The 126643-nt window shown below is 34.4% G+C and overlaps 19 protein-coding genes, 1 non-coding gene and 4 pseudogenes across 24 annotated transcripts; 8 read left to right on the top strand and 16 right to left on the bottom strand.

The window, feature by feature from the left end:
- Positions 1-24022: 24022 nt before the first annotated feature.
- Positions 24023-26783, bottom strand: LOC125582527 (annotated as a pseudogene).
- Positions 26784-27007: 224 nt separating this feature from the next.
- On the top strand, positions 27008-29132 carry LOC106351583 (dr1-associated corepressor). The gene is made up of 6 exons (XM_013791368.3): positions 27008-27272; positions 27566-27638; positions 27710-27803; positions 28111-28245; positions 28332-28389; positions 28491-29132. The coding sequence occupies exons 1-6, from the start codon at positions 27240-27242 to the stop codon at positions 28965-28967; spliced, it is 870 nt and encodes a 289-aa protein (XP_013646822.2). The 5' UTR covers positions 27008-27239; the 3' UTR covers positions 28968-29132.
- On the bottom strand, positions 29081-30161 carry LOC106351594 (annotated as a pseudogene).
- Positions 30041-33080, bottom strand: LOC106381412 (endochitinase CH25-like). Its single transcript, XM_048749293.1, has 3 exons — positions 32601-33080; positions 31979-32133; positions 30041-31178 (listed from the first exon to the last, which is right to left on the bottom strand). Exons 1-3 carry the CDS (start codon positions 33052-33054, stop codon positions 30771-30773), a joined length of 1017 nt encoding a protein of 338 aa, XP_048605250.1. The 5' UTR covers positions 33055-33080; the 3' UTR covers positions 30041-30770.
- Positions 33081-34613: 1533 nt separating this feature from the next.
- On the bottom strand, positions 34614-37070 carry LOC106381402 (annotated as a pseudogene).
- A 227-nt stretch (positions 37071-37297) lies between these two features.
- Positions 37298-37819, top strand: LOC106368953 (agamous-like MADS-box protein AGL97). The gene has a single exon (XM_013809036.1). The coding sequence runs from the start codon at positions 37298-37300 to the stop codon at positions 37817-37819; it is 522 nt and encodes a 173-aa protein (XP_013664490.1).
- A 492-nt stretch (positions 37820-38311) lies between these two features.
- On the bottom strand, positions 38312-40112 carry LOC106368945 (annotated as a pseudogene).
- Positions 40113-40311: 199 nt separating this feature from the next.
- On the bottom strand, positions 40312-44011 carry LOC106351565 (telomere repeat-binding protein 3). Of its 2 annotated transcripts, none has more exons than XM_048749053.1 (9): positions 43774-44011; positions 43325-43431; positions 42587-43253; positions 42339-42512; positions 42128-42207; positions 41808-42043; positions 41411-41725; positions 41268-41331; positions 40312-40822 (listed from the first exon to the last, which is right to left on the bottom strand). In XM_048749053.1, the coding sequence occupies exons 2-9, from the start codon at positions 43403-43405 to the stop codon at positions 40613-40615; spliced, it is 1827 nt and encodes a 608-aa protein (XP_048605010.1). In that variant the 5' UTR covers positions 43406-43431; positions 43774-44011; the 3' UTR covers positions 40312-40612. The 2 variants fall into 2 exon arrangements, with proteins under 2 accessions (XP_048605010.1, XP_048605029.1); XM_048749072.1 differs by having other exon boundaries at positions 42587-43250.
- Positions 44012-47051: 3040 nt separating this feature from the next.
- LOC106351554 lies at positions 47052-49233 on the top strand. Its single transcript, XM_013791345.3, has 2 exons — positions 47052-47259; positions 47454-49233. The coding sequence occupies exon 2, from the start codon at positions 47675-47677 to the stop codon at positions 49145-49147; it is 1473 nt and encodes a 490-aa protein (XP_013646799.2). The 5' UTR covers positions 47052-47259; positions 47454-47674; the 3' UTR covers positions 49148-49233.
- Positions 49234-49495: 262 nt separating this feature from the next.
- LOC106351544 (heat shock 70 kDa protein 4) lies at positions 49496-52352 on the bottom strand. The gene is made up of 2 exons (XM_013791334.3): positions 52046-52352; positions 49496-51344 (listed from the first exon to the last, which is right to left on the bottom strand). Exons 1-2 carry the CDS (start codon positions 52257-52259, stop codon positions 49606-49608), a joined length of 1953 nt encoding a protein of 650 aa, XP_013646788.2. The 5' UTR covers positions 52260-52352; the 3' UTR covers positions 49496-49605.
- A 3979-nt stretch (positions 52353-56331) lies between these two features.
- Positions 56332-57174, bottom strand: LOC106381384 (dolichyl-diphosphooligosaccharide--protein glycosyltransferase subunit 4A). 2 transcript variants are annotated; one of them, XR_002653176.2, is made up of 2 exons: positions 56870-57085; positions 56332-56530 (listed from the first exon to the last, which is right to left on the bottom strand). XR_002653176.2 is itself a non-coding variant. In XM_013821291.3 (2 exons), the coding sequence occupies exon 2, from the start codon at positions 56528-56530 to the stop codon at positions 56417-56419; it is 114 nt and encodes a 37-aa protein (XP_013676745.1). In that variant the 5' UTR covers positions 57104-57174; the 3' UTR covers positions 56332-56416. The 2 variants fall into 2 exon arrangements, 1 of the variants encoding a protein (XP_013676745.1); XM_013821291.3 differs by lacking the exon at positions 56870-57085 and adding an exon at positions 57104-57174.
- Positions 56842-56914, bottom strand: TRNAR-CCG. Its single transcript has one exon. It is a non-coding gene; the product is annotated as a tRNA-Arg (tRNA).
- Positions 57175-57381: 207 nt separating the features above from the next.
- LOC106351534 lies at positions 57382-64838 on the bottom strand. Its single transcript, XM_013791325.3, has 17 exons — positions 64501-64838; positions 64050-64129; positions 63844-63894; positions 63024-63512; positions 62583-62840; positions 61996-62061; positions 61419-61598; positions 61240-61291; positions 60870-61154; positions 60675-60785; positions 60279-60476; positions 59899-60174; positions 59182-59793; positions 58555-59015; positions 58401-58461; positions 58206-58274; positions 57382-58088 (listed from the first exon to the last, which is right to left on the bottom strand). The coding sequence occupies exons 1-17, from the start codon at positions 64729-64731 to the stop codon at positions 58014-58016; spliced, it is 3555 nt and encodes a 1184-aa protein (XP_013646779.2). The 5' UTR covers positions 64732-64838; the 3' UTR covers positions 57382-58013.
- Positions 64839-66715: 1877 nt separating this feature from the next.
- Positions 66716-68244, top strand: LOC106381374 (nudix hydrolase 16, mitochondrial-like). Its single transcript, XM_048748899.1, has 4 exons — positions 66716-67061; positions 67417-67531; positions 67596-67679; positions 67748-68244. The coding sequence occupies exons 1-4, from the start codon at positions 66991-66993 to the stop codon at positions 68006-68008; spliced, it is 531 nt and encodes a 176-aa protein (XP_048604856.1). The 5' UTR covers positions 66716-66990; the 3' UTR covers positions 68009-68244.
- Positions 68245-68419: 175 nt separating this feature from the next.
- On the bottom strand, positions 68420-69819 carry LOC106351524 (DNA damage-repair/toleration protein DRT100-like). The gene has a single exon (XM_013791318.3). It carries the CDS (start codon positions 69770-69772, stop codon positions 68651-68653), a length of 1122 nt encoding a protein of 373 aa, XP_013646772.1. The 5' UTR covers positions 69773-69819; the 3' UTR covers positions 68420-68650.
- A 1345-nt stretch (positions 69820-71164) lies between these two features.
- On the bottom strand, positions 71165-73335 carry LOC106351507 (probable protein phosphatase 2C 38). Of its 2 annotated transcripts, none has more exons than XM_013791301.3 (5): positions 73076-73335; positions 72571-72981; positions 71937-72304; positions 71607-71843; positions 71165-71538 (listed from the first exon to the last, which is right to left on the bottom strand). In XM_013791301.3, the coding sequence occupies exons 2-5, from the start codon at positions 72893-72895 to the stop codon at positions 71305-71307; spliced, it is 1164 nt and encodes a 387-aa protein (XP_013646755.1). In that variant the 5' UTR covers positions 72896-72981; positions 73076-73335; the 3' UTR covers positions 71165-71304. The 2 variants fall into 2 exon arrangements, with proteins under 2 accessions (XP_013646755.1, XP_013646760.1); XM_013791306.3 differs by having other exon boundaries at positions 72571-72976; positions 73076-73334.
- Positions 73336-74337: 1002 nt separating this feature from the next.
- On the top strand, positions 74338-75363 carry LOC106351497 (zinc finger A20 and AN1 domain-containing stress-associated protein 5). The gene has a single exon (XM_013791293.3). The coding sequence runs from the start codon at positions 74598-74600 to the stop codon at positions 75066-75068; it is 471 nt and encodes a 156-aa protein (XP_013646747.2). The 5' UTR covers positions 74338-74597; the 3' UTR covers positions 75069-75363.
- A 957-nt stretch (positions 75364-76320) lies between these two features.
- On the top strand, positions 76321-79649 carry LOC106351482 (protein gar2). Of its 2 annotated transcripts, none has more exons than XM_048748589.1 (9): positions 76321-76498; positions 76601-76748; positions 76945-77045; positions 77132-77474; positions 77767-78556; positions 78663-78724; positions 78823-78929; positions 79010-79097; positions 79186-79649. In XM_048748589.1, the coding sequence occupies exons 2-9, from the start codon at positions 76620-76622 to the stop codon at positions 79459-79461; spliced, it is 1896 nt and encodes a 631-aa protein (XP_048604546.1). In that variant the 5' UTR covers positions 76321-76498; positions 76601-76619; the 3' UTR covers positions 79462-79649. The 2 variants fall into 2 exon arrangements, with proteins under 2 accessions (XP_048604546.1, XP_048604521.1); XM_048748564.1 differs by having other exon boundaries at positions 76340-76498; positions 76597-76748.
- Positions 79650-81081: 1432 nt separating this feature from the next.
- Positions 81082-81995, top strand: LOC106381365 (fasciclin-like arabinogalactan protein 14). Its single transcript, XM_013821273.3, has one exon. The coding sequence runs from the start codon at positions 81122-81124 to the stop codon at positions 81899-81901; it is 780 nt and encodes a 259-aa protein (XP_013676727.2). The 5' UTR covers positions 81082-81121; the 3' UTR covers positions 81902-81995.
- A 3394-nt stretch (positions 81996-85389) lies between these two features.
- Positions 85390-89671, bottom strand: LOC106351473 (CTP synthase). Its single transcript, XM_048748616.1, has 22 exons — positions 89546-89671; positions 89323-89461; positions 88870-88949; positions 88716-88802; positions 88587-88637; positions 88374-88491; positions 88235-88291; positions 88075-88139; positions 87896-87979; positions 87777-87827; positions 87607-87669; positions 87471-87517; positions 87318-87387; positions 87171-87233; positions 86971-87060; positions 86849-86887; positions 86531-86758; positions 86340-86425; positions 86213-86261; positions 86043-86123; positions 85858-85951; positions 85390-85767 (listed from the first exon to the last, which is right to left on the bottom strand). The coding sequence occupies exons 2-22, from the start codon at positions 89438-89440 to the stop codon at positions 85610-85612; spliced, it is 1779 nt and encodes a 592-aa protein (XP_048604573.1). The 5' UTR covers positions 89441-89461; positions 89546-89671; the 3' UTR covers positions 85390-85609.
- Positions 89672-91950: 2279 nt separating this feature from the next.
- On the bottom strand, positions 91951-93215 carry BNAA01G30390D (uncharacterized membrane protein YuiD). The gene is made up of 5 exons (XM_013791259.3): positions 92873-93215; positions 92666-92800; positions 92524-92561; positions 92375-92441; positions 91951-92278 (listed from the first exon to the last, which is right to left on the bottom strand). Exons 1-5 carry the CDS (start codon positions 93032-93034, stop codon positions 92039-92041), a joined length of 642 nt encoding a protein of 213 aa, XP_013646713.1. The 5' UTR covers positions 93035-93215; the 3' UTR covers positions 91951-92038.
- A 1804-nt stretch (positions 93216-95019) lies between these two features.
- Positions 95020-98280, bottom strand: LOC106381356 (serine/threonine-protein kinase AGC1-5-like). The gene is made up of 4 exons (XM_013821260.3): positions 97995-98280; positions 97847-97915; positions 96901-97772; positions 95020-96356 (listed from the first exon to the last, which is right to left on the bottom strand). Exons 3-4 carry the CDS (start codon positions 97734-97736, stop codon positions 95474-95476), a joined length of 1719 nt encoding a protein of 572 aa, XP_013676714.1. The 5' UTR covers positions 97737-97772; positions 97847-97915; positions 97995-98280; the 3' UTR covers positions 95020-95473.
- Positions 98281-104350: 6070 nt separating this feature from the next.
- On the top strand, positions 104351-106723 carry LOC106351447 (aspartic proteinase NANA, chloroplast). The gene is made up of 2 exons (XM_013791252.3): positions 104351-104985; positions 105773-106723. Exons 1-2 carry the CDS (start codon positions 104477-104479, stop codon positions 106596-106598), a joined length of 1335 nt encoding a protein of 444 aa, XP_013646706.1. The 5' UTR covers positions 104351-104476; the 3' UTR covers positions 106599-106723.
- A 732-nt stretch (positions 106724-107455) lies between these two features.
- LOC106381347 (DNA-3-methyladenine glycosylase 1) lies at positions 107456-109247 on the bottom strand. The gene is made up of 3 exons (XM_013821251.3): positions 108678-109247; positions 108506-108563; positions 107456-108210 (listed from the first exon to the last, which is right to left on the bottom strand). The coding sequence occupies exons 1-3, from the start codon at positions 109066-109068 to the stop codon at positions 107724-107726; spliced, it is 936 nt and encodes a 311-aa protein (XP_013676705.1). The 5' UTR covers positions 109069-109247; the 3' UTR covers positions 107456-107723.
- Between the last annotated feature and the right edge of the window lie 17396 nt (positions 109248-126643).

The following is a 126643-nucleotide window of genomic DNA, read 5'->3' as shown; positions in this document are numbered from 1 at the left end:
TACATATGATGATGTTCAAAGAGGTTTGGAGCCTTTGTCGTCTCCGTTTATCAAGAAAATAATAATTTTATAGTGGTTATTCCATCGATTTGGGAGTATTATGAAGTTTACTAAATTAATTGATAAAAACAATTGAACGATGCTCATTTACCATGAAAAGAGTTTAGCATACATTAATACAAATGTAGAATATGGTAGAAATTTTAAAACAACACTAAAGATTATAGGCTTCAGTATATAAAGTATTTACCAAAAACTCAATATTTTGTAAGCCCATAGATTTTGAGAAAATTTCAAAAAATATGACAATATTGTTTTAATGCCTAGTTGCATCCTGCACTAACATATGATGAGTTCAAAGAGGTTTGGAGCCTTTGTCGTCTCCGTTTATCAAGAAAATAATAATTTTATAGTGGTTATTCCATCGATTTAGGGAGTATTATGAAGTTTTACTAAATTAATTGATAAAAACAATGAACGATGCTCATTTACCATGAAAAAGAGTTTAGCATACATTAATACAAATGTAGTAGAAATTTTAAAACAACACTAAAGATTATAGGCTTCAGTATATAAAGTATTTACCAAAAACTCAATATTTTTGTAGGGGTTAGCCCATAGATTTTGAGAAAATTTCAAAAAATATGACAATATTGTTTTAATGCCTAGTTGCATCCTGCACTAACATATGATGATGTTCAAAGAGGTTTGGAGCCTTTGTGCTCTCCGTTTATCAAGAAAATAATAATTTATAGTGGTTATTCCATCGATTTAGGGAGGTATTATGAAGTTTTACTAAATTAATTGATAAAAACAATTGAACGATGCTCATTTACCATGAAAAAGAGTTTAGCATACATTAATACAAATGTAGAATATGGTAGAAATTTTAAAACAACACTAAAGATTATAGGCTTCAGTATATAAAGTATTTACCAAAAACTCAATATTTTTGTAGGGGTTAGCCCATAGATTTTGAGAAAATTTCAAAAAATATGACAATATTGTTTTAATGCCTAGTTGCATCCTGCACTAACATATGATGATGTTCAAAGAGGTTTGGAGCCTTTGTGCTCTCCGTTTATCAAGAAAATAATAATTTTATAGTGGTTATTCCATCGATTTAAGGTATTTGAAGTTTAGTTTTACTAAATTAATTGAAAAAACAATTGAACGATGCTCATTTACCATGAAAAAGAGTTTAGCATACATTAATACAAATGTAGAATATGGTTGAATTTTAAAACAACACTAAAGATTATAGGCTTCAGTATATAAAGTATTTACCAAAAACTCAATATTTTGTAGGGGTTAGCCCATAGATTTTGAGAAAATTTCAAAAAATATGACAATATTGTTTTAATGCCTAGTTGCATCCTGCACTAACATATGATGATGTTCAAAGAGGTTTGGAGCCTTTGTGCTCTCCGTTTATCAAGAAAATAATAATTTATAGTGGTTATTCCATCGATTTAGGAGGTATTATGAAGTTTTACTAAATTAATTGATAAAAACCATTGAACGATGCTCATTTACCATGAAAAAGAGTTTAGCATACATTAATACAAATGTAGAATATGGTAGAAATTTTAAAACAACACTAAAGATTATAGGCTTCAGTATATAAAGTATTTACCAAAAACTCAATATTTTTGTAGCCCATAGATTTTGAGAAAATTTCAAAAAATATGACAATATTGTTTAATGCCTAGTTGCATCCTGCACTAACATATGATGATGTTCAAAGAGGTTTGGAGCCTTTGTGTCTCCGTTTATCAAGAAAATAATAATTTTATAGTGGTTATTCCATCGATTTAGGGAGTGGTATATGATGTATTATGAAGTTTTATAAATTATTTGATAAAAACAATGAACGATGCTCATTTACCATGAAAAAGAGTTTAGCATACATTAATACAAATGTAGAAATTAAAACAACACTAAAGATTATAGGCTTCAGTATATAAAGTATTTACCAAAAACTCAATATTTTGTAGGGGTTAGCCCATAGATTTTGAGAAAATTTCAAAAATATGACAATATTGTTTTAATGCCTAGTTGCATCCTGCACTAACATATGATGATGTTCAAAGAGGTTTGGAGCCTTTGTGTCTCCGTTTATCAAGAAAATAATAATTTTATAGTGGTTATTCCATCGATTTAGGGGTATTATGAAGTTTTACTAAATTAATTGATAAAAACAATTGAACGATGCTCATTTACCATGAAAAAGAGTTTAGCATACATTAATACAAATGTAGAATATGGTAGAAATTTTAAAACAACACAAGATTATAGGCTTCAGTATATAAAGTATTTACCAAAAACTCAATATTTTGTAGGGGTTAGCCCATAGATTTTGATAAAATTTCAAAAAATATGACAATATTGTTTTAATGCCTAGTTGCATCCTGCACTAACATATGATGATGTTCAAAGAGGTTTGGAGCCTTTGTCGTCTCCGTTTATCAAGAAAATAATAATTTATAGTGGTTATTCCATCGATTTAGGGAGTATTATGAAGTTTTACTAAATTAATTGATAAAAAACAATTGAACGATGCTCATTTACCATGAAAAAGAGTTTAGCATACATTAATACAAATGTAGAATATGGTAGAAATTTTAAAACAACACTAAAGATTATAGGCTTCAGTATATAAAGTATTTACCAAAAACTCAATATTTTTGTAGGGGTTAGCCCATAGATTTTGAGAAAATTTCAAAAAATATGACAATATTGTTTTAATGCCTAGTTGCATCCTGCACTAACATATGATGATGTTCAAAGAGGTTTGGAGCCTTTGTGTCTCCGTTTATCAAGAAAATAATAATTTTATAGTGGTTATTCCATCGATTAGGGGGTATTATGAAGTTTTACTAAATTAATTGATAAAAACAATTGAACGATGCTCATTTACCATGAAAAGAGTTAAAAAGTTAGCATACATAATACAAATGTAGAATATGGTAGAAATTTAAAACAACACTAAAGATTATAGGCTTCAGTATATAAAGTATTTACCAAAAACTCAATATTTTTGTAGGGGTTAGCCCATAGATTTTGAGAAAATTTCAAAAAATATGACAATATTGTTTTAATGCCTAGTTGCATCCTGCACTAACATATGATGATGTTCAAAGAGGTTTGGAGCCTTTGTCGTCTCCGTTTATCAAGAAAATAATAATTTTATAGTGGTTATTCCATCGATTTAGGGAGTATTATGAAGTTTTACTAAATTAATTGATAAAAACAATTGAAAGATGCTCATTACCATGAAAAAGAGTTTAGCATACATTAATACAAATGTAGAATATGGTAGAAATTTTAAAACAACACTAAAGATTATAGGCTTCAGTATATAAAGTATTTACCAAAAACTCAATATTTTTGTAGGGGTTAGCCCATAGATTTTGAGAAAATTTCAAAAAATATGACAATATTGTTTTAATGCCTAGTTGCATCCTGCACTAACATATGATGATGTTCAAAGAGGTTTGGAGCCTTTGTCGTCTCCGTTTATCAAGAAAATAATAATTTTATAGTGGTTATTCCATCGATTTAGGGGTATTATGAAGTTTTACTAAATTATTGATAAAAACAATTGAACGATGCTCATTTACCATGAAAAAGAGTTTAGCATACATTAATACAAATGTAGAATATGGTAGAAATTTTAAAACAACACTAAAGATTATAGGCTTCAGTATAAAAGTATTTACCAAAAACTCAATATTTTTGTAGGGGTTAGCCATAGATAGATTTGAGAAAATTTCAAAAAATATGACAATATTGTTTTAATGCCTAGTTGCATCCTGCACTAACATATGATGATGTTCAAAGAGGTTTGGAGCCTTTGTGTCTCCGTTTATCAAGAAAATAAATTTTATAGTGGTTATTCCATCGATTTAGGAGGTATTATGAAGTTTTACTAAATTAATTGATAAAAACAATTGAACGATGCTCATTTACCATGAAAAAGAGTTTAGCATACATTAATACAAATGTAGAATATGGTAGAAATTTTAAAACAACACTAAAGATTATAGGCTTCAGTATATAAAGTATTTACCAAAAACTCAATATTTTTGTAGGGGTTAGCCCATAGATTTTGAGAAAATTTCAAAAAATATGACAATATTGTTTTAATGCCTAGTTGCATCCTGCACTAACATATGATGATGTTCAAAGAGGTTTGGAGCCTTTGTCGTCTCCGTTTATCAAGAAAATAATAATTTTATAGTGGTTATTCCATCGATTTAGGGGTATTATGAAGTTTTACTAAATTAATTGATAAAAAAATTGAACGATGCTCATTTACCATGAAAAAGAGTTTAGCATACATTAATACAAATGTAGAATATGGTAGAAATTTTAAAACAACACTAAAGATTATAGGCTTCAGTATATAAAGTATTTACCAAAAACTCAATATTTTTGTAGGGGTTAGCCCATAGATTTTGAGAAAATTTCAAAAAATATGACAATATTGTTTTAATGCCTAGTTGCATCCTGCACTAACATATGATGATGTTCAAAGAGGTTTGGAGCCTTTGTGCTCTCCGTTTATCAAGAAAATAATAATTTTATAGTGGTTATTCCATCGATTTTGGAGGTATTATGAAGTTTTACTAAATTAAATTGATAAAACAATTGAACGATGCTCATTTACCATGAAAAAGAGTTTAGCATACATTAATACAAATGTAGAATATGGTAGAAATTTTAAAACAACACTAAAGATTATAGGCTTCAGTATATAAAGTATTTACCAAAAACTCAATATTTTTGTAGGGTTTAGCCCATAGATTTTGAGAAAATTTCAAAAAATATGACAATATTGTTTTAATGCCTAGTTGCATCCTGCACTAACATATGATGATGTTCAAAGAGGTTTGGAGCCTTTGTGCTCTCCGTTTATCAAGAAAATAATAATTTTATAGTGGTTATTCCATCGATTTAGGGGGTATTATGAAGTTTTACTAAATTAATTGATAAAAACCATTGAACGATGCTCATTTACCATGAAAAAGAGTTTAGCATACATTAATACAAATGTAGAATATGGTAGAAATTTTAAAACAACACTAAAGATTATAGGCTTCAGTATATAAAGTATTTACCAAAAACTCAATATTTTTGTAGGGGTTAGCCCATAGATTTTGAGAAAATTTCAAAAAATATGACAATAATGTTTTAATGCCTAGTTGCATCCTGCACTAACATATGATGATGTTCAAAGAGGTTTGGAGCCTTTGTGCTCTCCGTTTATCAAGAAAATAATAATTTTATAGTGGTTATTCCATCGATTTAGGAGGTATTATGAAGTTTTACTAAATTAATTGATAAAAACAATTGAACGATGCTCATTTACCATGAAAAAGAGTTTAGCATACATTAATACAAATGTAGAATATGGTAGAAATTTTAAAAAACACTAAAGATTATAGGCTTCAGTATATAAAGTATTTACCAAAAACTCAATATTTTTGTAGGGGTTAGCCCATAGATTTTGAGAAAATTTCAAAAAATATGACAATAATGTTTTAATGCCTAGTTGCATCCTGCACTAACATATGATGATGTTCAAAGAGGTTTGGAGCCTTTGTGCTCTCCGTTTATCAAGAAAATAATAATTTTATAGTGGTTATTCCATCGATTTAGAGGTATTATGAAGTTTTTCTAAATTAATTGATAAAACAATTGAACGATGCTCATTTACCATGAAAAAGAGTTTAGCATACATTAATACAAATGTAGAATATGGTAGAAATTTTAAAACAACACCAAAGATTATAGGTTTCAGTATATAAAGTATTTACCAAAAACTCAATATTTTTGTAGGGGTTAGCCCATAGATTTTGAGAAAATTTCAAAAAATATGACAATATTGTTTTAATGCCTAGTTGCATCCTGCACTAACATATGATGATGTTCAAAGAGGTTTGGTGGCTTTGTGTTCTCCTTTTATCAAGAAAATAATAATTTTCTAGTGGTTATTCCATCGATTTAAGAGGTATTATGAAGTTTTACTAAATTAATTGATAAAAACCATTGAACGATGCTCATTTTGCATGAAAAAGAGTTTAGCATACATTAATACAAATGTAGAATATGGTAGAAATTTTAAAACAACACTAAAGATTATAGGCTTCAGTATATAAAGTATTTACCAAAAACTCAATATATTTGTAGGGAGCCCATAGATTTTGAGAAAATTTCAAAAAATATGACAATATTGTTTTAATGCCTAGTTGCATCCTGCACTAACATATGGTGATGTTCAAAGAGGTTTGGAGCCTTTGTCGTCTCCGTTTATGAAGATAATAATAATTTTATATTGGTTATTCCATCGATTTAGGGGGTATTATGAAGTTTTACTAAATTAATTGATAAAAAAAATTGAACGATGCTCATTTACCATTAATACAAATGTAGAATATGGTAGAATTTTTAAAACAACACTAAGGATTATAGGCTTCAGTATATAAAGTATTTACCAACAACTCAATATTTTTGTAGGGGTTGTTAGCTCATAGATTTTGAGAAAATTTCAAAAAATATGACAATATTGTTTTAATGCCTAGTTGCATCCTGCACTAACATATGATGATGTTCAAAGAGGTTTGGAGCCTTTGTGCTCTCCGTTTATCAAGAAAATAAGAATTTTATAGTGGTTATTCCATCGATTTTGGAGGTATTATGAAGTTTTACTAAATAATTGATAAAAAACAATTGAACGATGCTCATTTACCATGAAAAAGAGTTTAGCATACATTAATACAATGTAGAATATGGTAGAAATTTTAAAACAACACTAAAGATTATAGGCTTCAGTATATAAAGTATTTACCAAAAACTCAATATTTTTGTAGGGTTTAGCCCATAGATTTTGAGAAAATTTCAAAAAATATGACAATATTGTTTTAATGCCTAGTTGCATCCTGCACTAACATATGATGATGTTCAAAGAGGTTTGGAGCCTTTGTGCTCTCCGTTTATCAAGAAAATAATAATTTTATAGTGGTTATTCCATCGATTTAGGAGGTATTATGAAGTTTTACTAAATTAATTGATAAAAACATTGAACGATGCTCATTTACCATGAAAAAGAGTTTAGCATACATTAATACAAATGTAGAATATGGTAGAAATTTTAAAACAACACTAAAATTATAGGCTTCAGTATATAAAGTATTTACCAAAAACTCAATATTTTTGTAGGGGTTAGCCCATAGATTTTGAGAAAATTTCAAAAAATATGACAATATTGTTTTAATGCCTAGTTGCATCCTGCACTAACATATGATGATGTTCAAAGAGGTTTGGAGCCTTTGTGCTCTCCGTTTATCAAGAAAATAATAATTTTATAGTGGTTATTCCATCGATTTAGGGGGTATTATGAAGTTTTACTAAATTAATTGATAAAAACAATTGAACGATGCTCATTTACCATGAAAAAGAGTTTAGCATACATTAATACAAATGTAGAATATGGTAGAAATTTTAAAACAACACTAAAGATTATAGGCTTCAGTATATAAAGTATTTACCAAAAACTCAATATTTTTGTAGGGGTTAGCCCATAGATTTTGAGAAAATTTCAAAAAATATGACAATATTGTTTTAATGCCTAGTTGCATCCTGCACTAACATATGATGATGTTCAAAGAGGTTTGGAGCCTTTGTCGTCTCCGTTTATCAAGAAAATAATAATTTTATAGTGGTTATTCCATCGATTTAGGGGGTATTATGAAGTTTTACTAAATTAATTGATAAAAACAATTGAACGATGCTCATTTACCATGAAAAAAGTTTAGCATACATTAATACAAATGTAGAATATGGTAGAAATTTTAAAACAACACTAAAGATTATAGGCTTCAGTATATAAAGTATTTACCAAAAACTCAATATTTTTGTAGGGTTTAGCCCATAGATTTTGAGAAAATTTCAAAAAATATGACAATATTTTTTTAATGCCTAGTTGCATCCTGCACTAACATATGATGATGTTCAAAGAGGTTTGGAGCCTTTGTGCTCTCCGTTTATCAAGAAAATAATAATTTTATAGTGGTTATTCCATCGATTTAGGAGGTATTATGAAGTTTTACTAAATTAATTGATAAAAACAATTGAACGATGCTCATTTACCATGAAAAAGAGTTTAGCATACATTAATACAAATGTAGAATATGGTAGAAATTTTAAAACAACACTAAAGATTATAGGCTTCAGTATATAAAGTATTTACCAAAAACTCAATATTTTTGTAGGGGTTAGCCCATAGATTTTGAGAAAATTTCAAAAAATATGACAATATTGTTTTAATGCCTAGTTGCATCCTGCACTAACATATGATGATGTTCAAAGAGGTTTGGAGCCTTTGTGCTCTCCGTTTATCAAGAAAATAATAATTTTATAGTGGTTATTCCATCGATTTAGGAGGTATTATGAAGTTTTACTAAATTAATTGATAAAAAAATTGAACGATGCTCATTTACCATGAAAAAGAGTTTAGCATACATTAATACAAATGTAGAATATGGTAGAAATTTTAAAACAACACTAAAGATTATAGGCTTCAGTATATAAAGTATTTACCAAAAACTCAATATTTTTGTAGGGAGCCCATAGATTTTGAGAAAATTTCAAAAAATATGACAATATTGTTTTAATGCCTAGTTGCATCCTGCACTAACATATGATGATGTTCAAAGAGGTTTGGAGCCTTTGTCGTCTCCGTTTATCAAGAAAATAATAATTTTATAGTGGTTATTCCATCGATTTAGGGGGTATTATGAAGTTTTACTAAATTAATTGATAAAAAAAATTGAACGATGCTCATTTACCATGAAAAAGAGTTTAGCATACATTAATACAAATGTAGAATATGGTAGAAATTTTAAAACAACACTAAAGATTATAGGCTTCAGTATATAAAGTATTTACCAAAAACTCAATATTTTTGTAGGGTTAGCCCATAGATTTTGAGAAAATTTCAAAAAATATGACAATATTGTTTTAATGCCTAGTTGCATCCTGCACTAACATATGATGATGTTCAAAGAGGTTTGGAGCCTTTGTGCTCTCCGTTTATCAAGAAAATAATAATTTTATAGTGGTTATTCCATCGATTTAGGAGGTATTATGAAGTTTTTTAAATTAATTGATAAAAACAATTGAACGATGCTCATTTACCATGAAAAAGAGTTTAGCATACATTAATACAAATGTAGAATATGGTAGAAATTTTAAAACAACACTAAAGATTATAGGCTTCAGTATATAAAGTATTTACCAAAAACTCAATATTTTTAGGGGTTAGCCCATAGATTTTGAGAAAATTTCAAAAAATATGACAATATTGTTTTAATGCCTAGTTGCATCCTGCACTAACATATGATGATGTTCAAAGAGGTTTGGAGCCTTTGTGCTCTCCGTTTATAAGAAAATAATAATTTTATAGTGGTTATTCCATCGATTTAGGAGGTATTATGAAGTTTTATTAAATTAATTGATAAAAACCATTGAACGATGCTCATTTACCATGAAAAAGAGTTTAGCATACATTAATACAAATGTAGAATATGGTAGAAATTTTAAAACAACACTAAAGATTATAGGCTTCAGTATATAAAGTATTTACCAAAAACTCAATATTTTTGTAAGGGTTAGCCCATAGATTTTGAGAAAATTTCAAAAATATGACAATATTGTTTTAATGCCTAGTTGCATCCTGCACTAACATATGATGATGTTCAAAGAGGTTTGGAGCCTTTGTGCTCTCCGTTTATCAAGAAAATAATAATTTTATAGTGGTTTTTCCATCGATTTAGGGGTATTATGAAGTTTTACTAAATTAATTGATAAAAACAATTGAACGATGCTCATTTACCATGAAAAAGAGTTTAGCATACATTAATACAAATGTAGAATATGGTAGAAATTTTAAAACAACACTAAAGATTATAGGCTTCAGTATATAAAGTATTTACCAAAAACTCAATATTTTTGTAGGGGTTAGCCCATAGATTTTGAGAAAATTTCAAAAAATATGACAATATTGTTTTAATGCCTAGTTGCATCCTGCACTAACATATGATGATGTTCAAAGAGGTTTGGAGCCTTTGTGCTCTCCGTTTATCAAGAAAATAATAATTTTATAGTGGTTATTCCATCGATTTAGGAGGTATTATGAAGTTTTATTAAATTAATTGATAAAAACCATTGAACGATGCTCATTTACCATGAAAAAGAGTTTAGCATACATTAATACAAATGTAGAATATGGTTGAATTTTAAAACAACACTAAAGATTATAGGCTTCAGTATATAAAGTATTTACCAAAAACTCAATATTTTTGTAGGGTTAGCCCATAGATTTTGAGAAAATTTCAAAAAATATGACAATATTGTTTTAATGCCTAGTTGCATCCTGCACTAACATATGATGATGTTCAAAGAGGTTTGGAGCCTTTGTGCTCTCCGTTTATCAAGAAAATAATAATTTTATAGTGGTTATTCCATCGATTTAGGGGTATTATGAAGTTTTACTAAATTAATTGATAAAAACAATTGAACGATGCTCATTTACCATGAAAAAGAGTTTAGCATACATTAATACAAATGTAGAATATGGTAGAAATTTTAAAACAACACTAAAGATTATAGGCTTCAGTATATAAAGTATTTACCAAAAACTCAATTTTTTGTAGGGGTTAGCCCATAGATTTTGAGAAAATTTCAAAAAATATGACAATATTGTTTTAATGCCTAGTTGCATCCTGCACTAACATATGATGATGTTCAAAGAGGTTTGGAGCCTTTGTGCTCTCCGTTTATCAAGAAAATAATAATTTTATATTGGTTATTCCATCGATTTAGGAGGTATTATGAAGTTTTACTAAATTAATTGATAAAAAACCATTGAACGATGCTCATTTACCATGAAAAAGAGTTTAGCATACATTAATACAAATGTAGAATATGGTAGAATTTTAAAACAACACTAAAGATTATAGGCTTCAGTATATAAAGTATTTACCAAAAACTCAATATTTTTGTAGGGGTTAGCCCATAGATTTTGAGAAAATTTCAAAAAATATGACAATATTGTTTTAATGCCTAGTTGCATCCTGCACTAACATATGATGATGTTCAAAGAGGTTTGGAGCCTTTGTGCTCTCCGTTTATCAAGAAAATAATAATTTTATATTGGTTATTCCATCGATTTAGGAGGTATTATGAAGTTTTACTAAATTAATTGATAAAAACAATTGAACGATGCTCATTTACCATGAAAAAGAGTTTAGCATACATTAATACAAATGTAGAATATGGTAGAAATTTTAAAACAACACTAAAGATTATAGGCTTCAGTATATAAAGTATTTACCAAAAACTCAATATTTTTTGTAGGGTTAGCCCATAGATTTTGAGAAAATTTCAAAAAATATGACAATATTGTTTTAATGCCTAGTTGCATCCTGCACTAACATATGATGATGTTCAAAGAGGTTTGGAGCCTTTGTCGTCTCCGTTTATCAAGAAAAATAATAATTTTATAGTGGTTATTCCATCGATTTAGGGGGTATTATGAAGTTTTGTAAATTAATTGATAAAAACAATTGAACGATGCTCATTTACCATGAAAAAGAGTTTAGCATACATTAATACAAATGTAGAATATGGTAGAAATTTTAAAACAACACTAAAGATTATAGGCTTCAGTATATAAAGTATTTACCAAAAACTCAATATTTTTGTAGGGGTTAGCCCATAGATTTTGAGAAAATTTCAAAAAATATGACAATATTGTTTTAATGCCTAGTTGCATCCTGCACTAACATATGATGATGTTCAAAGAGGTTTGGAGCCTTTGTGCTCTCCGTTTATCAAGAAAATAATAATTTTATAGTGGTTATTCCATCGATTTAGGAGGTATTATGAAGTTTTACTAAATAATTGATAAAAACCCTTGAACGATGCACATTTACCATGAAAAGAGTTTAGCATACATTAATACAAATGTAGAATATGGTAGAAATTTTAAAAAACACTAAAGATTATAGGCTTCAGTATATAAAGTATTTACCAAAAACTCAATATTTTTGTAGGGGTTAGCCCATAGATTTTGAGAAAATTTCAAAAAATATGACAATATTGTTTTAATGCCTAGTTGCATCCTGCACTAACATATGATGATGTTCAAAGAGGTTTGGAGCCTTTGTCGTCTCCGTTTATCAAGAAAATAATAATTTTATAGTGGTTATTCCATCGATTTAGGGGGTATTATGAAGTTTTACTAAATTAATTGATAAAAACAATTGAACGATGCTCATTTACCATGAAAAAAGTTTAGCATACATTAATACAAATGTAGAATATGGTAGAAATTTTAAAACAACACTAAAGATTATAGGCTTCAGTATATAAAGTATTTACCAAAAACTCAATAGTTTTGTAGGGTTTAGCCCATATATTTTGAGAAAATTTCAAAAAATATGACAATATTGTTTTAATGCCTAGTTGCATCCTGCACTAACATATGATGATGTTCAAAGAGGTTTGGAGCCTTTGTGCTCTCCGTTTATCAAGAAAATAATAATTTTATAGTGGTTATTCCATCGATTTAGGAGGTATTATGAAGTTTTTCTAAATTAATTGATAAAAACAATTGAACGATGCTCATTTACCATGAAAAAGAGTTTAGCATACATTAATACAAATGTAGAATATGGTAGAAATTTTAAAACAACACTAAAGATTATAGGCTTCAGTATATAAAGTATTTACCAAAAACTCAATATTTTTGTAGGGGTTAGCCCATAGATTTTGAGAAAATTTCAAAAAATATGACAATATTGTTTTAATGCCTAGTTGCATCCTGCACTAACATATGATGATGTTCAAAGAGGTTTGGAGCCTTTGTGTTCTCCGTTTATCAAGAAAATAATAATTTTATAGTGGTTATTCCATCGATTTAGGAAGTATTATGAAGTTTTACTAAATTAATTGATAAAAACCATTGAACGATGCTCATTTACCATGAAAAAGAGTTTAGCATACATTAATACAAATGTAGAATATGGTTGAAATTTTAAAACAACACTAAAGATTATAGGCTTCAGTATATAAAGTATTTACCAAAAACTCAATATATTTGTAGGGAGCCCATAGATTTTGAGAAAATTTCAAAAAATATGACAATATTGTTTTAATGCCTAGTTGCATCCTGCACTAACATATGATGATGTTCAAAGAGGTTTGGAGCCTTTGTGCTCTCCGTTTATCAAGAAAATAATAATTTTATATTGGTTTTTCCATCGATTTAGGGGTATTATGAAGTTTTACTAAATTAATTGATAAAAACAATTGAATGATGCTCATTTACCATGAAAAAGAGTTTAGCATACATTAATACAAATGTAGAATATGGTAGAAATTTAAAACAACACTAAAGATTATAGGCTTCAGTATATAAAGTATTTACCAAAAACTCAATATTTTTGTAGGGTTAGCCCATAGATTTTGAGAAAATTTCAAAAAATATGACAATATTGTTTTAATGCCTAGTTGCATCCTGCACTAACATATGATGATGTTCAAAGAGGTTTGGAGCCTTTGTGCTCTCCGTTTATCAAGAAAATAATAATTTTATAGTGGTTATTCCATCGATTTAGGAGGTATTATGAAGTTTTATTAAATTAATTGATAAAAACCATTGAACGATGCTCATTTACCATGAAAAAGAGTTTAGCATACATTAATACAAATGTAGAATATGGTAGAAATTTTAAAACAACACTAAAGATTATAGGCTTCAGTATATAAAGTATTTACCAAAAACTCAATATTTTTGTAGGGGTTAGCCCATAGATTTTGAGAAAATTTCAAAAAATATGACAATATTGTTTTAATGCCTAGTTGCATCCTGCACTAACATATGATGATGTTCAAAGAGGTTTGGAGCCTTTTGCTCTCCGTTTATCAAGAAAATAATAATTTTATAGTGGTTTTCCATCGATTTAGGGGTATTATGAAGTTTTACTAAATTAATTGATAAAAACAATTGAACGATGCTCATTTACCATGAAAAAGAGTTTAGCATACATTAATACAAATGTAGAATATGGTAGAAATTTTAAAACAACACTAAAGATTATAGGCTTCAGTATATAAAGTATTTACCAAAAACTCAATATTTTTGTAGGGGTTAGCCCATAGATTTTGAGAAAATTTCAAAAAATATGACAATATTGTTTTAATGCCTAGTTGCATCCTGCACTAACATATGATGATGTTCAAAGAGGTTTGGAGCCTTTGTGCTCTCCGTTTATCAAGAAAATAATAATTTTATAGTGGTTATTCCATCGATTTAGGGGTATTATGAAGTTTTACTAAATTAATTGATAAAAACAATTGAACGATGCTCATTTACCATGAAAAAGAGTTTAGCATACATTAATACAAATGTAGAATATGGTAGAAATTTTAAAACAACACTAAAGATTATAGGCTTCAGTATATAAAGTATTTACCAAAAACTCAATATTTTTGTAGGGGTTAGCCCATAGATTTTGAGAAAATTTCAAAAAATATGACAATATTTTTTAATGCCTAGTTGCATCCTGCACTAACATATGATGATGTTCAAAGAGGTTTGGAGCCTTTGTGTCTCCGTTTATCAAGAAAATAATAATTTTATAGTGGTTATTCCATCGATTTAGGAGGTATTATGAAGTTTTACTAAATTAATTGATAAAAACCATTGAACGATGCTCATTTACCATGAAAAGAGTTTAGCATACATTAATACAAATGTAGAATATGGTAGAATTTTAAAACAACACTAAAGATTATAGGCTTCAGTATATAAAGTATTTACCAAAAACTCAATATTTTTGTAGGGGTTAGCCCATAGATTTTGAGAAAATTTCAAAAAATATGACAATATTGTTTTAATGCCTAGTTGCATCCTGCACTAACATATGATGATGTTCAAAGAGGTTTGGAGCCTTTGTGCTCTCCGTTTATCAAGAAAATAATAATTTTATAGTGGTTATTCCATCGATTTAGGAGGTATTATGAAGTTTTATTAAATTAATTGATAAAAACCATTGAACGATGCTCATTTACCATGAAAAAGAGTTTAGCATACATTAATACAAATGTAGAATATGGTAGAAATTTTAAAACAACACTAAAGATTATAGGCTTCAGTATATAAAGTATTTACCAAAAACTCAATATTTTGTAGGGGTTAGCCCATAGATTTTGAGAAAATTTCAAAAAATATGAAAATATTGTTTTAATGCCTAGTTGCATCCTGCACTAACATATGATGATGTTCAAAGAGGTTTGGAGCCTTTGTGCTCTCCGTTTATCAAGAAAATAATAATTTTATTGGTTATTCCATCGATTTAGGGGGTATTATGAAGTTTTACTAAATTAATTGATAAAAACAATTGAACGATGCTCATTTACCATGAAAAAGAGTTTAGCATACATTAATACAAATGTAGAATATGGTAGAAATTTTAAAACAACACTAAAGATTATAGGCTTCAGTATATAAAGTATTTACCAAAAACTCAATATTTTTGTAAGGGTTAGCCCATAGATTTTGAGAAAATTTCAAAAAATATGACAATATTGTTTTAATGCCTAGTTGCATCCTGCACTAACATATGATGATGTTCAAAGAGGTTTGGAGCCTTTTGCTCTCCGTTTATCAAGAAAATAATAATTTTATGGTTTTTCCATCGATTTAGGGGGTATTATGAAGTTTTACTAAATTAATTGATAAAAACAATTGAACGATGCTCATTTACCATGAAAAAGAGTTTAGCATACATTAATACAAATGTAGAATATGGTAGAAATTTTAAAACAACACTAAAGATTATAGGCTTCAGTATATAAAGTATTTACCAAAAACTCAATATTTTTGTAGGGGTTAGCCCATAGATTTTGAGAAAATTTCAAAAAATATGACAATATTTTTTTAATGCCTAGTAGCATCCTGCACTAACATATGATGATGTTCAAAGAGGTTTGGAGCCTTTGTTGTTTCCGTTTATCAAGAAAATAATAATTTTATATTGGTTATTCCATCGATTTAGGAGGTATTATGAAGTTTTATTAAATTAATTGATAAAAACCATTGAACGATGCTCATTTTGCATGAAAAAGAGTTTAGCATACATTAATACAAATGTAGAATATGGTTGAATTTTAAAACAACACTAAAGATTATAGGCTTCAGTATATAAAGTATTTACCAAAAACTCAATATTTTTGTAGGGGTTAGCCCATAGATTTTGAGAAAATTTCAAAAAATATGACAATATTGTTTTAATGCCTAGTTGCATCCTGCACTAACATATGATGATGTTCAAAGAGGTTTGGAGCCTTTGTGCTCTCCGTTTATCAAGAAAATAATAATTTTATATTGGTTATTCCATCGATTTAGGAGGTATTATGAAGTTTTATTAAATTAATTGATAAAAACCATTGAACGATGCTCATTTACCATGAAAAAGAGTTTAGCATACATTAATACAAATGTAGAATATGGTTGAATTTTAAAACAACACTAAAGATTATAGGCTTCAGTATATAAAGTATTTACCAAAAACTCAATATTTTTGTAGGGGTTAGCTCATAGATTTTGAGAAAATTTCAAAAAATATGACAATATGTTTTAATGCCTAGTTGCATCCTGCACTAACATATGATGATGTTCAAAGAGGTTTGGAGCCTTTGTGCTCTCCGTTTATCAAGAAAATAATAATTTTATAGTGGTTATTCCATCGATTTAGGAGGTATTATGAAGTTTTACTAAATTAATTGATAAAAACAATTGAACGATGCTCATTTACCATGAAAAAGAGTTTAGCATACATTAATACAAATGTAGAATATGGTAGAAATTTTAAAACAACACTAAAGATTATAGGCTTCAGTATATAAAGTATTTACCAAAAACTCAATATTTTGTAGGGGTTAGCCCATAGATTTTGAAAAAATTCAAAAAATATGACAATATTGTTTTAATGCCTAGTTGCATCCTGCACTAACATATGATGATGTTCAAAGAGGTTTGGAGCCTTTGTCGTCTCCGTTTATCAAGAAAATAATTTTATATTGGTTATTCCATCAATTTAGGGGGTATTATGAAGTTTTTCTAAATTAATTGATAAAAACAATTTAACGATGCTCATTTACCATGAAAAAAAGTTTAGCATACATTAATACAAATGTAGAATATGGTATAAATTTTAAAACAACACTAAAGATTATAGGCTTCAGTATATAAAGTATTTACCAAAAACTCAATATTTTTGTAGGGGGGTTAGCCCATAGATTTTGAGAAAATTTCAAAAAATATGACAATATTGTTTTAATGCCTAGTTGCATCCTGCACTAACATATGATGATGTTGAAAGAGGTTTGGACCCCTTGTCGTCTCTGTTTATCAAGAAAATAATAATTTTATAGTTGTTATTCTCTCGATTTAGGGAGTATTATGAAGTTTTATTAAATTATTTGATAAAAACAATTGAAAGATGCTCATTTACCATGAGAAAGAGTTTAGCATACATTAATACAAATTTAGAATATAGTATAAATTTTAAAACAACACAAAAGATTATAGGCTTCAGTATATAAAGTATTTACCAAAAACTCAATATTTTTGTAGGGGTTAGCCCATAGATTTTGAGAAAATTTCAAAAAATATGACAATATTGTTTTAATGCCTAGTTGCATCCTGCACTAACATATGATGATGTTCAAAGAGGTTTGGAGCCTTTGTGCTCTCCGTTTATCAAGAAAATAATAATTTTATATTGGTTTTTCCATCGATTTAGGAGGTATTATGAAGTTTTACTAAATTAATTGATAAAAACAATTGAATGATGCTCATTTACCATGAAAAAGAGTTTAGCATACAATAATACAAGTGTAGAATATGGTAGAAATTTTAAAACAACACTAAAGATTATAGGATTCAGTATATAAAGTATTTACCAAAAACTCAATATTTTGCCCATAGATTTTGATAAAATTTCAAAAAATATGACAATATTGTTTTAAGGCCTAGTTGCATCCTGTACTAACATATGATGATATTCAAAGAGGTTTGGAGCCTTTGTCGTCTCCGTTTATCAAGAAAATAATAACTTTATAGTGGTTATTCCATCGATTTAGAGAGTATTATGAAGTTTTATTAAATTAATTGATAAAAACAATTTAACGATGCTCATTTACCATGAAAAAAAGTTTAGAATACATTAATACAAATGTAGAATATGATATAAATTTTAAAACAACACTAAAGATTATAGGCTTCAGTATATAAAGTATTTACCAAAAACTCAATATTTTTGTAGGGGGTTAGCCCATAGATTTTGAGAAAATTTCAAAAAATATGACAATATTGTTTTAATGCCTAGTTGCATCCTGCACTAACATATAATGATTTTGAAAGAGGTTTGGAGCCCTTGTCGTCTCTGTTTATCAAGAAAATAATAATTTTATAGTGGTTATTGCATAGATTTAGGAGGTATTATGAAGTTTTACTAAATTAATTGATAAAAACCATTGAACGATGCTCATTTACCATGAAAAAGAGTTAAGCATACATTAATACAAATGTAGAATATGGTAAAAATTTAAAAACAACACTAAAGATTATAGGCTTCAGTATACAAGATATTTACCAAAAACTCAATATTTTTGTAGGGGTTAGCCCATAGATTTTGAGAAACTTTTAAAAAATATATAACAATATTGTTTTAATGTTTTGTTGCATCCTGAACTAATATATGATGATGTTCAAAGAGGTTTGGAGCCTTTGTGCTCTCCGTTTATCAAGAAAATAATAACTTTAGAGTGGTTATTCCATCAATTTAGAGAGTATTATGCAGTTTTACTAAATTAATTGATAAAAACAATTGAACGATGCCATTTACCATGAAAAAGAGTTTAGCATACATTAATACAAATGTAGAATATGGTAGAAATTTTAAAATAACACTAAAGATTATAGGCTTCAGTATATAAAGTATTTACCAAAAACTCAATATTTTTGTAGGGGTTAGCCCACAGATTTTGAGAAAATTTCAAAAAATATGAAAATATTGTTTTAATGCCTAGTTGCATCATGCACTAACATATGATGATGTTCAAAGAGGTTTGAAGCCTTTGTCGTCTCCGTTTATCAAGAAAATAATAACTTTATAGTGGTTATTCCATCGATTTAGAGAGTATTATGAAGTTTTATTAAATTATTTGATAAAAACAATTGAAAGATGCTCATTTCCCATGAAAAAGAGTTTAGCATACATTAATACAAATGTAGAATATGGTATAAATTTTAAAACAACAATAAAAGATTATAGGCTTCAGTATATAAAGTATTTATCAAAAACTCAATATTTTTGTAGGGGTTAACCCATAGATTTTGATAAAATTTCAGAAAATATGACAATATTGTTTTAATGCCTAGTTGCAACCTACACTAACATATGATGATGTTCAAAGAGGTTTGGAGCCTTTGTCGTCTCCGTTTATCAAGAAAATAATAATTTTATATTGGTTATTCCATCAATTTAGGGGGTATTATGAAGTTTTACTAAATTAATTGATAAAAACAATTAAACGATGCTCATTTACCATGAAAAAGAGTTTAGCATACATTAATACAAATGTAGAATATGGTAGAAATTTTAAAACAACAATAAAGATTATAGGCTTCAGTATATAAAGTATTTACCAAAAACTCAATATTTTTGTAGGGGGGGGTTAACCCATAGATTTTGATAAAATTTCAAAAAATATGACAATATTGTTTTAATGCCTTGTTGCATCCTGCACTAACATATGATGATGTTCAAAGAGGTTTGGAGCCTTTGTGCTCTCCGTTTATCAAGAAAATAATAATTTAATAGTGGTTATTCCATCGATTTAGGAGGTATTATGAAGTTTTACTAAATTAATTGATAAAAACCATTGAACGATGCTCATTTACCATGAAAAAGAGTTTAGCATACATTAATACAAATGTAGAATATGGTAGAAATTTTAAAACAACACTAAAGATTATAGGCTTCAGTATATAAAGTATTTACCAAAAACTCAATATTTTTGTGGGGGTTAACCCATAGATTTTGAGAAAATTTCAAAAAATATGACAATATTGTTTTAATGCCTAGTTGCATCATGCACTAACATATGATGATGTTCAAAGAGGTTTGGAGCCTTTGTCGTTTCTGTTTATCAAGAAAATAATAATTTTATAGTGGTTATTCTCTCGATTTAGGGAGTATTATGAAGTTTTATTAAATTATTTGATAAAAACAATTGAAAGATGCTCATTTACCATGAAAAAGAGTTTAGCATACATTAATACAAATTTAGAATATAGTATAAATTTTAAAACAACACTAAAAATCTTAACCCGCTCTGATACCAATTGTAACAGCCCGATCCCCCGGCGTCCGACCGGGGTTAGCGAAGGGGCGTTATGGACACGTGTCTACTCATTTAGACTACCCTACGTGTCCCGTTACTGGTCCCGAGAGACGAGCGCATAACCTTCTTTGAAGTACCGTCACACCCACATCCATATACTTCTACTTACAGTCCTGCGCACAGGGAAAAATGGAAATGGAGGGGGTGAGCAACAAGTTACTCAGTGAAGTGGTTCTAGACCAGCATGCCCGCATGACACTCTATACTACTCTATGCGGGAACTAGGACTGACTAGCCACTACAATCAGTTAATGCATTTTTATCATTTCCTAACGTCATCTATGATTTTCCACATTCGCTTCCATTCATTTCTAACAACCTAGTGATCAATCAATACAATGATCTCACTCATTGCCACACACGTCAAACCCTAGACTTAACCGACTCATCTTACCAGTCCGACTCGATCCTATGACACCTTTAACTCCCCGTTACCCGACCATGAGCTAAAAACCCTACAATGCACATCCTTTTCATCTTTTCGTCCTTTTCAACAGTGGGTAGCCCCAACTAGGCTTCTACCCCATATTCTTGTGGATTGGCCACATCTCCTATGGGTGCTTCCATATTCTTGTGGATTGGCCACATCTCCTATGGATACCTAGCGTGGACTACTACCCCACATACTTTCCTTAGACTCTCTATATGCTTTCCCATCCATGCTTAACCTTAACATCATTCTCTCATACTTTTACTTATCCTTTCACTTCCTTATCATTTTCACTTATCCCTTCCCAATCTCATTTACTTTCCTTTTTCATTCATACTTGTACTTGGGACTCAATCACTAGACGCCACCCGTTATCGGTGTCACACACAATACACATCGCATTCAAGTTCTACTTCAATAACTTTTATAATCATTACTCATCTATCGTCCTAACATTTATTTCTCTCTAACATCCTAACTTCAATCACAACAACACATGGGACAACACATCCAAACATACAAGAATCAACTACCAATCAATCATCACCACAACAATTCAATTCAGTTCATCAAGTCCCATTTATCAGTATGAGGGTTCTTATGCATCATGATCCATTCATCTATCATCCTAGCAATACCATGTCCTATCAACCTAACTCCCAATCAGGGTCTAATCAAACCTAACTCCAACATATAGGAGTATACAGAATCATGAAAGAAGGTTGGGTTCGAGACACTCCACCTTAGCCTAGATCTGGATCCGGATCTGGGAACAAGAGACAAGGGAGAGGAGATCTGAACAGATCTGGACAAGTAATCAAGAGAGAGAGACGAGATCTGGTCACCACCACAACACCACACAGCCACCACCATCACCACACTCGGACGATCACCCCACACCCCTTGGACGTCCACCACCACCACCACTGGCGGCTCGGCTTGCTCTCGGGGGGGCTCGCGGCAATGAGAGAGGAAGAGATCCAACGGAAATAGAAAAGAGAGGGAGAGAGAGAGAGGCGCGAGAGAAGAAGAGAGAAAAGGAAAAAGAGAAGCTTGACGGCTAGGGTTTCCTAGTCTCTCTAAATCTCTGCAGAGCTTCGCTCAAGTTTCAGAAATGAGAGAAAAGTGAGAGGAGGCAGCTTCATTTATAGGAAAAAGAGGGAACCCTATGTCATTTACCCTAATGGGCTGCAGTCTTAACGGGCTCTCCTTAAGAAATTTTTGGGCCAGGAACCGGGCCGTTACAATTCTCCCCTGTTAATCGGAATTCATCCCCGAATTCCAAGCCCTAGACTTCCGAACTTAACATCCGATAACAAAAGGAACTCACACAATCACACATCATACAAGGGAGGCACACAAGGCGAGAACAACTTTGCTCGGGGATCTTTTAAAAACCAATGAATGAATTAAGCTCAAAAAGAAATTTTGCAAGTACAATGGATCTGATCAAAATCATAATAACGTATAGATGTAGTGGGTGGTTTTGAAATCATTTTCAGGAGTGTTAGAAGAAACAAAACTTTTACAAACTCTTTTCTTTTTATGAAAACAAGTTTTTTTTTTTTTAAAACGTCGGAAATGCTGATCCCTTAGGACAGAACTAAGGGATCTTAACCCGCTCTGATACCAATTGTAACAGCCCGATCCCCCGGCGTTCGACCGGGGTTACCGAAGGGGCGTTATGGACACGTGTCTACTCATTTAGACAACCCTACGTGTCCCGTTACTGGTCCCGAGAGACGAGCGCATAACCTTCTTTGAAATACCGTCACACCCACATCCATATACTTCTACTTACAGTCCTGCGCACAGGGAAAAATGGAAATGGAGGGGGTGAGCAACAAGTTACTCAGTGAAGTGGTTCTAGACCAGCCTGCCCGCATGACACTCTATACTACTCTATGCGGGAACTAGGACTGACTAGCCACTACAATCAGTTAATGCATTTTTATCATTTCCTAACGTCATCTATGATTTTCCACATTCGCTTCCATTCATTTCTAACAACCTAGTGATCAATCAATACAATGATCTCACTCATTGCCACACACGTCAAACCCTAGACTTAACCGACTCATCTTACCAGTCCGACTCGATCCTATGACACCTTTAACTCCCTGTTACCCGACCATGAGCTAAAAACCCTACAATGCACATCCTTTTCATCTTTTCGTCCTTTTCAACAGTGGGTAGCCCCAACTAGGCTTCTACCCCATATTCTTGTGGATTGGCCACATCTCCTATGGGTGCTTCCATATTCTTGTGGATTGGCCACATCTCCTATGGATACCTAGCGTGGACTACTACCCCACATACTTTCCTTAGACTCTCTATATGCTTTCCCACCCATGCTTAACCTTAACATCATTCTCTCATACTTTTACTTATCATTTCACTTCCTTATCATTTTCACTTATCCCTTCCCAATCTCATTTACTTTCCTTTTTCATTCATACTTGTACTTGGGACTCAATCACTAGACGCCACCCGTTATCGGTGTCACACACAATACACATCGCATTCAAGTTCTACTTCAATAACTTTTATAATCATTACTCATCTATCGTCCTAGCATTTATTTCTCTCTAGCATCCTAACTTCAATCACAACAACACATGGGACAACACATCCAAACATACAAGAATCAACTACCAATCAATCATCACCACAACAATTCAATTCAGTTCATCAAGTCTCATTTATCAGTATGAGGGTTCTTATGCATCATGATCCATTCATCTATCATCCTAGCAATACCATGTCCTATCAACCTAACTCCCAATCAGGGTCTAATCAAACCTAACTCCAACATATAGGAGTATACAGAATCATGAAAGAAGGTTGGGTTCGAGACACTCCACCTTAGCCTAGATCTGGATCCGGATCTGGGAACAAGAGACAAGGGAGAGCAGATCTGAACAGATCTGGACAAGTAATCAAGAGAGAGAGACGAGATCTGGTCACCACCACAACACCACACAGCCACCACCATCACCACACTCGGACGATCACCCCACCAGCCCTTGGACGTCCACCACCACCACCACTGGCGGCTCGGCTTGCTCTCGGGGGGGCTCGCGGCAAGGAGAGAGGAAGAGATCCACCAGAAATAGAAAAGAGAGGGAGAGAGAGAGGGGCGCGAGAGAAGAAGAGAGAAAAGGAAAAAGAGAAGCTTGACGGCTAAGGTTTCTTAGTCTCTCTAAATCTCTGCAGAGTTTCGCTCAAGTTTCAGAAATGAGAGAAAAGTGAGAGAAAGCAGCTTCATTTATAGGAAAAAGAGGGAACCCTAGGTCATTTACCCTAATGGGCTGCAGTCTTAACGGGCTCTCCTTAAGAAATTTTTGGGTTAGGAACCGGGCCGTTACACTCTCCACGTCTTGACTGTTCCTTATACCGACGAAAGTTGTTTCGGGATTCGTGAGGAACCTTCGAAGGATTGTCGGGACACGCTTACAGTAAGAGAGCTGGATGATGAGACATAAAGTTCCCACGCATAACTGGAGAATATCTCCTGGACGGTAATAACCCTTCGGCGCTGAGAAATACCATGGCGGTGTCCACTGGACGCCGACTCCAACGACGAGAGTGTGACGTACGAGAGCGAGAACGACGGTGACGGTAGACAACGTATCGGATCCATCGCCTGATGACGGAGGGAGTCTCGGTTTGAGTGACGAACAAATTGTCTCCAAAGAAATCGACGAAGTAGTATTGGTGAGACTTGTATTCAGCGATGGTTTTTTATCGTTGGAGCCATATTAATTGATCTCTGTGGTGTGTTCAGTGTTCTCATAATCTCATATGGCATACATGCATATATATATATATATATAGCTAAAGTCTTATGATGATAAAAGGAAATTATTATTTTTTTTTTTTTTTTTTTTTTTGACGTCAAAGCTAACTTAATTATTTCCTATTCATATTGTATAGTTTATAATGAACGTGATTTCCTTTTTCAAGGGTCACGTGTTTGACATACGCACTACATTAATCTATATTCTTCTATTTGGTTTAGGTTATCTTTAATTCCTCACTCGAGTGATCAAAGTATGTGGTGAGACTCCAACACTTGCAGAGGAGGACGCAATGTCGTAGGAGTGGGGTGAGCTGACTCCACTATTTTCTAAAATATCTTTATTTTTGTTTAAGAAAAATTAAATTGATCTTTTCTAAAAATAAGATTTGATCTCACGAAAAAAAATTATCACTTCGATATAGAAAGTTTCTGGTTCTGCCAATTGAACACTTGTATTTTCTTATTGTTACCGTCGCTGGATATTTAATTTTGCAATATATCTATTTGATGGTCTTTAGTGTAGTACTCGAGAGCAAGTTATGGGCGTTGATCTGTGTAATGGATATCAGTTAATTTTGAAATGCATGTAGTCAATTACTGATTTAAATTAAAACTGGGTGGTTGTCCATGATTTCGGGAGTTTAATTTTTTTATGAAAATTATATATTATGTTTATAATTTTATAATTTTGAATAATAATCATAACTATTAAAAGTAACCTTTTTATTTTAAATAGTATGAAAATCAAAAGTTTTGGTATTGTATAATCTTAGAATTTTATAATAATCATAATCTAAGAAGATTATTGAGATATATTGTTAATTCTATAAATTTTATTATAAGTTTCCAAAAAGTCTTTTATGACATAATTTTTGATTAATTAAAAAAACCAAAGATTAATGCACAAAAAATTATTTTATAACACTTTCTATTTTCGTATTATTTTGTCTATTACTTTATTTTATTTAGAAATAAAATAGTTACAAATAATTAATTAACAGTTATAGTAATACGTAAAACACATGTATTTTGGTAAACATATAAAAAATTAAGTACGTAAAAGTATAAAATAACAAAGAATACAACAAACGAGTTTTATTATTCTTCACTAATGTTTTATATATGTATCTTTTTTTTTTCCTATTATAAAATAAGCATGTCAATTTTATTATAATCAAAATTATATCAATAGAGTCTTAACTCTAGTCTTGTATTAATATATTGTTCTCATTTTTAATTTATATTATATAATTTTATTATAATCAAGGCTAAAAGAATTATATTAATAGAGTATATTAACTCTAATCTCATATTAGTATATTATATTAAATATTTTCATTTATTATATTATTTTAAAAGAATTACTATATAATTTTATTTTTAAATATACAAATAATTTAATCATTTCTGAAAGTATACTATACAATCAACATTTGTCACTGAAAAATGACTGAATGTTTTTAAATTGTATATTTGACTGCTTTGTATTCATTGGATACATTTTAGAAAAATATATATATATATATATAGTATAACAAAATATTGTTAGTAGGTTAATTAGTTTTCTATAATCTATAATTTATTGTATCCACTATTAATATAAATATGTTAAAATTGTTTATATAATTATTTCTATCTTATCATATGTATTTATATGATATTTAATTGTTTCTATAAACAAATTATGTTAATTCTTTTATCTTTAAAAATATTCATTTGTTTGTATGGTAATATAGATTAGATTATGTAGTTTTAGGATTAGTTTCTTTTTAAAAATTTTAATTAAATAAATGAAAATTCAAATACCAACAACCAATCAAATTAAGAAAATTAATTATAAACTTCACTTATGAATGATACATAAGCAAAAATCAGTTAATTGACTTCTCAATTAATATATAATAGGATTTCAGTATTTATTCTACCCAAAAATAATTTGATGAGATTTCTGAATTTAAAAAGTTATCGATAATCCTGACAAAAATGTAGAACATCATAATATTAATAGAGGAGTATATATATTTCTGGTCAGGGATATATCTCAACAAAGATTAACTAAGCAATTATCCATTTATACTTTAAAAAAATGTAGAATAATAATCCAGTGACGAGGAAGTTTTATAATCCAATAAGACCTGACCACGTGTATGGTTAGATCTTTTCCACAATCCGATTAGTCAATCTAACAAATACTCTGTGATCCGCCGTATATTAATAACAAAACATTACTTTAATTCTTACCACCATTTTTTCTTTTGACCCAACCAAACATTTAGTTTTATAAATTTAAATTTAATCTCGAGGAGGAGAGAGATAGTAACAAAGGAAACCGCCGTCGCCGGATCTGGCAGTGTCCCCATAGACGAACGAACTACTTTCCGATCTCAGTAAAGATTCCCCCCATCGGTTTTGGCGTCTTCTCTTTCGTGCGGTTTCTGGATTTGGGATTTAAACGAAAAAAAAAACATGAGGAAGAAGCTCGATACTCGCTTCCCAGCTGTAAGTTTTTTGTCTCGTCTCCATATGATTATGTCAGGATTCGAAACTCCAATCTCTCGGATCGAGTTTCTTCTAAGACCAAGTTTAGATTAAGTAAATGTCATTTCTGGTTGACCTAGCAATCAATTGGGGGAGACTTTCAGCTATTGGTGGATATAGTGTTTATAAAGAGGACTATTGTCACTGGTTAACATTGGGATTATTCAAAAAACTGAACTTTTCGTTTTTTTGTTAATGTATTACGTTTGTATATAATGATTGATGAACTTTCGTTTTTTTTTTTAATTTTCAAGGCTCGTATTAAAAAGATTATGCAAGCTGATGAGGATGTTGGCAAGATTGCTTTGGCAGTTCCTGTCTTAGTCTGTGAGTCTTTTTTTTTTCACTTCAGTTTTAAGGATACGTTTTTTGCTTAATTTCATGTTCTGTTATTGCAGCAAAATCTTTGGAGTTGTTCTTGCAAGACCTCTGCGATCGTACATATGAGATTACACTCGAGAGAGGAGCCAAGACCGTGAGCTCACTGCACCTGTAAGCAACTGATTATTGCTTTACCTTTGTTTTTGCTTCTTCATATTGTCGCTGAGTGAAGAGTATGAATGGGTTTGCTTGATTGCATTTTAATCTGGTTAGAGAGTTAAGATGATGTTGTTAAGCGGAAGAGCTTTCAACTCATAGGTCCTATTCTGAACGTCCAACACCGAGAGGATGTTGTTGATGTTACAGAACTTTATACCACAAATTTGTGTCATAAAGTACATTTTGCTCTTTTTCTTCATACGGTGTTTGGTGATACTACTGCCTCCACGTTTTTTAAAAGCTGTTTTGTTGTTTACAGAAAGCATTGTGTGGAAAGATATAACGTGTTTGATTTTCTGAGGGAAGTTGTGAGCAAGGTTCCTGACTATGGCCAAGCGCAAGGGCAGGGACATGGTGATGTTGCCATGGATGATCGGACCATCTCCAAGAGAAGGTTGGACCTCCTGGCTCTGTATACTCTGGTTATTTAATTGATATAAGCCAGTAGCAAGCTGAATCGAAATGGTTTATTTAAATCAGGAAGCCGATCAGTGACGAAGTTAATGACAGCGACGAGGAAAATAAGAAAAGCAAAACAGTGAGCTCATCTTCTTCTTACTTAACTTCATTTAGTGTCTATTCATGTGAAGTACTAACATCCATTGAACACTGTTGTTGGCATTGTGTTTGTTAATGCAGCAAGAGGTGGGGAATGCTAAGCCGAGTGGCAGGGGTAGTAGAGGGAGAGGCCGAGGAAGAGGCCGCGGTGGACGAGCTGCCAAAGCAGCCGAAAGAGAGAATCTGAACCGCGAGATGGAACTCGAGACCGCCATGGCCGAACAGCCACCTCCTCAAGACAGTTCCCAGATGCATGTGTCAGTGTCATCACCCCAAGAGAACGAGAAGAAGGATGCCGATGGCGGCATTGCAGCATCAAACGAAGACGCCAAGCAACAACTCCAAAGTCCCAAAGAAGGCATCGACTTTGATCTCAACGCCGAATCTCTCGACCTAAACGAGACCAAACCGGCACCAGTCGCAGCTGCAGACACAGCCACGACCTCAGATGAATACCCAGGCTGGCCTATGGAGTTAGGCAAAATAGATCCAACACAGTTAGCAAGTTTGGGTAAGAGGATAGACGAAGAGGAGGAAGATTATGACGAAGAAGGCTAAGGACAAAGCGCACAAGTAGGACATAAATAGAGTAGCAGCATTTAGCAGTTTGTCTAGAAAAATGCTTCTCCTGTTATCACTTCTTCCTGTTTCCTTTTATTGTATGAATCAAAGACTGTAACTTAATTTATTTCTTCTGGTATGTTATTTAAGGGTTTCATAGTAGCATCAGAAGTTAAAATATCTTACAGAGTAAGCAAACAGCCAATATTATTACATAAAGGACTAGTCATGGTGCTGCTCCATGTGGTTGAGATGGAGAACACCCTCATGGTTCTTGTGAACCTCCACCTTGAACTTCTCCTCCTTCTCTCCTCTCTTCAACTTCAGAACCATGTTGTACTTTGCAGCCTCCCCAGTGACCTGAAACCATAGTGATATCAATGGCAGACAGTATTAAACAAGGTTGAACACGAGTAAAGAAAGATACCTCAGCGTTGGCATGAACAACCTCTTGTAATTCATAAGGAAACAAGGAGTTAGACCTCTGCTGTATACTCTTAACAGCATGATCAGCAACGTGCTGCACTTCCGGATCATCTCCTGGAACTTCCCTCCATCCAGATGCACCCTCACCTGAATTTTCATGATCAAAACTCTTCCTTATACACAAAAGGTACCTCCTTTTACTCAAAGTTCATACCTTTCTTGCAGCCAAGATCTGAGGGAGTGATGGTAGTAGAAGGCTTGAACTCCTGCAACTCCTTGAAGTTCAACCAAGGCTTCACCCACACTTTAGCCTCGTAAAGCTTCTTCTTCCCAGCCTCGATGATCTCAAGAAGTCAGGTGGTGCATCTTTCGCCTTCACCACTCTCGCGAACTCGAGCAGTGCATTCTACAAAATTGTAAACGTAAACTCAATTAATCAGATCACTACACATCATCCTCCAGAAAAAATCAATTCCTAAAAATCTCTAATCAATCGGCACTAGACTAGATCAAAGCAGAAACACGAATCTGAGACCGATCAAAGAGAGATAGAGAGAGAGGGGGGGAACAAACCTCTTTCTTGTTGTGCTCATCGACAGCGAAACGAGCGAGGCTCTCGACCTCGACACTGTTCTCGTTGGAAGGTACATCGCGAACGCCGCCGAGCATGGCCATGTCGTTGTTGCAGGAAGTAGCGATCAGAGAGGAAACGAAGATGGATGAGAGAGAGATAACAATGATGAAGAAGAAGAAACGGCTTTGCATCTTTTTTTTATTTGGTTCGGTGATCTTTGAGTTTCTTTTTAGATATTTTCGGTTTTTTTCAGTCGTCGAAATGTCAAAATTACGGTTTGCGATACGGTTTGGTTTAGTTGGTACAGTTTTAATTTTTGTTCAGATTTATAATTTCTGTGAAAATATTAGCATAATTTCTATAATTAATGTTCAAGTATGCTTCGATTTTGAATTTGGTCTTGTAATGCATAAGAAAGAGGTGGCTATTAGAGTTTTGGACCGGTTTAATTCGGTCTAACCGGTAACTGTATCCAAACCTTATACTATATACACTACGCTAAGGTTTCAGTTTCACTCGAAAACGATGTTTGGAGATAGCGACACGTTATGCGAAACCTGTCGGCACTTGAAACCGACCATAAAAATCTATCCTGATTTGTCTATTGAGGCCCATTTTAAAGCCCAATCCAACTTTCATATAGTATAGCAAACATCGCAAATATAACTCCGTTTTATTTAGTTGGTTATTCCCTTATTGTTTTCAGATACAAAGCTGCTGGCTGCAATAGCAGCGTCGAAGGAGTTAACAGAAGCAAAGGACCTTTGATTGTAACAATCAAGGTTACCTGGCTGCTGCTATTACATAGCAGCGTCGAGGAAGGATTTAAAAGAAGCAAAGGACCTTTGGTTGTAACAGTCAAGGTTATCTCCAGTATTCACACCAAAGATGCCACAGTACCTCTGATAAAACCCAATCCTATCATAGACTCTTGTGTCTGGGCCATGTCCACACTCTAATCCACCGTTAATGATATTCGTTGTCACACCGTACCCCGGTACTCTCCCGGCCGCAATGTCTGCGGGTGAAGGCTGCCACTGGCCGTTGATCACGGCATGGCACGACGGTTTTGGAGACTGAGGAGTCATCCAGAACCAAATCGCGGCTTTGAAAGAGATCACTGGGTCGTTGGAGACAAGGTCAGGGTTGTTGAGTAAGTCTTCTCCAATGGCTGCTCCACACTGTCCGTAGTTGTAGTTCCATGACAGCTGCAGGACCGTCTTTTAGCACGTGCAAGTGGAGCGGTCGAACAGGGTCCAAAATTATAGAGGGCCCATAATTTTTTTTGTTATAGTAACAGTTATAAATTTAAAAATCAGATAACTATATTTAAGTTTATTTTTTATTCACTAACTAATAAATATGTATTACAAATTTGATTTTGTTTACATAACCAACACAATGCAATAATTCAGGAAGTAATTAACATTTATATCAATTATATATTTTGGAAAGTACAAAATAGCTGTCGGTGTTTGTTTTAATATTCAATGTAATTTTAGAAAGTTAAAATTCTAAATTGATCATGTTTAGGAAAATATGATTAATTAGTGATTATAAATAAGGAAAGAAATATTTATTTTTTCAATAATTTTTACAAAAAATAGTAAACACAAACAAAAAAGACTAGTCTAAGCTTTTGTCGAGAAGAAAAATGAAGAGTCCCCAACTACTTGTTTAATCAAATCAAGAGTCTATGGCTTTTTTTCTAACGACTATCCAGATTTTTTGCTTTATTAGTTTTTATATAGATTATAACTCCTAATTATGGATACAAAAAAAACTCAAAAGAAAAAGAAGTTGAAAAATTCATAGTCTCAAAAAGGTGTTTTTCGTAAGTTTTTAGTCATAAAACTAAAAGATTTTTCTTCTACTTATATATTAGATTATGTGTATTTATTATATCTTATAACAATATTTTGTTAAAAAAAAACATAAAGTATTTAGATTATTATAAGGGGTCTTGTTTTTTTTTTCTGAACAGGGTCACTATTGAGTTTAAGAAGGCCCTGGACAGCTGCATAGGTCCTCTTCCGTAGTAACGTTTGCCTGGTACGCATGGCCACTGTCCGCTCGGTTGACAGTAGTCTGAAGAAGGACTCACCTCTTCCTTGAAACAGTATCCCCATGCATATGGTCCGTCTGGTGCTGTTGGCCACCCACCTTCAACATCCAAACATCCATTTCATTAATATATGACTCACAACTTAGTCTAACACATTATTTATTTACTCACAATTTAAATATTTAGTACAAAAATACTCAAAACTCTTTATTTGTTAAAACAGATAACGATGATTGACGTGTTAAGAATAGTTTGGGATATAACGCGTTGAAAATTTAAAATGTTTTTTTTTATTTACGTGAAGTTTATAGTATTTATTGGCAAATGGTAGCTTATAGTATATAATATAAATAATTGTGTTTGCTTTGGTGTTTGGGAAAATATTGTTTTGAAAATAATAAAATAAAATCTGTTATATTTTTGTACTAAATATTTAAATTGTTTTCTTTTGAAGATTATGAAAATTTCAGACATTCATTCCGTTTGTAGGACTTGAGGAATAACACACCATACCAACATAAAACTTATTATTTTTGGAAAAAGATGAAACATCATCAGGGCTTACCGGTGGTTTCGTGGGAAGTCTGACCAAAGAAGGCAGAGAGCTCTTTCTTCCTTGCGGCAGTGTCTCCATTGTTGCAGAAGCAAGGGAAATATTTAGCGGCGGTGATAAAGGCATCATAAGTGTAGAAACCTCTAGCGGGACAAGCGGCATCGTTCCTATGTTTAAGCATGTCATCGAACTGAGATCTTGTTATGATATCAGTAAGACCGCCGGTGGGATCAGGAGGAGGAGGACCAGGAGGAGGTGGAGGGGGAGGAGGAGGACCACTGGGAGTGCACTGGCTTTGGCAGCCAGGCAGCGCAGAGTAAGCTTCGGTGGAACCGCACCATCCGTACTCGCTGCAGCATAGATTGTTGGGGCAGAGAGCACCTCCCGCTTGTCGACCACATTGCTCGGCTGAAGAAAATGATAAAAGAAACAAGAAGTTGAGTAAGAGAAGTAGTAAAGTCTTCATTTTGCTCTGAGTTTGATGGTTTCTTACTGAGGCAAGTAGGGGGGTATTTATACTACTATACTATGCAATATACAATCAATGAATGTTAAATTTAATCCACAGTTATAAGATATGTGACCGTGGTCTGTGGAGTATCGTGGGTTCACGATCAAATTTGTCACACATAAAAAGAAGAAATTGTGATCTCGAGATGAATTAGTATAAGGTAGCGCATTGGACGAAAGACTCCCATTTAATTTTATAATAACTCAAGACGAAATTATACACATGTTTAATTAGTTATTATAAGGTTTCACTTCCTATTCTAATGATTTTTCCCAATGAGTCATGGTTAAAACTATTGTTTTGATAATCTCGACGAAACCTACGTGCATGCAACTACTGTACATAATAATATAAATGTCTCTTTACGTATAATACACAATAAACACTTTGACTACATCCATGTGGGCTGTTTGATGTCTCTTTTAAAATGAGATAATAGAGTATTTATTTGGATTAGAAGAGATCTTATCTAACTTTCACGCCTAGCTAGATAAACATTAATGATAAATAGATAAACTGGATATAGGCAATTCGTTGCATATGGTCACATGGGATCACCTATTGATTCCACAATGAATCCCCGACTGATCACCGTTCTGCGTTTGGTATGGGAATACTTGTATCTCCTTGATTGCTCTGAATTTGGAGATTCGGTTTACAAAGCATTAATCTTAATCTCCATCATCTGCTTATTTTCTCTTGTCTTAAAGGGAAATAAACTACTTTGTCACACATCTCTTAACTTTTTTAGTAGTATGATCCAAGTTTTATTCTTCCTGAAAAAGCGAACTGTTAAGCCTATGTGAAGTTCCATTTATTTTGTTTCTAATCCGATTAACCATTAATTATTCATCTTTTATCAATACAGATTACCGTTAATCATGCAAAGAAAACAATGTCTTGGTGATGACTTTTATTAATCCTGTAGAAACTTGAATGTCAGAATGGGTTAAGACATATGTTTAACAACGAACTGATCATGTTTAGAGCCAACTGGCAACATAGTAGCAAGAATAAATATATAGCTGATATATAGCAACGAGGTAACTACAAATTGTTTCATTAATGCTTACTAGTGACAGTTTCAACTTTCAAGGACTGGTTTTTGCCTATTTGGCTATAAAATCTAACAAGGAATTTGGCTACAAAAATGTACATAGCTATGGTTATATTTGTAACACCAATATCATTTTCTCTCGAGAACGGTGTACTACGCTAAAACTATAAAAGTTTAATACCGATTTCAACAAAATATTCATGTTTCTATTTGAAAAGGGAAAAAATAAGTTGTTTTTTTTTTCATTTTTAGTTGCTTTTTTATATTGATATAATTAATAAATTTACTTTGATTGCTTCATTTCAACTTTGTTGTTGTAGAGATAAATATGAAATAATTTAAATATTATTTAGTGATATAAAGAGTTCCAACTTTCATGTAACAAAAGTCGAAAATATAACTCCATATCTTGTGATATAAAGAGTTCCGATACAAAGTTGCTGCATATCATTCTTTATTAAATAGCAGCGTCGAGGGACAAATTACAGGATCAAATGGCCGTTGGTTGTAACAATCAAGATTATCTCCGGGGTCAGCTCCTAAGATTTCACAGTACCTCCTATAAAACCCAATCCTATCAGCAACTCTTGCGTCATAGCCATGTCCACACTCTATTCTACCGTTAAAGATATTCGTTATCACGCCGTAACCCGGTAATCTCCCGGCCGCAATGTCTGCCGTTGAAGGCCTCCATAAATTTATCAACACGCCGTGGCTCCACGGTTTTGGAGGCACAGGTTTCATCCAGAATAAAATCGCGACTTTGAAAGCTATCACTGGGTCGTTGGAGACAAGGTCAGGGTTGTTGAGTAAGTCGGCGTTAAGGGCTTGTCCGTACGCTCCGTACTCGTGGTTCCCCTGCAGCAGCACAGGTCCTCTTCCGTAGTAGCGCTTGCCAGGTATGCATGGCCACGTGTCACTCGGTGAACAGTAGTCTGAAGGAGGATTCATCTCTTCCTTGTAACAGTAACCCCACGTGTATATCGAAGTGTTTTTTGGATGACCAGTGGATTCGTAGGAAGTCTGACCAAAGAAAGCGGCGAGTTCTTTCTTCCTCGCGGCAGTGTCGCTGCCTCTGGCGAAGCTGGTGAAGAAATAAGCCGCGGTGATAAAGGCTTCGTAAGTGTAGAAACCTCTAGCGGGACAAGCGGGGTCGTTCCTATGTTTAAGCATGTCATCGAACTGAGATCTTGTTATGATATCAGTAAGACCGCCGGTGGGATCAGGAGGAGAGGTGAAGGAGGAGGAGGAAGAGGAGGAGGATGACCATCAGGAGTGCACTGGCTTTGGCAGCCAGGCCGCTTACAGTAAGGTTCGGTGTCACCGCACCATCCGAACGGGCTGCAGCATAGATTGTTGGGGCAGAGAGCACCACCCGCTTGTCGACCACATTCCTCGGCCGAGGAAAAAGATAAAAGAAACGAGAAGATGATGAGTAAGAGAAGTAGTGAAGTCTTCATTAATTTAGCTCTGAGTTTGATGGTTTATTACTGAGGCAAAGTAGGAGGTATATATACTACTACTATGCAAATATACATTCAATGAAATGTTAAATTTAATCACATCAAATTTTGTATTTTTCATAGTTTGATATGTGATCGTGGAATATGGTGGGTTTGCGATAAACTTATTCACAAAATAAAATAAGAAATGGAGATCTCGAGAATGAATTAAGGTAGCGAATTGGAGAAAAGACTCCCATTTAATTTAATAATAATGACTCGAGAGTAAATTATACACATGTTTAATTAATTATTATAAGGTTTCTCTTCCTATTCTAATTTTTTCTTCCATAATTATGGTATTAATAATCTCGAAGAAACCTATGTGAAAATTATCTATACTAATTATGTACATTAGTTGGCTACGTGCATGCAACTACTGTACATAATATGATCTATCTCTCCATATAATATACAATAAGCATTTCGACTTGGTCCTATCTCTATCCATGTGGGCTGCGTGTAGTCTCTTTAAAGGATAATAGAGTATTTATTTGGTCACTAGTAGAGATTCGGACTTTGTACCTAGCTAAAGGAACACTAATTAGTGATAAGTAGATAAACTAGATCTAGGCAGTTGCATCTGGTCACATGGGATCTCACTATTGATTCCACTATGAGTTACCATTCTGCGTCTGGTACAGGCATACAGCATACTACTACTCAGTGTAGCTCTATATTTGCAGACTCAGTTTACAAGCATTATCATAATCTCTCCATCATTTGCTACTTCTACTGTCTTAACTCTTGAAGGGAAAACAACTACCAGGCTCATCATCTACTTTGTCACACATCTCCTCAACTTGTAGTAGTTTGATCCAACTGTTTTTTGTCCCTCTGAAAAAGCCTTATTGAAGGTAATTTTTAATTGATAAAGGATGAATAATTGGTTAAAAAGGTGACTTTATCTCTTTAGAGAAAAACCAAACTTTGTAAATAGTTTCTCCCACTGCAAATTGAATCTGTGTATCAGTAGTTACAGCCGTAACCTCTTTACCACTAGGCCAACTAGACGCCGATATCATTTGAGAATTTTACAGTGTATAGTTAGTTTACTTACCATGGTTTAGCTCTAAACAATTATTTAACTTTTTTGTTTACTGTGTCTACAAAATCGACAATCATATGTTAACGATTCGAAATAAATAGCTTTCGCGGAATTTAGTAAATATATTAAAGAACCAAGAAAATTAGGTCGATCGTTTACTTTAAATCTCTGTGTATTAGTAAGTTGGAAATCATAATTAAAAATTGTATATTAATATGGAAATTTTCCATTTTTAAATGTTAAAGTACTCCTAAAACACTCTCAATTATTTTTTCCCTTATTTTGTTCATAAAAGTACTTTATTTTATTTTATTTTTGTAGAGATAAATATGAAAAAAAAATTAAAACATTATTCACAGACGTCACATCACAGATTTAAACCGAATTTGATTAAGACTTTTAGTTCCTAATTATTATTTGAATGGGTTTGTTCAAAAAAAAAAAGATCATCTCCACCGTACACGTGGAGAAGCATCGTCGATTACGATGGGCTTTTCTCACTTGAAGTCGGTTTACTGGCGTCTATATAAAGCAAAAACAAAAAGCAGCCAGACATATCTGTGAAAATCGAAACGAAAGAGCGAGACGGAAATGGTGAAGTCAGAGAAGAAGAAAGGCAAGGAAGAGAGGAAGAAGAGGAAAGTATCGCGACCCACCGCTAATTTCTCAGAGCTACGTAGTGCCAATGTCGAGAAGAAGAAGAAAGGATTCGCGGAGCTGCGCGACGATCTGTTCCGCGAAGCAGCGAAACTCGTCGCGGAAGATCCTTCACAGAGAATCGCGATCCTCATCAAACCTCCCGCCTCCGAATCGAACGTGGTGATGCAATCGTTCGGGTATCCGTCTGCGGAAGGAGTTGTTCGACAGTTCCTCAAGGATTCTGCTCCTCCTGTTCCGGTAACAGAGGACGACGACGAAGAGGAGGACGAAGAGGAGGATGAGGATTGGTGTAAGTATTACTGGTGGGAAGATGAGAAGCTGCTTAATTCGAAGGATCCGGTGGAGATTATGGCAGCGATGGAGGAGATGAAGAAACTTCAGAAGCAACTCGAGATGTATAAAAGTGAAACAGGTCAAGGCTCTGGGACTCAGGACGATGCATCCAAACCCTAATTGCAGATGCATGTTCAAGTTCAGCGACGTCGTTTTAGGCTTTAATTATAAGTTATATACAGTTAGTTGCTAATTTGGAGTCAAGACTATGTTTTTACTTTTGATTATCTTATGGATTCTCTGTTGATAGAGCTAAAGCTTGATAGTGCTACTTATTAAAACATCAATGAATCTTATGACTTCTTTGTGGTTCTTTATACAATCTTTGCAAGGTTTTTGAGTTTATCAATCCATTATACTGAAATATTATTAGGTGTTAGTGTGATTACCATTAGTTGCTCTTAGCCTGAGATATTGAAACACATGAGTTGTGTTCATTCTTTCTATGGGATGGGATCATAACACACAAGGCGAGTTGGGAACCAATTGTCACTTTGACCTGTCCCTGATGTAGCTTATATTGGCAAATATAGGGGAGCATTTATTAGAATACTCACAAATCACATTGTAAGTTCATCATTAGTTCAATGGTAGTAGATCCATGCACCAGGGTTGATAAACTTTTCAAATACATTGGCTGTTCATAGATATTGCTCTGACATTAGCTTATCCCATATACTTCACTTGAATCAATATGGATTTCGTCTACTGTTACACATTTTCATAAGTGAACTAGTCACACCAGAATCTAACTCTACTGAGTATCATACTCAGAACCACTCATAAGTACAAGGATGCTAGATAAATATCGGAGTATGTAACCGAACAAGAGAAACAAGGCAAATAGGAAGACACAGAGGTCGATACTGTTGATGTTCTCAATTCCCAGGGAGCTCCACAACTATTGGCGCAGAAGATTTCGAAGCTCCTTAGCGTTGCCTTAGAGGTCTCTGTAAAACAACGGGTTGAGGTTTGTATTAGTCGTCTCTTAAACAGAAAAAAAGAAAACATGAGTGGGAAGTGTGAATGGGATTTTACCCTTGGTTCATTGTTAGCTTCACGGGGTTGTCTACTACTCCTTCTAGTGTCTGCGTCTGCATCAGCCTCCGTCTTGTCATGCTTATAAAACTCTTCTAAGGCTCTTCTAACAAATAGGCGGACTAGGTTCACTTCCATTGCCGATACATTAGGCATCTGCATTTTTATAACTCGGTTATGGTACTTATTATTGAAATCATTCTTGAGATGTAATGGAGAAAAAGGTAACGTCAAGAAGAGGCAATAAAAAAACACTAACCTTCACTGCAGATGTACCTACAAATGAATGAATGATCCCAAGTTAGTCTCGAGTGTGTGAAGCCGCACATCTCTGATGTCCTCGACTAGTGATCTCACCTATACCAAAAATTCGATAACGGTTCTAAAGGATACAAACACATGGGTTTAGAAGGGAGAGACAAATGTATGATGTTACCATATACATGTCTGGAATATCATGACGTGCAGTGCCAAAAGTGAGATTTTTCAAATACTAAAGATGCAAGGGGGGGAGCAACTAAACAAGTAGTCTCTAAAAATCGCATACTGATCAAAAAGAAGTCTAGCAATCTGAGTCAAATTGTCCAAGTTCACAGAGGTAAAAGTACAGTTAAAAATAATTAGTACACATATGATATAATTTCCATTTGCATTCAAAAGTTATCTGCAAAAAATGTGAAATTTTTTTATGTTACCAACAGACAACCACGCCGGAAGGCGGAGAGTGCATTTGCCTCTCCTCTTTAGTGCCACTGCAAGCACAGAGGCACTTGCGTTGGAATCTGAGGAACGAACCGACCATAATCCCCCTGTCACCGGTTCAAAAGTTAATCATATGGTTAACTAAAAATTTCACCACATGGTTTCAAGATTCTATAAAGCTGTGGAGAGATTACAGCGATGAAATTGAGCGGGTTCATATTGGGAACAATCTCCACCATTTCGGCTTCTGCCATGAACTCAACCTGATGTGAAATGCTAAAATCAATTACATCATTGCAGACAGTAAACGAAGAAACAATATACAAACAAAGGGGAGGAGGAGGAGAAGAACCTGGTTCGATATTTTGATTGAACCAACCTCAAACCAAAAATTGTGAACCAAACAAAATTTCAACCTGATTCTTCACACGAGAGATGTGGCATGTGTTTGCTGTGTTTTCTTAAAGAATCAAAACTCTTTTGTGTTGATGGCTTTTTCACGTCATGATTACATATACAGCTAATTGTTGCTTCAAATTTAGTAACAAAGAATCTTAGTATAAATGAAACAGTTGAGAGACTATACAGCCGATGATGTGCTGAACGAAACTGATCAAAGCAAGAACGAAACTGATCAAAGCAAGAACGGAGCATTTAGAAGTTTCCATAGGTATCTCAGTGAGGGAAAAGATTCTGATTCCGGATAGGATGAAGGGTCATTAGTTGAATTGACATGTAGCTAACTACTACCAATACAACGTTGCTTGCAGCTCAAGGAAACAGTGATGGAGTGGTTTAACAAGAAAAGTCAGTCCCCTTGGGACAAAAGTTGGTAGAAGTGAGGCCTCACAATACGGCTTACGTTATCTCACTTGTGGGAAAGGGTAAACAATCATAAGAGAATGTAATTATTACAGGACCACTTTGTCTGGACCGACCATATTACACAACATCACCAATGTTAAATAAAACAAAGAAAAGCTAAACTTTGTCAGGGACCAATCTCATCCCAGTTGAGTCATTTACAAAATGCCAAAGCAGAAAGAAAAACAACAACAAATGTACTTGCGAGAAAAGTCGAGAATTAAAAAGACAATTAATCTTTGCAGAAACTGAGTTTACAATTTATTCTTGTTTTCCATCTGTACAACCACCAATACTTGCCTCCATTTTTTACACTGAAACACCTGCTTCAACAGCTCTACCTCTGTTCATGTCTGAATCTTTGTGTGCTCCTCCTCCTCTCCCCTGATGTTTTCCTTGATGCTGCGACCAATATCCGTATGCCCTCAACACTCTGTCCAGCAGCTCTTGCGGCACCGGCTCTCCTCTTCGTTGCTGCGGTGATATACTTGCTGTATGAACCAGAGTCTTCCACTTATCCTGTAAAATCACATGTTCTTGCAACATTAATCTACTGTGATGATTGATACATGTACTGCCGGGCATTTATATTTTCTTATAAAACTCAGAAGTGGAACCGAACTAAAAATAGTTCGGGTTTAAAGCCAAAAATAAAAACAAATTCCCTCGAAAACCCGAGTTAAACCGAAAAAATATCCGTGTAATTCAGGTTTTTGAATAGTTTTTATTTATAAATTATATTTTATATATATAAAAATTAGAAATAATTAATATATTGAATATTTGGGTATCCATTCGATTCTCGGTTCAGTTTTGGATTTTTGATTTTGAAGAATAGGAACCGTTTGGTATTTTGTAAATTTTGGTCCAGTTTTGGTTTTTTCGGTTTGATTTTCGGGTTTCGGATATATGCCCAGGACTAGATATATGTTCCAGAATTACAAGTTTGTGTTTGTGTGTTTACCTTCAAGTCCACGTAGGTCCGATGATCTGCATCCTCGAAAGCACGTAGCTTCACATCACGCCATCTGTGCGATGAAACCATTAGCTTTTTGAGCTTATTGACATTTTTAACACCACGACCAAACCACATGAAACTATGTATACCTTCCAGTCCCCAGCTCCTCAACTGCTTGTACGAGAGCTTCCACCTCTGTCACAGAGAAGGGTCTCCTGGTTCTGCGCTGAGCAAGCTCACTACGCTTAGGTTTCTGGTTTAAAGGAACTATGGCAAGCGCCTCAACTTCCAAGGCTGGAAGTGGAACAAGCGCTCTTGGATCTGTTGAAGGCTCTTCTTCATCAACAGTTATCTCCTTCTGATATGGAACTAACTCGAGGTGGTTATTGTCCACAGTGTTTCCTGGATTAGCCACGTCATCAGGATGGGGAGTTTCAGTATCTAATGTGGGAGAGACAGCAGACCTGGAAAGATCATTAACAAGCGCTCTTGCTTAAGAATCTTCAAGAAGAAAGAAAGAAAGAAAGACAGTGAGTTTGTTGGTACCGTTCAGACAGATTTGTAGGGTCGATAGGCACAAGAGGATCTTGGGAACACAGAGGCAGGGGAGCTTTGCTGGGACCAGGCTCCAAGGTGAAGCCAAGGTTGGTTAGATTCTCTTCAGATGAGATCCCAGACTGTGACAAAGTTTTCTTGTCATCTCTGATCTTTTTTCCGTGGACTAATACACCAACGCGTATTCCACCGCTGAGTAAAACACTGACAGCCTCCATCACCGTCCTCTGTAACCAAAAGGGTGGTCAAGGGTCACTACTCACGACTCTGTTATGCGAGAGAATGAAAGAAAATACACACTGCCAATGTACCTTTAGTGATCCTACTGTTGCACTTTCTGGAACTTCAATAAAAAGCTCTGGAATCCTAAAGGACTTTATGCTTAGCTTCACTGCACCAGAGATAACAAAAAACACATGAGAACCATATTATAAATGTCTCAGTTACATATATCAACCGGTCAAGTACCATGGAAACCCTTTGACTGAGGACCACAACAGCTAAGATAAGATAAATAAACACCTGAATCACGCTTCTCAGGTAACTTGGAAACACTTCCACTACTGAGTCCACCATCCGAAGTTACAACCGAGCTTCTGTCCGGTGATCTTCTCCTCTTGTAAATGGTCTCACGCTGCCATGCGTTGTATCCATAACACGACTTCCTTTTGCGGTAAAGAGCCTTTACTCCAACATCTAGACATTCAAAATCAAAAAGTCAAAACAGTGCAGACCACAATTTTAAGTGAACCAGGTTGTGAATACTTTACCAGCTCTATAGTGTCCAAATTCCTTAGCCATTTGCTTCCAGTATTTAGACGAAAGCGACTTTCTTATTCTTCGAATCGTAGGAGACCTATACGACTTAAACTTACTGCTAAACTTATGGTAACTATATAATTTTTCATCATCATCTCTACCTAACTTAGTATGGTTCCCTTGTCTATCAAGGGAACCATTAGGGGTCTTATTCAGACAAGATGGTGATTTAACATCACCATCCACGCACACTGACTTCGGAAACTGCACACCTAACGCAGTTGCATCCTCTAAGTTGAAAGCATCAGCTCCCAAGCCTCCATCTTGTTCAAACCCAGTATTCACAATAACATCACCTCTCTCCTCAGTGACGCCTTCACATTTAACGTTCTTGGTTTCACACACAGGAGTTCGCTCCAAGATCCCGTCATCAGAAAACGAAAAACTGTTCACCACACACGTCTTCTCATACGTAGGCCTTGACACAGAGTTGCCTTGGTCAGAGGACTCAGATTTCAAATGGTCTTCTTGTTTGATCTCCTTACGACAATTCTCGTGGTTATTCACTTCAAACGCGTTGGAAGACGCTGAGGAACTCTCGCATTCCTCTAGCAGCTTGCCAGCTAGAGAAGCCAGCAAGTCCATTGCATCGGTCCTCTTGTTTACGACCTTCCTCTGCTAAAAAAAAATCAACCGAGAGTTAGTAGTCATGAGAGAGACAGATCAAGAAGATGAGGATGAGATGGTACCCTGCATGAACGAGGAGCCTTGGGGATATTGGGGTAATCAAATCCAACAGAGACGCAATCTAACTTCCTCTTGAACACCATCTCTCTCTCTCAGCTATGCATAAACACTACCAACACACAAAACAAAACATTAATCTTGAGATTAAACGTAACTTGAGACGCACGCATATGTAGAATCCAAACAATGTTAACACATTTTCAGATCCGATGTTATAATATAAACACGCAAACACACAATAATTCAATAATTTCGAAAACATCAAATTGGACACAAAGTCAGATCTCAGACATCAAACTGAACAAATTGGCTGTTCCCAACCAGATCTCCGACAAGTTCCCAATTATGTCGACCCGACCCGACCCGGTAAAGAATTTAAATCGGTAATTTGAAATCCAGATCAGACACAAGGATCGAAATTCAACACAGATCGGATTCGATCGAAACTCACCTGAATCAACGATACCAGCTCCTTGATCACGCAGACAGAGCTTCCAATTACCAATTTGATGTTTTTTTGTTTGAGGATATAAAATAATGTACAAAGGAGAGAAATTAGAATCGATCTATACAGAGAGTTTTCGAGAATCTTGAGATTTTAAAGAAGGAAGAGTTATGTCTTTGTCCGTATAAAAGAAAGAGGATGAAGGAGACGTGAATTAAAAATTAAAAACCCCCCACAAAAACAAAAACCCTTTTTTTAATATATTCTCGTATAAATAAATAATAAAAAGTTTTTTTTTATTGACCACACAAATGACGATGGGGGTTTTTGGGGATGAGGCAGTTGAGGGGGGGAACCGGTTGTTGACGGTTACACTCGCAGTTTTTATTAAACCCTCTCTCTCCGGTTAACCGGTTGTTGAGGGGTCACCCTTCTCTCTCGGACCATTTAAAAAAAAAAGAAGATAGGGTTTTGTCAGAAAGAATCTTAATTTTAGGGATCGGATAAAAACAATAAACATTGTGTTTGTGAATTGTGATTGTGATCGGAGTGGGGTCTTTGTCTTTTAATTTAATACAACAAAAGTAGTCTCTCTTTCTACCACGTGGTTGAGAGAAGCCTGTGAGGAGTCTATTGCTTTGGTTATAACGTCGTCACAAGGTTCATAATCTGAGGGATGACATGAAGTCATCGATGATTGTTTATATGCTAGTATATGTTTAGTTAGATGTGTAGAACCCATGTGCTAAGATGAACGTGACATCTTTAAAAGGTTGAATCATTGAATGTGGTCTGTTAATGATCATGTTCTTGGGTTGGATGCGCCAATTTCTTTACTAATAAATTTGGGCTAGTGTGAAAATGTGTGTTACTGTTTTAGTAGCTAACATAAGCCAGATGTTGAATCGAATATACTGTTTTAGTTTATGCCCTCTGGCCTACTCTGATGTGGATGGTGGTGGACCTTTGGAACCTTCGTGATTATGGGCCACAGGACAATCACTTAATGGGCTGGGTCTGACCATTCTGTTGGGATGCACAATGAAATGACATAGTGCTAGTGTGCTACCTCGAATCATTCTCTAATCTTTTTTTTTTTTTTTTGTGTCAAGTAAATCGTTAGGGCCTAATGGTGGTGCTGCATCATTGTCCTGTGGCCCATAATCAACAGGATGGTGAATCGATTCATGCATATTAAGAAAACCTGTTGATTTTTCTTTTTATCATTAGGGCCTATGATGCAGCACCATTGGTGGTTACGATTCATGCATATTAAAAAAATCTCTTAGATATATTTTGTTGATTTTCTTCACTGAACCCTCATGTCATAAATGAATCGCATTGATCACAGACTTGAGTAGCATGAATACTGGACCACGGTGACATACTGACATTCTATAAAGAAAATAACACACGAACTAACCGGAACGAGTTAGTCTGGTGGTAAACGGTTTGCGACTGCAAGTACAGCTTCGGGTTCGACTCGCACTGGCCACCAGAAAATTTACATGCGAACTTGCTCTGGCGTCCGAGACCAAAGACCGTTGCCTGACCATGACCCACCCTCGGGTGTGCGTCCGCGCCGTTAAAAGGTTCGGTCTCTAATCTGGACCACCACGGTGGAGGCAGGACACTCGGTTATCAAAAAAAAAAAAAATAACACACGACCAACAAGGAGTTTAAGGGAATTCAACATGAAGTATGGGTCCCTTTAAAACATATAAAAAAATAAACCTTATTCCCTACCTACTTACCTTTATGCTTTTCTTTGTTAGAGCCTCCACAATGGGCGGTACCGAACAAGAAGAATATAACTACTATAGTTTTCCACATTTTCTGTTCATTACTAATGTTCGTTTTAACGTTTTCCATTAACTTGTCGATTTTATAACATTTGTGATCTATTGTTAATATGTTATGGTTGGAAACTTCTTAAAGAAAATATCAATGGGAATCTCTTGTTATGTCTCTCAAAGAAAGAGCCAGAGAGTTTCCATAGTAAATTTCTGACATATGGATCTTTCAGAGCCTATAAATGTATCGTTTGCAACTATTGCTTATAAATCATAAGTTTATTTCACCGACTACCAACTAAGCATAATTTATGTTGGATTGGATTTTACATGTAGAGCATATATTTTATCAGTTGACCTACTGATGTAGACATGAAACTTATCTCAAAACTCTGTTGTTGAAGACCACAACAATTAGAATCAAGCAATATCCACAATCAAAACGGATCAGATAAGATAGTAATCCTAACATAATCAACAAGAATGGTTTCCATTCATTATGTTTTCACCTGAAATAGCAAATAAGATGGCAAATTCATCTTGAATTCAACTCTTTCTGATTCTTTGACCAGTCATATAGTCCTCGTTATAATATGGACACCACATAATATTTGGCATGACACTCCCATGTCATCTCAGAGACATTTTGACCATTCATTTGTCTTAGTGTGAAGATGCATCCCCAAGATTAGGCACATCTTCATGAGGCTAGAAATAAGCAAATTACATCATTTCTAAGACCTGCTTTACTTTGCCCATAGTTGAACTCCATGTGGGAAATATTATTAACTAAGGTACTTAACATGACCATAAAAAAAAATATAATAACTAAGACCTTCAAAGTGTACAAGTGTCCATATTCCAGCATCCGGAAAAGGCTGATCTTAGAAATGATGTAATTTTAATAAAAATATTCACCTTGACTTTTGAAATTTAAAGAGGTAATTAAAAATAGGTCTTATGAATTTAAAATTGTAAAATATATGTATAAAACTTAGCTTGAAATTTATTTGAAGATAATGAGTCTTGGTCATGTCCATGTCAAGAAACTGAACTTAAAAATATTTTTTGTAACAATTTATTTCATTAAAATCGATATAAAACATATTATCTCATAAAAAAAAACCTAAAAATGAAATATAAATCATTATATTGTTTGCATAATTGTCAGAGCTGACGATTTCTTACCCAATTTCACTGATGTAATTTCATATTTTGTCTCTCTTTAATCTTTACGTTTCTAACTTTTTCTCATTGACATTGGAATAATTATTTAACATAATAAAAAGTTGCCGTATGTCAACCATGTTAATTTATAAAACAATTACCATGTCACTTTCTATCAAAAATGGAATAAAAAATAAATTTCAAATAAAAGATATAATTCTTAATAACAAAGATTTTATTACCCTCAAGTATTAAGTCAGTAATTAGCTAAGGTCTTGGTCAAAAAAAAAAAATATATAGCTAACCTTTTGTATCAATGGTCAGTCAAGACTGACGGCGTTACTATTACCTCCCGCAAATCCTCGCAATTCCGTTAATTAACAGCATCTTCCGTCGTAAATTGCGAGTCTTTAAAGTCTCTCTCTCTCTGACTCTGTGTAGCTTCCTCTCAAAATAATTTGGGGATCATAGAGAAGCGCCTCTGTTCCTCCTCCGCCGATACGCACTCTTCTCGTCGGATTTGTTCATCGTGGTTAGCTTCCTCGTTCCTTTCTCCTTCTCTATCCGTCGATTAATGATCCAATTGGTTTGCATCTGAATTCAAATTAGCTCTTGATTTTGCAATTAGACGAAAAGGAATATCTGGGAAAAATATCAGATTTGTGGATAAGATTGTTGATGATCTTGTTCCAGATCCTTAATTCGATTGCTTTTTTATGCTTCTAGGGTTTTGAAAAGGGCTTGTTGCTCTTCATGTGTGCTAGCGTCTCTTAGACCATTTGCTTTTGGAGCTTTGTAGTGAAAAAAATAAAAACTTTGTGGTGGGGATCTTGAGATCTTGTGAGATGAAGATATCTTTGAGCTGCAGCTATGGGTTTGTTGATTGATTGCTACTGCGTTTGGTAGAAAGGAGATCACTTTTAATATAACACAGCAAGAACAACAACATGGGTGAGACTCTCATCACAACTCTGTCTATGGAGAATTATCACCCGTCGACACTACTCTCCATGGACTCAGATGCTTTTACTCATGAAGAATCTGAGAGGGAGACTAACCGGTCGCTTTTGCTTACGGGTCCTCCTGATATCAACCTCCCGCTCTCATCTGAGGCGAGCCCGTCTCTGTTTCTGTGGAACGAGCACTGTGATATCTTAGACGTTGGCCTCGGGCCTCAGATTTATGAGCCTGAGGCTGTTGTTCATGTCCCCAAGGTTGCTAAGAAGCATAACAAGCGTGTAGATAGTGCTTGGGGTGCTTGGCTTTTCTTTAGCTTTTACTTCAAGCCTGTTTTGGATGATAAGTCTAAGAACAAGTTGATGAGGGATAGTAATGGGTTGTCTGGGTATGATAAATCTGATTTGCAGCTTGACTCCTTCATGGTTCAGCATGATATGGAGAATATGTACATGTGGGTGTTCAAGGAGAAGCCTGAGAATGCTCTGGGGAAGATGCAGCTAAGGAGTTACATGAACGGCCACTCGCGCGAGGGCGAGCGTCCTTTTCCTTTTAGTGTGGACAAAGGTTTCGTACGCTCTCATAGGATGCAGAGGAAACACTACCGTGGTCTTTCTAACCCACAGTGCCTCCATGGGATCGAAGTTGTTCAGTCGCCAAACCTCTCTGTGCTTAACGAGGATGAGAAGAAGAAGTGGACGGAACTCACAGGTCGAGATGTGAACTTTGCTATTCCCCTTGAGGCAATTGATTACGGTTCGTGGAGGAACCTCCCTACCACGGAACTGGAGGTTGAGCGACCTATGGCTCAGGCTAAAGCTAACGGGCACACCCACCTTAAAAAGCTCAACGGTACCTTTATGACTCTGTCAACACATTCACCAAACCATGGAGCTGACTCAGTGGAAGCACAAATCGCTTGCAACAACAAACGCAAAAGGGATTGTCTCGCTCTAGGAAACTGCGATGACTCAAGCTCAAGTGAGAAATCTCTGGACATGAAAATCAACACAACAGAGCTGCTGCCATGGTCAAATGATTTCACTGGGGTGATGAAGGATGTGTATGGGCCAGTCACAGCTGCGAAAACCATATACGAAGATGACAAAGGGTTCTTGATAATCGTCAGCCTGCCACTAGTTGATCCGGAAAGGGTGAAAGTGACATGGAGGAACACACCAACTCACGGAATAGTGAAGATATCATGTACAAGTACAGCTTGTGAGCCGTTCATCAAGAGACATGACAGGACATTTAAGCTAACAGATCCGACACCAGAGCACTGCCCACCAGGAGAGTTTGTCAGGGAAGTCCCCCTGCCAAACCGGATTCCAGACGACGCCAAGCTTGAAGCTTACAGGGATGAGACGGGAACAACGCTAGAGGTTTTAGTACCTAAACACCGAATAGGACCAGAGGAGCATGAGGTTCGCGTCTGTCTCCGTCCCTTTATGCTAGAGTGAGAATGTGTCGTGTAACTTGTTAAAGGATATTATTGATTCATGTAATCATTGGATTATTCATATTTAATCATATTTCCCATTGCTTACTTAAATGGAACAGAGTTAACGTCGACAATAATATAAATCTTAAAGCAGAGAGACATAAGAGCATAAAACAGTTTCAAAATACATAGAAAAAGCTTAACTAAGCGACAAAAGCAAACAACAGAAACATTAAAGAATACAACAGAACGAGAGAGGTAAGAAACTTAATCAACTTCTTCAATCTTCGTTCAATCTTTGGACTATTCATATTTAATCGTACTTCCCGTTGCATTGCTTAAATGTAATGATAAAAAGCAACACAAAGACTTAAAGCAACTTAAATCAACCAGGTTTTAAAGTACATAGCGAAAGCTTAACAAAACATGCAGACGACTGAAACTTTAAAGCAAATTCAAAATAACAATATTAGAAACTTAATCAACTTCTTCAATCTTGGGTCCAGCACCACCGCTACCACCGGTAGGAACATCATCATCCATGCCACCAGCTCCACCCATATCACCACCAGCGCCTTGGTACATTCTCGCAATGATTGGGTTGCAGAGAGACTCGAGCTCCTTCATCTTATCCTCAAACTCATCCGCTTCCGCCAGCTGATTACCCTCCAACCATTCAATAGCCTGGTCGATCGCATCCTCGATCTTCTTCTTGTCAGCTGCATCCAGCTTAGACGCAATCTTCTCGTCCTTGATCGTGTTCCTCATGTTGTATGCATAGTTCTCCAAAGCATTCTTCGCGTCCACCTTCTTCTTGTGTTCTTCATCCTCAGCTTTATACTTCTCTGCCTCCTGTACCATCTTCTCAATCTCTTCTTTAGACAGCCTTCCCTTGTCGTTAGTGATCGTGATCTTGTTCTTCTGACCGGTCGTCTTGTCTTCAGCCGACACGTTCAGGATTCCGTTGGCGTCTATGTCAAAACAGACAGTGATCTGAGGAACACCTCGTGGTGCAGGCGGGATGCCACTCAGCTCAAACTTCCCCAAAAGGTTGTTATCCTTCGTCCTCGCTCTCTCTCCTTCGTAGACCTGAATCAACACACCAGGCTGGTTATCCGAATAAGTCGAGAAGATCTGCTCCTTCTTAGTCGGAATAGTCGTGTTCCTCGGAATCAAAACAGTCATCACACCTCCAGCAGTCTCCAACCCCAATGACAAAGGAGTAACATCAAGAAGCAACAAGTCCTGAACCTTCTCATTCCCCTCCCCACTCAATATCGCAGCCTGAACAGCCGCTCCATAAGCAACAGCCTCGTCCGGGTTAATACTCTTACAAAGCTCCTTCCCGTTAAAAAAATCTTGCAAGAGCTGCTGCACCTTAGGAATCCTAGTGGACCCACCAACGAGCACAACGTCATGAACATTGCTCTTATCCATCTTAGCATCCCTCAAACACTTCTCCACGGGCTCCATACACTTCCTGAACAAATCCATGTTCAGCTCCTCAAACCTCGCGCGGGTAATAGTCGTGTAGAAATCAATCCCCTCGTAGAGAGAATCAATCTCAATAGTCGTTTGAGCAGTCGAAGAGAGAGTCCTCTTGGCTCTCTCACACGCCGTTCTCAACCTCCTCAACGCTCTCGGATTCCCAGTGATATCCTTCTTATGCTTCCTCTTAAACTCCTGAACGAAGTGATTCACCATCCTGTTATCAAAATCCTCCCCACCGAGATGAGTATCACCAGCCGTCGCCTTCACTTCAAAGATCCCTTCCTCAATAGTAAGCAACGACACATCGAAAGTCCCACCGCCCAAGTCAAATATCAACACGTTCTTCTCTCCAACACTCGACGCTTTCTTGTCAAGACCGTAGGCAATGGCTGCAGCGGTTGGCTCGTTGATGATACGCATCACGTTGAGCCCCGAGATGACTCCGGCGTCCTTTGTGGCTTGACGCTGGGAGTCGTTGAAGTAGGCGGGGACTGTAACGACGGCGTTTTTGACAGACGTGCCGAGGAAGGCTTCTGCGATCTCACGCATCTTTGTGAGGACCATGGAGGAGATCTCCTCAGCTGAGAACTGTTTCTCCTCTCCCTTGTAGTTGACGACGATCATGGGCTTCTCTGCTGGGCCGGAGATGACCTTGAAAGGCCAGTGCCTCATGTCCGCTTGAACGGAGGGGTCGCTGAACCTTCTTCCGATAAGACGCTTAGCATCTGCATAACCGTCAAACAACACGATCCATCATACTCTGTTTTAGCACAGTGTTTTTAAAAATTGATAATCGCGCCTGAACCGATTTAAACCGGTTTTTAGAACACTGATAACCGTCTAATCCATCACTCTATTTTAACCATAATGTTCAAGAAATTGCTAACCGCGCCTAAACCGAATTAAACCGATAACCGTCAAACAACACGATCCATCACTATATTTCAACAGAATGTTCTAAAAGTTGCTAATCGCGCCTAAACCGATTTAAACCGAATTATAATAACACTGATAACCGTCAAACAACACGATCCATCACTCTATTTTAAAACAATGTTCTAAAAATTGATAACCCTGCCTAAACCGATTTAAACCGAATTTTATAAACAGTCAAACTACACGATCCATCACTCTATTTTAAAACAATGTTCTAAAAATTGATAACCCTGCCTAAACCGATTTAAACCGAATTTTATAAAACCGTCAAACTACACGATCCATCACTCTATTTTAACACAATGTTCTAAAAATTGCTAACCGTGACTAGACCGATTTAAACCGAAGTTTTAGAACGTTGAGTTTGCAAATTGAATAACCGATTCAGGTCTGAGCTACACAATCTCTAAACAAACAACACATATGCATGAGAACTGGAATCTAAGGTAGAGTTCGTGATTGAGGATGAGAAGGAGTAGAGAGAGCTTACCGAAGACGGTGTTGGTAGGGTTCATAGCGACTTGGTTCTTGGCGGCGTCTCCGATGAGACGCTCGCTGTCGGTGAAGGCGACGTAGGAAGGAGTGGTGCGGTTGCCTTGATCGTTGGCGATGATTTCGACGCGGTCGTGCTGCCAAACGCCGACGCAGGAGTAGGTAGTGCCGAGATCGATTCCGATCGCTGGACCTTCGCCTCTACTCGCCATTATTGAGTTCTTTTGAATAGAGCTTTTTTTCTTTCTTCGCAATTAATTGAGAGTTTTTTTGGTTAGGTTCTGTGCATGAGAATGAGGAAGGGAGAGGTGCTTAAATACTGAATCGAAAAGAAGTTCGAGAATGTTCAGTTGATGAGATGTCAGCCGTTGGATCTTGTTTTTCCGCCTTTTTTCCTTCTTTTGTTTGTATTGGTTTCTCGCTCCTTCCAGAGACCTCTTTTTTAAATATCAAAACTCAGCCGTTTTGAGAAAAGTCATATGATATGAGATTTTTTAAAACGTTTCGACGACCGTACATAGTAATTTGTGAAGTTCTACAGCGATTTGATCTTCTTCTCCGACATAACCTCGAACCAACACGTGATATGTTGATCCAGTGTTCACCGCACCACACCGTTAACTAGGTGTGGCCGCTATAGTTCACTGGAGCTGGGATCGAACCAGCAAATACTAACCGCTCACAAGCGAGCTCCGATTTACAGACTCGATCGCGATACTGCTGCGACTGATACATACCTAATCAGTTCACGCACACTAACAAACTCAAAGCTCGTTAGCTCTTATACTATGAGCTAACTCACTCATCACACACGCGTATGGTTTACTAAGAGAGAGAGACCGGTTCAATTGGACTTACAAGACTTAACCGGATAAACTATAATCCTATCTAACCAATCAACCTAAACCTTCTGAATCATGTAGAGTATCTCTATCTTGTCTACAACCTTCATAATGTAATTGGCAATAACATTATGAACTAGTGATATTCCGGCGCTACGCGCCGGATTCATATGTTCTATTTTCTAATAAGTTCAAAATTGTTTGTTTAATCCATTTGAAAATGGTTAGTTATAATAATGTATTGCTATGTTTTGAAGTTTCTTAGGTCAAAGAAAAATATCATAAATGGTTTTTACTAATCAATTCAATAAAAATAATATATAGCTGATTTTGCACTAAAGTAAATATAAGTGAATTTAAAACATAAAGTAAAATTGATGCTCTAAAAGGAAAACATGTAAATACATGTGTTTGTTTTGTGATTATCGTGTTTGAATGAAGATAATAAATTCTTTGTAATCTGTTAGGAGCTTCTTTGTGGACGGTTAAATAATTTGTCAAAATATTTTGAATCCAGTAAGTGGATTTTTTAATCATGGTTTAGCATTTTTCGAAACTGAATTGACTATTTTCCCAGGATAGCTTATCCAGAATATATAACTTTAAAAAGGAAAATATGTGTAAATGTAATGGTTCTAATAAAAAAAAATTTAATATTCTAAAAGTACCCGAGTTTATCGTAATATTTCTTTATAAGCCTTGAGACATTCTCAAATTACATGCCACTATTTTTAACAATCGCTTCAGCCTCAAACATGTAGAATTGTAAGTATAATAACAATTATAACGTATCCACTTGTTACATCAAAGAATGTAGGTAGAAGTGACTTTATTCAGTTTCATGTGTGATTTAATCCTATTCCTACGTAATTCTTATTTTCTTCTTGAATAAAAAATCGGCGGTGATCAAGATGAGAAACATGACAGGTAAATGTAATAATGCTGTAAGAACCATGATGTTTATAACTGTGACTGTCCTTGTCATTGGTCAAGTTAGTGTGTCGACTTTGGCTTTCGTATATCTACTTGCTGAGATGATTTTAAACAGTCAAATTTCATATGAGATTAGAAACTGTGCTTCTCTTGTTTATCTGTAAGTCTTACTTATAAAACATATCTTTAATGTTTTTATATATGAGATATATATGCTCCGATCCATTGTTAGGCATTCCTTTGATAATCTGTTATATGGAAACATACCCTTCTCAGTCTCTAAACTCATGCAGCTGGACACTTTGTATTTGTAAGACTCATAAAATTTTGTGTTTCACATTCCAGTTTTGTCTTTTCGTACATTTTTCTTGATGTTCCAACTTGTGGACACATTATGAGCTTACAGAACAATCAGCTCACAGGCCCACTACCAGCAACCTTAACACAGATTCCAAACCTTAAAATACTGTGAGTTCTGATTAAAATATAAGTTTTTAGGTTCAAATCATGATGTTTGCAGTGCTCCTGCGGGGAACCATATAACCGGTGAGATAACCAAGGTTACTTTACAACAACAACAGATAATGAGCTGCATGAAAGGCAAATATTATTTAAAACTGTCAAGGCAATAGTTTTCGTAAAATAAGATGTAAAACCCTATACAATTTATTCAAACTTTAGAAAAGACAATACCAAGTAGCAGCAGAGTGGACTTCCATTTGGCAACTCTCAAAGGTGGGAAATAAAGCATTACAGGCCTTTTTCCGGCGCGTCCATCCTCATGGAGTGGTGGACCATCTGTAGTTAATACACCATGAAAAAGTTCATTATGAATAATTACAGAGACAAGTAGACAATAACAATGAGATAGGTAACATGGAAAAGGCTCTCCTAGTTAGCGGTTAGAATAATGGTCGATAGTGTATTCAAAATTTATTACCTTACAACTCCAATGGCGTTCTCATCATTGCATGCTGCGCAGGTGAATGATAAGAATCCTCTTTTCAATTTACGTTAACACTTCAGGACGTCTATTATCAGTTTCCTCAACCTTGCAGTGCAAAGGAATCCTTTCACTTCTCCTAGGATATCTGGACATAAACAAATGGGTCAATAATAGTTTGTTGCGGTTTTAGATATTCATAATAGCAGTGTTTCTTAGACAGCCCTACTTAAACAATCCTAACCGTGTGCTTTCCAGAAACGTATAAGCCTTGCGTCAACGGCTCAACCCACTGTCTACACCGTCCAGCCTTAAATTCAAAGAAATGAAGCTGCAAAGAAGCCATATTCATAGAGGCTTCGGAGTCGGTTGGTATTCACGGTCCCTAGGAAAAGCGTTGACTGTTTCACAATGCCAAATAATCAGACTGTAAACATTCAGTCATAATCAATGCATAAATCTCTTATCTTATCTTATACAATAAAGAGAAGATGGAGTTCATCGGAGTTACCTTCTCATCCAAGTCGGCAAGAAGCGTGGAAGAAGTCGAAGTTGTTATTGAACTCGGCAAGGAGAGTGTATGAAGTCGCCATCGGAATCGGTTGCTAGGAAAAAGTATGTTTCTGGATCTTATTTGAGTTGAATTGTGCATGCTAGGAAGGTCCAATATTTATAGTTGAGCTTCAGGCGGTTACAGTGGAAAATGAAAAGGTAGATCGAAGGCTTCAAGTGGAGGAGTGGATTAATCAAGGAAAAACTCAGAGTAAAGAACGGATTAACAGATTGGTGAGACGTTACGGAGATCAAAGGGAGCGTTAGATTTCTGTAGAATTTCTTCGGGGGAGGTCGCAGCCGCAAGAGGAAGAAGGAAGGAAGGAGAAACCTAATTCCATGTGGGCTGTTCAGTGGAGTGGGCTAAAAGATTGGGCTCAAAATGAAATTATAACAAAAGTCCATTTTGAATATGTGTGTCATTAGAAAAACCGCATTACTTGGAAATCAGAACTGCTCTTATGTTGCGACACGTGGCAACAAAAGCCCCACCCTCCTTAAGGACGTGGAGGAAGGAGGAGAGAGTATACCCTACTTTATTGTATAAGATGTAGTACGTTTGAGTTTATGTTATGATATATGAATCATGAAACATATTTCATTCGTTAGGAGATCGGAACTTATCACGTTAGAACAAAAATCGTTGAGTGACAAAGTGTCTCTGGTTGTGACTTTGTGGGAACGTAATATGATTCAGTGTCTTGATTTTAGCTCAATATGGTTTTATTCAATTGTTAATGACACCATATGTAATCAATCACGTCTATTTAAGGTCGGGTGTGCAAATAGTTTAACATGCTCTGATCAATGAATGTCAGATACAACCTAAAACCATATATTTAGATAGGAGAGTTGGTGCTATGATCAGTGAAGTAATAACGTGGTGATTACTTCATCGGAGAGTTGGTGCTCAGGCTTGCAAGTAAATTTATCAAACATGACAATAAAATTTGAAAACGAAAACTGAAAGAAAGGTGCAAAAGGGATTAGGGACATCTTTTGACAACGTTCTCATCTAAACAAAGACTTTTGTTATTCTCTTCTCAGTTTGAAACATATATAAACTATAAAGCCTTACATAATCTAAAGATACATTCACTCAAGTGGCTTCGTATTTGGGATCAGCAGCTACGTAATGATAAGCAATTACCAATCCGAAGATGAAGATGCCAAGAGAATTGACTATAAACCCCAAATCTTGATCATCAATCATCTGCAACCAACACAATCAAAAACATTTGAGGCGAAACAAGTCTTGTTCCACCAATAAACAACAAACAAAACACAAAGTTCACACAAGAGTCGATTAGGAGAAATTGCAAACATGAGTCAAAAGTAGCCTAATATTGATTGCAAAGAGGAATAAAATGTGTTAACTACACTAAATTCATTTCAAATCATAACGGGAGCTTAGCTCCATAAACCCAACGAGAGCTAGACCTAAATCCAATTGATCATTGCTAAGAGAACAAAATTGATTATACTACTATTAAGCTCAGAGAAAAAAAAAACAAGCAAAAGAGATGATCCCAGTGGGAATCGAACCCACGACCTTTAGATTCGGAGTCTAACGCGATATCCACTCCGCTATGGGATCACATTGTATGAAAAGTTGAGATTCAAAACACCTAAAACCCAAAAACACAATCCGACAAGAGAAAATTGACAGTTCTCATCGACAGAGACAGATTCAAAGGACCACACAAACTAAGACTGAGAGTGAGCAGATCAAAAACAAACACACTAGTCGGAACCAGATCTCCGAAGAAAGAATGGGTAGATTTACCTTTTTATCAGACGGTGAATCGGTGGGAAAATGATCAGATCTCCAGGAACCAGACGCGATTGTTGTTGGATCTCAGAAAGTCTCGATGTCTGAGGGTTTCTCTTCTTTTATTTACTTTGCTACGAAACAAGCCTGACCCATTACGAAATTACTGGCCTTTTCACAAACGTAGTCGTTTTACTCAGAGCAGTGTATCATTCAGGCTTTTCGTACATATACACATCATAAAACATGTACAAAAACATCTCTTAACGAAACAATGGCAGCCAGAGTTAACAAGAAGAAAAGGAACTGGTTAGGTTCACACTTTCACATATCCATTTTAAAGGCAAAACATTCGACAACCAAAGGCCAACAAGCTTCACTATCTCTAGTTCTCTACACAATACAAACCCCTAATTGGTTTTGTTCCAGACTCTGTACAAAAGCTAAGCTCCATGAAAAAATAAAATTTCTGGAACTGTAGCCTCTGTTCATGATTTTGCTAATTTTACACACATAAGAGCATAAGAGAAAAAAATATATATTCAGTTTGTTAGGTCAAAAAAAAATCACATGCGGCAGTTATCAGATGCTTAGTGTTTCTGTAAGTTCCTTAAAGTCGCGCCATTCCCGCGGAAAAAGGAGAAGGCGGATGACTCATATGATCACATTCCAGATTATCCCTTCAGCCAACACGCTTTACTATCAACAACTTTCTTCAGATCTCAGCCACAGTATCTGTCACACAAGAATCCACTTGCAGATTCCCCCCTGCTACTTTCAGCGACGAGTCCAGTATCTATGAATTGATTTTTACTTTCACTAAACTCTCTCTTCTTCTTTTTGCTGCAGGGTGGTGCTAAAGTAACTCTCTGGGATTTTGTGAAACCGAGGAACCTACAGAGGCCATATGTAATAAACTGGAGACTTAAAGCTCGTTTGATAGCTGGAGTATACCACACATCTGCAGGTATGGATTCTCCAGCAGTTTCTCATTATTGCTCTGCACAACACAAGAATACTATTATTTGTGGCACACACAAAAAGAAAAAGAAAAAAGCTCATTGATATTTGAGAGGCTCTATGACTTCGCACTCTAAATGATCAAAATAGCATTTACCTGCTGAGCCTTAAAGACAAGCTTCTGAAGCATGTTTTGGTAATTTTCTGGTTCCTCCGTCATCATCCTCTGAAATAACCCAAACTTTAACCAGTGAGCAAAAGATGAACAATTTTTTTTTTGAAAACTTGGTTTTTCTTTAGTTGTATGAATGTCTTTTAAAATCAAAATTGTGAGTTTGAGAAATTTTCTTGCCTTTAGTAGAAAGGCTGAAGAGTAATAAGCCACCCTTGAGTCAGTATCATCCAGGAGTTCCCTGCATAGATAAATATAAGTTCGTAAATGCCATGAAACATGTTGAACATATAAATCAACTGGGTTTTGAAGTATGGAAGAGTCGATGAATCACCTAAAGAACTCCTCTCCACCAACTTCTTGAAAAGCAACTGTATCCGCTGTGCATTTACCGATCAGAAGTAATAGCAGGGTGGCTCGAATATCAGAGGTTGCCCCTGGGATATTTCCTCTTCCTTTGCTTCCAACGGCGACACCGAGTGCAATGTTGTCAGTTGCTGCACCTGCTAGTTGAATCAAGGGCCAATAAAACAAAGCCGCTGGAACACGCGCAACCAGCTGCATAGGGACGGTGGCTTGCCCGCGAAGAAGCATTGCCGCCATTGACGCTGTCTCGCACGTTGAAACAGGGACATTGTTGTACCGAGGCCTGGTGTCAGCATCATCCATATTCTCTTTATAGCTGTTACGATGGGAAGTTTCGGATTTGCTATTTCTATCAGCAGAATTGGGGGCTGTTTCATCATCAGGAGACAGAACTTTCAAGCACAATTGCGAGAAAAGAATGTCACACATCTGCATGGAAACAACAGAGAGAAGACAAAGATAAATTAGAACTTGTAAAAATTCCAATAAGAACATATATTTCTGATAAATATCAGCAAGCTTTAGAGTGACCTTTAATAAGACATTTGACAAAGCAAAATAAAGGAGCAAACAAAAGGGTTCCACGAATGTGTACCTTTAAGATATTAATCCGGTCCGTTTCATTTATTTGTGCCATCAAAGACAAAGCGCTGCTCATTATGTCTATAACAGCGTTTGCTTTCTCTAGTCGTGTGTCTTTCTGATCCTGACTAGCACCAATTGATCGCTGTGTCTCATTCTCATCTAGTAAGAACTTGGAACGCATAAGAAGCCTCTCCAGAATGAACAAGAAACCCCATCTTATAACACTGTTCCTTGATTTCAAGAGTCCACACAGAAGCTGTATGGAAATAGGTATATCAGAAGTAATCATAGAGTCCGAGGCACCACAGAGGGCAATCTTTTGCTGCAGATCTTTTATGTTCAGCCATATACTTCCACCACCCTCTTCACTAATTTCCGCAATCAGAAGATCCCCCAACCAGATATATCCATTTTGACGGTATGTGGCTCTTTCTGAATGAAGAAGAGAGTGTAAAGTAGCCCAAGCTAGATTCACTGGCATCCTAATATCATTTCTTAATTCTTGAATGCTGTCCATGAACTTGTGCGATTTGGTTAGCTGTTTGAGATGCCGAAACTCTATGTCCAAGTGAGTAAAAGAACGTATTATCGTGTCAAATTTTTCTGTTATATTTGCCAAAAGCTGCGAGCAAGGAAAAAGGAAGTTAGAAAAGAGCTCTGACTGGCAAACAATATAAACGAAGACACTTAATCAGACCCTCAGAAAAAAATTATGTTGCCAACCTACCTGGTTTAGACGTTCACTGTTGCTGAACCCGGACAATGCTGCAGCAATTGATCTTCGCAGGATTTCCCCTATGCCTTCAACACCAAGCTTAACAGAAATGTAGAAAGCTTCAGGTGCATCAGCAAGAGCAAGTCGAATAGCCAAAGGCTGAATCTCATCATCAGTATACTCAGAAAGACCAGCAACTGAGCATGCCTCATTAATTTGATGCAGGACGTAGTCAAATAAAACCGAGTAGAGATTTCTTCTTTCCTCTCTAGTTGTCGCCAAAGAGTACTGTATCAATAAGATGAATCCCTCAATCTAACAGAAAATAATCGAGGCTCAAAGTATCTGTTTAAATGGTTTCTGAGAAAGAACTGAGTATATATTCGTAGTACCTTATAGAAAATGAACTCCACGCCACCAATCAGATCGACCTGTTCTACAAGAAAATTTGAGGCTCTTGAAGTTGCTTTGGTAGAGCCATCTAGTTCTGGAGATCGATAAAACATGTTTGTCATGATACAAATAAGCTTGGAATGAACAACTTCTGACCAAGAATTCCTTTTGCTAGTTCCCAGAAGAGCTTTGATAACCTGATTCAGGAAAGTGACTGGCTCGTCAGAAAGCACAACTTAGCATAGGAGCCAATGTAATGGTAGCATGCAGCCGGAAACACAGATCACATAAAAATATCAATAAAACAAATCTAAATGAGAGGAGGGTAATGAGACAAGGAATCATCCACACAGCAGAAGGCAAAGAAAATATTCAGCCTCACAGAACTAACATACCCTTATGTCAAGACCATTTAGCTGGTTTCTTCGTATTTTGCCTCTATCACAGACAAAATATAGCAAGCAGCTGAGAGCAGATGCCCAAACGGATTCTTCCTTTTCCTCAACCTACGAAAACAATTTTGAAGGTATAAAATCCAACAAAATTCTAGATTTGACATCAAACAGAGAAGCAAGAAGAGAGTACGATACCTGAACAAGAAGAAGTAGAATTTCAAATAAGATTTTTAATATCCAAGACTCAAAGTTCTCAATAGCTGAAGAAGTGCTTGACATCTTAGGCAAGTCTTTCGTTCTCGACCCTTGAAGCAGCATCTTGTTTTCATTATCGATAAATGTTTCTTGGGCGTATTCTTCCTCAATGGTTGTAGCATTATCATTTATCTTTGGCTCTAACAGTTGTGCATGAACTCCTAAATTAAGAATTAAATCAAATACTCGAATCCTACAAGCTGCATTTGTGGAGCATAGCATTTCCTGAAATAAATTTGTACGCATGGGTAGAACAGTTAGCAAGCAGTGTAAATATCACAATACTACTGTATCTGACTAGAAGTCCGACCTCGAGCATGGACAGAGTAAGAGGAGCAGCAATTCTAGCGTCCAAGACATACCTAAAAAAGAGAAGTTTTCAAAACTTAGTACCATAAGTTTGTCAACAATAATAAAAGGGAGGAAAGGATAACTAGAAATCTTAATGAGACGACGCAATTAGGTTGGCTGCAGTGTAACAAACCGTACATGTCAATTACAAGCTTTATCAGGACGCTCACAGCCACATCCATTGACGGCTTCCCAGTCTTGCTATTTAGTTGGGGTGATACGGTCATTGGATTTGAAGGGGTGGATGATGCCTCGGAACAAACAGCAGCGATCACCTCACCTACCTCGGCAGGGTTTAGGCGCAGTGGTTGTTGTTCACTGCAAAATCGTGCAGGGAACGATAGTCATTTGTTATGATAGAGACGAAAGTTAAAATTTGCATCAGAAAGATGCTTCCATGCAGATAATCCCTTTTCATTCACAACAGCTAACAAAATACACTTATTTACGCAAACGGCTTGCTGCATCATGCACATACACAACAGTGGAGGAGGCACTCTTAAGTCTCAAACAATTCATAATTTACAGTGAACCTTAAGAGTTTATTCAACTCGCAGCTCTTTGTCAGTCGCTTACCGATTCAAACCTTAGTCTAATATTAGGCATTATCTTAGTCTCTTAGATGTTGAAAAGGGAAACCTTAGTACCTTACTGACACAGCCTTAGTATTTAGTAAATGAAGGACCCAAAGATCATAAAGATATCCATTTTTTACCTGTAATGACGATACTGAAAAAGTGGTCTGGCACGTGGACGAAATGTGCTCACTGTGGAATCATCCCTGCAGATCATGCAAATCTTCAATCTAAGAACTCACACTAAATTTCAAAGCAGCGTGTTGTTACGCTTTAATATAATAATAATTTCCAAAACATCATCCTCATTAGGTCCAATCATGCAAAACTGTAATCCCTGAAAAGATATATATTTTAAATAGCACCATTTATTTGATTCTTTGGAAACGATCCGGAAATGCCGTTCTGTCAGTTGTACAACAATCTCAAACAATGCAGACGGGTCATGAGTTTTTTTAACATCAAATGGAGGATTTTTGTAATCAAAACCATGCTGGTTTCCAAAAGTACCATTTCAGAAAACCCCCTTAAATCAAAATTTAAAATCCATGTTTTTGCCTCAACTGCATTATCACAATTAACAACTGGCATCTGTTCTAGGGGAAATAATTTTAATCACTACTGAAATCTTGGAATCATGCGAAAGCTTGCAAGGTAGAAAATGCAAGTATAATCCTAAGCCATCACTTTGCAATTACTTCAGAAAAAAACACAAGATAATACATACCAGATCTGCTGAGGGCCAGTTCTAGTGCGTTTGGAAGCTGTTATCGCTCTCAAATGGGAACGAGCTGAGGCTGAGTTTGTTATCATTGTGACTGATGCTGGCTGCAGCAGCTGTTCTAAGTAAGGCATCTCTGCGGTACCAAAATATTTCCAGTGTTGGCCCTTCATTTTAGCTTCCATATCTCCTACGAGCAGGCCCGCAGCACCAACTTCCAAGAGATTACAATTGTTCATGTCTTGGAGATTCACAGGGCGTTCGCTAACCATGCAGAGAAAATTCATTCAGTGATAGCCAAGTACTATTACCATGCAACGAAGGAATTTCTTGTGATAGTAATTGAATTAGAGTTTTCTAGTAAGATACAAACGTGTTGCGTCTATAGTCAAGAAAAGAGGCAAAGGTGCGTTTGAACATTTGTAGAAAAAACCTTGTACGACGTACCTTTCAGAAGAAGCTGATGAAAACTGGAGCTCCCCAACCCAACGCCAGTTCAGTAAGTCTGATGATATGTACTCAGTGTCTTCCATAGCATTAAATTCTTCAATATTTGACAAGTTTGAAACAGACAGATTTGCAGCATCCTTTTTCTGAGGAGACTCTACGGCATTTGCAGGACTTAATTGAGAATTGAATGATTTGCTCAACAAAGAAGATAGAGATGGCAATAACTGTCTTGATGCAAGAGTAGCTCCGGCAAATGCCGCCGGTTGAAAGGATCGCCTTGGGATATGTAGTGCCACAAGAGAACGCACATAATGCAATGACTTCACCAAAGCTGCAGAAGCAAAACTGGACACAGGTAAAGGAGAAGCACCCGCTGGTGCTGATAAAACAGGCAATGATTTTTGCTTCAAGCTAGCATCGCATTCAGCAATCAGGTTCACGCAAAATTTATCGACCTGCAGTAGTGTCTCCTCCCCAGGCTTATATCTGTAGTGTAGGAACAACTAGGATCATTATAATGTAAAAATATAATCCATGGAAAACACTGGACGACCTGTTTGATACTGCAGACAACCCTCATAATATAGGCAAAAAAAAACACTAAATCTCTACGCCTCAACAGCCATTATGTCCCCTCCATATTCAAATAATCTACTAAATAATTAACCAAACTTAACAATCCCCATTAACGGAGCAGAAATAATGGTAATAGTAAGAAGGATGAGCTGGGGGGGGGGGGGGGCTTTGATAAATGAAAGAGATGCTAGTTCAAAGAAGCAAATGAAAATAATCAAGTTATTCGACTAGACTATATTACCTTAAGAGATACCGTTTCAGTAATGCCACACACCTCGTCACCACAGCCGGACTGCAGAAAAGTGATTGAACATTAGCAAAAACGATTGTTTAAAAAAACCATGATATTGAGAAACATTTAGATTCCTAAGGCTTAAATCTTATACCATAGTCTCATTATCATGAATGAACCAAATACACATGTAGCCGGGTCAAGAGTAAAATCACCTGCGATCTCTCTCTGCTATAGTATGCTCTAAAAGCATGTTATAGGCCAGGTCAGTCGTGCCAGTGGCTGATAAATAATCCTGTAACCAGCAAGTGATTGTGTAAGCCTCATACATACACTTCCCATAGACGCATAAAACTATTCCCAAGCAATTACAATGGTCCTACTAAGCCAACAACATAGATAACAACCAAACCACGCCTTATCCATCACATCTGGGATTCAAATCCAGTGGCTTCAGAAACAACAATAGGACCTTCCTAGCTTCAAGAATCAACTGCAGCATCAATACTACTTAACGAAAAGCGACTCCTATCTTGTTACTATTCAATCGAAAACCAATAAGATCTATCAATGGAGTTTGCTATCACGTTAGCCTCTCATAACACATCTCAAACAGGATCTATCAGCTCCAAAGACGAGAGAGAGAGAGAGAAGCCAATTCCATACCCTGAGATTCCTAAGAGCTTCGGACGGTGCTATCGAAGGGATCGCGCCGTGGTGAGACGTAGCCGGAGGGTGGGAGGACGAGAGGCAATCCGCCACGGCTCGGCGCAGCGGCTCGGGGGGCTTCTTGGAGGAAGAAGATCTAAGGCGGGAGGCGGAGCCGGCGACCCCGAGCTGGAGCAGCCGGGAGCTTCCGGGGCTGTGATTCTGACCGGGGGTGAACGAGGAAGACATTGAATCAAATCTCGCCGGAGAAGCGCCACTCTTAGCTGCGCGGAGTGAAGACTTTTTTTTTTTTTTCTGTTATCGATTTGGGTTAATGTTTGCTGGCTACGTCGTGTCTTTCACATCACAGAGATGAGCTGTCAAGCGCTTTCGTTTTATTGATCCCAATTGTTTTACTGATATTTTTTTAGTTTATATCTTATTAATTTAAATGTTCAAAATTTAAATCAAACATCAATATGAAAGCTTTTGATGATTATCCAATCACCTTCATTCGATTCACTGGATAAATTAAAACATCAGCAAAAAAAAATTTTATGCTATCAGCAAAATTCCTCTGTATTGTCCATGTGTCTTATCACTGTGTATTATTAATAAGAAAAAATATCAATATTTCGTTGAACAAATCCTTACTCCTACTTGTTTAATAAAATTTTAAATAATAATATAGATTATATTTGAATTAATGATTCAATTAAAACTAATTAAAATATGATAAATACAAATTAATGAGAACATGACAAATAATCAAAATTACTTAAAATTATGAAAATATGACAAATCAGCAAAATTACTTCATAAATATTATTCACTCTGTATACAAATATATGATGTTTTAGCTTTTTTTCTTTGTATACAAATGTATGATGTTATATCTTTAATTAATGCAATTTGCTTTAAAAATAAAATATAAATCAAAATGTAAATGTTTGAATTTTATTTATGCTTTAGGATCATATTACTCGGACTCCTTGGCATGTCATCCTTCTAGATGAAATCGTTGATGTTGTTGATGTTCAAAATGCTCCTAAATGTGTTATTTGGGATCTAGAAAACATATCCATAAAGTCGAATTGAACCAATTAACATTTTCTTGTATCAACGCGTACTTTAGCGTCCACGACTACAATGAACATGTTTTACCAAAAATTTATATAATTCATGCAAGTGAAACTACGATAAAAACAACTAAGCCACATAATACCAATACTGAAAATAACACAGCTGACCATTAAATAATAAATTAATAAAATATCGATTTAAATAGAAAATTTATTCAAAAAGACCAAGATTCATATCATAAAAAGGACAGAGTTAGATAGCACAATATATTTTGTGATGACAAAATTAGTACATAAAGAAAAGATTGACCAAAATATCACTAAGTTACACTAAACCTTAATTTCTATTCAAATCCCACCCCGTGAATATTAAACTCTAAATCATAATCACTAAATCTAAATATAAAATAAAAATATATTTTTAACTTTTATTTAGCGATTTATACAAATGATTTGAACAAAAATCTGGAGCATATTAATTTTTTATATTATCAAATGATATATGTAGTTTACTTTTCTTATAAAAACTAACATCTACGGCTCCATATTTCAGCTATTATCATGATCAGATTTTAACAATTATTAACAACTTGTAATTAAGATAAGCCATGAAAGGTTTATGTATCAATTAAAAGACAAACTATCATATATAACTATAATAACATACTACTTTCATTTACAAAAGATCGATTTTTAAATTTCATTTTTATAGATTTTCTTAATTTTAACAAAAAGTAAAACTTTTATATTTGGTTCTACGAAAAAAACAAAAAAACATAGAAGCAAAAACAATTAACATTATAATAAACCTTCAACATGATAGCAAACATGACTATAGTAACTATACAATCTTAAAGCGCATGAATGAAAGACCTAGCCGAAACTGAGACATAACAAAATAAGAAAGAAGATGATTCATCCAGCCGCCCAAACAAAGGACCATTCCTCTCAAGAAGCATCATAGAAGCTTTTTTTTTTTTCAATGGGCCCAAACAAAGCATAGAAGTGTAAACGGAAACACAATGGGCCCAGTAATTGGTCCCATAGCCCACGTGATTAGCTGACGCTGCAGATCCGTTCTTCGCGCTCTCGGTTTGCTTCTTCCCTTACTGGCCCGATAAAATAATATTTTATTATTTTTGACCCAAAACAAGAAAGCAAAAAAAAAAAATACAAATCAGAGTTGTGTATGTAGTAGGGAACCCTAGATCTAACCCTAGCCGTCAGATTAGATCAATGGGGAGATGTCTTCTGGACCGTTGGAATCTTAGGAAGCAGCAATGGTGGAGGTAGAAGAGTCGCATTCGTGGGGGTATCCAAAAGAGGCGTGAAGATTATTGTTTTTTTTTTCCTTCATGTTGATGGCCAACAATTCGAATTTTCTTCTCTAGCTGTATAGTTTGTTATCTCGGTGGTGGTGGTGGTGATGTGTGATTTGGTCGCGCGTACGGGTCGGCTCCAGCAACGGTACAAGGATGGCTCGCGTCTCGTAGCTGGGTACTGATCCACCTTTTATTACATATGTTTTTTGTCTTAAAGTTTCATGCTTTGGTTTGTAATGTGATTCTTTCTCATCCATGAGGCTAATCTATGATCATGCATGATGGGTATATAAAAGTTGGGATTTTTCTTTGGTTTTTGATTTTATTTTTTTGTTCCTATACGCAAGATTCTACTGCGTTGTGTTCTTGTCTGAATTTGAGAAGATTCATGCATTTTATTTAGGAAGGAGAGATGTGGAATTAGGATTTTTGTAGTGTTGACAAGCTTTTAGACTTTGTTTTGGTCTTGGTTACATGATTTTGTTGAGTCTTAGTTGTTCAATTTTATGTTTAACGTCACGCGTTTGCAGGTGTATTCCTTTTAGGTATATAAACTCTGACGAAAATGCTAGTTCCGAATCTGGGAAAGTAGTTCAAGTGTTGATGATCAGCTCATCTAGTGGACCGGGACTTTTGTTTCCCAAGGTACCAGCAACTACAATTTCTTCTTGCTTTTGATTCATCTTGACATATGTGATTGTATATATAGGGAGGATGGGAGAATGATGAAACAGTCAAAGAAGCTGCAGTAAGGGAAGCTGTGGAAGAAGCAGGAGTCCGTGGGATTCTTATGGTAAGCCCCCACCGTGTTTCCCCTTTGTTTGTTGGTTGCTGAATGTGTAAAAATGTGACTACTTGCAGGATTTTTTGGGAGACTATGAGTTCAAGAGCAAAACGCACCAAGATGAGTGTAGCCCAGAAGGTTTATGTAAAGCTGCAATGTACGCCTTGTATGTGAAGGAAGAGCTGGAGACTTGGCCGGAACAGAAGACTAGAACGAGGACATGGCTTACAATTGGAGAAGCTGTAGAGAATTGCAGGCACGCGTGGATGAAGGATGCCTTGGTTGATGGATTCTGTAAATGGCATAAGGAGAAGATGGGCAAAGGAGATGAAGATTGAAGTTTAAGTGTGCATAAAAACTCTGAACTTGGTTTTGTTTTTACTCTTTTTTTTTTAAAGTCATGTGCATGGAGAATCTTGCGACTGGGAAACATAGGAGTTTCAATTGTTTTCTCTTTCACAGTTGTCTTCATTATTTTCAATAATTCTGAAAAGAAAGACAGCTCATAACAATCGTGTTTAGCCTAATTCATAATTAAGATGTTCTAATATGACTATTAGCTGCTTTTACATGATTGAGATGTATTGTTTTTTTTTTGTCAATCATTATTGAGATGTTTATTATGAATTTGTTATAATGTATATATTGATTTCTAAATTTTCATTAGAACTTCAGTTGGGTGAAAACCACAATGTCTTGGCTTTTTCTGTTTCATCATTATCAATTAAGTGCTGTAATGCATCTAAGAGTTCTTGAACAAATGATATAACATATAAGATCTATAACATGTGCTACCATATTCCATACACCGGGGAACAGATTGGACCATTGCAGCAATTCGTAGCCAACAGAACAGATTACCGGTGGCACTTATAATTTGAAAGAGTAATAAATAAACAGTTAAACCAATATGGAACGAGAGCAACAAGGAACTTGATAAACCTCCGGTTAAGCAAAACCGGAATCATATCGTTTACTTATTAACATGCCTTCATCAAAGGCCCACCGCACAAACACTCGTTTGCACTAAACGACGTCGCTTCAAGGTGATCAAAAGGAGAACCGGTTGGAATCGGCCCACAAAGCTTGTTGTTGCTGATATCAAGATGGCCCACAAACTTAGCTGACGAAAGCGAATCAGGGATCCGACCCGCTAGATTATTATGAGACAAATCAAGCGCCACGAAGTAGGTGGTGGATCCGAAAACGTCGGGTATGGATCCTTCCAACGCATTTCGGCTCAAATTCAAAACACCATAACCGGAATTGCTGAGAAGCGAACCGGGGATTGTACCGGTTAGCGAGTTGCAATCGAGATTCAAAAGAGAGAGTACCTTCATGTTACCCACCCATTCGGGTATCGGACCTTCGATATGGTTCCTGGATAGATCCAGATCCGCTAACCGGTCCATACCGGACATCGACTCTGGAAGTGACCCGGTTAGTTCGTTACGGCCCAGTAACGCCCTGCTCAGCATCTTCAACGATCCGAAATCCGCCGGGATCTCGCCGGAGATTCCGTTCTCCGTCAGCTCAAGATGCTTCAACTCGGAGAGTGACGTCAGCGACGACGGAATCTCGCCGGACATCCGATTCTCCGCGAGGTTTAGAACGCCGAGTTTGGTGAGTTTGCCGATATCCGTTGGAATCTCTCCGGTGATCCTATTCCCGGCGAGGTCGAGGATACGGAGAGAAGCTAAGGACGTTACGCAAGGAGGAATCTCGCCGGAGATTCCTTTCCAGTCAGCGAGGACGAAAGAAGTAAGAGCGGTTAAGTCGCAAACCGCCGGGTCAATCGAACCGGACATATAACCGGACCGGCCTGCTTTTTGGAAAATGGCGTCTTCGGATTCGCCCCGGAGAGAAATATCAGTGACCCGACCCGTGTCCGGATCGCAGCTGATACCGTACCATCCCTTGCAACAGTCTGTGTTTTCGGACCAAGTGTTGAAGATGCCGAGGTTTGGTTCGCTTAGTGACGACTTGAACGCGTTGAGAGCTGTCTGATCGGTAGGGGAGCATGATCGGACGACGGTGATGACTGAGATGAAAGCGACGGCGAGTAATAATGAGCTAAGCGGCGATGCCAACAGCTTTGTCATTTTTGAAATAAATAATATGATGGTGAAGACTGAAGAGAGTGGTGTTATGTCAATATTGGATTATATAGAAATGGTGAGGGAAGAAAAGAGAGAGATTGCATGTGCATGGTATCATGGGCATGTGCGTGTTACTACTATTGTTCTATGTATATTAACTTTACAAATGTATATTTATTTTTTTAAGCATAAAGAGGAGGATCATGTGTGTATGTCAGTTTTTACTTTAAATATTTGATCTATTCAGAGTATTCAACAATGATCCCGTAAAAGATAAGTTCTTGTTAATTTGTAATTCAATGATTTTCATAATATTTGTAAATTTAGTTGATATTACAGAAATACTACTAACATTTAATCGTAATTTAAGAATATAAAGCGAAAATAAATTGTGATTATTTGCATATACTAAATGGAGTATACAATGCCATGAGATCCATGCATGGATTATAGAGAATTAACTTTCTATTTCCCAAGATATTTTCCCATGTTACAGAGCAATCATGATGAATTGATGATCTCTCTATTGCAGAAACTCCAAAACTTCACATCAACAAAGCATTATATGACTAATTATGTTTGATAATGTACTAATTATTAGAGACAACATTTTAATAAAAATAAGTAATGAGGTTGGGCCACCATAAATACTTTTACATGTGACTCATGTGGTCCTACCAGAAGCATTTAAGCATCTCCTCCTGTGTCTAGAGGCTCTGATCTTCATTTATATCTCCTTCTAATTTCTTAGGCCTGATTCATCATCAACATCTGTTGCAGTTGATCTAGTTAGTCCTTATACTAATATTTTACGTGTAACCTTTTACTAATAACTATATTCACATATTTGATTAAAACAAAAAAAAACTATTTTCACATATAACCTTGATGAGAAAATATTATTTTAGCTTCTCCAGCATTTATGACCTAAATCTCGTAGCTCACGTTGTCTTAGTTATGACATGATTCAACTCCCATCACATGCCAAGGGTGCAAGATCCATTTTCATGGAGCAGTCTTTATTACTATTGTCTAAATTTTGAAGCTGTTGGAAGAACTTTAAACCTGGAACTGTTTTCAATTATATTTCAGAGCTAGTTAAATTGTGCTGACAAGATTCATTTGAATTCTCAGACCTTGAAAAGCAATATATTTTGTCTTGCGCACAAAAGACGAATTTGCAATAGTTACCTGTCTCTAACGTATCATTAACATATTCGTTTACGTTCATGTTGATAATACATTTCACAAGACAACAAAAGAAAGCATAGTAGATGAGGCATTCAGTAATAAATATCATTCCAACAAGTGATATCTCTTTTATCATAATAAACTCAGACCTATACATTGATGTTTCAACTCTTCATTTTGTTTGTTTAGGATGAATAGAAAACAGAGTTAAAAAGGTTTTCTTTTTTTGTTATATATAAAGAAAAAAAGAGAAGGAACTTGAAGTGTGTCTGCAATGTGTTTTATATATAGTGGATATGTTGAATATATAGAATAATATATTATAGATTGTGGTGAAATGGGAGTCAAGGGGTAGAAGAAGGTCCAGCCAATTCACCACCGCCTGAGATGGAGATGAGAGGTCGGCGTAAGATACTTCTACTAACGAGATGTGAATCAAGAAACACAACAATGACTGTTATATCATCATGAAAGTGTCTCCTCACTCCTCTGTCAATCTTTTTAAGATCTGAATATCTCATTTCTCTCTTCTTTGCTGCTTCTCTTAGAGCTGTTTTTATGAGCTTTCTCGCAATCCCCTGCACATACACACGTCTCAATCAACATGAAGAGGAAAAGAAAAAGAGAAAGAAACAAAGAGTCTTACATTACGAGGGCCAGTGTTCACAATGTCAACAGCTTCCTGATTGGTCATGTGCTCCCATAAGCCGTCTGATGCAAATATGAGAAACTTATCCTCTGAATGGATTTTGTGTACTGTAATTGCAGGCTCTGCTAAAAGGATCGGTGTATGGAAAGTCTCAGGCACTCTGAACTTTGCCAATAGTGGCTCCCTGTTGAACTCTGCTTTCTTCAAGTAAGCATCACCTATTGACCGTGACACCTTCAAGAAACAAAAGGTATCAAAGAGAGAATCTTCTATGCTTCTCTTCTCAAAGTGAGGATGTTCAAAGACACAAAACGTTTTTTTTTTTACCTGTATAATACCTTTGACACGCCATACTTTGTGCTTCAAGACCACAATCTGAGGATCATCAGGATGCAACAACCGCAACTCCTCTCTCACAGATTCATAACTTGCGTTGTGCTCAGAAGATAACTGAACCGCCTTGACAATTTTATATGCTTTCTCCAATCTTCCTAGCACAACCCGAGAGTCTCCCGCGTTAGCAATGTACAAAGATCCACTACATATGATCCCTACCAGACAACAAGCTCCAACAGAAGCAATCTGAGGCTTTGTCTGCCATTGCCGCCGCACAAGAGATAGAAACTCCTCTTCCGTAGCTAAAAACGCTTTCGTTATGACAGATGCAGACATTCCATGATTCTCCGACGTAAACTCTGCATCAAGAGAAAGTGTCAACACTAGTGTTCTAAAAATCGGTCTAGAAGGCGCCTAGGCGCCCTCATAAACATTAATCCTCTATAAGATTGAATGAAACAATTTTTTCAAAACAATTTTTAAAAAAATTGGTTTAAATGTTTGAAAAAAAATCTGCCTAGGCGTCCTCGTAAACATTAATCCTCTATAAAACGCCTAACCACCGCCTAGCGATTTCTCAAACATTGGTCAACGCACAAAGCAAAGACAACCACATACTACTTACTTCTGATGTTATCGAAGAGGTGTTTATTAACAAACCGAGCTGCTTCAGGACCACCATGACCATCATAAACACCAACAAAAGTAGCTTGAGGACCCGAATCAAACATACTAACGGGACCAGACTCAAGCTTGCTATGATCTTCAAGAAGATTGTTAGCTTGAATCACAGACATTGAAAACTCTCCAGCAACATGGTTACCAGAATCTTTATACCAAAGAAGCCCATCACACCTTCCATTAACATCTCCTCTAGTTGAATGATCTCCCTTCACAGAAGGTTTTCTCCAACACGGTGCTACGATCCGCAATATAGTCTCTGATACCATAACCCCTCCTCAAAGCTTCACTTTCATCCAAAGATATAAACTTTTTTTAAAAACCCAACAGATCAAAACTTGCTATTCCTCCTTCCCTAACCAAAAAAAAATAAAAATAAAAATCTCTTACATAAACTCAATAACAACGGATCGTTGTCTGGAATCAGACAGAACTGGATCAAACAATACCTTTTTGTTAGACCGTGAAGACGGGATCAAGATCGAGATCGGGAAGTAGATTGTTTTCTGATGAGGAGTTACGATGCGAGGGGAAAGATCGTAACTCCGATTGGATTTACAGGAGAAAGAGGGGGAAGAGAGATTGACAAATCTAGTTGCGACTCTGTCTGAATTCCATATTTGGGGGTTTGATTTCTCTGTATTTTCTGTCTTTTTAATTTTTGATTTTTTTTTTTAATTTTCTGTTTCCGATTACTTTTTTTCTCCATTTGTTTTTCGAGTTTCGCTGTTTAGGCCATTGACCTCACAAACAACCCGGCTTTTTAGGCAGTTTTTTCTCCTAAATTTAGCATATGTTTCTCTATTTCTCAAGATTAATAATTTTTTCTTTTACTAATTTAGATATTTGTTTTCATTTTTAAAACAACTTTAAGTATAAAATAAGCCGTTTGTAGTCGTTAAATGATTGAAATGCTAATATTTGAAAATTTTCACTACAAAATAATCATGATTTTTGTTTGATCAGAAATTAATCATATGATTAAATAGTGCAAGTTTTGAAGATTATAGTTACACTTTGGACTTTGGAGGGCATAGTCAAGAAAAATAAGACTATTGTAGTTGAACACTTACACTTAACACACAGGCCCGGTTCAAAGAATAGATGGGCCATGTGCCGTATTAATTTCCCCCACTGTCATACCCTTAAAGCCCGGCCTGCCTAAACCAGTAAACCATGGCACATTTTCTATCTCAGCCTAACAACACAATGCAAACCATATACATCTTAAAATTATAATTTTTATATAAGCTTAATATCTGCTGTCTGCAATTTGGCATGTTGCCATGTTGGACGTAGAATCCTAGACCTTCACATGTCAGTTTTTTTCTACCGGTATTAACCAGCATAGTCTCATATATTTAAAATTATGTCTGTACTTTCTAAAATAAAACTCTTTAAAAAACTATAAATTACCTTAAAAAACGGATTATACACAGCATATGTATGTTTTCTGATCTTAGCTAGCACCTCTAATGCATCAGTATGATTTATTTATCTCCGGCGAGAATTGAGAACTAGTATATTTTTCATATCCACAATATATCTCTGTTTTAATAGTATAGATGATTTGTAAATTGCTAAATTGTAAACAACTTGGTCCATATCCCCTCATATATTAATTATAATAAATAGTAATAGAGTATAGTCAAAGAAAATCAGAAATGAAATGAAAATGAAAGAGACGACATATTGGCCGGTGTAGGGTGTCATAAGGCATTCTAGAATGATTGTGATGCAATATTTAAATCATCCTCTAATTAAAGTGGACAGGACAATTAGGTAATTTACAACCAGACGACGGAAAGTGGGGGGTGGTGGAGAGAGACGATAAGAGTTGGAAACGCGTCTCTCTGAGGCTCATATTCCATTCATTTCCTCTCTCTCTCTCTCTCTCTCTCTCTCTCTCTCTCTCTCTCTCTCTCTATTCTCAATTCGTAAGCTCGCCGGAGAACGTGAAAAACAATATACATGGCGCAGAGAACGGAGAAGGAAGAGACGGAGTTCAAGGTCCTCGAAACCTTGACCACCACCACCCCGACGCTCTGCTCAAACAACTGCGGCGTTACAGCGAATCCAGCGACCAACAACATGTGTCAGAAATGTTTCAACGCCTCCGTCGCCGCCGCCGGCGTAGACTCAACCTCGATCTTGAAGAGATCAGCCAGATCCGTCAACCTCCGATCCACGCCAGCGAAGGTCGTGATTCGTCCCAGGGAGATCGACCCGGTTAAGAGAGACCAACAGACGATAAACCGGTGTTCCGGCTGTCGGAAGAAGGTCGGTTTGACCGGGTTCAGATGCCGGTGCGGCGACCTTTTCTGCGCCGAGCACCGTTACTCGGATCGCCACGAGTGCAGCTACGACTACAAAACCGCCGGACGCGAGGCGATCGCTAGAGAGAATCCTGTCGTCAAGGCGGCGAAGATGGTCAAAGTTTAACGTTTAATTCAAATCGATTCAATCGTGAAAACTTATGGTGGTTCAAGCAAAAAGGTCCGTTAAGACAGAAGCTCGGAGTCGGAGACATCGGTTAGATGTTGTCTGTTTGTAATGAAAGATCATAGAGATTCTCTGCTGGATTAAAATCTGAACCCAAAATTTATTTCTTTCTTTTTTTTTTTTCTTCTTTTTCTAGTGTATGATTAATTATTGTTTGGCTTTACGAATTCAAGACAAAGTTGTCGAGTGGCATGTGTATTGTAGATTCGGTAGAAATGAAGGGTGTTTTTGGTAATTTAGGTAACGTGTCTCTGGTTTCGTGTGCTACTTTATCAAATGTTTATATACTAGTCCATTGTGCGTCACAACTCACTATAGCCCAATTTCTCTCGACAACTTTGCTTGGCGTATAGAAGAGCGGCCAACAACATGATTGACTTGTATGCTAATAATTTTATTTCGTTTATTAACTTAATATCTTTGTGTGATGCAGTATCATGTGAATCACACAAGAAATATCCCGCGAAAAGACGAAGAAGAGATTTTTATTATATCATGCAACTATCGTTATTATACAATAAATAAAAGTGACCAATGTGTTACTCCAACCATATGTGAAAAGTCTTATTCCTTGGGCCTCGTCGTTTGTCCTAACAAATAATGCAATTACACAAGTTGGTTGGAAGTTAATTAAAATGTCAAACATCAACTTGGAAAGAGAGGCGAGTAGTCAACTGGTGGGAATGTTGTACAAGTTGTCTTCGACCTTCCTCAATTCCAAAACGTAATCGCATGCATATATCTCTCATATATACGACTTGTAGTTTGGTAAAACAAAATGTAAACTGATTCATTTAATAGGACATTCTTTCTGTAACTGTCACTATGATCCAACATAGGGGTGACATAAGCATAGAGCTAAATGAAACATAGGCCTATAGCCCCAAAATTTTAGGAATAATTTACGTAGAAATAAGTTTCCAAATTTGTAAAGAGAAAATTAATATAGAAACCTTTAATAACTGACTGCCTCTGATCCAACAAGTACCTTTGTAGAATAAACATTCCGTCGTTATTATTATTTTATTTCAACCACAAAACAAAAAGCAGTAACTGCAACTAAATCATACACAATTTTACCCCAAAAAGAACTAGTATGGCACGGTAGAACAGCACACATAGATTCGGCCCAGTAAATTTAGGCCCAGCCCATTATGAGCATAAACCTCCCGTGTGTTGTGTTTATAAAAGATTTTACGAAAGGACTTGTAATTTTATTTATTTTTGTTCAATTTCTCTCTGTCTAATTCGCTCCGTCTGTCGAAGCCGAAGCCAAATCCCTTAATCAGGGATCGAGCGAGAGAGTTGCTCTTTGGATTCTTCCCCGACAGACAGAGAACCAAACCGTAAACATCTCCACAGACCAAGAGGTTGTTTAAATCTCTCCGTTCTCGAATTGAATCTCGCGCGTGTCTTAGGGTTTATACTGATTTTGTTGTTTTCGTGTTGTGTCATTGCGACGGAAAAGTTAGGTTTTTTGATACGATCTCGATGGGAAGCGACGATGATGATCGGACCTTCAATGGTGATTTCAGTGAGGAAGGAGTTGTGAAGTTGAAAGAGAGAGTGAAGGTTAAGCTGAAGGAGTACATGGGAGATTACACTGATGACATTCTTGTGGTATGATTATTTCCTCATCATTGAGGTTGAATATGATAATTTGCTTTCTTGGATTGGTGATTGATTCTACACGTTGATGGTGTTAATTCATCTTCTTTGTTGTTAGCTAGTGTTGCTGAGTTTTTTAGTGTGTTGTGATGGTAACAAGTTTCCTAGAAATCTAATGACAGTGATGTATATTTTTGTGTGCTTATAGGAATATGTGATAGTGTTACTTAAGAATGGGAGGAGGAGAGAGGAAGCTAAGAATGAATTGAAGATCTTTCTTGCTGATGATAGCGATTCTTTTGTGGCCTGGTATGTATATGTCTCTTGCCCTTTGTGAAAACTAAGTTTTGTTGTCTCTCTGTAGAAATTTTAACTCACTAGGAGAGTATTTACAGGTTGTGGGATCATCTGGCTGAGAGTATGGATGAATACTTTACTAGTTCTCAGGTTGAGAAAACTACCGTGAGAAGCTCATTGGTGAGTAGTCTGAATGAGGATAAGGCACTAGTGCAAATGGATTCCGAATCTGAAAAGGGACGAGCACCATCTCGGCGCAGTAGACAGTGGAGAACCCAGCCGAATGCTTCTGACGTTCCTCCTCTTCTGAGTTCTGAGGTTCACAAAGTTCATAACTACGAGAAGGAAGATCACAGAGAAAGACATGGTAAACGGTCTCCGTCTCCGAAGACTCATTCCCATAGGAAAAGGAGTAAAACTGACAGCTCCCGGAATGAACAGGTCTGTATTTTGTGATTTTCTGCTTAATAGCAATCACCACTTAGTACCTGTGAGTAGAAAGTTTGAAAAATATGCTTAAATAGTTAACTGGATGGGTGTCAAATCGTGTTGTGAAGATGTTCTGAGAGTCAAATTTAGGCCAGAGGGTACCTTTGCGTTCTGCTTCAGGCACTCTTGACTTTGTGTGATTGGGTTACCTTTTGTCAGTCTTCTAATGCATATCCTGATGTAAATCTAATGTACGTATAGTGGTTATGGTTCTCTGATGATCTTTCTTTGACTTCTATGATAGAGGGAGGCTAAACCTGTTGTTTCTAGCCGGCTGCTTCAGTTCGCTATGCGAGATGCTCTGGGTACATCAAAACCAACTGAACCCTCATTAAAACGTCTCCGCTCAGTGGTATCCGCATCGACTCAAGACTCATCTGAACCGGACCCACCTCGGAAAACCCGATCTGTTGCGAAGGCCGTGAATCCCATGGCCACTGTTGTGAAAGCTGTCGCCGAAGCAGCTGAAGGTGCCAAGAATCCAAAAGCTGGGAGAAGCGTCTTTGACAGAATCAGCCACTCAGCGGGTTTTCCTGAAACTTCGAACCAACGTATGGTACTCGGTGAAGTCCCCCCTAAGAATGAAGAACGTAGCGAAGATCAGGAACCGGTGCAGCATCAATACTCGCAGCGTCTTGACAACAATGGAGTGTATGTTGATAACATGACGACTTTTGACACTGGCTTGCAGCCAAGCAGACTCGGTTCAAGTGTTAATGGCTCTTACTCGAGTTCTTCACTTGGGAACAGAATTAACAATCCAAAAAGTCTGCAGCATCGTTTAGTCGATGACCCTAATAGAGTTAAAGGGACCAATTATCAAAATCACTTTACTGAAGTTGCAACCAAGCAGAAGAATGGAGGTTTCTCTGGCAATGCAGATACAGGGAAGACAGTGAAGTTAGAGGAGCAGATGAAAGTACCAGGTGTGGGCCTGCAAAGATATACATCTAGTGAAGCTATCACAGAATCATCAACGGTGAAACCTGCTACCATTGCGAAAGAAGACTCATTGATTAAGAAACCTGTTCCTGGTGAGTTTTTTTTTTTAAAGATTCATGGTATTGTAACTTCTTGGGTTCCTGTTGGTTAAGTTCTTCTTCATGAGTTGGTCTAAACATGATATACTGGTATTTGTAGGGACATTATCTACTAGCCGCCCTTTGGAAGATGCTAAGTCTCGAACAATCTTTGTCGCCAATGTAATGACTGTGACTCTTTATTTACTCCTGAACTGAAACTGAGCGAATTTGTTTTTCATTGGTTGTATTAATTCGAGTGTGGTTTGGTCGTAAAACAGGTTCATTTTGGTGCCACCAAGGATAGCCTTTCAAGGCATTTCAACAAGTTTGGTGAAGTGCTTAAAGCTGTCATAGTTACAGATTCAGCGACAGGGCAACCAAGTGGGTAAGTTATCTGCATTCGGGACCTTGCAAAGTTTAGTTACCAGAGGCTTTTAAGTGACCAAAGTTGTTCGCCTTTTGCAGATCAGCATATATCGAGTTCACGCGCAAAGAGTCTGCAGAGAGTGCATTATCTCTGGACGGTACATCATTCATGTCTCGGATTCTCAAGGTAAAAAATATTGAAAATCTCATGTAGGTGTTTGGTAGTCTTTAGGAATGGTTAAGAGTCTTAGTTTGTATTTTTCTGATGGATGCAGATTGTGAAAGGAAGCAATGAACAACAACAGGAGGCTGCGTCGAGCATGTCATGGTCTCGAGCAGGAAGGTACGCAAGAGCCTCCTCACCTTACAGAAGAGGTATCCCTGGTGGTGCATTTAGGGGTCGTTCTGTTGTTAGAGGTGGAGCCAGGAGTATGCAATGGAAACGTGATTCAGCTGAGACTGGCACCAACAGCGTTGCTGCAGCTCCAAGTACTCGTAGTATGACTTACGTCCGAACAGATTCTCAATCAAACGGAAATGCAACAGCCTGATGAGATAAAAGAGAAGCAATAAGAGCTTAGGAACCAAAAAAGAAGATGAGTTTTATCATCTGCATTATCGGATTTTTTTTTTTTTCATTTTGTTTTCTTCTCTACGATCATACTCCTATTGACGACGTTTATGGTTCTTTTTTTCCTGTATGGATATTAAAAAAAACAATAAAAATGTATTTCAAGTATCTCTGTTCCATTTTCATGGGGATATAAAGAGGAACAAATTTCTGCAACATGTGTAACAATGTTACTTGTAATTCTCTCTCTTTTTTATGTCTAATTATATAATATTATTGATAAATCTATTCTATTAAAACAGCAGTGTGACCAATTGATAAAAGTAGGATCCAGTTAAAAAAACTAATTTTTATATAACTGCAAAGTACTAACACTTTCTAATTTTATCTACCAATGACAGTTATCACTTTTTTCGTATAATAATGAGGTAAGCTTGTGAAATGAAACTGTCCTAATTATTCTGAATATAACTGCAACAATTGACGTGTACAGTGTACTCCACTATAATTTATATTTTTTGGTTTACTTTTATTTGTCTTGCACCATATGTATTTTCTTTCTTTTTTCATCATTTGGGCCATTAATTAAAAATTTGTTGGCAAAAATGATATTTAAAAAAAATTATATTTGTGTATTCTTTGTAACCATATTTGTGTATAAATTTTAATCAAAATATATTTTATAAAATAGTAACAATTTAAAAGTTGATCCACCATACGTTCGGCTCTTTGTAATTATATGTATGTGTACCCATTTCTTTGTAATCATATTATATGTTTTAGATTTTGATCTGTGGATATAATATTGGTTTGTAATTTTTTTTTAATGTTTCTATAAATATGTAACATTTATTGATAATCTCCCTAATATTGATTAAATAAATTAGATACAATTATATAAAGAGAATACTAAGAAGCTTCTTAAATAAAATGAATAAACAGTTAGACATAAATTAAATTTCTAGAAACATATTTATAGAAACATAAAAACAAAAAAATTACAAACCAACAGTATAAATACGGGTCAAATTCTAGAACATACAATATGATTACAAAAAAAAACAGAAACAGAGAATATAATTACAAAGAACCAAACGTATGTTGGATCAATTTTTAAATTGCTGTTACTTTATAAAATAAATTTTGATTATACACCAATAAAATAACAAAGAATACACAAATATAAAAAAAAATTTATAAAATTAAAACAAAAAATATACTCGCCCTTCGAAGGGCGGGTCAAAATCTAGTTAGATATTAACAAAATAGATAAATCTAGATCGAATTAGACCAAGTTTAATTGTTTTAAAATGGTTTAAACTGAATTGAATTATGAATTTTAAAAAAATCGTTTCGGATATAACAGTTATCACCTAGACTGACCTTTAGAGCATTGCTTTAACATCACTTGATAGCCTAAACACTTAAAAAAGTAACCACCATAATCGGTCCTGAGACTCCCGACAAGTGCTCTTAATCCAAAAAAAAAAAAGACACGACACAAGTGTCCTCAAAGTGTGGAGAAAGACACTCTCTTCTTCATGTCTAAACAAGACACCAAATCAAACTTACAGATCTCTACTCTATAAGAAGCTCACACCATATCCACAACAATCAACCTCATCAACCAAATCCACACAATGTCTTCTACTTCTGCTTTCTTCTTCTTCTTTGCTTCTACATTCCTCTACGCCAACGCATTCAACATCACACGCATCTTAAACCTGAACAATGAGTTCTCCACTTTCAACAACCTCCTCTCCCAAACCGGGCTCGCTTCCACCATCAACTCCCGTCAAACCATAACCGTCCTCGCCCTTTCCAACGACGCAATGTCCTTATTCTCCGACCAATCAACCGAAGACAACAAGAAAAGCCTCAGCCTCCACATCGTTTTAGACTACTACGACATCAAGAAACTCAAGAGTCTCAACAAAAAATCAGTAATACTCACCACTCTCTTCCAATCAAGCGGTCAAGCCAAAGGCCAACAAGGGTTCATAAACGCAACCGTTATGAACAATGGTGACGTCATGTTTGGGTCTGCGGTTCGTGGATCTCTCCTTGACTCTAAGCTTATAGACTCTGTTGCCACACATCCATATAACATCTCGGTGCTTCATATTAGTAGTTACATACCTATAATGAATCCTGAAGGTCCTTCTGATCATGGTTCATCATCTACACCACTTCCTCCACAACCTCCTAATGATGATGATTATACATTTGACGAGCCACCATCCCCACCTTCCTCTACTACTAAGCCTTTTGTTGCTGCTGCTACTGCCGCTACTGCTAAGCCACCTTCTGCTGCAAAAGCCAACTCAACAACAAGTGGAGTTTCAGCGATTAATGCTCCTGACTTGGCGTTTGCGTTTGCGTTTGTGATCTCATCCTTTTGGTTCTTCATGACGGTCTAATGAATAACAACAGAGTGCAAGAATGAAATAAACCAGATCAGCTTTCTGAAAGCCAGAAAAAAAAAGGTGGAGATGGGCAGCAAAGCTTTCAAGCTTTTACACCCAACACACATAAGAACACTTCAAGCTTCATAATTTCTATGGAATAAGGCAACAAAATCCAAAGACCAAATAAAGTGACTTATGATATACAATAAGGATGGAGAAAGTTGTAAAACTCAAAATTTTCTTTATTTGGAAGATGTGAATGATTTGAAATGTAAACAATAAAGAATATAAAACATGTAAGGTTTTTCTCAATGTTCAAAAATGGTAGATGGTAAATAGATGCTCAGTAGAATTTTATAATTATATTAGATGTTTTAGTTTTAAAATTTAATTATAAAATTATTTTGATGAACTCTTAAAATTAGATATAAAAAAATAAAGAAATTAGACAAATTTCTGAATTTGGACTAACATCATTACTTGATTAAGAGATTTATATCAATTTAGATTGATTTAAACAGATTTAAATTGTTTTAAGCTAATTTAGAATGGTTTAAGCCATGATAGATAATTTTATAAATGCTTTATTTTTTTATAAATGAATTATAAGTCATGACATTATAAGACATTAATAGTTATTATAATTCTTTATATATGAATATAATGTTTTATATAAGAATATGAAATCATTATATCGATTTCTAGAAATTGTGTTCTACTAATTATTTTATGTATTATATAAAAGCAGATAATGAAAAGCTTAGTTTACGATAATATCATTTTACTTTTTGTGTGTGACTGTGTATAAAAATGAAGGACAATTTCAAAAATTTAGATTAAGAATAAAAATGATTTAGATTAAGGCTACACCTATTAGTTAGATGTTTCTTTGCTAAAAAGAGTGGAGCTGATATAGTTAGAAGCTAAATTATAACAAACCTAAGAAAAAAAAATATTTTATGATTTGAAATTTAATTTGTTAAATAATTAGATTTTGTTTAGCTAAGTTTATGGTTTATAAAATAAATAGACAAATTTTGACGTGTAATTTTTACCTAAAAATAAGAAAATCACACCGATGAAGAATCATACGGAAAGAGAAGAAAAAATGAAGAACATATGAAAAAAGAGAATGCGAAGATGAGAAGGGTTGAAATCACAACACAGAACGGTCACAGTGGTGTAAATATAAATCTACAAAAATAAAAAATAGAGCCAAATGATGATACAAAGCTTCTACATTAGACATCGCTAGACACACAAGGATCCAATTTTTATAGTTTGTACCCAAACTAAATATAGTCAAAACTTAATATCAGAGAAACACATTAACTGATTCAGAGAATTATCCCAACTTTGGCTATAGAAAGAGAAGTCAAAGCAGCAATTACGAAAATGTAATAAATAAACTACCACCATGATTGAGAAAGAACATGATCAACCTTGAGAGCGAGAAGAAAGGTGAAGGAGAATGGCTTCCAAACTCTTTTCCAACTCACGACACTTCTCTGAACCAGTATTTTTTTATCCTTAAGTCTCTAAATCACTCAGAGAGACATTTTTTGACACAACTGACAATTCGAAATCTGATTATGTAAAATTTGAGATTTTTCCGCGAAAAAATTCAAGGCGTAAACACATACGAGAACAGAAAATGATTTGTTTTTGGAGAAAATAAACGTTATTTTTTAGTCGACAGAGGATGAGTTTCCACGACAAAAACAGATGACGACAAGCTTAGTTTACGCTAATAAATTTTTATTTTTTGTGTGTGACTGTTTATAAAATTAAAGGGCAATTTAGAAAATTTAACATTAGATTTAGATTAATGGATAGAACTATTAGTTATATGTTGTTTTTGTTAAAAATAGTCGATGTGACATATTGTTATAAGCTAAATTAAAATAAACTTTTTAGAAAATATATATTTTATGATTTTAATAGTTAATTAAGTTTATAATTTGTAAAATAAATAGGTAAATTTGACGTAAAAATTAATTTTATTTTTAAGTTAAAAAATTAACATTTTAATATATTTAAATTATTTGTATATTTGTTTATCCATCCATAGGACGAGTTTAATCCTAGTTCTTACATAATAAAATATAATTTTATTTCTGTTGAACAAAAAATAATAGAATATTATTTCTTTATGGGGTTTGACACATGTCACTATTAAAACTGTAAACTTTTTATTAGTTAAAGTAGGTTTATTGTATTGTATTAAAGAGAGAGTTTTTTTCTTATATAATAAAATAGTTTTGACTTTTTATGGAGTTTTTATTGATACATATCACTCCTAAAACTGTGAACTTTTTTTCGTTAATTAAAGGGACCTTATTGTATCGATGATTTTGAAGAATTTTAGTTTTTGTTTAAATTTCTAGTATTTAGTATCTAGTATTATAAAAATTATGTCAAATCCAATCTTATTAAATTAATCATATATTCAAACTCTTCAAAATTTCTCCTTATTGGAAAACAAGGATTTCACTCATAATAATTATCGAGAGTTATTTAAAATTATTAGATAATTGGTTTTATGTACAAAATACACTAGAAACAAAAACCATCTAATGACCGTCACAGTGGTATCTTCTTCATTAGCTTTGGTACCAAGCTTGCAGATATTTGAGTGTCGATTTCAATTCGATGGAGGTATACCAAGTGCAGTTAGCTATGGCGATCAACATGTATGTTACTGATCGGAGAGAATGTATATACGTCTCAGCTTGATGTTGTTGTTTGGGGTTAAAGGGATTCTGATAATTTGATTATCAGGATCATGAGTTTGGAGGAATCATGATTTTGCTTTAATTGTTTGATGACGAGCCACCTTCTCCACCTTCCTCTACTACTAAGCCTTTTGTTGCTGCTGCTGCTGCTACTGCTAAACCACCTTCTTCTGAAAAAGACAACTCAACAACAAGTGGAGTTTCAGCGATTAGTACTCCTTACTCGGCATTTGCATTTTTGATCTCATCCTTTTGGTTCTTTATGACGGTGTGTGATGAATAACAGAGTGCAGGAATGAAATAAATCACATTAGATTTCTGAAAGCCAGAAAAAAAATGGAGATTAGCAGCAAAGCTTACTCAAACACACAAAAGAGCACTTCAAGCTTTACAAGTTCTATTGAATAAGGCAATACAATCCAAAGAAGAAATAAAGTTAAAACTCGAAAATCTTTATTTGGAAAAGCTTGTATTTGATATATACAAATTGTGAGAGATTTTAATTGGAAGCAATAAAGAAAAACTAAAATCTGTAAAGTTTTTCTTACTAAATGGTGCATTATTGTTTGGTTGCATTACTTCCAAACAGTGTTCTAAAAGTAAATAAAACAATTTATTTTAGAATATAATTTTTAAAATCAATAGGCATTAAAAAAATCAGTTTAAATGTTCACCTAAACAATAATTCTTTATAAAACATATAATCACCATTTAACGATTTTTTAAACATTGCTTTCAAATGAAGAAAAAAAAAAAAGGCAACACTAGATTAGAAATGTTTATTACTTTTAGCTATGAAAAGGCAAAAGGATCTCCAAGAACATGAAGCACACACTTCACATCCATATCTATCCCCAAAAACCAACAACAAAGTCTTCAAGACAAAGGAAACAAGCTCAGGCTCTATACATGCAGAGTGGCTTTGATTAAAGGAAACCAAAAAAGAAAGTTTTCAAAATGCAGTAAAATTTGCTCCTTTCTTGAGTCAGTGATGTAACCCGTTTCCGTTGCTATACACATTGCCGTTCATATAAAATTTCCCCATTGCTGTTCCATTGGCCATTCCATTAATCAAAACTTTGTTCATCTTGCCACTTGCTTGCAGAACTGCTTCTAAACACCCAGACGCTGCTGCTATAAGACCTGTTTTGTACAAAACGTTTCTTAATAAAATCCCACAAACAGAATCAACACAGGTTCTTGCCATTATGCTACATAACCATGGGTTCTTACCAAGAAACAATGCTGAAGGTTTTCCTGGTCTGGACTTGAACTCAGGATGGAACTGAACACCTACAAAGTATGGATGATTTTGGAGTTCCACAATCTGCACCTCACACACGAAAGCTATTCATACACTGTTCTTCTAAGCTCTCACTGAAGCTACACATTAAGCATGGTTTGTACGAACATATTACCTCCATACGACGCCCAGTCCCATCCTTCCCAACGAATGAGAGTCCAGCATTCTCAATTTCTGGTATCATATCTGGATTTACCTGCCATTATAAGAAAACATGTCACATTTTCAACGACACAGGAGTCAGGAGAGAGCTCATGGAAACAAACAAACAAGAAGCTGTATTACCTCATATCTGTGCCGGTGTCTCTCATCAACATACTTTGCATTACCGTACCTAAAAATAGAGAAATAACAAATTATAAAGACTTTCTGGCTTTGGAAATGAGTCCTAAGAGTTGTGTTATGTACGTACAACTTAGCAGACTTGCAATCAGGAACCTGAAAGTGAGTTCTCCTTGAACCTAAGCGCATTGTGCCTCCCATATGAGTTGTTGATCCCTTTTACAAAAAAGAGTGAAAACAAGGTTAGAGAAGACATTTAGAGAAATTTAAAGCATGTAATCAGCCAAATGAGAAGATTATATGGGTCTAGTAGACTAGTACTTCAGGCATAAATATGACGCAAGGGCTTGAAGTTTCTGGTTCAAACTCTGTGCTGTTTGCATCCTTATAGCCAAGAATGGAGCGGGAAAATTCAACAACAGCCAGCTGCATCCCCAGGCATATCCCAAGGAAAGGGACTTGGTTTTCACGTGCGTACTTTGTAGCAAGTATCTTTCCTTGCACTCCTCTATCACCAAAACCTCCTGGTACTAGAATCCCATCAGCACCCTGAAAGAAACAAGAACAAATTATGATTGCTAAGTCCAACATATTTACTTAATCTCAGCATGCCAGGTTTCATAAGAATTATTAACCTACCTTCAAAAGATCCCATGCAGCTTTATGGACATCTGGCGTCTGCAATGGTAAGTCGTACAAAGTCTCATGAGTTTATTATATACATATGTAGTACACTAAGAGAAACGAAAACAAAGACTTACTTCATGTGCTGTAATCTCTTCAAGGTCACTGGCTGCAACCCACTCTACAACGAGCTTCTTGTGACATGCCACAGAAGCATGCAAAAGTGCCTGCAGAAAAATGAAAAAGCTCAGTTTACAGAATCCTCAATAACAGCGTCAGTTCATAAGGAAATGCATAGCTTATATTTGGTTTATTTAAGTACACAATTGACAGTTACCTTCAACACGGAAAGGTAAGAATCAGTAAGGCCAGTGTATTTTCCAACCATAGCAATTCTGACCTGTACCATTGAGAATGAACAATGGATTCCATTATATAGACACTCTTGGCATTAGAAAAATATTTTTTAAAGAAGTTTACTTACAGGATCTTGCAGCGAATCATAAATTTTAGTTCTTTCAGTCCATTCGGTCACGTCAGCCTCTACAGCTTTGCTGCAGATTGCAGAAGGAATCAAATCTCTATTAGTAGAGAAAAAATCATCACAGAAAAGCGAAAAGATGGTTCAGAGACAAACCCAAGGAGGTTCAACTCTTTTAAGATTGCTCCATGAGCCTTTTGATCCTATTTTAGAGAAGTTGACAACAAAGTAAAATAAGGCTTCTTTGGCTTCATAAGTAAGGTTAGAAACTATTCAAGCCAACTTTACTTACCCTTAAAAGCAGAGGAACATGCCAGATGTTTGGAACGTCATAGAGCGTCACAATGTTTTCTTCCTAGGAAAACAAAGAAAAGCAGACGAGAAGAATGTTCACTTGTTAAGACGAGATCTAACCTCTCTGTCTGCTTCTACGAAATTAAATAAACATCAACAACAAATTACCGGCACATGGCAAAACTGAGAGAGTTTCGTCTTGACATTCTCTTCAAGTGCCTGTAACAAAACAAGAATCAAAAACTCAATGGCTAAATCATTAACACTACAGAACATGAAAACATTACCTTGGTGCTGCGACATGCTAGGATATTTGGTGTCAACCCAAGGCTCCTCAGTTCTCTCACACTATGCTGTGTTGGCTTCGTCTTCTGCAATACAAATATTTAACACCTCTCTCAACTGTTACAAATTAAATACAATAATATATCTCCATGGAAGATATCACAGCCACATAGGAAATTACCTGTTCACCAACAACACTGAGGACAGGCACAAGACTCACATGAACCAAGCAGAAATTACCAGGTCCTATAAGAAACAACATACAGACAAAACAGTGATGGAGCCGATAATCAACAGCCTCAAAAAAAACAACTACTGCACCTTAAGAGAGCAAAGCTTACCAACTTTATAGGAGAATTGACCAAGGGCCTCAATAAAGGGCATAGATTCAATATCACCTGCACAGTACACAAGTTAACAAAACCCAGTCATCTAAGAAACTGTCATGAATGGTAATATCAGCCAACAAACAGTACCTACCTATAGTCCCGCCTAACTCGATGACACAGACATCAGGAGGGCCTTCCTTTCCATCCACGGGAACATTAGCTACACGCTCAATCCACTCTTGGATTGCGTCAGTAATATGCGGAACCACCTTAAAGAAAAATTGAAAAAGCTTTGCTCAAACACTCACTCAAAATTATAACCAGTGGAAGTTTAAAAAAACACACAAGTAGATAACTTATGAACCTGTACAGTTCTTCCAAGGTAGTCTCCTTTTCTCTCCTTGTCAATAACCGACTGCAAAAACCAGGACAAAAACTGTAAGACCAGATTCTAACATGAGATAAGTAATGAGTTAGTAGTAGTAGACAGTACCTGGTATATCTTTCCGGTTGTTAAATTGTTGTCACGGGTCAATGTACTGTCTAAGAAACGCTCATAGTTTCCAAGGTCCAAGTCCACCTGAAAATGTTATACCCCAGTTAGATACATAATGCATCGGTTAAGGAGCAATGAAGGATATAATCACCTCTCCACCATCATCCAATACAAATACTTCTCCATGCTCAAACGGAGACATTGTTCCAGCATCAGTATTAAGATAAGGATCTGCGCCAAGAAAGTAAAATGATCATGTAAGCTTCAAAACCAAGGAACCAGTCCAAAAAAGTTTAATACTTTCTACAAATTAACTCCATTAGGCATCACAACACAAGTCATTACATATAAAAAATGATCATGTAAGCTTCACCTAAAGAACCCATCAGAAAATTTTAATCCTTTCTACAAATTAACTCCATTAGGCATCACAACACAAGTCATTTACATATAAAAATGATCATGTAAGCTTCAACTAAAGAACCCATCAGAAAAGTTTAATACTTTCTACAAATTTAACTCCATTAGGCAGCACAGCACAAGTCTTTTACATATATAAAAAAAAAGTAGCCTTTCTTGGTCGTTACATGTAAATGAAACTCACCAATCTTAATGGAAGTAACACGGAGACCACAGGCTTGAAGGAGAAGTCCAATGCTACTAGCAGTGACTCCCTTTCCAAGCCCACTCACTACTCCTCCTGTCACCAAAACGTACTTCATTTTCTTCGCTTGTTCTTCAACCTAAACCATCAAAAACAGAGAACAAAGGTATAAGCCTTCTCAAAGACGAGCAATCTCTTCTGTTATGTATGACTCAGACACTACCTAGTGTCTGAAAGCAATGGGTTTTTAGCAAGGCGGCGGCTAATAAGCTTACTATATAACCTGCGAGACCCCCCTCCCTCCCTATTTAAAGCCAACCAAAAATAAAGTTCGTATCTTTTTTTTTATTTAATTTTAATACTGTGGCTTTGACCCTTTCAGTGAAGGGAATGAAACAGTAGATTTCAATCTAAACCTACCGGTAGAAAACAATATGTCAAGTTATCTATTAGTATTTATTCTAGTTAACAAAATTGTAAATTGTCTCGGGTTTACAACGATTGTAGTTTGGTCACGAATTTGATTCTTTTTAGATACAACTTTTTAAAAAATTAAAAAACAAGATTGTTTGGACTTGAGAAAGATTAGAGACGGCGATTAACTCCGTCTAATCAATCTGTTATCCAAGTTAAAATTGTTTTTAATTTGGTTTAGTCAAATTAAGTTGAAGTTTAAAGTGATTCTTCAAATTAAATTGGTGCTTTAAATAGTCCAAAAATAATTTATGTTTTTCTTCGACCAATTTTAAAAGTTGATAATTTAAAGGGTAATTGTCAATAATAGCACCTTTTGAAGTTTATTTCACAAAAATAGCACTAGAAGGAGAAAGTCACAAAAATGACATTCATTAAAGGGTAAAATATCCCTAATACCCTTGGTTTAAAATTAAATAAACAAACAAAAATAAATATAAATAAAATAAAATAAAAAAGAATTTTTTTTTATAGTTTCAGATTATATTTTTCAGATTCGAAATTTTTATAATTTTTTTTTGAATTTTTTTTTTCGAAATTTTTAAACCATAATTCCAAAAGCCCACCCCCTTAACTCTAAACCCTAAAGTTTGGATTAATTAACCCAAGGGGTATAAGTGTATATTTACCTCTTTAATGAAACCTATTTTTGTGACTTTGAACCTTGAGTGCTACTTTGAGAACAAAAACTTGGTTTGGTGCTATCTTAGTCTTTTTCTCTAATTTAAATGAAAATTTTCCTTTTTTTTTTTGGTTACGCTTTTGTATGTTTCAGAGAAGTGTTAGGGTTTGTGATTTTGCTGCACAAAAGAGACACTCCGAGTGTTAATTTTGCGGAAAGGTGCATAATTTTTTTGGCAAGATAGGCCCAAAAGAGGGTTTTGGATAGCTGTATGGGAAACTGTGCACCCAATTTTAAAACCAATCAAAAAGCTTTTCTCTTTTTTTAACAAGGAGAGGGAGAAAGGTACTCCCTCCGTTTTTTAATATAAGTCGTTTTACAGCTATGCACGTAGATTAAGAAAATCATTAATTTCTTATATTTTCTAAACAAAAACATCATTAATTATTTATCTAACCACAGTTCAACCAATAGAAAATATAAATTACCATTAGTCATACAACATTAATTATTAATAAATTTTACATAGAAAACCGAAAACGACATATAATTTGGAACAAAAAAATTTCTCTAAAACGACTGATATTAAAAAACGGAGAGAGTATCAAACTATTAGAGTTAATTGTTGCTACTTTGATTGTTTGTCTTTTTGCCATTAATAGAGGCATTCACATGTTTCATCAGATAAGAGACAAGAGTCAACATGTCCCATGTACTTGTCTTCTTCTTCTTCAGCCTAAGAACCAAAAACTACCGAACAAAACTCTGGACCCACTTTTGATATTACCAGTTAGTAGTACCAAACATGTTTATTGCTGAGTGAGAAGTGTGTTTTCAAGAACTACCTTATCTATTACACTGTTAGTGTTACATTTTGTATACAAGGAACGGTTTGGACTTGGATACAATCTCGTTTACATGTGTTGTTCAATGTTATTTTGGAGTTTTCAATAACACTAGCTTATCTTTGATGATTGCTTTCAAGTTTCAATAACATTTAATCAAGTATTTGAATCATTCAGAAGCCTAAGACAAATGGTGATGGTAAAAGACAGCTTGTTGCCTTTTTATAAACACATAAGCTGCACTTCTTGACCAATAAAACGGAACAGATGCAGAACATAGCAAGTAAAATAAGATGCAACACACTTTAACATCCTTATCTTTACACAAAGCTCGCTACTCATTGAGTCTTGTCAGTTCCTCCACCAGCATCGGCTTCTGAAGTGGTTTTAGCCATCACCTCACCTGGAGGAGGATGGTCAAACTTACACGTTGTCCCCTACTTGTATAAGTCCTTGTCTTCATGTAATACAAAACGCACCCTGCAACAGTTTTTTGGTATATTGAATTAGCTCACAAATTCAATACAAGCAAGCAGTGTAGTTACCTTACTTCTGGGATACCCTTCAAGACTCAGCATTACATTCGGTTGTTGAGAAGCTTATTTGGTCATTGCATTTAAACTATCTGCTGGGTGATGGAACCTGCATCTATCTCCAAAATCAAAAACAGCAGTAGCAACATAGCTATCCACAAAACTGTTTTGACACTTCCACTGATTCTTTAACTTTTGCAATTACACAGTATCAAACTCTCCTTTCTTTAAAGTTTGGAGCTTTACATAAAGGAATAAACACCAAAGCTAACTAAGAAACCAAACAAAGCGCCTGCAATGACTTCAACTTCAGTATGTCCTATTGACTCTTTCAACGGAAGTTTCACTTCCTCACTGATCTCATCTGACTCCAAAGTCTCACCTTCCTTGCCCTTTAAACTTATCTCCTCTTCATCTCTCCGAGCATTAGCCGTTAGTTTGTTCAACACTCTCGCATGCTTTCCAACTTCTCTCCTCACACCCTACAACGGTATAACAATTCATGACCATTTTATTGTAATGCAAAACGTTAACCAGAGAAAGCAAAGATTTGAACTTTCTCAAAAGGGTCAAGTTACCTGAGCATCATACATGATCAGAGCAGCGTAAACCACAGTCAAACCAAAAATGGAGTCATCAAATCCCCTGGAGAACCAAACCAATGTAAACCATATTCAGAAAATTGCAGAAAGTTAAAAAAAAACATTTTAGAGAAGAAAGTTTTCACCTTTCAAAAGCAATTGCAGTTGCTGCAGCCACAACAGACTAATCTCTCATGAATCAGCAAAAGAAAAGAGTCAGAGAAGTATACAACACAACACACAATCTATTATAACAGAAAGAAAGAGAGAAGAAGCTTGCTTGCTTACAGAGGAATGTGTTGAAGGGAAGCCTCCAGCTTGTAAAGCGGTTCTAAAGTCAAGTTTTTTCTTATAGAAAACCACAGAAGTGAAGGGCTTTAAGAGCTGCCCAATCGCTCCGGAGAACCCAGCAGCTATAAGTACCTTCACGCAAAGCATAAAGTCATTATCAATGGCTGCAAAGATAAGGAAGGAAGGAGAAGAAGAGAGAGAAACCTTGTTGTGGATGACTTCGGTTACATCTTGGAATCCGACACTGAGAGCGCAGGACGCGAGACGATTTGGCTTCTTTGGTGGGATTAAAGGACTGAACTTTGGGTTGGATATAGAGAAACAGAGAGCATTGGCGTTGTGAGAGACAAAGCTCTGTTTCAGCATCTCTGTGGGAAAGAAAGGAAGGAACTTTGATAGCGTTTTTGTGTGGATGGATGGTGATGATAAGATATGGAGGCAGCGAGAAATTTGGAACCAATGGTTCAGTTGTGTGTCGACAAGGGTCTTATCTTTGACTCAAAGAATCATTCGGACAGCTCTTTGTGGATCTCAGTTACAAATGTTTCCTTACATTATGGTAAAACTCTTTTAACGTTCTTATGTTCCTCTGAGTTCAATGTTCTAAAAATCAATAGGACCTACTACTTATTAGGAGGCAAATCGTTAATGATTTTCTTAAAAGTGTTATTTATACGACTCAACTCCGTATAAACTGTTCTAAATCATAATATTATTCGTAATCTATCTTCCATCAACAAAGGCTGACTGGATTTCTGAGATTTTGTATAGTAAAAGTTGTTGAAACTTCTTTAATCTTTGGCATAAAATTGATTAAATTGGTATAAATTGGTTTAAATCATACTCCTCTATTTATTGAGATAGAAATTTTAGAAAAAAAAATTGTTTCAAAAGATAGATTTTTTATGTTTTCTATATAGAAATTGCAAAATTCAATAAAAAAACATTGAAATTTGATAATTTCAAAACACAATGCATGATTAATGTGTTTTCTTAATATGTGTGAGTATTAGTTTAGATCCTTGTTTGGAAACTCGTTAGGCGCTACGCGTGCGGTTCACTCCCGCCTAGTGATTTATTGAAAAAGCGGAAAAAATCGGAGAGTACATAGAGAGGAATTTTTTGTATTTTTATACCGTATAATTTATACATATAGTACCACATTTTATACATAAAAACTAACATTTTAAGTTATAGCCGGTATATATTTATGGTTTTATATTTGTAAAAAGTATTTATATAGCCAAAGTGGTTAATGCCCAATCGTAAATTGGCAAGAGAGACAGATTAATTAAAAAAATTAACTGTCTTGCTTATATATATTTTTATTTTTATTTTTGAAATACATGTGTTTTACGTATTACAATAATTGTTAATTAATTAGTTTCATATTTTTTAATAACATGAAAATAAATTAAGAAAGGAAGATCAATATAGATGATAAGTTCTAAAATTAATATGGTCAAAGATGGGAAATATAAAATAAATTGATTTTTAAAAAAAATTATTTACAAAATAATGATATGTATATTTTGATTATAATAAAATTGATATGCTTATCATCGTGATAGGAAAAAAAAAGATAGATACATGAATAAAACATGAGTGAAGAATAATAAAACTTGTGTGTTGTATTCTTGGTTATCTAGTACTTTTACGTACTTAATTTTTTATTTTTCCGAAAATACATGTGTTTTACGTATTACAATAACTGTTAATTAATTAGTTTCATCTGTTTTAACAACATGAAAACAAATTAAGTAAGGAAGATCAATATAGATGACAAGTTCTAAAATTGATATGTGGAAAATATAATGTAAATTGATTTTTTTAAAATTATTTACAAAATAATGATATGTATATTTTGCGGTAAAATAAAATTTTACAATATATGATAACAAAGTTCTTAGAAATTTTATACGAATAGAATCATGTTATTTTGATGTAATAAAAATACTGATTCTCACATTAATATTAAGTATATATGTCTAAAATAATGACATCATGTTATTTAAAGTTTTAGATATTATTTTCTGATATATAATTATTTAATAATATTTAATTAAAATAGGTTTTTCTTAAAGTAACTTTTTAAAATGAAAGTAATACTTATAAAAGATATCGTAATAAATATAATACTTTTAAATGAATCGGTGCTTGATAAGATATTGTATTGATTGGAGAGAATTTTAGAATGCATTTTTGGTTAACCAATTGTGAGTGTTATGTTAAAAACTAAATAAAAAATGTCTGACCATTTTACTTATAATTAAATGTGATTTGTGATTTAAAAAAAAATTATGGAAATTTTGTAACCATTTTACTTCTAATTAAATAAAATAAAATGGTAGACAAAATAATACGAAAATAGAAAGTGTTAATAAAATATATTTTTGTTCATTAATCTTTAGGTTTTTTATTAATCACAAATTATGTCAAAAAAAATTTTGGAAACTTAAATTAAAATTTTAGAATTATCACTATATCTCAATACTCTTCAAAGATTATACAATACCAAGACTTTTGATTTTCAAACTATTTAAAATTGAAAGGTTATTTTTTATGATATGGTTATTATTTCGAAATTATAAAATTATAAACACAATATATTATTTATTTTTAATGTTTATACCCACCACCTACTTTAATTCGAATCAATCTCTAGTTAAAGCTTCAGTAATTTTCTTGTGGACAAATAAAGTCATTTTTTTCTCTTTACATAGCACAAACTGTATTAGTCAAAAAAATTAAGAGTATGAACAAGAAAAACATATAGAATCTCTCAAGCTTAGGGTGTTGCTGTGTCTAAAAGTACTCAAAGTCTACATAAGCAGTATCATCAGTGGGAGTAGCAGGACCAGCAGCACAAGCGACCTGAGCATCAGGCTTCATTGGGTTATTATAGTGATCACTACCTCCATGTCCCTTGGACTTCCCTCTAGCAGCAGTCAACGGTCCCAAGTCAACAGGGTCAGGAATGTGCGGCGGTGCAGCGCTACGCACCAGAGCCCAATTAACACCTTCAAAGAAAGGGTGTTGCTTTATCTCCGTAGCTCCTCGTGTGTAAGCGATTCTTCTGTGAGGATCCTTCACTAGAAGACCGCGAATGAGATCACGCGCGGCTGAGCTCACGTGAGGGAGGTCTGGGAACTTCAGGGGCCGACCAACAACGTTGTGGAGCGTGTCTCTGTTCCCTGGTCCCTTGAAAGGGGTTGTTCCGTGTAAGAGCTCGTAGAGGAAGATCCCGAACGTCCACCAGTCTACAGCACTTCCATGTCCCTCGCCACGTATGATCTCTGGAGCTAAGTACTCGTGTGTGCCCACAAAGGACATTGACCGTACATCCGTTGGCTCAGCCATGAGCTCTGGCATGGAGAGGCCGTTAAGGCCGGAGTCGGACTTGGCTTTGCGTGTTTTCTTGGAAGGGAGGAGACGTGGGAGGAAGGCTGAGGGATGCATGCAGCCGTTGACGGCGAACTCCTCGTTGAGGATAGCACCTCCTCCGCTACAGACGGAGGAGGACTTCACGAGGGTGGGGTTAAAGGTGCAACGGAGGGAAAGGTCAAAGTCTGAAAGCATTATGTGTCCTTCGTCTCGAACCAAAATGTTCTCTGGCTTCAAGTCTCTGTATACAACTCCCAACATGTGTAGGTACTCCAATGCTAGTAACACTTCAGACGCGTAGAACCTGTAAAGAAACTCATGAGAGAAAAGATAATAAGTCAGCTCAACTAGTCCTGGGAATTCATGTTTACGGTTCGGGTCTTTAGGATCCTTTTAGGAACCAAACATTTTTTGGATCGGATCGGTTCGAGTAATGTCAGGTTTGGCCGGATTTCTATTTTTTATAAAACTCAAACAGAACTCAATTAGAACATTTTGGATTTGGCTTGCGTTTAAAATCCGACAAAATCCGAGCTGAACTCAAAAAACCTATAAATATATTTGGGTAATATGAGTTTTTGAAAATAATTTCCAATTTATTATTTTTAAAAATAATAACTAAAACTTTAAGTACATAAATCATATTTTGGATATTCAGATATCAGTTTAGTTCTCGGTTCGATTCAAGCTTTGGTTTCATTTTTTTTTTGGGTATAGAGAAATAGGAACCATTTAGATTTTTATAAGTTTTGGTCTGGTTTTGTTTTCTTTGTTCGATTCTGGTTCGGGTTTGGGATAATATGGCCATGACTAGCTCTTACTCTAAATAGACCGAACTTTTGTCTTACCTCGCGGCTTCTTCTGTGAAACGCCTGTTGGGCTGCTTCTGTCTGAGAGAATGTAGATTTCCTCCGCTGCAGAACTCCATGACAAGGCAGTAGAGCTTATCTGTCTCAAAGTAAGAATAAAGCGTTGGCAAGAAGGGATGATCAAGCAAGGATAAGATCTCTCTTTCGGTCTGAGCCCTCGGCAACTTGTTTCTACTAGCCAACGAGGCCTTATCCATCACCTTTATTGCGAAAACCGCACTTGTCCCTTGCAAGTCAGCGAGATAGACGCTGCCTATGTCCCCATACCCTAGACGTTTCAGAAGCCTGAAGCTGTCTAGACCTATCTGAGGCCCTCTTGAAGTAACCGAGTTAATGGCGTCCCATCTCACGTCACCTCCCGTGTGAGGCTTGAAAGGTGTAGCTGAAGGGCAATCACCATAGGCAGAGTCTGCATTGTGTCTGGGGGCTCTCTTGTTGTCTGGAGATTTTGTCCTACGTTGAGGATGAGTTCTGGCGCTTGGTGAGGGTGTTTCAGGTGTGGTTAATGGAACAATCTTCTTGGGATCATAGTGAAGATTTTTAGGAAGATTCTTCCTGGTTCCTAAGCCATCGCCTTCGCTGTGCTTTGAATCAGCCTCGTTGGTTCCCCCTCTGGTTGCGGTGGGGGGTTCAGGTGACTTTGAGGGTTGGTGTCTGACGAGGGGATCCATCTTTTTGAGATCAAAATGAGGGTTTCTCGGAACATTGTCTCCTAGTTTAAGAGAAAATGGAGCGTGAGGTGACTTGGGTATCAAGGTAGGGTCTATCTCCTTGGTGGTGTCATTAGATGTGCTCTTCTTGGAAGCTAAGTCCATCTTTGGAATATCTTTTGGTTATAAGACAGCTCTTGCCTGCAGGGACCAATCTCGTTAACCTCAAGATGCTTGTTCAAAGAGACAAAATATTTTAGAATCACTTTTTTTACCTGAGATGATCAAACGCTTCCTTGTTGATTTAAAAGACAAAGTGAGGGAAAATCAAATCATGTCAAACTCTAAAAAGGAAAAAAAGAGATTGTAATGCGTTAGTTATAATAACACAAACAATGTTTTCAAGAAATCAAGAACACGGACCATGTTTAAATGCATGTGACATTAAGTGTTAGTTCCTAGAATACGAATCACAAACTCTAAAAGAAAACAATTAGTAATGTTCCAAGATTCAAAGAGGACTTTAATTGGCTTGTCTATTGTAAACGTTAGTTTGGTTTATTCCCTTAATAGTGTCTCAGCCTGGAAAAGCAGAGAGAGAGGAAGAGACATGAGGAGATGCAAAAGAGATGGAGGGAGTGAAATGTTCTTAGCCTCTCATCTCTCAACGCTTCATTTTTGCCGTTTATTCCTCTCTTTCTTGTCTAAATTAACCGTTTCCTATTACCTAATTTGGTTCATTGACAGAGACATATTGTTAACAAGAGATAGCTAAAATAAATAAAAAGTCTAATAGTAAACTCACATGGTCATTAGACATTCTCCTCATCTTCTTTCTGCTTCATCGATATGTATGTTCTCTTGGGTCTCTCTCTCTGACTAACAGAGAAAATATAATGTCCTTGAATTTTTCTCGACGGCGTCCAAGTCTTCTTGGCCGTTGCAACGGTCATCCAAAAAGAAGCCATGAGTTCAGTTTAAGAAGTTGCAAACTACTTGCTCCTTGTCCGTGGTTTACAGTTTACTTAATGAATCTGAATCTATCAACACATCATGGCTTCATGGGCTTATTTAGTAAAAGCCTATTTAATTTTTATCATCATAAACCTGAATCTTAGACTCAATCTACTATCATTAGCAATTTTTGAGCTACATGGACATCCAAATATATACTTTGTTTTTTTGTATAGGTGACTAGGCAGTTTGTTATTACTGATATTTTCTTCTTCTCAATAAAAAATCTAGTTAATCTAATTAAATTTTTAATTGAAAAGCCCTGTTATGGTTCTTGACAAAAAAAAAAAAACTTTCTTAGCATATTTATGTGTAAACATAGCCGTTTATAATTGAATAATCTCGGTATAAATATCTTGGATAAAATTAGCGGACATATCCAAAAGTTCGAATGTAACTAAAATTCGAACATCTACTTGAACCTATCTTGAACTTAAGAAGTTCTGAAAATAAGCCGACTCTAAATTTAGGTAGATTTTGATGGGTTTGTGTTCTTTCTTCCAAAAAGTGAATATGATCTAAACATGCACTTCTATCTTGTAAACAAAATTGTATTGCCATCAAACGCATATATTGATCTAGTGGTAAATGGACTTTGGGGAGTTAAGCGATCCGATTCAAAACAATCTTTGCACTTCATTCACATAGTCATATATATATGAGATTATATTTGAGTTTCATTTGAATATTCAAAAAAAAAATCTACTTATAAGCTGCACCTTTTCTTGAAAACTAGCATGAATTCTTCCATAAATTTGGGATATTCCAAATTAATCTTAAAGAAAAACTTGAAACACTAGCGAAAGAGGGAAAATAAAAGGTATAAGTTGACTGTTTTGTCGAATTACAAAACAATGATAAGAGTTGTATTTGTGAATAGAAGTCAGATAATTATATAAAAGTTCAGATGAATACAAACAAAAAAATTATAAGTAAGATAAGATGTATATGATCCGTAAATTAAGCAAATGGCGGGGTATGGATGATGTCGCGATAGCATTGCAATTTACACACCACCTTCTCTTTCCTTGTACCATACGTTTATACTATACGGTACGTACACTCTTAATTAATAAAGGTATGAATATAAAATACGATCGTTCTTCTTCTGACGTGTGTACATAGTCCACGCATTTATACAAAGCAAAACGCGGCACTCTAATAACGACTGAAATAGTATTTACTCTAGAAAACTTTACGATTAATCTAATTGTTAATTTCATGTCATAAGAATGGTTGAACCTTTGCTATCTTTTCTTTCTTAAAGATTAATAGAATTTAACTGGTTTTGTACAAGTTTTTGAACTAGCAAATTTACTATATGTCAGTAATTAATATATAAGATGAAAACACAAGTTGTTATTATATTATATGTTGATGTGGTAACAAACTGACTGGTTCCATAACAATTATGGACGTAGATTATAGCAGCTGGTTAAAAAGTATGTGAGTAAAACATGTTATGATGGATTGTATGTGAGACCGTAATATATTCTTTCAGCCAAAAGGAAATAAACTTGATTAACCCATGTTTGCAATTTTTCAGACTTTCCAAACTATCCTTTTCTTATATATAGACTAGTTTAATTTAGAGTGGACTCTTCCGTGATGTACGGACAAAATCAATATTAGATTTAAGCACACACAAAAGTATGAATGATCATACTCCTAATAATGAGAATATGTTGTTACTTTCATGTCACGACTGAAATATTATTTAGTCTCTGTTCTAGCAAACTTTATGATTAATCTAGTTGTTACTTTCATGTCATGCGAATGGTAGAACCTTAGCTGTCTTTTTTTTCCTTTAGATTAATAGAACTAAACTGGTTATGTACAAGTTTTTAACTAGCAAATGTACTTTATTCAGTAATAAATATATAAAATAAAATGTGTTGTTTATATATATGTTGGATCAATATTGGATATAAACATAGAAAGCATGAATGAATTAAGGATCATACTAGCTATATCAGATTTGAGTTCGATACAGATTGCATCTAAACGGTTTGGCCCTTTCCACCATCTCGATCTAGGTCTGAGTCGTTTGACATACACGTTGGGAGAATTGGGATCAAACAGTGAGGCGTTCAATATTACTCCCAAAATTTTCCTCCATTAGAAAAATCCATTGAGGCGTTTGGTAATAAAGAACGATGGTTAAGACTTTTAGTTTAAGTGTCTAACTAACCCATGACATTATTACCATCGACAATATTACCCCTTCACGTGATCCTGGCAAATTCGAATATATATATTTTTTTTTTGAGAAAAGAGCTAAAATTCGAATATGTTTCCATCCTTCTATCAAAAAAAAAAAAAAATTGGGTCAAAATCGAATATATAGGTATGTCTCTTTTTATCCGATCTTACTACCCTACATGTTTATCAGCTAGTTCTACACTAATCTAAAAAGGTAAACATGTCAGTTCCACATAAAATAAGAATAATTGAACCTCAGAGTGATCAGAGATCCATTATTTGCTTGTACAAGTATTTACTCTTTGATGAGTACCTCGACTCTATTCTTTTTTTGGGCAAAAACAAAACAATATAGAAAAACCTCCCAAAATGGTAACTCATGACTACCGAACAAAACAATTTGTCGTAACATGGCTACTTGCTTGTTATTAGGTAAGTCGTTTTTCTCTTTTCTTACGGCAGAGATTCAACACCGGCCATTGTTGCCTTTACCTTATATCGTAATCTTCTCAATACATTGGACCTTCTGATAAATAATAATAAATATTAAAAACAGTTTACTCGACTTCCATTTGTCATAAGTTAACAGCTAGCTAGTCTATACGTCCCTTTAGTAAATGTTACATTATACATATTTATATAGAGTACTTTGTCGTGGATACATCATATACAATTTACAATAACCAAGTCTAAGAAGCAAACCGCGTTCATTATACATTTTTCTCTAATTGCTATGAAACTATATATAAGCCTATATCATAGATTAAGATAATGCAAGTAGCAGCGTGAGGCCGTGCATGAAGTCTTTAGGGTTGTTAATAAATTATTTTTTTGTCGTCACCTTAAGACTGTTATAATGGTATACAATTATTCGGTGCAGACTGGCAGTTTGAATTAATCTCTTTTCCTCTACTGTCATTGTCGTTCGTTACATATTTTCTGAGCAGTTAGGATTTTCTACTATCAATCGCTTTATAACTTTTATAATCTCAATTAAGACATTCGGTGATACCAATGACTAACACAATAAACAGATTTCACTGCTTTTTTGATATACTTATTATAACTGTCCTGAGATTTTAAAAGTTTTTTTTTATAATGGTGGGTGTCTAGACGGAAATCTAAATTCATTGATATCGACAAATATTCTAGTTCAAGGTTTTTAAATAAATTCGTATCGTAAGACAATAGAATAACAATTTAGTACATAGTAAAAATCCATGACTGATGGAAAGTTCTCTTTTACCACCATACTACCATTTGCTTAGTTGAAATTTTAAAAGTTTTATTGAAAATTCACTTATATTTTTGTCTTGTTATGATATTAGTTGATGAACAAATATGAAATACCATATAACTGAAAAAGTAAATTGGACAATAATTAAGCAGTACGGTGGCTTGGATTGGAGTTCAACGCATCGCAGTGTACACGCATCTATCTCTCGATTTGGATAATCCAATATATGTTTCTCATGTATTGTAATGCAGCTCTCCTCTCTCTCTCTCTATATATATATACATTATTTTTATTTTTCAAGATTTAATACAGTTTTTTTAGTTTGAAATCTGAACCGACGAATATAAAATCTATATGATTTCTAAAAGAATCCAAGAGTGCAACAGCTAACCAATGACTATATGACAACTGGAAATTTTCTCTTGCCCTTGTGAGTTTGACTCTCTGTCCCTAGCTAGCATCTTCTCCTTACGTATATCCTCCATTCAAATATTTCATATACCTAACCCCAATTGGCCAATCATATCCAACGATTTTTTTGTTTGTTTTTGTTTTGTTGTTAGTGTTACTCTTAGTTACCTTTGAATTGTTGTTACCTTCAGTTTCTGCCTTCTGGCCTGTGGACTCTCATAAATAACAAGAAACTGCTTCAGTTTTTTTTTTTTAAAACGCTAGTTTTAACCAGTAGTACTAACTAGGTCTGGGCATTCGGGGTCCCAAACGGGTTTCGGTTTTATCTAATTGGGTTTCGGTTTTTCGGGTTTATCAAAATCAGCCACATTCGGATTATATGAAAGTTCGGTTCGGGTTCTATCGGGTTCGGATCGGGTTAGTAAATCTTCAAAGAACCGGTACAACCCAATATATTTTCGGGTTCGGGTCTCAATCGGTTTTTCGGTTTAAACATACCTGATTTTTACCTATTTTATAACCAAAACATGAGTAAAATCTGTTCTTCAGTTTTAAAATACCTAATTTGTACCTATTTTGTAACCAAAACGTAAGTAAAAATCGATTCAAAAATAAGAAACATCAACCGTGATCATTCAAAATCAAACGAAAAGTAAACATATTTACTGATAAAAAGAAAACCAAATAAATAAAAGCATAAAATGAAAACCAAGTTCTCATGAAATGAGAAACATTGTTTAACGAAAACAAAATCAAAATCTAAATACTTCAAGATTCAACGGCCATCTTCAACCATCAACCTTCATGTAATAGAACCACCAACCTTCATGCAATAGAACCACCAACCTTCGTGTAATAGATAAGTATTTTTAGATAAGTATTTTAGATGTTCAATATTTCTTAGTGTATTTTGGATACATATTAGGAATTAAGATCATGTTTGGTACAAGATCTTTTCGAGGTTTTGAATGTTTCGGGTTCTATCGGATATCCATTTAGATTCGGGTTCGGTTCGGATAATACCCATAACCCGAAATACCACAAAACAAAATCCATTCGGTATTTACGTCGGGTTTGGATCGGTTCGGATTCATTTTTATCGGATCGGATTCGGTTCGGGTTTTCGGGTTCGGGTTTTCGGGTTCGGTTTATTTGCCCAGCCCTAGTACTAACCCTTATTTAAAGTGCTAGATTTTTTTACATTCTTTTTTCAAAATCTCAAAAATGTAAATTTAGATGCATTCACTTTAATGAATAAAAGTAAAAATTGCTCTCGCAATAATGTAACTTCAACTCGAAACCGTAACATAAAACATTGGACGATTTGTTAAACAAGTGTGTCATAAAATAAGAGGCAACTGACTAACCTTCTGTTATGTGCTTGATCGTTTTCTTTTCAAAATCTCGAACCGTAATTTTTTTGCATAAATGTAATGTCAACTCGAAGCTGTAACATAAAATATTAGAGTATTTGTTAAATAATTATGTCATAAAATAAGTTAAAACAAAATAATTTCATATAAAGCTTATTAATTTTGCCATTGTTGACCATTAGCCAAACTTTCCAAGTTTTGAACCTTTATTTTTTATTGTTATCGTTGAATTTGAGATAATAAATGAAAAAAAAAATGGATAGTGAAATTATCCCTTATTTATTCTCTTAGAATTATATATTGGATATATAATAATTTAACATTAAAATTTATAATAATCTCCATGAGTAATGTTGATAACCGTTTTTAAATAACCGATTAGTCAAACTAGGCCAGATAAATAGTTTAATTGTTATATGTAAGTAAAAGGAAATTAATAAGACTAAATCTAAAAATCAAAAGGAAAATGTTCTTAGCTTCTAAAGTATTTTATGGTTTTTGATTTTCGGAATTTTAGTTCTTTAGATTTTGATTTTCGGATTATTAGAAGTTAAAACTTTATAATTAAAAAAAGAGAGAGAGAGAGAAAGGCGTTTGTTTTCAACTCTTCCTCAATGTATATAAATACTCTGTTTTAGAAAACAGAGACCCAAAACGAGAGGACCAAAATGAAGAGAACTAGAGCAGCTCTCTTGTGTCTCCTCACGACACTGCTCCTAATCTCCGCCGCAGATTCCACGGTGATGCGTCTCGAGATGACACACAGGGACACTCTCTTCCCGACTTCTGTCCGTCGCATTGGAGACATTATCGGCTCGGACCAGAAACGCCACAGCCTCATTTCTCACAAACGGACAACAGCAACCAACGGTGGAGCGAGGCTAACTCTGAGATCAGGTTTCGACTACGGAGCGGCTCAGTATTTCGCCGAGATCAGAGTCGGTACCCCGGCGAAAAGGTTCAGAGTGGTGGTGGACACCGGGAGCGAGCTGACGTGGGTGAACTGCAGGTTCCGCGGGAAAGGAAAAACAGAGAACCGTCGAGTGTTCAGAGCAGAGGAGTCTTCGAGTTTCAGCAGAATCGGATGCTTGACTCAGACTTGTAAAGTCGATCTCATGAATCTCTTCTCCCTCTCTAGCTGCCCTACACCTTCAACTCCATGCTCATACGATTACAGGTAATTAATATAAACAATCTCTCTTGATGGTGGTGGTTGCATTATCGATATTCAACGGTAGCAAATGTGAATTAGGTAGAGTTTAATTAGGAGTTGATTAAGGATCATATACCAAAGAAGAAGTGATGTTGATGGTGGAACTTAATTACAGACATTATTATTAGGATTTAGGAACACAACTTACTCTTTAAGGGATTGTGTGTGTGTTTGTGTTTAGAGAGAAGATATTTAGTGAAAATTTGGGTGGTCATCAATGAGACAAGGAGAGTGACCTCTCTTTCTTGTGACCATTAGGTATGGATGTGCATAGGTTCAAATATAATTTCGTCCTGGAAAAAAACTCTTGTATTGTTTTTTTTTTAATTACTTTCTATATTTCATAATAATTGTCGTCTAAGGTTTTTGATTAAAATTTTAAAATAATTTTCTGTTTTATTAAATACATTGTTTTGTTTGATATTATTATAAAGATAACAACTGGAAAATTTGCACTAAAAATATAAAAAAGAAATTAAAATGAAATATATACAGTATTTAGAAAACTCAGGGGAGCCATATAGATTTAGATGCAAGTGCATAAGGAGAAGGGGGTGATATTAAATGTGTCTTGAGCTACAATTCATCACATTACATAAATGTCACTTATTGCGTGACTTGTGAGTTAGGTTTGCCGTTTGAGCCATACATAAATTAAATTCCACCCTCTCTTTATTGTAACTAAACCCCATAATAATCCATGTTACTGCGTTCTTACTAATCAACACTAAGATTGATCGGGTGGAAACAGATACGTGGACGGGTCAGCAGCACAAGGCGTGTTTGGGAAGGAGACATTCACAGTTCGTCTCACCAATGGTCGTGTTGCTAGACTCCCCGGTGTACTCGTAGGTTGCACCAACTCCTTCAGTGGAGATAGCTTTCGTGGAGCCGATGGAGTGCTTGGTTTAGCCTTGAGTGATTACTCATTCACTTCGAAAGCCACTAATGTCTTCGGTGGCAAATTCTCCTACTGCCTCGTTGACCATCTCTCCAACAAAAACGTATCCAACTATCTCATCTTCGGCTCTTCCTCCTTCTCCTCTGCCACTAAACTCAACGCCACACGAACCACCCCGCTTGATCTCAACGTCATCCCTCCCTTCTACGCCGTCAACATCATCGGACTCTCCCTCGGAGAGACCATGCTCGACATCCCCATGCAAGTATGGGACGCAACACAAGGTGGTGGGACCATCTTGGACTCAGGAACTAGCCTCACGTTTTTAGCTGACGCTGCGTACAAAGCGGTTGTTTCGGGTCTTCAGCGTTACCTTGTTGGTTTGAAGAGAGTCAAACCAGAAGGTTTACCAATAGAGTATTGTTTCGATACCACGTCAGGGTTCAACCAGAGCAAGCTGCCGCAGTTGACGTTTCATTTCAAGGGCGGTGCGCGTTTTGAGCCGCACCGTAGAAGTTACCTAATAGATGCTGCATCAGGAGTCAAGTGTTTAGGGTTTGTGTCGGCGGGAGAGCCGGGGACTAATGTCATTGGTAATATAATGCAGCAGAATTATTTGTGGGAGTTTGATATTGTGGCCTCAGCTTTGACTTTTGCTCCTTCTACCTGTCTTTAGCTGTCTATTTATCTTTGTGTTTATTACTTTGATTTAATTGGCCGTTATTGTTTGTTAATTGTTAGTGAATATATAAACATGTTCGTTATAAAAGTTGCAATATATGGCACTTGATATTAAATTAATCTACCGCACTTCTGTTCATCAAGTTATAAATCTTTAGATCGCATCCACTGCTTTTCTAGATTCGTCATTACCGGGCCTGAGGCACATTTACGCCGTTAAACTGGCCGTAAAGGGACCAGATGAAATGGGTTTAGATATAAGAAGAGATTTGGCCCATAAACTCCATTAGCTCAGTCTTTAATAAGTTCACACACTCTCACTTTTACGTGTTGAAGAAAGTAGGAATCTCATGCATCGCTGTTTCAGTCTCATGTGTTCTCTTCTCATTTCTTAAAGCATATTTGATCTTTTTTTCCTTTTCCCATTCTCGCACTTATGGAATTTAAAGCAAAACTTGTAGAGTACTCTGTTTTATAACAAGAATAACACATCCTTAAATTAAAGTATCACATCTTCCACTAAAACTTTTGGAAATCGTAAATATACCACGAGGGAGGAGCGTTGTTGTTGATACTTGGGAAAAGAGTAAAAAGAAGTTAAACTTGGAGTTGGGGGAAAACAGATTATGGGCAATGACCAGTACCATCATGGTATCCACTAAAGTCATCCAATCATTATTGGTGACAGAGAAGCATCACATGCTATGTGAATATGATAATGCTTTTTTGCTTCTACAAAAATCAATCACCAATTCATCACTTTTATACTACTATTCTTTGAAGACAAATTTTAAAACACCAAGAGGATATTCAAATTTTCCATGCATTTCTTTATTGTCATATACGATAAGGTTAATCCGATGAAAATCAATTACTATTTCAAATTGTGACACCACACATACATAAAAAATCTTATACATGTGATTAAAAATACTCAAACAAAAGTAAATAAAAAAAAAAAACAAATTAAACCAGCTGGTTTATCTTACATTACCAAAAAACAAAAATTTAAAAACACTCAATCCATTTTCTCCTACACCTATATTTGTTGTGCACAAATCACCAGAAAGTTAAAAAAAAAACACCTTCAATTAAGTCAAATAGAAAATAAAGACAAAAATTAAGGATTAGTAATCAGGAGAGTGCAAGGAGTGTGACGGTAACAAGTGAGCAAGTGGTCATTGGTTAAACCAGCGGCTTGCATGAAGGAGTGAACCACAGTGGGACCCACGAACCGGAAGCCTCGACGAACCATGTCTTTACTTATGCTCTCCGACTTCGAAGTCTTGACAGGAATCTTGTGGCCTAGCTTGTAATTCGTGGAGATGGGCTTATGGTTCACAAAACCCCAAAGGTATCTCTCTAGCGACCCGAAGGTTTTCTTGACCTCGAGGATCTTTATTGCATTCTCCACAACACCTCTCACTTTGCTTATATCTACCTTGTATTCAATGCTTATTGCATTTATCTCTTTCTCGCTAAATTTGGCAACCGCTTCCGCCTCAAACTCCATAAACGCCTTCCTGAAGTGATGACGTTTTCTCAAAGTTGACGTCCAATCAGAACCTACTTGTGCGCCACTAAGGGTTAGCAGTTCGAACAAGGTCCTGGAATTAAGATAATTAGTTTCTTGTTTGACAAAGATGAAATTAATAAAATATAATGATATAGAAGATAAAGAGAAAATAAAACTCTAATCACTTTTAGCTTCAAATATATTAAAGAATATAGGTTTAAGAGTTTAGTAGGTTACCAGATCATTTAGGAGTCAATCCTACTTTTTAGGTTTTAGAAGACTTTTAACCTAAAATAAGTGGGATTTTTGCAACTATAGAATTTTGGTGGTAATAACTAATAAGTGATAGTAATGAATTGCAATAAAAACACCATTATGTAACGCACTTGTCATCATGGACAGGGACTCCCCATTCTTCATCATGGTAGGCAACGTAAACAGGATCTGAAAATGACATAAAAATCAGAAGATTGAAGAGAGACTAGCATATTGCAATTTATAAAAAAGAACAAACTTAAATGAAAGAAAAAAAAAGAATATAATGAAAGGAGTATATACCAGAAGTAGGGGTGAGGAAGCTGCATCTCTGGGAATGAGGTTGAGGGTTAATAAGAGGGACAACTTTGGAGGAGTTATTAGATAGGGTTGACTTGGATCTGCCGTAATGAGCGATCTTCAGTTTCCTTAGGGCTTGTTGTGCAGCCACTTCCTCCCTCCTCACGGCGGCTATACTCCCAGGAGCCTCCGTTATGAGACAAGAAGGATAGCTTTCTCCTTCCTTAAAACTCTTGGATTTCTTGCGCTCCAAGCTTCCTCTCACTTTAGCTGAACCACCGTTGCTAATCACACTGTTCCTCTTGAAGGACTCAGAACAGTTCACAAGGCGATTGCAACTACTTGACTGCAACATTCCTCTTCTGGTCAAGCCCACTGTCTCCGTTCTGCTCATGTTCTCTATATCAACTCTTAAGTTATACGGTGGTGGATGAAAGAAGAGATGTAGTAATGAGAGAGCAGTGTTGTGTTTAAATGATGATGATATATGGAATAGAGAGGAGCAAGTGATTGTCTACCTATATATATAACAAGGGTAATAATATGTACACATTTTACCGATTGGAACATTATTCTAAAACTAAAACCGTGTGGGTATTAAAGAATCAAATTACAAGAAGCAACAACAAAGTATTTTAGCAAAAAAAAGAAGCTACAAAGAAAAGGAATCTAGAAAAGAGTTAGAGGCACTGCATGTGCACATATAATTTGATGCCATCAAATCACATCACATGTGACCTACTGACCTTTAAGTCTCCCCCCTAACTATTTCTGTTTACTTTTTCTTTTGGTACTTCAATAATCTGTCCTGTATTATTTTCGGCTTCCGTCCTTTATTCATGAATTTTTTGTCACACGCGTTAAATCCAAATATATATATATATATATATATATATATAGTCCTTCTCGATTTCTAACTTTTTCATAGCATATTTGTTAAATAGCTATTTTATAATATAAATTTACTAAATAGTTTATAACTAGGTATTTTGTCCGCAATGCGGGCTTAAACATTTTCATAATTTTTGAAAAGTTCTTGGTACACTATATTTATTATACTAAAATAAATTTTAAAATAACTTAATATTATATTTTTAATTATATAATTAAAAAATATTATTTGATTAGTATTTAATTATATAATTTATTTTTTAACTTTTTACTAAAATACTTTTTCTGATAACAATACAATATATATATATATATATAGAAATTATATTTTTAGATTTTGGATAATTCAATATTCTATTTTTAATTATATAATTAAGAATTTTATTTGATTAGTATTTAGTTATATAATTCATATTTTTAACTTCTTACTAATAGATTTTTTCAGATAACAATACAATATATACATAAATTATCTCTTTTTAAAATTATATTTTTAGATTTTGGATAATTCTTACTATTATTAATTTTAATCAATTATCTAATCAAATAAATTAAATTAAATTTCATTTTTATTTTTTAATTTAGTTATACATTTTATTCATTAAGGGTATAAACGAAATTAACCACTCTAATTTTTAGCGTGAGACCTCGATTCCAAAAATTTACTTCGCAAATAATAGTATAGATAGATAGATAACAATACTGAGTGTGAATTTTGAGTTAAACAAAAAAGTGTGGAAATTGTTTTTTTCTTTATAAATTGTTTCACTGGATCCTTCTATCTGTTCATGTAATATTTTGTATATGTGCATTGCAGTTTATAAAACTTACAGAACAAAAAGATAATAGTATATTGAACGGAAAAATAAGAATTGGCATACTTTTCAAAAAAGAAAGAAAAAGAATTGGCTTAACTTTGACCGGGTGATTGTGGTCGAGTGGTAAGGAGACGGGGCTGAGACACCAACATGTTTCAGGTTCGATCCACCTGCTGTGCGAAACTAAGTCACAATTATCCTGGTCACCCAACACGGATATGGGCCCATGCTTTAGGGCCCATTTGAATACCCGGAGAGAGGGTCTATCCGTGGGCTGCACCTCCCCTTGGGGATTAGTCTGGGCCTCTCCATGGGCCTGGGATACCCCCAGGTTAAAAAAAAAAAAAAAAAAAAAAAAAAAAGAATTGGCTTAACCTTGAAAAGCGTTTACTATATACGAAGGAGATAAGATAAGAGTTTAAGAGACAGACCATGTGGTTCAACATATCCTCGATATATATCCATTTAGAAATAGTAAACACTGATTAGTAAGTAATAAACTAGATTTGGACCCGCTCGAATGGGCGGTATTTTAAAACTTAAATTGTTGCAAAAAATATTTGTACGGGTTAGCCCATAGATTTTGAGAAATTTTTTAAAAATATGAAAATATTGTTTTAATGCCTAGTTGCATCCTTCACTAACATTTGATGATGTTCAAAGAGGTTTGAAGCCTTTGTTGTCTCCGTTTATCAAGAAAATAATAATTTTATAGTGGTTATTCCATCGATTTAGGGAGTATTATGAAGTTTTACAAATTAATTAATAAAAAAAATGAACGATGCTCATTTACCATGAAAAAGAGTTTAGCATACATTAATACAAATGTAGAATATGGTAAAAAATTTAAAACAACACTAAAGATTATAGGCTTCAGTATATAAAGTATTTACCAAAAACTCAATATTTTTGTAGGGGTTAGCCCATAGATTTTGAAAAAATTTCAAAAAATATGACAATATTGTTTTAATCTCTAGTTGCATCCTTCACTAACATATGATGATGTTCAAAGAAGTTTGGAGCCTTTGTCGTCTCCGTTTATCAAGAAAATAATAATTTTATAGTGGTTATTCCATCGATTTAAGGAGTATTATGAAGTTTTACTAAATTAGTTGATAAATAAAATTGAACGATGCTCATATACCATGAAAAAAAGCTTTAAATAAATTAATACTAATGTAGAATACCGTAGAAATTTTAAAACAACACTAAAGATTATAGGCTTCAGTATATAAAGTATTTACCAAAAACTTAATATTTTTGTAGGGGGTTAGCCCATATATTTTGAGAAAATTTCAAAAAATATGACAATATTGTTTTAATGCCTAGTTGCATCCTGCACTAACATATGATGATGTTCAAAGAGGTTTGGAGCCTTTGTCGTCTCCGTTTATCAAGAAAATAATAATTTTATAGTGGTTATTCCATCGATTTAGGGAGTATTATGAAGTGTTACTAAATTAATTGATAAAACAATTGAACGATGCTTCATTTACCATGAAAAAGAGTTTAACATACATTAATACAAATGTACAATATGGTAGAAATTTTAAAACAATACTAAAGATTATAGGTTTCAGTATATAAAGTATTTACCAAAAAGTCAATATATTTGTAGGGACCCATAGATTTTGAGAAAATTTCAAAAAATATGACAATATTGTTTTAATGCCTAGTTGCATCCTGCACTAACATATGATGATGTTCAAAGAGTTTTGGAGCCTTTGTCGTCTCCGTTTATCAAGAAAATAATAATTTTATAGTGGTTATTCCATCGATTTAGGGAGTATTATGAAGTTTTACTAAATTAATTGATAAAAAAAATTGAACGATGCTCATTTACCATGAAAAAGAGTTTAGCATACATTAATACAAATGTAGAATATGGTAGAAATTTTAAAACAACACTAAAGATTATAGGCTTCAGTATATAAAGTATTTACCAAAAACTCAATATTTTTGTAGGGTTGTTAGCCCATAGATTTTGAGAAAATTTCAAAAAATATGACAATATTGTTTTAATGCCTAGTTGCATCCTGCACTAACATATGATGATGTTCAAAGAGGTTTGGAGCCTTTGTCGTCTCCGTTTATCAAGAAAATAATAATTTTATAGTGGTTATTCCATCGATTTAGGGAGTATTATGAAGTTTTACTAAATTAATTGATAAAAACAATTGAACAATGCTCATTTACCATGAAAAAGAGTTTAGCATACATTAATACAAATGTAGAATATGGTAGAAATTTTAAAACAACACTAAAGATTATAGGCTTCAGTATATAAAGTATTTACCAAAAACTCAATATTTTTGTAGGGGTTAGCCCATAGATTTTGATAAAATTTCAAAAAATATGACAATATTTTTTTAATGCCTAGTTGCATCCTGCACTAACATATGATGATGTTCAAAGAGGTTTGGAGCCTTTGTCGTCTCCGTTTATCAAGAAAATAATAATTTTATAGTTGTTATTCCATCGATTTAGGGAGTATTATGAAGTTTTACTAAATTAATTGATAAAAACAATTGAACGATGCTCATTTACCATGAAAAAGAGTTTAGCATACATTAATACAAATGTAGAATATGGTAGAAATTTTAAAACAACACTAAAGATTATAGGCTTCAGTATATAAAGTATTTACCAAAAACTCAATATTTTTGTAGGGGTTAGCCCATAGATTTTGAGAAAATTTCAAAAAATATGACAATATTGTTTTAATGCCTAGTTGCATCCTGCACTAACATATGATGATGTTCAAAGAGGTTTGGAGCCTTTGTCGTCTCCGTTTATCAAGAAAATAATAATTTTATAGTGGTTATTCCATCGATTTAGGAGTATTATGAAGTTTTACTAAATTAATTGATAAAAACAATTGAACGATGCTCATTTACCATGAAAAAGAGTTTAGCATACATTAATACAAATGTAGAATATGGTAGAAATTTTAAAACAACACTAAAGATTATAGGCTTCAGTATATAAAGTATTTACCAAAAACTCAATATATTTGTAGGGGTTAGCCCATAGATTTTGAGAAAATTTCAAAAAATATGACAATATTGTTTTAATGCCTAGTTGCATCCTGCACTAACATATGATGATGTTCAAAGAGGTTTGGAGCCTTTGTCGTCTCCGTTTATCAAGAAAATCATAATTTATAGTGGTTATTCCATCGATTTAGGGAGTATTATGAAGTTTTACTAAATTAATTGATAAAAACAATTGAACGATGCTCATTTACCATGAAAAAGAGTTTAGCATACATTAATACAAATGTAGAATATGGTAGAAATTTTAAAACAACACTAAAGTTATAGGCTTTAGTATATAAATATTTACCAAAAACTCAATATTTTTGTAGGGGTTAGCCCATAGATTTTGAGAAAATTTCAAAAAATATGAAAATATTGTTTTAATGCCTAGTTTCATCCTGCACTAACATATGATGATGTTCAAAGAGGTTTGGAGCCTTTGTCGTCTCCGTTTATCAAGAAAATAAAATTTATAGTGGTTATTCCATCGATTTAGGGAGTATTATGAAGTTTTACTAAATTAATTGATAAAAACAATTGAACGATGCTCATTTACCATGAAAAAGAGTTTAGCATACATTAATACAAATGTAGAATATGGTAGAAATTTTAAAACAACACTAAAGATTATAGGCTTCAGTATATAAATATTTACCAAAACTCAATATTTTTGTAGGGGTTAGCCCATAGATTTTGAGAAAATTTCAAAAAATATGACAATATTGTTTTAATGCCTAGTTGCATCCTGCACTAACATATGATGATGTTCAAAGAGGTTTGGAGCCTTTGTCGTCTCCGTTTATCAAGAAAATAATAATTTTATAGTGGTTATTCCATCGATTTAGGGAGTATTATGAAGTTTTACTAAATTAATTGATAAAAACAATTGAACGATGCTCATTTACCATGAAAAAGAGTTTAGCATACATTAATACAAATGTAGAATATGGTAGAAATTTTAAAACAACACTAAAGATTATAGGCTTCAGTATATAAAGTATTTACCAAAAACTCAATATTTTTGTAGGGGTTAGCCCATAGATTTTGAGAAAATTTCAAAAATATGAAATATTGTTTTAATGCCTAGTTGCATCCTGCACTAACATATGATGATGTTCAAAGAGGTTTGGAGCCTTTGTCGTCTCCGTTTATCAAGAAAATAATAATTTTATAGTGGTTATTCCATCGATTTAGGGAGTATTATGAAGTTTTACTAAATTAATTGATAAAAACAATTGAACGATGCTCATTTACCATGAAAAAGAGTTTAGCATACATTAATACAAATGTAGAATATGGTAGAAATTTTAAAACAACACTAAAGATTATAGGCTTCAGTATATAAAGTATTTACCAAAAACTCAATATTTTTGTAGGGGTTAGCCCATAGATTTTGAGAAAATTTCAAAAAATATGACAATATTGTTTTAATGCCTAGTTGCATCCTGCACTAACATATGATGATGTTCAAAGAGGTTTGGAGCCTTTGTCGTCTCCGTTTATCAAGAAAATAATAATTTTATAGTGGTTATTCCATCGATTTAGGGAGTATTATGAAGTTTTACTAAATTAATTGATAAAAACAATTGAACGATGCTCATTTACCATGAAAAAGAGTTTAGCATACATTAATACAAATGTAGAATATGGTAGAAATTTTAAAACAACACTAAAGATTATAGGCTTCAGTATATAAAATATTTACCAAAAACTCAATATTTTTGTAGGGGTTAGCCCATAGATTTTGAGAAAATTTCAAAAAATATGAAAATATTGTTTTAATGCCTAGTTGCATCCTGCACTAACATATGATGATGTTCAAAGAGGTTTGGAGCCTTTGTCGTCTCCGTTTACCAAAAAATAATAATTTTATAGTGGTTATTCCATCGATTTAGGGAGTATTATGAAGTTTTACTAAATTAATTGATAAAAACAATTGAACGATGCTCATTTACCATGAAAAAGAGTTTAGCATACATTAATACAAATGTAGAATATGGTAGAAATTTTAAAACAACACTAAAGATTATAGGCTTTAGTATATAAAATATTTACCAAAAACTCAATATTTTTGTAGGGGTTAGCCCATAGATTTTGAGAAAATTTCAAAAAATATGAAATATTGTTTTAATGCCTAGTTGCATCCTGCACTAACATATGATGATGTTCAAAGAGGTTTGGAGCCTTTGTCGTCTCCGTTTATCAAGAAAATAATAATTTTATAGTGGTTATTCCATCGATTTAGGGAGTATTATGAAGTTTTACTAAATTAATTGATAAAAACAATTGAACGATGCTCATTTACCATGAAAAAGAGTTTAGCATACATTAATACAAATGTACAATATGGTAGAAATTTTAAAACAACACTAAAGATTATAGGCTTCAGTATATAAAGTATTTACCAAAAACTCAATATTTTTGTAGGGGTTAGCCCATAGATTTTGAGAAATTTCAAAAATATGACAATATTGTTTTAATGCCTAGTTGCATCCTGCACTAACATATGATGATGTTCAAAGAGGTTTGGAGCCTTTGTCGTCTCCGTTTATCAAGAAAATCATAATTTATAGTGGTTATTCCATCGATTTAGGGAGTATTATGAAGTTTTACTAAATTAATTGATAAAAACAATTGAACGATGCTCATTTACCATGAAAAAGAGTTTAGCATACATTAATACAAATGTAGAATATGGTAGAAATTTTAAAACAACACTAAAGATTATAGGCTTCAGTATATAAAGTATTTACCAAAAACTCAATATTTTTGTAGGGGTTAGCCCATAGATTTTGAGAAAATTTCAAAAAATATGACAATATTGTTTTAATGCCTAGTTGCATCCTGCACTAACATATGATGATGTTCAAAGAGGTTTGGAGCCTTTGTCGTCTCCGTTTATCAAGAAAATAATAATTTTATAGTGGTTATTCCATCGATTTAGGGAGTATTATGAAGTTTTACTAAATTAATTGATAAAAACATTGAACGATGCTCATTTACCATGAAAAAGAGTTTAGCATACATTAATACAAATGTAGAATATGGTAGAAATTTTAAAACAACACTAAAGATTATAGGCTTCAGTATATAAAGTATTTACCAAAAACTCAATATTTTTGTAGGGGTTAGCCCATAGATTTTGAGAAAATTTCAAAAAATATGACAATATTGTTTTAATGCCTAGTTGCATCCTGCACTAACATATGATGATGTTCAAAGAGGTTTGGAGCCATTGTCCTCTCCGTTTATCAAGAAAATCATAATTTATAGTGGTTATTCCATCGATTTAGGGAGTATTATGAAGTTTTACTAAATTAATTGATAAAAACAATTGAACGATGCTCATTTACCATGAAAAAGAGTTTAGCATACATTAATACAAATGTAGAATATGGTAGAAATTTTAAAACAACACTAAAGATTATAGGCTTCAGTATATAAAGTATTTACCAAAAACTCAATATTTTTGTAGGGGTTAGCCCATAGATTTTGAGAAAATTTCAAAAAATATGACAATATTTTTTAATGCCTAGTTGCATCCTGCACTAACATATGATGATGTTCAAAGAGGTTTGGAGCCTTTGTCGTCTCCGTTTATCAAGAAAATAATAATTTTATAGTGGTTATTCCATCGATTTAGGGAGTATTATGAAGTTTTACTAAATTAATTGATAAAAACAATTGAACGATGCTCATTTACCATGAAAAGAGTTTAGCATACATTAATACAAATGTAGAATATGGTAGAAATTTTAAAACAACACTAAAGATTATAGGCTTCAGTATATAAATATTTACCAAAAACTCAATATTTTTGTAGGGGTTAGCCCATAGATTTTGAGAAAATTTCAAAAAATATGAAATATTGTTTTAATGCCTAGTTGCATCCTGCACTAACATATGATGATGTTCAAAGAGGTTTGGAGCCTTTGTCGTCTCCGTTTATCAAGAAAATAATAATTTATAGTGGTTATTCCATCGATTTAGGGAGTATTATGAAGTTTTACTAAATTAATTGATAAAAACAATTCAACGATGCTCATTAACCATGAAAAAGAGTTTAGCATACATTAATACAAATGTAGAATATGGTAGAAATTTTAAAACAACACTAAAGATTATAGGCTTCAGTATATAAAGTATTTACCAAAAACTCAATATTTTTGTAGGGGTTAGCCCATAGATTTTGAGAAATTTCAAAAAATATGACAATATTGTTTTAATGCCTAGTTGCATCCTGCACTAACATATGATGATGTTCAAAGAGGTTTGGAGCCTTTGTCGTCTCCGTTTATCAAGAAAATAATAATTTTATAGTGGTTATTCCATCGATTTAGGGAGTATTATGAAGTTTTACTAAATTAATTGATAAAAACAATTGAACGATGCTCATTTACCATGAAAAAGAGTTTAGCATACATTAATACAAATGTAGAATATGGTAGAAATTTTAAAACAACACTAAAGATTATAGGCTTCAGTATATAAAGTATTTACCAAAAACTCAATATTTTTGTAGGGGTTAGCCCATAGATTTTGAGAAAATTTCAAAAAATATGACAATATTGTTTTAATGCCTAGTTGCATCCTGCACTAACATATGATGATGTTCAAAGAGGTTTGGAGCCTTTGTCGTCTCCGTTTATCAAGAAAATAATAATTTTATAGTGGTTATTCCATCGATTTAGGGAGTATTATGAAGTTTTACTAAATTAATTGATAAAAAAATTGAACGATGCTCATTTACCATGAAAAGAGTTTAGCATACATTAATACAAATGTAGAATATGGTAGAAATTTTAAAACAACACTAAAGATTATAGGCTTCAGTATATAAAGTATTTACCAAAAACTCAATATTTTGTAGGGGTTAGCCCATAGATTTTGAGAAAATTTCAAAAATATGACAATATTGTTTTAATGCCTAGTTGCATCCTGCACTAACATATGATGATGTTCAAAGAGGTTTGGAGCCTTTGTCGTCTCCGTTTATCAAGAAAATAATAATTTTATAGTGGTTATTCCATCGATTTAGGGAGTATTATGAAGTTTTACTAAATTAATTGATAAAAACAATTGAACGATGCTCATTTACCATGAAAAAGAGTTTAGCATACATTAATACAAATGTAGAATATGGTAGAAATTTTAAAAAACACTAAAGATTATAGGCTTCAGTATATAAAGTATTTACCAAAAACTCAATATATTTGTAGGGGTTAGCCCATAGATTTTGAGAAAATTTCAAAAATATGACAATATTGTTTTAATGCCTAGTTGCATCCTGCACTAACATATGATGATGTTCAAAGAGGTTTGGAGCCTTTGTCGTCTCCGTTTATCAAGAAAATAATAATTTTATAGTGGTTATTCCATCGATTTAGGGAGTATTATGAAGTTTTACTAAATTAATTGATAAAAACAATTGAACGATGCTCATTTACCATGAAAAAGAGTTTAGCATACATTAATACAAATGTAGAATATGGTAGAAATTTTAAAACAACACTAAAGATTATAGGCTTCAGTATATAAAGTATTTACCAAAAACTCAATATTTTTGTAGGGGTTAGCCCATAGATTTTGAGAAAATTTCAAAAAATATGACAATATTGTTTTAATGCCTAGTTGCATCCTGCACTAACATATGATGATGTTCAAAGAGGTTTGGAGCCTTTGTCGTCTCCGTTTATCAAGAAAATAATAATTTTATAGTGGTTATTCCATCGATTTAGGGAGTATTATGAAGTTTTACTAAATTAATTGATAAAACAATTGAACGATGCTCATTTACCATGAAAAGAGTTTAGCATACATTAATACAAATGTAGAATATGGTAGAAATTTTAAAACAACACTAAATATTATAGGCTTCAGTATATAAATATTTACCAAAAACTTAATATCTTTTTAGGGGTTAGCCCATAGATTTTGAGAAAATTTCAAAAAATATGACAATATTGTTTTAATGCCTAGTTGCATCCTGCACTAACATATGATGATGTTCAAAGAGGTTTGGAGCCTTTGTCGTCTCCGTTTATCAAGAAAATAATAATTTTATAGTGGTTATTCCATCGATTTAGGGAGTATTATGAAGTTTTACTAAATTAATTGATAAAAACAATTGAACGATGCTCATTTACCATGAAAAAGAGTTTAGCATACATTAATACAAATGTAGAATATGGTAGAAATTTTAAAACAACACTAAAGATTATAGGCTTCAGTATATAAAGTATTTACCAAAAACTCAATATTTTTGTAGGGGTTAGCCCATAGATTTTGAGAAAATTTCAAAAAATATGACAATATTGTTTTAATGCCTAGTTGCATCCTGCACTAACATATGATGATGTTCAAAGAGGTTTGGAGCCTTTGTCGTCTCCGTTTATCAAGAAAATAATAATTTTATAGTGGTTATTCCATCGATTTAGGGAGTATTATGAAGTTTTACTAAATTAATTGATAAAACAATTGAACGATGCTCATTTACCATGAAAAGAGTTTAGCATACATTAATACAAATGTAGAATATGGTAGAAATTTTAAAACAACACTAAAGATTATAGGCTTCAGTATATAAAGTATTTACCAAAAACTCAATATTTTTGTAGGGGTTAGCCCATAGATTTTGAGAAAATTTCAAAAAATATGACAATATTGTTTTAATGCCTAGTTTCATCCTGCACTAACATATGATGATGTTCAAAGAGGTTTGGAGCCTTTGTCGTCTCCGTTTATCAAGAAAATAATAATTTTATAGTGGTTATTCCATCGATTTAGGAGTATTATGAAGTTTTACTAAATTAATTGATAAAAACAATTGAACGATGCTCATTTACCATGAAAAAGAGTTTAGCATACATTAATACAAATGTAGAATATGGTAGAAATTTTAAAACAACACTAAAGATTATAGGCTTCAGTATATAAAGTATTTACCAAAACTCAATATTTTTGTAGGGGTTAGCCCATAGATTTTGAGAAAATTTCAAAAAATATGACAATATTGTTTTAATGCCTAGTTGCATCCTGCACTAACATATGATGATGTTCAAAGAGGTTTGGAGCCTTTGTCGTCTCTGTTTATCAAGAAAATAATAATTTATAGTGGTTATTCCATCGATTTAGGGAGTATTATGAAGTTTTACTAAATTAATTGATAAAAACAATTGAACGATGCTCATTTACCATGAAAAGAGTTTAGCATACATTAATACAAATGTAGAATATGGTAGAAATTTTAAAACAACACTAAAGATTATAGGCTTCAGTATATAAAGTATTTACCAAAAACTCAATATTTTTGTAGGGGTTAGCCCATAGATTTTGAGAAAATTTCAAAAAATATGACAATATTGTTTTAATGCCTAGTTGCATCATCACTGCACTAACATGATGATGTTCAAAGAGGTTTGGAGCCTTTGTCGTCTCCGTTTATCAAGAAAATAATAATTTTATAGTGGTTATTCCATCGATTTAGGGAGTATTATGAAGTTTTACTAAATTAATTGATAAAAACAATTGAACGATGCTCATTTACCATGAAAAAGAGTTTAGCATACATTAATACAAATGTAGAATATGGTAGAAATTTTAAAACAACACTAAAGATTATAGGCTTCAGTATATAAAGTATTTACCAAAAACTCAATATTTTTGTAGGGGTTAGCCCATAGATTTTGAGAAAATTTCAAAAAATATGACAATATTGTTTTAATGCCTAGTTGCATCCTGCACTAACATATGATGATGTTCAAAGAGGTTTGGAGCCTTTGTCGTCTCCGTTTATCAAGAAAATAATAATTTTATAGTGGTTATTCCATCGATTTAGGGAGTATTATGAAGTTTTACTAAATTAATTGATAAAAACAATTGAACGATGCTCATTTACCATGAAAAAGAGTTTAGCATACATTAATACAAATGTAGAATATGGTAGAAAATTTAAAAAAACACTAAAGATTATAGGCTTCAGTATATAAAGTATTTACCAAAAACTCATATTTTTGTAGGGGTTAGCCCATAGATTTTGAGAAAATTTCAAAAAATATTACAATATTGTTTTAATGCCTAGTTGCATCCTGCACTAACATATGATGATGTTCAAAGAGGTTTGGAGCCTTTGTCGTCTCCGTTTATCAAGAAAATAATAATTTATAGTGGTTATTCCATCGATTTAGGAGTATTATGAAGTTTTACTAAATTAATTGATAAAAACAATTGAACGATGCTCATTTAACATGAAAAAGAGTTTAGCATACATTAATACAAATGTAGAATATTGTAGAAAATTTTAAAACAACACTAAAGATTATAGGCTTCAGTATACAAAGTATTTACCAAAAACTCAATATTTTTGTAGGGGTTAGCCCATAGATTTTGAGAAAATTTCAAAAAATATGACAATATTGTTTTAATGCCTAGTTGCATCCTGCACTAACATATGATGATGTTCAAAGAGGTTTGGAGCCTTTGTCGTCTCCGTTTATCAAGAAATAATAATTTATAGTGGTTATTCCATCGATTTAGGGAGTATTATGAAGTTTTACTAAATTAATTGATAAAAACAATTGAACGATGCTCATTTACCATGAAAAAGAGTTTAGCATACATTAATACAAATGTAGAATATGGTAGAAATTTTAAAACAACACTAAAGATTATAGGCTTCAGTATATAAAGTATTTACCAAAAACTCAATATTTTTGTAGGGGTTAGCCCATAGATTTTGAGAAAATTTCAAAAAATATGACAATATTGTTTTAATGCCTAGTTGCATCCTGCACTAACATATGATGATGTTCAAAGAGGTTTGGAGCCTTTGTCGTCTCCGTTTATCAAGAAAATAATAATTTTATAGTGGTTATTCCATCGATTTAGGAGTATTATGAAGTTTTACTAAATTAATTGATAAAAACAATTGAACGATGCTCATTTACCATGAAAAAGAGTTTAGCATACATTAATACAAATGTAGAATATGGTAGAAATTTTAAAACAACACTAAAGATTATTGGCTTCAGTATATAAAGTATTTACCAAAACTCAATATTTTTGTAGGGGTTAGCCATAGATTTTGAGAAAATTTCAAAAAATATGACAATATTGTTTTAATGCCTAGTTGCATCCTGCACTAACATATGATGATGTTCAAAGAGGTTTGGAGCCTTTGTCGTCTCCGTTTATCAAGAAAATAATATTTTATAGTGGTTATTCCATCGATTTAGGGAGTATTATGAAGTTTTACTAAATTAATTGATAAAAACAATTGAACGATGCTCATTTACCATGAAAAAAGTTTAGCATACATTAATACAAATGTAGAATATGGTAGAAATTTTAAAACAACACTAAAGATTATAGGCTTCAGTATATAAAGTATTTACCAAAACTCAATATTTTTGTAGGGGTTAGCCCATAGATTTTGAGAAAATTTCAAAAATATGACAATATTGTTTTAATGCCTAGTTGCATCCTGCACTAACATATGATGATGTTCAAAGGTTTGGAGCCTTTGTCGTCTCCGTTTATCAAGAAATAATAATTTTATAGTGGTTATTCCATCGATTTAGGGAGTATTATGAAGTTTTACTAAATTAATTGATAAAAACAATTGAACGATGCTCATTTACCATGAAAAAGAGTTTAGCATACATTAACAATGTAGAATATGTAGAATTTTAAAACAACACTAAGTTTATAGCTTTAGTATATAAAATATTTACCAAAAACTCAATATTTTGTAGGGTTATAGGTTTATTATACAAAAAATCTCATTCCAAATTTATTATATAGGAGGGTTAGCCCATAGATTTTGAGAAAATTTCAAAAAATATGACAATATTGTTTTAATGCCTAGTTGCATCCTGCACTAACATATGATGATGTTCAAAGAGGTTTGGAGCCTTTGTCGTCTCCGTTTATCAAGAAAATAAAATTTTTATAGTGGTTATTCCATCGAATTAGGGAGTATTATGAAGTTTTACTAAATTAATTGATAAAACAATTGAACGATGCTCATTTACCATGAAAAAGAGTTTAGCATACATTAATACAAATGTAGAATATGGTAGAAATTTTAAAACAACACTAAAGATTATAGGCTTCAGTATATAAAGTATTTACCAAAAACTCAATATATTTGTAGGGGTTAGCCCATAGATTTTGAGAAAATTTCAAAAAATATGACAATATTGTTTTAATGCCTAGTTGCATCCTGCACTAACATATGATGATGTTCAAAGAGGTTTGGAGCCTTTGTCGTCTCCGTTTATCAAGAAATAATAATTTATAGTGGTTATTCCATCGATTTAGGGAGTATTATGAAGTTTTACTAAATTAATTGATAAAACAATTGAACGATGCTCATTTACCATGAAAAAGAGTTTAGCATACATTAATACAAATGTAGAATATGGTAGAAATTTTAAAACAACACTAAAGATTATAGGCTTCAGTATATAAGTATTTACCAAAAACTCAATATTTTTGTAGGGGTTAGCCCATAGATTTTGAGAAAATTTCAAAAATATGACAATATTGTTTTAATGCCTAGTTGCATCCTGCACTAACATATGATGATGTTCAAAGAGGTTTGGAGCCTTTGTCGTCTCCGTTTATCAAGAAAATCATAATTTATAGTGGTTATTCCATCGATTTAGGGAGTATTATGAAGTTTTACTAAATTAATTGATAAAAACAATTGAACGATGCTCATTTACCATGAAAAGAGTTTCATACATTAATACAAATGTAGAATATGGTAGAAATTTTAAAACAACACTAAAGATTATAGGCTTCAGTATATAAAGTATTTACCAAAAACTCAATATTTTTGTAGGGGTTAGCCCATAGATTTTGAGAAAATTTCAAAAAATATGACAATATTGTTTTAATGCCTAGTTGCATCCTGCACTAACATATGATGATGTTCAAAGAGGTTTGGAGCCTTTGTCGTCTCCGTTTATCAAGAAAATAATAATTTTATAGTGGTTATTCCATCGATTTAGGAGTATTATGAAGTTTTACTAAATTAATTGATAAAAAAATTGAACGATGCTCATTTACCATGAAAAGAGTTTAGCATACATTAATACAAATGTAGAATATGGTAGAAATTTTAAAACAAACACTAAAGATTATAGGCTTCAGTATATAAAGTATTTACCAAAACTCAATATTTTTGTAGGGTTAGCCCATAGATTTTGAGAAAATTTCAAAAAATATGACAATATTGTTTTAATGCCTAGTTGCATCCTGCACTAACATATGATGATGTTCAAAGAGGTTTGGAGCCTTTGTCGTCTCCGTTTATCAAGAAAATAATAATTTTATAGTGGTTATTCCATCGATTTAGGAGTATTATGAAGTTTTACTAAATTAATTGATAAAACAATTGAACGATGCTCATTTACCATGAAAAAGAGTTTAGCATACATTAATACAAATGTAGAATATGGTAGAAATTTTAAAACAACACTAAAGATTATAGGCTTCAGTATATAAAGTATTTACCAAAAACTCAATATTTTTGTAGGGGTTAGCCCATAGATTTTGAGAAAATTTCAAAAAATATGACAATATTGTTTTAATGCCTAGTTGCATCCTGCACTAACATATGATGATGTTCAAAGAGGTTTGGAGCCTTTGTCGTCTCCGTTTATCAAGAAAATAATAATTTTATAGTGGTTATTCCATCGATTTAGGGAGTATTATGAAGTTTTACTAAATTAATTGATAAAAACAATTGAACGATGCTCATTTACCATGAAAAGAGTTTAGCATACATTAATACAATGTAGAATATGGTAGAAATTTTAAAACAACACTAAAGATTATAGGCTTCAGTATATAAAGTATTTACCAAAAACTCAATATTTTGTAGGGGTTAGCCCATAGATTTTGAGAAAATTTCAAAAAATATGACAATATTGTTTTAATGCCTAGTTGCATCCTGCACTAACATATGATGATGTTCAAAGAGGTTTGGAGCCTTTGTCGTCTCCGTTTATCAAGAAAATAATAATTTATAGTGGTTATTCCATCGATTTAGGGAGTATTATGAAGTTTTACTAAATTAATTGATAAAAACAATTGAACGATGCTCATTTACCATGAAAAGAGTTTAGCATACATTAATACAAATGTAGAATATGGTAGAAATTTTAAAACAACACTAAAGATTATAGGCTTCAGTATATAAAGTATTTACCAAAAACTCAATATTTTTGTAGGGGTTAGCCCATAGATTTTGAGAAAATTTCAAAAAATATGACAATATTGTTTTAATGCCTAGTTGCATCCTGCACTAACATATGATGATGTTCAAAGAGGTTTGGAGCCTTTGTCGTCTCCGTTTATCAAGAAATAATAATTTTATAGTGGTTATTCCATCGATTTACGGAGTATTATGAAGTTTTACTAAATTAATTGATAAAACAATTGAACGATGCTCATTTACCATGAAAAAGAGTTTAGCATACATTAATACAAATGTAGAATATGGTAGAAATTTTAAAACAACACTAAAGATTATAGGCTTCAGTATATAAAGTATTTACCAAAAACTCAATATATTTGTAGGGTTAGCCCATAGATTTTGAGAAAATTTCAAAAATATGACAATATTGTTTTAATGCCTAGTTGCATCCTGCACTAACATATGATGATGTTCAAAGAGGTTTGGAGCCTTTGTCGTCTCCGTTTATCAAGAAAATAATAATTTTATAGTGGTTATTCCATCGATTTAGGGAGTATTATGAAGTTTTACTAATTAATTGATAAAAACAATGAACGATGCTCATTTACCATGAAAAAGAGTTTAGCATACATTAATACAAATGTAGAATGGTAGAAATTTTAAAACAACACTAAAGATTATAGGCTTCAATATATAAAGTATTTACCAAAAACTTAATATTTTTGTAGGGGTTAGCCCATAGATTTTGAGAAAATTTCAAAAAATATGACAATATTGTTTTAATGCCTAGTTGCATCCTGCACTAACATATGATGATGTTCAAAGAGGTTTGGAGCCTTTGTCGTCTCCGTTTATCAAGAATATAATAATTTTATAGTGGTTATTCCATCGATTTAGGGAGTATTATGAAGTTTTACTAAATTAATTGATAAAACCAATTGAACGATGCTCATTTACCATGAAAAAGAGTTTAGCATACATTAATACAAATGTACAAATATGGTAGAAATTTTAAAA

This window comes from Brassica napus, chromosome A1 (assembly GCF_020379485.1).
Source record: "Brassica napus cultivar Da-Ae chromosome A1, Da-Ae, whole genome shotgun sequence".
Lineage (NCBI taxonomy): Eukaryota > Viridiplantae > Streptophyta > Magnoliopsida > Brassicales > Brassicaceae > Brassica > Brassica napus.
This window is presented reverse-complemented; position numbering and strand designations above follow the sequence as displayed.

Bases quoted from the DNA above. Each gene is read 5' to 3' on its own strand.
- LOC106351583 (XM_013791368.3), top strand. From the start codon at position 27,240: ATGAGGAAGAAGCTCGATACTCGCTTCCCAGCT. The intron at 28,246-28,331 runs GTTGGACCTCCT...TATTTAAATCAG, and splicing joins CGGACCATCTCCAAGAGAAG to GAAGCCGATCAGTGACGAAG. The intron at 28,390-28,490 runs GTGAGCTCATCT...TTGTTAATGCAG, and splicing joins AAAATAAGAAAAGCAAAACA to CAAGAGGTGGGGAATGCTAA.
- LOC106381412 (XM_048749293.1), bottom strand. From the start codon at position 33,054: ATGAAGACTTTACTACTTCTCTTACTCAACTTCTTGTTTCTTTTATCA. The intron at 32,134-32,600 runs GTAAGCCCTGAT...TGGATGTTGAAG, and splicing joins GACTTCCCACGAAACCACCG to GTGGGTGGCCAACAGCACCA. The intron at 31,179-31,978 runs GCCTTCTTAAAC...ACGGTCCTGCAG, and splicing joins GACCTATGCAGCTGTCCAGG to CTGTCATGGAACTACAACTA.
- LOC106368953 (XM_013809036.1), top strand. From the start codon at position 37,298: ATGGTGAAGTCAGAGAAGAAGAAAGGCAAGGAAGAGAGGAAGAAGAGG.
- LOC106351565 (XM_048749053.1), bottom strand. From the start codon at position 43,405: ATGGTGTTCAAGAGGAAGTTAGATTGCGTCTCTGTTGGATTTGATTAC. The intron at 42,513-42,586 runs GTAAAGTATTCA...TTGAATGTCTAG, and splicing joins ATTTGGACACTATAGAGCTG to ATGTTGGAGTAAAGGCTCTT. The intron at 42,208-42,338 runs GTGTTTATTTAT...TCTCTGGTGCAG, and splicing joins ACCTGAGAAGCGTGATTCAG to TGAAGCTAAGCATAAAGTCC.
- LOC106351554 (XM_013791345.3), top strand. From the start codon at position 47,675: ATGGGTGAGACTCTCATCACAACTCTGTCTATGGAGAATTATCACCCG.
- LOC106351544 (XM_013791334.3), bottom strand. From the start codon at position 52,259: ATGGCGAGTAGAGGCGAAGGTCCAGCGATCGGAATCGATCTCGGCACT. The intron at 51,345-52,045 runs GTAAGCTCTCTC...ACGGTTATGCAG, and splicing joins CCCTACCAACACCGTCTTCG to ATGCTAAGCGTCTTATCGGA.
- LOC106381384 (XM_013821291.3), bottom strand. From the start codon at position 56,530: ATGATTGATGATCAAGATTTGGGGTTTATAGTCAATTCTCTTGGCATC.
- LOC106351534 (XM_013791325.3), bottom strand. From the start codon at position 64,731: ATGTCTTCCTCGTTCACCCCCGGTCAGAATCACAGCCCCGGAAGCTCC. The intron at 61,599-61,995 runs GTAAAAAATGGA...ACGATTTTGCAG, and splicing joins TTTCAGTATCGTCATTACAG to TGAACAACAACCACTGCGCC. The intron at 59,794-59,898 runs GTAGGTTGGCAA...CCTTGCTCGCAG, and splicing joins ACAGTGAACGTCTAAACCAG to CTTTTGGCAAATATAACAGA.
- LOC106381374 (XM_048748899.1), top strand. From the start codon at position 66,991: ATGTGTGATTTGGTCGCGCGTACGGGTCGGCTCCAGCAACGGTACAAG. The intron at 67,062-67,416 runs GTACTGATCCAC...ACGCGTTTGCAG, and splicing joins GGCTCGCGTCTCGTAGCTGG to GTGTATTCCTTTTAGGTATA. The intron at 67,680-67,747 runs GTAAGCCCCCAC...GACTACTTGCAG, and splicing joins GAGTCCGTGGGATTCTTATG to GATTTTTTGGGAGACTATGA.
- LOC106351524 (XM_013791318.3), bottom strand. From the start codon at position 69,772: ATGACAAAGCTGTTGGCATCGCCGCTTAGCTCATTATTACTCGCCGTC.
- LOC106351507 (XM_013791301.3), bottom strand. From the start codon at position 72,895: ATGGTATCAGAGACTATATTGCGGATCGTAGCACCGTGTTGGAGAAAA. The intron at 72,305-72,570 runs GTAAGTAGTATG...CTCTTGATGCAG, and splicing joins CCTCTTCGATAACATCAGAA to AGTTTACGTCGGAGAATCAT. The intron at 71,539-71,606 runs GTAAGACTCTTT...GTGTATGTGCAG, and splicing joins TGAACACTGGCCCTCGTAAT to GGGATTGCGAGAAAGCTCAT.
- LOC106351497 (XM_013791293.3), top strand. From the start codon at position 74,598: ATGGCGCAGAGAACGGAGAAGGAAGAGACGGAGTTCAAGGTCCTCGAA.
- LOC106351482 (XM_048748589.1), top strand. From the start codon at position 76,620: ATGGGAAGCGACGATGATGATCGGACCTTCAATGGTGATTTCAGTGAG. The intron at 76,749-76,944 runs GTATGATTATTT...GTGTGCTTATAG, and splicing joins ACACTGATGACATTCTTGTG to GAATATGTGATAGTGTTACT. The intron at 77,475-77,766 runs GTCTGTATTTTG...CTTCTATGATAG, and splicing joins ACAGCTCCCGGAATGAACAG to AGGGAGGCTAAACCTGTTGT.
- LOC106381365 (XM_013821273.3), top strand. From the start codon at position 81,122: ATGTCTTCTACTTCTGCTTTCTTCTTCTTCTTTGCTTCTACATTCCTC.
- LOC106351473 (XM_048748616.1), bottom strand. From the start codon at position 89,440: ATGAAGTACGTTTTGGTGACAGGAGGAGTAGTGAGTGGGCTTGGAAAG. The intron at 87,388-87,470 runs GTTTGTCTCTGA...TGCAATCTGCAG, and splicing joins AAAGAGTTGAACCTCCTTGG to CAAAGCTGTAGAGGCTGACG. The intron at 87,061-87,170 runs GTAACTGTCAAT...ATTTTTCTGCAG, and splicing joins CTTACCTTTCCGTGTTGAAG to GCACTTTTGCATGCTTCTGT.
- BNAA01G30390D (XM_013791259.3), bottom strand. From the start codon at position 93,034: ATGCTGAAACAGAGCTTTGTCTCTCACAACGCCAATGCTCTCTGTTTC. The intron at 92,562-92,665 runs GTAAGCAAGCAA...ATGAGAGATTAG, and splicing joins TCCCTTCAACACATTCCTCT to TCTGTTGTGGCTGCAGCAAC. The intron at 92,279-92,374 runs GTAACTTGACCC...ATACCGTTGTAG, and splicing joins TGATCATGTATGATGCTCAG to GGTGTGAGGAGAGAAGTTGG.
- LOC106381356 (XM_013821260.3), bottom strand. From the start codon at position 97,736: ATGGACTTAGCTTCCAAGAAGAGCACATCTAATGACACCACCAAGGAG. The intron at 96,357-96,900 runs GTAAGACAAAAG...GTTTCTTTACAG, and splicing joins TTCACAGAAGAAGCCGCGAG to GTTCTACGCGTCTGAAGTGT.
- LOC106351447 (XM_013791252.3), top strand. From the start codon at position 104,477: ATGAAGAGAACTAGAGCAGCTCTCTTGTGTCTCCTCACGACACTGCTC. The intron at 104,986-105,772 runs GTAATTAATATA...GGGTGGAAACAG, and splicing joins CCATGCTCATACGATTACAG to ATACGTGGACGGGTCAGCAG.
- LOC106381347 (XM_013821251.3), bottom strand. From the start codon at position 109,068: ATGAGCAGAACGGAGACAGTGGGCTTGACCAGAAGAGGAATGTTGCAG. The intron at 108,564-108,677 runs GTATATACTCCT...TGTCATTTTCAG, and splicing joins CTTCCTCACCCCTACTTCTG to ATCCTGTTTACGTTGCCTAC. The intron at 108,211-108,505 runs GTGCGTTACATA...TCTTAATTCCAG, and splicing joins GTCCCTGTCCATGATGACAA to GACCTTGTTCGAACTGCTAA.